Source organism: Cimex lectularius, unplaced genomic scaffold (genome assembly GCF_000648675.2).
Source record: "Cimex lectularius strain Harlan isolate CLEC.00 unplaced genomic scaffold, Clec_2.1 scaffold464, whole genome shotgun sequence".
Classification (NCBI taxonomy): Eukaryota; Metazoa; Arthropoda; class Insecta; order Hemiptera; family Cimicidae; genus Cimex; species Cimex lectularius.
The window spans coordinates 1-126677 of record NW_019392988.1 but is presented as its reverse complement, the minus strand read 5'-3'; the positions used below and the strand labels follow the sequence as shown (position 1 = coordinate 126677).

The window sequence follows — 126677 nt, the reverse complement described above, 5'->3', positions numbered from 1 at the left end:
TCCATTTTAAAATTAAGGTTTGTAGATTTGAGATAGGTTTGTTATAGGATAAAAGGATTCTTTAAATTAAAAATAATAATTAATAAAATATATTGTCATTTTATGTGAAAATAAATTGTAATTAAAGATTCAAATTTAACAAACATTTGGTGTCGTATTTACTTTGGTTTAAATGAAATATAAAAGGTGCCTGATCGACAAATGAAATAATTGTAGTCAGGTCCGATCGTAAAAACCTCTGGGACCTTGTTTTCGGTTTTCCGGAATCAGGGTTGGGCCCAACAAAAAAGAAGAAGAGACACGCTATATCACATATATTATATATATATAGCTGTATTTAGTAACTTTTTACGTGTTTTCTTTCTATTGGCCTTATATTGTTTAAATAACATTTCCTGTTATTACACTTATATAAATGTATTTTAATAAATTTTTTGAACTTGTAATTTTTATATAAAATCTTTAGTTATGTTTGGAATTTCGATAATAATCCACTTACTATCTTCCTTTTTCATCGTAATTTTTACTCTATTATGTTATATTGACCACAGTGAGAGATCTTTCTCGTTGACCTCAACCGATATTACGGGAAAATCTTAGAATATTAAGTTTCTTCCCCCATCATAATAATACGAAATTGAGACAATTTAACATTTGATGCCAAATCGGATTATAATTAATTTCTGAGTGACAGGTACCCAGTACTGCCATGTTATTTTGCCTCAAATGATGTCTGATTTTAGCTGAATATTACATTATAATTCTGAACCGATTGTCAATTCTCAGCAAGAGTAAACCAACAAGGAATATTAATACCAACTCATTCATAATGCGTCATCATTTCTGCTCAACTGGTAAAAATATATGTATGGATTTTACAGCTTCTTTTAATTTACAGAAATCTTTCAAAGTTTTAGGAAAAACTTGGAGAAATTGTTATAACATTAATATCACAAATATTTTTATTTGTGTGGTGTTAATGACCATTAGTTATTGATAATATGGTGATCGTGAGATGCGGTCTGGATTGTATGCATCTTTTTGATATTTGTAGAATTTTTTTAAAGTGTCTGTATGTCTTATGTGGGCGGCAATGAGTTTTAATTGGTGTAATTTTTGTGTTAGTGTTTTAATGTTTTTAATGCTGGTAGTGATTTCTCTGTTTAAAATGTTTCTTTTGAAATGTATTGTGGAATTATGTATGTCGTTAATTCTGGTGGTTGGTTGTGTTAGTGTGGGAAGTTAAAGTTGCTTTTGATATGAGTAGGAAATACCTTGTGTTGTCAGCATTTCAACAAAAAAGTTCTTTGATTGATAGCCGATGCAAGTTTCTTGTCATTGTTGACGATGTCCTTTAGAATACTCTTTGCTTGGTGTCCATATGAGGTTGAAATCTCTTCATAGAATCCCTTGTTGTACATACTTCTCGAGTAGAAATGTGTGGTGTCTGGCGACCGTTACTTAGTGATTATATGGAGATCGTGAGATGCGGTGTTTATGATCTCCGTATAAATATTTTTATTTACACATTTCCCGTGTTTTAAAAGTTGTTGTTCGTTTGTCCGTTAGTCATTAATTTTTCCTAGTTTATATTATAATTTGCGTTTCCTAGGATATTTACGATATTCAACTATTGAAATAAAAAAATATTTGTAAAAGCGCGCATATGTGTGTCATTAAAAAACTGTATATTTATTTATCTGATTGTTTTTTTTCCGTTTGAATCTGAACAATTAACCAAATTTTATGCCAACTTTATTTTTCTTTGTTAAAGTTGTATAAATTATTAGTGAAACACCACAACAAACTAAGTTTACTACATAGATAGGTTCATGCCCAACAGCCAAATAGCTGAACTCCGTGAAGTACTATCGTTTTTATTGCTGTCTGACCACAAAGTCTACTTAGGGTTAATCCGAAACTTACCAACAAGTTAGGAACTTGCGTCGTTGCCCTAGACGAATATGAAGCGCAACAAGAAATCCGTTGGCCAATGTCACTTGGTCATTAACGATTTAATTAGCAACAGACAGTGCTTTTTGTTTGTTTTTCGCTGAGAGGATCATAAGAGCGTGTTGAAAAGTTTTTGTTTATGTTAAAATTTCAGGAAAGTCTGTTGGTTTAAGTTAACAACATTGAAAAGGATGAGTTTTCCTTCTTAAAATAAATAAATAAACTCAGGTGACAAAGAAAAAATTGAAAATCTTTGCAATAATTGAGATAATTGTTAATAAAATAAATACAAATGTAAGTCTAACATAGTTTTGTTAAATACGGAGAAATAGATTAATTTTACGTAAATTTTTATAGGTGAAATAACTCTTACATGAGCGTGTTCAAATCAAAAGTGATAGAGAATAGGGAAGAAGAAAAACAAAATGAGATGAAAACAGAGAAAAATGACAGAGATAGATAGATAGATAGAGAGAGAGATAGAGAGAGAGAGAGAGAGAGAGAGAGAGAGAGAGAGAGAGAGAGAGAGAGATCAGTTAGATCCGTAAAGTAAGCAGAAAGTATCAATCTAAAGAAATTGACAGACAGAAATATCACTGCAACCACACAAAAAATATTTAAAATCGACCTTGAATAGAACTTAAAATAATTTAATTTTTTGCTTGTAATTCAGTTTTAATTTTAATTTTTTTTTTAATTTAAATTTTTTTTTAAATTTTCATTTAAATTTATTTTACTTAAGTTTATAAAATTTAAGTTTTGCCGCTTATAATTCTTTACTTTTAAATAATATGATAATCTATGCAAAAAATATTTCATGAAGGAAATGGTTAAGAGAAAATTAAAACTATAAAAAAAACACCTTGAAAAATTTAAATTATTTTCATCAAAATGCATGTATTTAACTGTAACACGAGTATTGTAAAAGTTCAATCAAAGGGTTTCGGTGTTCTTGTACGGAAGAATCCCATTTTTTATGGCGGTGGGGAAAGAATTCAAACCAGCCAGGAACTTTCCATTGATTGCTGACTATTTTTTGCTGACCTACGACCTTTAGATATTCTATTAGCCAAGAGTTTGACGCCATAACCACTCGGCAAACGTGGACTTCAAATGTGGGCCTTATTAGAGTAAAGACAATTCATCTTGTAGTTTGTACGAATTATTTGTTCATTGGAATATGTTAAACATAGAAAATTATTTAACACAATGTTGTAAGAAATTACAAAAAGAACAATATAAATAATCCTATTTACATTAAAAACAGAAAAACTTTTTTTTATTTTTCTTTATTAGCAATATGATCGAAAGTGTTTTGTTTTAATTTATCAAATGTAAGTTTTTTATTATTATGTGTCGTTTATTTCTTGTGGCTGTTAGTTTTCTATCAATTGTCCGTTCAGAAGATATTGCGAGCAAGTCCATAGGTTTCGCGATGAAAACATCAAAAAAAGGTGATATTCTTGGCTTCCACTGCGCCGGCGTTTTCGCTGCCCATAACGCCATTATCACAGCAGCTTCTTGCATCGTTTCGTTAAGAGAGAAATCCAGAAAGTACGATTGTTTGGCACTTTATGACTTGAAGCTTCATAAGTACCACATTGTTCAATATGTCAGACCCGCAAAAATACACCACAGTTTTCAACATAAACCGAATGAGTTTTTACATATAGAAATCGGTGCGTGGGTCACAAATGAGGTAAATTCAAATAGAGCTCCGATTATGGATCGAACGTACAACGAAAAATTTTTCGATTGCCAACTTATCGGCCCGACTGGGTTATCGTCTCGACATTTCCGGAAGTTCCAGCTGCACTTCGTGGAGAAAACCAATTGTTTCAAATCTTATTGCTCACTTTTAAACGATGATAACGAACCCCTTATTTGTGATTGTGAACACATTCGAAATTTATCGGATTCGGTAGAAAGTTTGAACTTAATCTGCAACAAAGTCTACGAGAGTGGTGTTCTCGAAAACGAAGTCAAAGGCTCTCCAGTATTTTGCAACGGTAAGCTCACAGGAATAGCGGCCAAGATAAAAGGTTTATACCTGATTTGGGTTCCCCTGTACCCCAAAAATATGGATTTGATATCAACACTAGATCATATAAGCGATCGTATGAAAATTTCATACCTGCAAATTTCAAGGTCTGTAAGATTTTACCAGCCAAAACGGGTACGCTTAATATTTGTCTTCATTTTCTTCATTTTCTTTGTTAATTGAAATAAATGAAACATCGGTTAAATCGCATATCAACATATCATAAAATAAGTTTCTTACCTTTCTTTTAGTAAACGGTATTTCACTCAATGATACTGAAATCAACTGCTATAATCATATGGTTTCCAAAAAATTGAGAACTCAATACTCAGTAAAATATGTAGCACTATTTTACTAATATTATTATTTACACACAAACACGTCATAAAAAGTTTAGAAAAATAGATTATTTAAGATCTGTGCTGATAGTTACAAATGTTTTGTTTCAGCATTTGTTCAAACGTTTCCTAATAAATGTGATTAAACCGACATGTGCTGAACTCTCAGTTTATTTCTTTACATATATTTTAATCATCCTCTTTTGTTAAACTTTACAAGAAATAAAATGAGAAGGAGAGGGTGTAGAGAATGAAAATGAGTATTGGATTTATAGATGGAGATCGGTAGACAGATACAGAGAAAGAGAGGGAGAAGAAGAGTGAAATATATAGATTGAATAAGAAAAACAGCATAGAATATGACAGAGCGGGACAAAGTTAGGTACATAGGGAAATGTTAATCAAGAAAATTCCATGCTGTAGTATATTGCTCTTCATTAAGCTTAAGACATTTCGCCAGATCGTAAAGCTTTTTCAAGGACTTCAGTTTTATCCTTCAGGCGTGAACTTTTCCTCTCCCAGGAAGCCAACATAAGCTTTCGCACCAACGGAGTATATGCTCATTTCTTCGGCAATATATCAACAGGATTTTGTCTGTCACTGTGACTCTACATGCAGTCTCCGGAGTGTGCAGTGTCCAGTTAGCAGTCTGACTATTATTCCAGTCTTAACACGACCTAAATATAGTACTTTTGCTGTACGTTACGGCGATGGTCATTTGAACGTTTGGAACTTTTTCGCATTCCTCTGTCATGGTCTACCTTCCCATTGAATGGACTACTTATTTTTATTCCATTATTTGAATGATCCACAGTTTTGGCAGTATGGTAAACCATAAAAGTGTTCAGGGCCAAGATGTATCAACACCGAACTCTCCTTGGTCGCCCCGAGAAGGGTAATGGTATTGGTTTCTACAACGCGTGGCAGGTTCGTATCGCCATTCCAAACGACTCAGGAATAAATCACCGATGCGATAATTCCCCCTCACTGCCGCCTGGCCGTCCGAGATCTTGGATATACTTCTGTTAACGATACCTAACCTTTTAATTTCAATGGTATAATTTTCATTAGCCACAGTGTTTTCATAAAAGATAGTGGCATATTCCCAAGGCATGAATGTAGACGATTAGTCAGGGTGTAGTTATACTGCACCTTTTAAGAACCATCCCAAGTTCTATGCTAACAGCATACCCGTAAGTCTTAGTTCATCCTGTGATTATGCCCGGTTTCAGTCGTTGAATTTCTTCTACGGTTACATTCCAGTCCCAAAACATATCGGTCTGCGTGCACGTGTATTGGTACAGTTTGTTGATAAGTATGTTTGTGTTTCTTCTTCTTCTTTCTTTGCGGAATCTCCACTCGGCGTGTTTGGTTATGCCAATCTTCTTCAGAAATCCATTTAGTTTGCAGTGAGCTTTTAAGAATCCTGTAAGGGTTCGCAGTTTTTCTTTGTTCTCTTAATACATTCTGTTTCCTATTTCCTACCAAAATTTGTTAGGAGGTTCTTGGATTGTTTATGTCCAATGAGTGAGTTCCATTGTTCTCTCATTTTCTTTTCACTTTTTTCTGAGGTATTCATAGTGTGTATTCCTATGCCATAGACGGCTTCGGGTCCTGTCAATAGAATATCGGACTCCCTTCTTGCAAGGGTGTGCGCTTCCTCTTGCCTTCTACTCCCACATGTCCTGGAACCCAGCAGAGTCTGAATTTGTTCTGGATGCCTAGTTTGTTTAGGTGGGTTTTGCAATTCATCACCATATTTGAACTAATGATGTTTGAAGACTACCTGACATGATAGCAATGTTCTTGTAGTCGTACCCTTTGTTCATACATCTCTCGATTATGTAGACTCAGGTTGGAAGATGCTGTGTATCTACCCATGGGTTTCGAGTAGTTGGTTCCAGGACTGAATACCTTCTTGCGTTCTAGATCCATATTTGTAACAGCAGATTGTGCCTTTTATAAAGGAGGTTTTATTCTTTTTTTCACTTTCTTTTTTGGAAGTTTATTTGGACATTGGGATTAAAATTAATTAAGGTTTTTAGTTGAGATAAAAATGTCAATGGCGCGAGCGGGATTCGAACCTATGATCTTCGGCTAGATACGCATCTGCTCTACCACTTGAGCTATCGTGACCTCGATCCACTCGGACACCAACTTCCCATCTCAACCCCCTTTTGAATTTTCCCTCGTTTTTGCCATTTTTCAACTTTTTTTTTATCTCAACTAAAACCCTTAATTAATTGTAATATATTAATTGGTCAAGCGGACCACGAAATTAGTGTATTTAATGATTTAAATTCGTGGCCATTTCATTTGTCGTCGAGAATCCAATCCGATTACGCGACATTTGAAAAATGGCAAAAAAGGAGGGAAAATTCAAAAGGTGGGGTTGAGATAGGAAGTTAGTGTCCGAGTGGATCGAGGTCACGGTAGCTCAAGTGGTAGAGCAGCGGCGTATCTAGCCGAAGATCATGGGTTCGAATCCCGCTCGTGCCACTGACTTTTTTATCTCAACTAAAAACCTTAATTAATTGTAATATATTAATTTTCTGACTCCGAAATTAGTGAATTGAGATTAAATTTAAATATCCTGTTCATGTGGTCTCGTGGGGCCATGAGTATTGGATGGTTTTTCTGTACGCTACATTGTATTCGTCCGAAACTCTTGAACACAGATTTACAGTGAGAACCACTTTGGCTTTGGATAAAGTTCATTTGGACCAGAGAGGTGGAGGAGGTTGACTGGCGTAAGTTATTTAAAGTGGTTTCCTCATGGTTTATTACTTATCCACTTCGGAAAATACAGGGCCACCCTTCTGGAGTTTACTGCACTGACCGTACTTTTCTATTACACTTCCTAAAATTTAAGAAAAGGTAGACATTTTTATGACCTCCTCGGAGACGGCCATCAAATATGAAAGTAGTCGGAAATGTATACAGTGCAGCCTGTTGTCTGTACTATCACTGTTGGCTGAATCCACTTATCACCCTCCTTCTGCGTACAGCTGTTTTATGTTTAAACATTGTTTGCGCCAGCCGTTTATCAAATTCAACATTTTACTTTTATGCGCATTTTAAGTGTGTTTTATAACGTTTTTTAAGCAAAATTAATCGTTTTGACATTTCAATTGAAAATATGAAACTCTACGCGAAAAGGGTTTTTAAACTTTTTTGGCGACAATGTGTAAATAGTGTATATATATGCAAAATGTTACGAAGGTAAAGGGAGACAGCTGTACTACTTAAATTTCAATGTCTTCAGAATATTCCTTTTCCCGTTTTTGTTTCATTTACATTCGTTTCATTTTATGGCGGCGCGTCTTGAATACAAAGTTATAAGAATATCTTATCAAAAAGAGGATCGATACATACTAAAAATGGGTATAATGGTTACATTTGCTTATAGGTTTACGTTCTAATCGTCATTAATAATCACCTATAATTAACATCATTTTTTACTAAAATCAACATTCTTTTCCAGAGATTTTGATTTGAATAACGCAAGAAGGTTCGGGAACTAGATGGATCGGTGTCGTCCTGAGAAAATCAAGAGACATGATGACCTTAATTTCCATGGTATCGGTGCCGCAATGCCATGCGTGCCACCATAAGTCACGTGATTACAACGCCTTGTATAGTTGAATTTATTCTAACGTTTGACTTAAATAAATACCAAATAATCCAGAACGTCAGATCCGTAATCGTTATAACCTACCTCGGTATATTTCTCACGTGTTAATAAACCTTCCAATTGGTACATGTGTAAGCGTGTCTCTTATGTTTTGGGCCCAACCCTGAATTCGGAGAACAGAAAACAAGGTACCAGAGATTTTTATGATCGGACCTGTCTACAATTATTTAATTTATCGATCAGGCACCTTTTTTTTAATATAGTCCATTCAAACCAAAATAAATACGAGACCAAAATTTAAATCTTTTATTACAATTTATTTGCAAATAAAATTACAATTTCTATTATTATTATTTTTAATTTAAAGACTCTTTTATTCTATAATAAAACATATTTCAAAATCTACAAACATTAATTTTAAAATCGAATTTAATTCTCGTTTTATAAAGAAAAGTAAAGAAAATTATTATTATTGTTATTATTACAATTCATTAAGGTTTTTAGTTGAGATAAAAAAGTCAATGGCACGAGCGGGATTCGAACCCACGGTCTTCGGCTAGCTACGCCGCTGCTCTACTGAATCCCGCTCGTGCCATTGACTTTTTATCTCAACTAAAAACCTTAATTAATTGTAATATATTAATTGGTCAAGCGGACCACGAAATTAGTGAATTTAATTGCTATTATTATTAATTTTTGACCACCAATTAGAAAATACAATTAATATTTTAACATAACTTTTAAAATCAAATGTTATCTCTTTTAGTTTTCTTTATAAAAATATATTTTTTGTTACAACCCTTATTAAATTAAAATACAATTATTATTTTTTGTTTTGACGTCAAAATATAAAATTTACTCACTTGAATTGTGTTCACACCAAATTTTTTTCTTAATTACAAATAAACAGCTCTTAACCCACGGAGGACAGAAAGAGAATTGTTTTTTTGACTGAAAAAAATAGCCCTTTCCTAGCCCCTACTCCTTTCACTGTAAGATGCGTGTGGAGGGGCATGGCGGTACATTCAAATCAAAACGTGACACATGGATCATAAACAAAGTAAATTCATGTGCTGTTAATAAAAGGATAGAATTTTTTCTATGTCAGGTTCTCCAACTGCGAAGTTCTCCTTTAAACGGACAATTCGTCTAGACGCTTATTAAATTTCCTCTCGATTGCTATAGGGCCCCGCTTCAGGACGATTCAGGAAAAAGTGCAAAAATTAACGTGTGCCAGAATTTTTGAATTTACTGACGAACGACTGAAGCTAAGAAAACATTTAAAAAGCCATTTTGTTCACGTAAATTAAACAAAATGGGATGTAGCGCAGGTATGTGGTTTAAAAGGCTGAGAAAATATGAATTTTTAAATTCGATTATTTTCCCGGCAAAAACAAGGTGGACTGTTTTTTGACGGGCAGTGTAGTGATAAAAATGAGACCCTTTGGCTTTTTAAATAAATTAAAATAAGAATATAGTTTGTCGTCTGCTGTATACTTAACCTGGTTATTATTGTGCATACGCAATTGAAAGTGTGACCCTCCATCTCACATAAAACTTGATCAACCTTACAGTTCTAAATAATTTATTTATTTAGTTTTCATGTAATGTCTGGCTGAGATGAAAAATTAGTGTCAAAAGCGGGACTCGAACTTTTCTTCTCAACCACACTTTACATATAAATTATAAAACAATTTAAATCATTACTTTGGTTAAATCGGACTTATTATATTTATTATAGGATTGTTAGAAATAATGTTAATTTAGACAATAATTTTAAATTTTTTGTACAGCATAGTTTTTTGGCATATAGATCAAATGGAAATTTCATCTTCGTTTTTGTAATTTACTATTATTTACAGTAAGCCTTTCAACCCATTATGAGAAAAGGAAGGGCATTTCACCTACCGGTAAATACCGTGTGCCCTTCTCTTTGTACACGAATTGCAATAGATAACAATGCTCCCAGCGAGATTGTGATTACGACGTTTCGAGGTATTCGAAACATTCTCGCCCTTTCAATATCCCAAGAATGGGACAACAAATGATGTTTCGGGGGCAAAGCAAACAGCACCGGCTTATAATCCCACTGAACCCATAGTACATAAGAAGCTCTACTCCCTCTAGTATAGAGAAGCTTAATTTGAATTTATCATTTAGAAGCTGTTGGTGTTGAGTCAGTTTATTTTTTTATGTTTTCTACAAATAGTTATAATTTAATCAAAGTTTCTGATTTAAATAATTAACTAATAGCTTTTATTTCTCTCATATTATACAGTTATAAATGAAAATAATTTAATGACACCTCCGAACCGAACTAATTTTAACCGATTAGCCAAAATTCGGAGTAGTCTAATAACTTAAATAATGCAGAAGCAATCTGGTTGAAGAATCGGAGTAGATGATACACTAATATGTTGTAAAATAACCTGGGAATTCTGCCAAGGCAGGGGTGATAGTGTAGGTAAGACGTTTCGTATCATTTTGGTATATTTATCGCAGTTTAAGCTTGCGATGCGTTTCGGTTTCTCGCCATCTTCATTTCATAATAAAGGTTGAAAACAATCAATGATGATAAGATACCGAATCGCGTCTGACTGACAAAATTTACATTGCTGGATAACCGGAAACGCTGACCTCACAATTTTTGGGTGTGATGCAGCAAAAAAATTTCAGTAGAGTTTGAATTGGGTATTACCAAAATAACTGACAATTTAAATTTAACTGAAAAATATAAAAAATCTTCGTTTTAGAAACAGGAACTTTGCTGTATTTATAGGAATATCTTAATATTTTTTCATACATTTGAAATAGCACAGATATTCCTTTTTCTTCTCTTTTCACCTATCTCTACTAATGGATTAGCTGAAAGATTTTTCCTGCTGTTATGAACTAAAGAATTCTTTCCAATGGTATTCTACCAAGGTCTACATAGCTCAAGAATAGTTTTCCCATAAACCATAGCCCATTAGTAGTTGTAAGGTTGTTGGATATGATATGTTCTTTAATCTCTGTTCCTTCTACACATAATCAAAATTGATATTTTATTGATAGTCCAATTTTATTAAGGTGGTACTTTCATGAAATATGTCTGTTAAATATACCGGTCACTTTTTGTAAAATTCCTTTCCGTTAAATAGGATATCAACTTCCTTGCATGGGGTGGTTTTTGCGAGTAGCCTTTTTCCTTGGTTCATGCCTGGTTTGACGCGCTCCCGAAATTTGTTGCGTTCTTGAATTACCTATCTAGCGCTTTTTAATGTGGCTATATTTTATGTCACAATATGGATTTACATTAATACTGTTATATCTGCTGCCTCGTAGTTTAAAATTACCTCATGATTACGATCCACTTTAGCGTATGTCTATCATGTAATTGCTAGTTTTAGTGTATTTAGGCAGTTTCAGGCAAGTTTCTAGTTGATCTCGTACAATTGGATCTGCGCCGTTATCTCGTAGTATTGTCACAGTGTTGCACCCTTGAGACAAATACCTGTACGATAAACCCTCAATGACTTTACTGTATACGATAGAGAACTCAAGATATGCCTCTTTTTTCTATCTTTTCATTTTGCTCTCTTTTCTACTTATATTGAATAGTTTTTTCAAATTATAGTATTTTATCGGATAAGTGAGAAATAATTATAAAATTGTCGGTTTTTTAACTTTGTCTAAATGTATAATTTTGGCATGGCCAGCAAGTGTTTCAAACTTTCCTTTCAATGCACGATGAAATTTTATTCTAGGATCGGAGGTAGAGGTTATGGTGGCCGTTTGAGTATGCAAAAGAACCGGACGCATATACAATATTTTGTGTTTATTTCGAACTATAGAATTTTTAACGTTATATTAATTACAACATGGTTATTTTAATGTAAAACAAATTAAGCGAGATCAAAAACTCATGAATGTTAAAAAAAATTTTTAGTTATGATAGTTTGACAGAAAATTGATCAAAAAAACGGAGTACCTTGTTGGATAAAATGAATTTAACTAAAAATTTATTATCTAGTTTTGCTCCTAATAACACATGAAGAGTACAACTAGGTAAAAAATAATGTTCGTTAAATTTTACTCATTCACTAAATGATTTCTGTTGATTCGGTAAATTTTCTTTCAATCCATCATAAATAATTATTTTTTATTAAAACTCAAGAATTTCTGATTTCATTTAATTTGGTTTACCTTAATGTAAGTATGTGTGTGGTGATTAGTGACCGTTAATCGATAATCATTCAGAAATCGTGAGATGTGGTCTGGTGTGATGTAGGTTTCAGAAAAACATTTTCTTTATCGTGTCAACGTTTCGATCTTTATTGAGATCATCTTCAGGGCCTGGGATTTACAAACATNATCAATTTTCCGATCTCGTTTAGCTTAGCTTACATTACAATAAGTATGTATTAATTAATGAAACGAAAAAAAACCATAGTTTGAAATAAACATCAAAATACGTCCGGTGTTCGGTTTTTTCTTGTCTTTGGGTGTGTATATGTTACACAGGATGTCTTTTATACATGGCCCCGCTGAATTTCTCTTGAACCAATGTCGCTATCATAAAAACAAAAAGTACGTGTTTAATATTTTTAGTCTAGGCTCAAATTTTTGGCTTTTTTTGGAGAAAAATTAAATAGTGTAACTCCAGCCCAGTTCAACTTCAAAATTTTAAATACAACCTGTAAATCATGTCATATCATTTTAAAGAATTTTTTACGCGGAAAACAATAGTGCAATCTAACTAAATTGGTATTTAGGGTAAATTGGTTATTTAGATTTTCAAAACGTGTGGTGTTTAGTGACCGTTACTTAATGATTATTCGGAGATCGTGAGATACGATCTGGTGTGACGTGGTGGGACTATGATTATGACAGGCGTCTAATGTTCCCTGCACCATGTCGATTTGGAAGGATGAAGAAAACTTCCATACATCCTATAAACTGATGAATCCAAGTTCACCTCTAATGGTGGACTATAAACCTTTGGAACGTGGGCTGATGAAATCCGAGAATTTCGTACCTTGTGTCAGGTGGTTCACAGTCTCAACGTTTGGTATAAGATTTCTAGGAAATAAATTAATTGGGCAGTATTTCTACGAAAGTAATTTAAATAGTCCTCTGTTCTTTAATTTTTTGAGGGAGGTTTTACCAACACTTAGATGATGATTCTTTGCAAAAACGATCATGATGATAATCCAGCTTGATGGATGTCCCATAAAATTCTTTGCAGATGAGAGGTTATTTGGTTCATCACTTCCGGGATAAGTGGAGAGGATCCCACTAGCCCGATCTGTTGGCCTCCTCGGTCACCCGATTTTACTCCACTTGACTATTTTCTGTGAGGCTTTTTAAAAAACGACGTCTACGCTAATCATAACACAGCAACCTCAGTTAAAGAACTCTCGCAAAACATAGAAAATCATGTCAATCCATCTTCCCGGCCTCTATCGCTCTGACCACCGATGAAGAGTGGTTAAAAAGAGCAAATGTTTGCCTCTACGCAAGGCAGGCAGTTTGAACATGAAATGTGATTAATAAATAACAAACCGTTTATTTTTACCAATATAAAATCCGATTCGACCATTCTTTTCACCGTAAGAATTCTTTAAACTTTCGTGTTTACGCTTTATAAATAAAGTGTGTGAGGGGGGGAAGGGCTTTCGTTAATTTGAAATACCGATTTCCTTACCCAATATCCCACTGGTTCAATGTGGGGATTAATTTTCCAGATCTGAATTAATTTCAGAGAAGATGAATAAATTAAATATATATATTGTTATTAAATTGAGTAGATAGTTATCCAGAATTCACTAATTTCGACATGAAACATGGCAAAAAGGAGGGAAAATTCAAAAGGTGTGGTTGAGATGAGATGTTGGCATCCTAGTGGATCGACGTCACGATAGCTCAAGTGGTAGAGCAGCGGCGTATCTAACCGAAGATCGTGGGTTCGAATCCCGCTCGTGACACTGACTTTTTTATCTCCACTAAAAACCTTAATTAATTGTTTATAATAAAGACTTTCTTCCAATATCACAAAAAGCACATTACCTTCTTGGGATGTAATTTTGTAATGTAACTTTTGGAGTTTAAACAATGGGTCGCTGCGCTTCACCCAGGATGGTTTGCTGTGAGCATTGTTGTAAAGGACCCCGCTTTTCGCCATAATTTATCATCCTTTTTAAAAATGGGTCGTTTATATTCCTTTTTAGGAAGGAGGATGAAGATGCGGTCCTATAAATTTTTCTTAGTCAAGAAATGAGAAACCCATACATCGCTCCGACGAACATATCCAGCTGCTCTCAAACGCGTTACAACGGGTGCATAAGAAGTACGTTTCTCTGCGATGTCTTGCCTTGTCGAGTTTGGGACAAAACCTTGAATTTGGTCATGTGGTCAAGTCAAATTGTCATTTGGTCAAGTGAAAATTTTACCTTCTAAACCAAACAACCTATTTATTATTTTAAAGCACCACTATATACGTAATTAGTTTTACAAACAATCTGAAGTACGGTTTTTTCTTTTTGCAGTAAGAAACCAAAATTTACGAAAATGCACGATTTTTGAAAAATACCTTGTAAAAATAGCCATCTAGAACGAAACTAACGAACAAAAATTACCTGAACTAATTATTTTTCAGTTTGTAAGCAATAACGACTATAAAGCCATGCTTCAAGACACAAGGCGGCTAAAGTAGAATTATCGAAAAACATTACTGAATGATTTTACAGAGCATTATTATGACATAATAGTGCAACACTCCTTTCTCGTTCCAGATCATCCTTGTCTATTTGTCATCACTGATTTTGCCACTTTCCCTAGTTAAAAAATGGTCAGTTAAAACTCAAATAAACCACTGTAGAAACGGTCTTGACACACTCGTTTATTTCTTATTTCACAGGCCTCAGAACTAAGCGTACATTCTTTATATACAAACTTTTTTTTAAATTAATTAAATTTATTTATTAAAACTGGTCTTATTAGACCAACCATTAATTTTACAATAATATTATAGAATCAATAAATGTTTACATTCTTATAAACCCATTGGTACAATAAGATTTACATTTCACTATTCACAATTCACTTTTAACTACACATGTTCATATGGCTTTGTTCTTTTTTATCTTCTGACCATGTTTTGGTTATGTAAGAGTTTGGTCGCTTCCACATTCTCGTGCTGGCTGAGGCGAGCCTGGTATTTGGCGGCAAATCTTTGTATTTCCGCCGTGACTTCAGGGATCTTAAGATCCCTACGTTAAGCCCTTATTCCTTATGTACCAAGGTTCATCGACCATGTTACGTAAGATTTTATTTTGGAGTAGTTGTATGATTTTGATATTGCTGTGTTTAGTGCAACCCCATAGTTGAAAACCATATGTTCACATAGGCTTATGACTTGTTTATATAATAATATTCTGTTTTGTGTAGGAAGGTTGGGCCACGTCTTATCAACCAGTATAGTCGTCTATACTTTAAATTTATTTTTGCCCATTTTTTTAAGTGTTCTTAACATCTCAGCTTGCCATCTAAGGTCATTCCCAGATATTTAGCTGTATCTTTGTTTGGTTCAGTAGTTCCATCGATTGTGAGCGACGGAACATGGTCCACGTTTTTGGTTGTAAAGATTAGATGAACTGATTTATGCTGATTTAGCTTGATTTTCTATTTTTTGGCCATTCGTTTATCTTATTGAATGCATTTTGGAGGATTTTGGTTGAATGGGTGATAGTCGGTCCTAGTGATATGTGATGGTCAGTTTCAATTAAATCATTGATTTTTTCTTTTTGAAGTGTATAGAGAAGACTATCAACTAAAAACTGCCTTTACATATGCGCCCAACTATTAGGCTTGTTAAAACAATGGTTTATCGAATCAAATTAAAAGAAAAAGTTATGTATAATAAAATAAAACGTAATAGCGAAATTACAAATGAAATTAAAAATTAAAAATGTACTCTTTTAAGTAAAAGAAGAAAAATGTATTTTTTGTTTTTAAACAAAATTTTTAACCGGCGAAAAATTATGATTTTGAAATTAACTGGCTTTGACATAAATCAAGGTTAAAATACATCGTTCAACGGCACCTCGTGTAGACTTGATTTTCCGAGATCCCTGGTTTGCCGTTCCAAGATGGCCACAAAATGTCTTCTTGTTTGACAGTTGTAACCACTTATTATCTGGACCTCTGATTGGCATATTTTGCGAAAACGCCTCACTACGTCAGCTGAGGAGTTTGTTTATCCTGTATATCCCCTCTTTCCACCACACCGCCGCCGGCCCCACATCGCACCTCAAACCCTTTCTCAGGGCGAGACGATTTCGAAAACATAGATAACACTGCCATAGGGAAAATCCAATTTCAAAATATGGCGAAATTGTCGCAGATATCACCACTGTGTCATCTGAAAACGTTGCAATTTTTACTCCATCTATTTTCGGAAAATCACTGGTGTATAACAAGTAACGCAGTGGACCTAATATGCTACCTTGTGGCACTCCTAAATTTATTGTTTTTAATTTTGAATATTGATCTTCTTGTTTGACTCTAAACAGTCTGTCAGGTTGGAACTGATTATATCAACATACTGCTTTGGTAGCATACCTGTTAGTTTATTGATGAATCCTTCGAAATATACACATATACAAACTTAAATAAAACTTTATTTTGAGTAACATTTATAAATGTAAGAACTAATTGATAAAAAAATGAATTCACTATTTATAAAAAGGGTCAAATTTTGGCTTTAATGGAATTGAATGTGTTCTGGGTGTTATCTGGGTAATTAAAAAAAAATAAAGTACTTTCGTTGATTGTAATTTATAATACAATATCTGGGAAAGATTGCGTTTCAATATAAAAAATATATAATTATATTTTTGTAATAGGTAACAGTTTTGAAACGAAATTTTTGTTTAACTGGCTGAAATTTGGAAATTATAACCGGGAAAATTAACGATTTTTTTTAAAACTAATTGTTCACTATGATCATCAACCTTTCACCAGGTTAGGTTTGCAAAAACCAGTATATGCTGTAAGTCCCGACGATCGTGAATCATTACGAAATTTTAATTTATAAATTCTGAATGCGAAGACCATATATTATAAGGTAAATTGTACGTTTCATTCTTTCGATGATGCCTAATAAAAAGGGGCGGATAAATTTCGACCTCGCCGGGAAATTGATTAGCATTTAAACAATAAATCAGCGAGATAGGACCATAAAGGATAGCACGGCGGTTAGTTGATATGCCCCGTCCTGGCTGATTGTGGGATGCTGCTTCAGTGTTTATTTCCCATGGGTAACGGGCATCCCCCAGCTACTCGACTTTAACTTGTGCCGCTTCGTTGTCATTCCCTTTTGTACAATGTTTATCCTCTGATTTATGCATTTATGTTGTCAGCGGTCTCTTACATGAATTTTCGCGTTCGCTGGATCAATACTCCACACTCGATTTTCTTCCCTGTATTCTTCATGTAATTTTGCTTAAATCTCTTGTAATAATATCTTTGTTCACATGTTGTTGTTTTTGTTATTGTTGAATACTTGTGGTAAATTGAGCTTATCGAGTTGTCAGCTTTTACCAAAACATAGTTTTAAGCAGATCTCGTTTTTTTTTCTCTTAGTTCTTTCTACCAAATAACAAAACTATTTAAAAACTAAACGAAAACGGCCAAGTAAAACAGAATCGCTCGTACTATGTTGGATTATTAAACGCAAATCATATTTATTATTTATACATATTCAATGTATTGTATTAAAATGTTTGTATGAGTTTGGGTGTTTATGTATGTTTATATTTGTTGCATTTATGTTGAAGTAACGGATTTATGTCATTATGTGTGGTGTTCAGTGACCGTTACTTGATGATTATGTGGAGGTCGTGAGATGCGGTCTGGTGTGACGTAGGTTTTAGAAAAACATTTTCTTTATCGTGCCAACGTTTCGATCTTTATTGAGATCATCTTCAGGGCTCAAAGTGTTTGTCTTCTGTGTAATTGTGCCATTCTTGCGTGTGGTGTTGACTCTCACACGGTGGGCACTCTCAGCACGACACGCAAGAATAGCATAATTACGCAGAAAAACACTTTGAGGCCTGAAGATGATCTCAATAAAGATCGAAACGTTGGCACGAAAAAGAAAATGTTTCTCTAAAACCTATGTCACACCGGACCGCATCTCACGATCTCTAAATAATTATGTCATTATGTTCAACCAAAGATAGGCTAATGAAAAATTAATTTTTTAATGATTTACTGATTTATACAAGCTAAAATCTGCACATGCACATATTATGCGTTCATGTACAGAGTTGACCCTATCACTTCTCGCACTCCATCGACAATTCGGCGGTAGCCGAGTGGTTAGCATGAGAGACTCTCACGCCGCGGTCGTGGGTTCGATTCCCACCGTCGCCTCTGGCCCTTTTTCCCGATAACCCCCAATTTGAGCACACAAGAATTCGTACTATGGCTAATATGCAAGAACATAAGGCCAATTAAAAAAAACACTACACACAATTTTTTTCTTATTTACATACCATTCACTCGTTAAGGTGGTGGACTAGTCGATATTCCTCCATCATTCTTTACAACTGTTATACATGGTAGATTCGGATCAGTGTGACAAAAAAAATCAGTGAAACTTCATCAAAATGGAGTAGAATGCCGTCGGAGGTGGTGTTGTTATCTCCGTTCAAAACGAAGTTATAACTCTTGTGTCAATCAGACCTTATGACGTTAAACCGTTTTTTCGCAACATTTACATAATTTATTTGCAATTTTGACTCATTTTTCGGAAAGAACGATAAATTTTCTATAAGACTACACGAAGAAGTTCATAGGGTTGTGATCGGGGGACGTCGGTGGCCATGCAATGTTGCCAACTTGCTGTAACGACACTTTTGGGGTTTTCACAAACTAGAATTCTACAAGGACAACGCGAAGAGGAGTTAAAGAGAAGAATAACCTCTGCAGCACAAAGCTCAGGGGAACTTAAATCTCCCAGTTACTGTGGGAGCTGTTTGGAAAGGAGCAAGGTTGTGCATCAGGAACAGGGAAGGCAGTTGTTTAATGTACATTTTTACAAATTAATAATAAAAAGAAAAGGAAGATAATCGAACATGATATACTACTTCCACCCCTGCCCTCAACCGAGACCACGTTTTTTCACATTTGAATCTTAGTTTCTTCTCCCGAAGATGTATCAGTCACATCATTCAAAAGGGTATTGAATGAAGAAATTTTGTATGTGATTTTCGACAGTCTCTAAGATTAGAAATAATAAATTTCCGCTTTTTGCACGTTCAAAATTGATCCGCATTATAAACAACTTATCATTGGAAAAACGCGATGGCGGGGATCGACGGGTTCACTTTTACAATTCATGGTTGTAAATTCTTTCAACCTGATGATGAGCTGTCCGGATCATCGAAAACAACTAACTGTGAATAGGAACTAACTTTTTATAAAGGTCTCTAAGATTAGAAATAATAAATTTCAGCTTTTTGCACGTCCAAAATTGAGCGGCATTAAAAACCAGCTTCTCATTGGAATGGCGAGTTCACTTTTACAATTCGAGCCGAGAGACGTGGTTATAAATTCTTTCAACCTTATGAGCTATAAGCCTGACCTGAAATCCGGATCGTCGAAAACTATCTTTTTATAAAGGTCTATAATACTTATTTGTAAAAGAGACGCAAATTTTCGAATTCCTCTGGAAATTCCGGATTTATGATAAATTTGACATTTCCTCTGTTATAAATGACAAGCGTGTCGCAAATAAACGGAAATGGTGTAGTCCTACAGGAAATTTATTGCTCATTCCGAAAAATAAGTCAAAACTGAGAACAAATTAGATAAACATTGGGAAAACGCGAATTAACGGCCTATAGTCCGAATTTTTTCGAAAAACAGGAACAATCATAATTCAGTATTGAGTAAAAGTAGGACACCCGTTCTGGCGACATTCTACTCTATTTTCGATTAAGTTTCAACCCCCCCCCCCAAAAAAAAAAAAAAAAAACCACACCGACCCGAATCTAAACTGTATACCTTACTTAATTGAAGTCCGATGGAGCGAACAATATTACGACATCGGCCCTCTCACGTTACACATTACGCCAATAAATACATTCCCTCTCAACACACGCGACGTACACAAAAAAATTACCATTACTTTTCTAAACTACCCTGTTTCCTTCAAGAATCGGAAAAGGGGACACATATAATCGCTGCCATTCTGAAGCACAGTTCACATATGGGGTGGCATTCCTACGCGCTCTCTATATGGAGCCAAAGGAATGGCGCTTTTCGATTAGGTGGGCTTTGACCAAAAAGGGTATGATCCCCCTACCATGAGTCAGATCCGAGGCCATCTATCTACATTGTTCTTGATACGTGAGAGCTCTGCCATCCATTCTTCCAACAGTGCCATTTTGTTTAAATCATGTTCGTTATTACATTTTTAGCATGTGAGGGGTGAATTGCGGTGGTCGTGTCTGCAGAATGGGACGTCCCTGCCTTTGCCGCCTTGTCCGCCTTTTACCCTTCAGACTTATTTGTCCGGTGGCCAATTCCACACTGTAAAGGCTATAGTGTGGCGGGGACGAACAAAAAGTGAATGTATCCTCGTCATAAAAGTTATAGTCACACCCTAGACGGTCTTAGATCCGTCTATGAAGGCAACGCGAAAAGAGTCTTTTGAAGATGTTAAGAAATTCATTTTTTACTTACAACAATGTTTAAGTTTATTTTGCAGTACTAGATTTAATGTACTATATCTTCCGGTTTTCTTATACGATTTTCAAATACTTTTTACAATTTTTCATGAAATTGAAAAATTAATTGATGAATTATCAGTTAGAAAAAGAAAAACTTCACATTTCTTTCTTTTTAGGAAATTGAAAAAATACTGTTTTGTTATTTATCTTAGTTTACTTATTAAAAATAATTAATAAATAAAAAGTTAAAATTCTGTTTTAATTTCTAGGTTATAACGTTTTTTTTTGTTTTTGTTTTTTATTGGAACCAGTGGTAACACTGTATGTTCGTACTCTGAATATAATGAGAAAAATATGAGAGTATATATTATTAGAGAGAGAGAGAGATGAGAGATAGAAAAATGAGAGAGAGAAAGAGAAGAGAGTGAGATGAGAGAGTGTGTGAGAGAGAAAGAGAAAATTGTATGTACAATTAATGTATATTGCCAGTAAAATGGCAAATATATTGTCTGAATTGAATCCATACGTTTCCTCGTATCGGTGGACGTTTATTGTATTGGCCAGAATATATATTGTCCATATTGCCCTGAAGGTTGGTTTTACTTTTTGCTGTCAAATTAATGGTTAGGAGTTATAACGCAATTCGTCCAACTACGTGAGGGTAGCCCATATTCTACTAGAAACGCGGCGATTTATTTTTCCCCCTTTTGCCAAATTGGGCGTTTCTCGGTAAGGCCTTGCCTATTTTTCAGGGGTATTATCTTCACGTGCAAGTTCGGCCATTAGCCGACTGGCGAGGGGGGCGGGTGGAACTGCAATTATAACAAGTACAATTACTGTCAAGGCTGAGTTATAGAGAAGGTAGACCGCCAAATAATGGCAGCCCCAAACTTCCTCCAACTGCTTGCTTCAAGAAATTCACAAATCTCAAACCGATTTAATGCTCGGCCTAGAAAGAAATCATCTTAATATTAGGTTTCACCCTTGAGTTTGTAAATTTTGTCGACAAAATCAATCCAACTTCAGTATTATCAGTTTTATACACTTGTCACATTTTATTGTAACTGGTTCGGTATAACATTGAATGAAATTACATCTTGTAATAATATATTTTTCTTAGAGTTTCCAAGTTAACCAATTTATATACAAATCGAACTAACATGTCCGTCTGGAAATCCCAAATGCAAAATCCAGAACTACTGTGGTCCTGGTGATGGGATCACAGCCACCACGGATCCCATTAAACTTAATTTATGTTCGAGGAAGGCTGAAATTAACCGAAACATGTAAGTTTAATAATTTAACAACACGTTTAGTCCGTAATATATTCAGAGCTAGGGGCATGTTGTTAAAATTAATTTATTCTCCGAGGAGATAAAGGGCAAAAGTGTTCATTGTGGGACAAAACAGCATAATAAGAGACTTTTTTTTCATTACAGCTCTATTTGCGATAGTGTTTGAGTTTAGATGTAATTTTTTTGTATAAAACTTACAGAACTCTAAGTGGTTATTGAGTGAAAAGTGCAAGATGGAATCTACTGGTTAATTGCTGCATGTAAAAAAGATTAACATTATAATAATAATTTAAATAGTTGAAACATTTAAACAAAATATTAAAATATATATTTTAGCAAAAATACAATAAAAAAACGCTGGCATTAAAGTAAAAATAAGAAAAATTCATCAAATGCACTGATATAATTCATCAAACTAAACAATACGTTTATGATCTTTTTGGATAAATATCATATCATTAATAGTTCAATTTTGCATTTTACACTTCCATTTTTTAGTTGTTTTCTGAACGGAGGTGATTATTCTTGGGATTCTGGAGGTTTATTTACAGCAATGCCGGTATTATACTTAATAATTTTACTGAAGACTATGATAACATTATAATAGTTTCAAATATAGAATTTTAAAATAAATCCGTAGCGTATGTTGGTGGGAAATTCAACGAAAATTTCAGATATTTGTATTGTAAAAAAATTTAATTTTTACGTAATCATTTCATTCCTCCTCCTGATATCAACCATCCTTGTGTAATTTTAATTGTTTTCTTAGCATTTCTCAAGTTTTTGAACGACGAACTTTGATATGTTCCCTGGTGTCCTGAAATGAAGTAAGGTTTTGTGTTAATAGAGTTTTGCAGAGCATGGAATAAATAAAAGTTGGAAGGGGCAATGTCAGCAAATACGGCGGGTGGGCTTCCTAGCCAAGCTCCAGTTAAGTTCATCCGTGTCTGTAAAGTCACCTGGGGGCAAGCGTTATCCTGATGGATAAAAGATTCCCCTAGCAATCAGCCAATGCTGGTAGTTTTTTGTTGTCAATTCCTGATTTTCGTCGCCTCAACTGTTTATGGGATGCACTGGATTTCGTTTTCGTTTCGTTGGGTGGAAGAAAATACCCCCATCTAATCACTGCGACGATTTCGTCAAATTTTGAAATTGAATTTTCCCTATGGCGGAGTTATCCATGTTTTGGGAATTGTCTCGCCCTGGTTTGAGGTGCGATGTGGGGCCGGAGGCGGTGTGGAGGAAAGAGAGGATATATAGGATAAACAAACTCGTCAGCTGACGTAGTGAGGCGTTTTCGAGGAATATGCAATCAGAGGTCAAGTTAATAAGTGGTAACAACTATCCAACAAGGAGAAATTTTGCGGCCATTTTGGGACGGCAAACCTGGGATCCAGGAAATTCAAATCTACACGAGGTGCCTTTAAGAGACGTATTTTTAACCTCGATTTTTGTCAAAGCCAGTTAATTTCAAAATCATAATTTTTCGCCGAAGTTAAAAATTTTGTTTAAAAAAAATACATTTTTCTTCTTTTACTACAGAGTACATTTTTAATTTTTAATTTCATTTGTAATTTCGCTATTACGTTTTATTTTATTATACGTAACTTTTTCTTTTAATTTGATTCGATAAACCATTGTTTTAACAAGCCTAATAGTTGGGCGCATATGTAAAGGCAGTTTTTAGTGGATAGTCTTCTCTATACTTTTCAAAAAGAAAAATCAATGATATAATTGAAACTGACCTTCACATATCACTCGGACCGACAATCACCCATTCAACCAAAATCCTCCAAAATGCATGCAATAAGATAAACCAATGGACAAAAAAAATGGAAAATCAAGCTAAATTAGCATAAATCAGTTCATTTAATCTTTACATGTTGAGTCGCTCCCAATGGATGGAACTACTGTACCATTAAAAAAAATGTATTTTTTTCTTTGGTTAAAGGAATACATTTTTAATTTCATTTCTAATTTCGCTATTACGTTTTATTTTATAATACATTCACTTTTCTTTAATTTGATTTGATAAAGCATTGTTTTAACAAGCCTACATAGCTGGGCGCATATGTGAAGGCAGATTTTTAGTGGATAGCCTTCATTATACATTAAAAAAAAAAAAAAAATCAATCCTATTATTGAAACTGACCATCACACACCACATGCACAACATTGGTTGTAATTCAGCATTTAGAGTTGTTAGTCATGGGTTAGTGTTTCCTTTTTGATCATTGTTGTCGTTTACAGATAAATTTATCCTCAATTTACAAATGGCTCTTTTACATTGCGTTTTTGGAGGGAAATGCTGATAGAAATTCCGTTCTTCTCAGTCAACGTGTGAACGAAAAAATAAACAATTCTGGACGAACGGTGCTTTCTTCTACAGCCTCACGGATATAGGCATCACAATTTTTCTAGCTGTCCGAGCTGCCGTTGTTTCTTTGTAGTAATAAAACTGTATTTTAAATTAGCAATACACCGCGTAAAAATACAAAAATACAAGATCTCAAACGAAACTAAGGAATAAAATTGCCTGAACTAATTCCTACTCATTGTATAAATAATAATGACTAAATGCCCATTGTTTTAAAACACAAGACGGATGAAATAGAACCTAAGAAAAACGCTACTGACATATTTTACGAATTTATTATGAGGTAAAATCTCATCAATCTTTTATCGTTCCCGGTATTCGTTGTTTATTTATCATCACTGATTTTGTCTGTCACATGGTTTTCGGCAATTTGCCATCTATAGTTGTTAAAAAAATATACGGCCGGTTAGATAAAACTCAATTGAACCACTAAAGAAACGATTCTGGCACACTCAGTGAAAGATAAACTTGAATGGTCTTTTTTCTTATTTTGTAGGTTCTCATCATGCCTCAGAACTAACCATATGTTATGTATATAAAAACTAAAATAATACCTTATTTTAAGTAAGATTTATAAATATAATAAGAAATTTACAAAATAATACATTCAGAATTAAAAAAGAAACACATTTTGGCGTTTTGGCGAGTCATTTGAATTATCTTAGCAATTTTCCAATAAATAAATAAATAATTTCAGTTGGTTCAGTTGGTAGAACCATTGCTTGGAAATACAAGTGGTACAAAATGAAATTATTGAAAAATGCTACAGATTTATTTTCCAACTCATATGTTGGCGCATTATCAGCTTAGTAAAATGTTTGAATTATTAAACATCAATTATTTTAAAATATTTTCCGTAGCATTTATGAATTATATTATTCTTAATGTGTAAACCCAGTTTTCGGAGACAATAAGCGTTTTATTCCCCTCTTTTACAGAAATTCGTTTCAAATATTCCCTTCAAACGATTCCGGAGATAATTTGTAACAAAAGAAAAAACTTTACAAATTATTCCCTTTGTCGTTCTTAAAGCATATTTACTCTTATTTCACGTCGGTGAATAAAAACACACACATCCACACAAAAACATTAGCCTGAGAACGTACGCAGCTACTTTAGAGTTATAGTAAGGAAAAGAAAGAAGAAAGTTGTTCCAAACAATAAGTAAAGGTTTTGTTATGTCAGATGATATATCTATTTTCTTATTTTTATCCTATCTTTTATTAATGCCAATTGATTTTTACTGTGATCATTCATGCTTAAGGAACTTCCTTAAGCCATATTGTTTTTATAACGTTTTCCTTAAAAAAATAAAGTTTCAAAATTTTGCGAGTATATATTAAAGTGTGGATGTGTAAATTTTCAAAAATTGATATTGATTATCAACCGGATAACTTAAAATGTTTTAAAGAAAATGAACTTTCCTAGCAAATAATATAAAGTAAACATTTAATTTTCCCTTTTTACGTCCAACACTCGTCGTGTTTTGCTGAAATGCAGTCGTATAATTTTCAAATTATATACATCTTTGAAGAAAATGATGACGTGGTTTCCAGTCAAATAGACTTCTTTACATTATTTTTCTTTTCCCGCTTTATTACATAAATTATAGCTAAGCAATTAAAAAAACAGCTAATTATATACAAACCATTTTTAAATTTTTTTATTGGAACTGTGAGCGTTGATACTCGATGACATAACTTCCCTCTCCGTCGAAAAATGCATCCATGCATCCACGACCCAACTGCAAGTCAAAGCATCCATGACTGGAAAGATAAACGACGAGAAATCCATACATGCATATTTCCAAACTTAAAATTAGTAGACAAGTAATTGTCTTCAATGGTGAAATAGTTCCTTCCCACATTTTAGTAAAATATTTAGGCATGACAATAGATAAAAACTTAAATATGAAAGAACGTATCAAAAATAAAAGAACATGATTTCAAATAAAGTCAACTGTATTGGTTGGTGAGAAAGAATTCCCGGTTATCAATACAAAATAAAATAATGATTTATAATCACATATTGAAACCTATATGGATTTTGGTATACATTTGGGCTTCCAAATCGTCCGCTGTCCCCAAGGGTGCAAACCACTTCTTGCCAGTGCAACAGGTGCTGAAATGTTCCGTTCATTGGACTATTTTACAACTAACAAAAATTCCATGGTCTAAATGCATTGACGTGTAAAAAAGCAATGACTGGCTATTACGGAATATTTCTAAGGACAGCAGTAATCATCGTGTTCTCTACAGATAAAGCTTTAGTTACGAAAAAACTCTTTTAAGAAGGTTATGGATGAGTCTGTTCTGATATTACATTGAATTACATTAAGTCGCGGCAATTGAAGTCAAACAGTTCACAATATTACGTGACGATGTAGGAAGACATCATCATCATCACCCTACTTTCTCTTCTGATTCTGATAAATACTATCGTATTGATTAGTTATTTTCATGATAATGAATGAGTTATGTCCGTTTTTGCAAGGGAAAAGAATCCAACTTTCGATGGTAATAATGAAGCACGCGGCTTCAAAAGAAAAATCTCGTTTTGGTTGAATCTATTGATAAGAAAGAGGGTCATTTTCTGTGGTTAAATGATTTTAAAAAATTTAACTCACCAAAAAAGCTTGCGGATGACACGTTGAATGAGGAAATACACCTCCAAAGTATTGAGGTTAGCACTACTTCCCAAAAGCTCGAGATAAAACCCTGGAAGACCATGAATGTGTTGGCAAACTGTTTTCAGTTTTGACAAAGCCAAGCAGAATATCTTCAAGTAAATTCGAATGTTTGATGGTCATAACTTCAGACTCCACCTTGAAATCTACTTTCAATTCCGATACTTACCCATTTTTGGTTTCGTTTGAAAAACCAGTAATTTCAACCGTACATCGAAAAAGCAAAACGTGTTTTTCTTCCTTTGCCACAACTTATCTATGTAAATCCGGATTTTCTATCTTTACAGCTATAAAAACTAAATACCATAGCTGTCCTGATGCCGACCTCAAAATCCCACTCCAGCTATCACAAATTAAACCAACTATATAAAAATTGTGCAGCCTAAAACAACCTCCTCTTCCCATTAATGTTTAAATCATTACTTTTGAACTGGGCTCGAGTTTTACCTACCTACTGCTTGCATTTCGTCCAATTTGATTTTTGTTTTCCGGATTTTGTAAATTAAATTTAAGTATGTCTATCTAATGTTTGTTTTCATAGATATCCCCTCCATAACCTAATGAGGAATGGACTGGCTAATTTATAAAACTTTAATATACTACACGCTATAAGTATCGAATTTTAAATACTTGAATGAGAGGCGTTCGCCACGGCTTTTTTTCTTTGAAAAGGGGTCCGCTAGCAAACATTTTAGAAGCCTTAGTATACAACTTTGGGGGTGTGCCAAAGAAGTAATACAATCATAATACGACAGTTCCAAAATAAAATTTTACGAAATATATAAGCACTACCTGCGTCATTAAATAGGAGTCCAACCACCTGCTACATAGTTACTAGGTATAGTCACATATCACACAGTATGACAATAAAAAGGACAAAGGCATTTCAGTTCTGTAAGAGTTCCGAGGTTAAATTAACGAGATGAACTGTGATACTAATGAGTGGACTAAAGTCTATTTATTACTAAATTTGCCATTGCAAAATTAATAGATGATATCATTTGATCAGGTTTAATAAATAAAGGTATTAGTTTTTTAGCAAAGGACACCCAGGAAATTGATTTATTTTCATTTTTGCAAAACAGAACTGTTGCTGATTTTGAACAAAACGTTGTAAGGTTTGCTTCAAATACTATTTCATTTTTAAAACTAAGAAAATAAAACGCCCTTAAAAATTAATAATAATAATAATACTAAGAAAAACACACTTTATGTGAAAAATGTAATAAATTGTTGAAAAAGTACAATTAAAATGAACCTCCTACCTATAATGAAAATTATACATTATCTAAGTATGTTTAGTAGTACTGAATTTTATCAGCTTCTATTAATTATATAAATACTCAGTTAATTATACACAATTTTTTTTTAATGAAAAATTTGTGTCACAGGCGGGATTCGAACCCACGACTTTCGGCTCAATACGCCGCTGCTCTACCACTTGAGCTACCGTGACTTCGATCGCCCATGCCACACACTTCTCATTTCGATTACCGAAGCCCGCCGAGGCAGTAACTTTTTCATCTCAACCAAGACTTAGATAAAAAGTATAATTAATTGATACTATACATAATTACAAAATGGTTTAAATTTTTAAGTTGTGAGCACGTAAAATGGTCCTTTTATGCAAAAATTACAATGTAATGTAGTAATCTTGATTCTTAATAGGATTATATAATTAAGTTCAAATTGGCCGTATAGCCTGGAAGCGCCATAAACTTGGTTTAAATTAAGTCGACCACTTATCCTTTGGGTTTCACGATCATGCCGTTCTCTCCTTTTTTTATTATCATTAGGTCAAGAAGTGGGGCTATGGTCGGAAAAAAATTATCGTTCGTCTTTTCATCCATCCTTTTCAACGTCCAATGGGCGGGTTGTAATAAACAGAAACGACACACACACTGCTTTTCTCTTTTACGCCCGGCGGCAGTTTTCGGCCCGAAGACCACGTTTATTACGAATATTGGTATATTGCAAGGTTGACCAATAAACCGTACGCCTGGGTATGATAATAAAAAAAGTACGGCTCATTAAATAGCCCCGTCTGCGTCATAAAGCAAGGGGTTATAATTATTAATCGAAAGGCGTAAACGTCCGTAGTTAATTTATGGTGTATTAGTCAAACAAAAGGCTATATCGCTTTGGGATCGTTTTAAAGGGCTACAATAAACATTAATTGACGTTACCTAAATCTTGTTGATCTATGCACAATTTTGGGCTGAAACACTAACAGTCCTCTTTGTTTAACGTTTTTATATTTTCACTTTTTACTCGTTTTCAATTATCCTTGTCTACCAATCGTCGCTTTATTTACATTTTTTTCGTTTCAACATTTTGCCTTCTTAAAACTCAATTTTTTCTTTTATTTGTAGCTATTTATTTTCCCCTAATATATTGTGCAAAGTAATTGAATGTGTTTAGATTTTTGAATCGATATCAAATATTGCCCGCATAAAACGGTTTTTACGTCTAGTAATATGCTGGCAAGATAATAATATTTCTGAAATGATTCTTCAAAAAAATAATTGTAGTAGTGTCACGGGGTTGTATTAGGTATAGGATTGAATTAAATTTCGAACACAATTTTTTTTAGCAACCTCAATATAACAGGTGTGGATGAAGTGATGTTTTATGCATCTATCTCTCTCAATTTATCTATCTCTTACTCTCTCTCTCCCTCTCTGTATTTATCTACAGACGATGGAGATTGGCGAGTTTTGAATTTCTTAAGGCGTTTAACACTATTGTTATTTGTGTAGAGATTAGTGACCGTTAATCGATATTTATTCAGAAATCGTGAGATGCGGTCGGGTGTGATGTAGGTTTCAGAAAAACATTTTCTTTATCTTGCCAACGTTTCGATCTTTTATTGAGATCATCTTCAGGGTTCAATAAAAGGGGGTTCCCTCTCTGTATTTATCTATCTCCTACACTCACTCTCTCCCTCTCTCCCTCTTTATCTATCCATATCTATCTTCCTCCCTTGCTCACTCTCTCTCTCTCGCTCTCTCTCTCTCTTTCTCTTTCTCTCTCTCCCTCTCTCTTTCTCTCCCTCTCTCTCAATTTATCTATCTCTTACTCTCTCTCTCCCTCTCTGTATTTATCTATCTCCTACACTCACTCTCCCTCTCTCCCTCTTTATCTATCCCTCTCCCTCTCTCTTTCTCTCCCTCTCTCTCAATTTATCTATCTCTTACTCTCTCTCTCCCTCTCTGTATTTATCTATCTCCTACACTCACTCTCCCTCTCTCCCTCTTTATCTATCCATCTCTCTCTCTCTCGCTCTCTCTCGCTCTCTCTCTCTCTCTTTTTCGTACACTCTCTCTCTTTCTCTTTTTCTCTTACACTCCTTTTCTCTCTCTCTCTCCCTCCCACTCCCTCTCTTTCTTTTACACTCTCTCTCCCATTTTTTGTGATTTCTTTATCTGTCTTTCTCTAAACCAATCCTATCTACTATTTATGTCCGTTTGATTTTATTCTTCATTTTTCTTTTTTCTTCCACGTTTTACCCATACATGTCTCATTCATTCTTTCACTTTCTCATAATATATTGTAAATATTACATGTAATATACGTATTTTTTGGGAATAGAGATAGAGACATGTATCTACACTATGTACTTAACGCTGCTATTAATAAAAAATAATTATTCGGAAATCCCCCAAGTGCCCAAGTAGGGCACTCTCAACACGACACGCAAGAATGGCACAATTACAGAGAAAACAAACACTTTGAGCTGTGAAGATAATCTCAATAAAGATCGAAACGTTGGCACGATAAAGAAAATGTTTTTATGAAACCTACATCACACCCGACCGCATCTCACGATATCTGAATAACTATTGTTATTGTGCATATGACACATTTTTTTCAATTTATGTCATACTGGATTGATCTTTAGGAAAACTCGTCTGTAATTTACTGACAGTATTGGTGTAATTTGATAATTAACTAATTGGACGAAAAATATTTTCGTAAAATAAACGCCTCGTAATATTATGTGATTCTTTTTACGAAGTCAATATTTGATTTCATTGTCTTGAAAAAAAAAAAGATATGTGAATATAATTTTCGTTTGTAATTGTTTTAATTACTAACTGATTTTTGAAAGTACTCAAAGCCACGACGAAGGAATTTGGATGTTTTTTTTTTTCTATTTTGTCCCAAACTTATTATAAAAACAGTAAGAGAGATTTTGCATAACTTTAGCGTGAATCATAACTGATTGGAATTTGTAAGCGCAGAATTAGCGGAACGCTATCAGAAATAGCGGCTACGTTATTTGTCTTAGAATAGCGTGGTTGTTAACAACGTAAAACTCAATACAATACTTTTTTATAGATATTGTTCAATTTAAAAAATTATATATGTATAATATTGTTTAACTAGTTCATATGTGTAAAACCATGCTTCACGTGGGTACTAAGTAAGTACTCTGATCATTTATCGAGTTCAGTACTCAAATTAGCCGAGCTCGAGTAAGCATTTGCCTCCCCGGATATAAAAATGACACTACCAGAAGAAATAGCTGAGCAACAAAATGAAAAACCTCTTTTCTTTTTTCCTTTTTCTCAGTAGTTGCATAAGGAACATTGCTGTCATCCAACCTCCCTCCATGGTACATAATTTAAATGAACTAGCTGCCAACTTTGTTTTAGCAAGCAACCAGCGAAGGTCAGATTTTCTGAGGAAGTTGTTACTTCTTTGAGCAATAACTAAGTTAGATAACGGGTGATTTGATTAATACATAATTGTTAATAAATAGTATTTATTATGAATAAAAAATCAATAGTATAAAAATAGTAGCACGGATGAGATTTTTAAATAACGTCATACTTTAGTATGACTCTTTCTGAAAATATTCGTTTGCTCACTTTAGATTATTTTCTTTTCTTTTTACTATTAAATAACTTTTATAGCTACTATTTCTTTTACAATAAAAACTGTATGGTTTACTTTTATGTTTTGCATGGTGAATTAGTTTGTGTAACTGGTGGCAAAAGTAGTTAAAAAAAGTGTTATTGCTGTATTTACACAATTAGCCAATGCGATCACTAATTCTTTTGGTACTATTTATACTATTTATTTTAACGTACATTAATTCAACTAGAATAAATACAAGTAAACCTTTTGAAGAAAAATTAACATTATTCACAATTCACTATTATTCGAAGTCCGCTTGACCAATTAACATCACTCAATTTATTAAGGTTTTTAGTTGAGATAAAAAAGTCAATGTCACAAGCGGGATTCGAACCGACGAACTTCGGCTTGATACGCCGCTGCTCTACCACTTCACGATAGCTCAAGTGCCGAAGGTCGTGTGTTCGAATCCCGCTCGTGACACTGACTTTTTTTATCTCAATTAAGAAGCTTAATTAATTGAGTATTATTCACAATTTATATAATGATACTATATAATGATACTATTTATAATGATACTTTTATTAACGTTTATTACTTATAAGAATCTCAAGTTGGTTACATAAATGATGGTAATTTTGGTTGTTCCTACTCCTTCAGCAAAATTATTGTTATTACCTAAATTCAGCTATTATCCCTTCTGTAATTAGTACACAGTTAGTCTAAAAGAGTCAAATTACAAATTAATGGAATTATCATACCTCCGTTACAGACTGAAATTGGCAATTAGAAAAAGCATTATGTGTATAACAATAATGAAATAATCACGGGTGGATAAACCAAAAATGACAAAGTGGTTAGTGTTGCAATTAGCGGCGATCCACTTTGTAATATAATTTTTAATTACGCTGCTTTTTTACTTTGTTTTACAAAGAGGTTTTTCAACGTACAGTACGTTCATAGTTTTCTACCTCTCTCTTTTATTTTAACGATTGTTCTTTTCTGTTTTTGCAATATTCAACGCTTTATATCATAAAACCCTATGCTAATCAACTTTCAACCTAATTTTATTCTTTAAATATAAAACAGTAATGAAAATGGAAATAACAAAATAAAATTGTGTCACATTCACTAGGAAAAACCGGCCAATATGTACCAAATCGAACTAAAACAAAACCAAAAATGTAATAAAACCAGTTTTACTATGCTACGTGTGTTTGTAATCAATGATAAAGTTTGCAATGAGACCCCAAACAAAGTTAGTCCGTTCTGTATGTTCTCTTCTGATTAATTAAATGGAAAACTTTATGCTGAAATATTTGAATAATAATGTAAAAATTGAGGATGTATATTTTCTTAAAATATCTTTTTGTCCGTCTAGGTTGTTCCCACTGATGGAAACAGTGATATAAAAGAGCTCGGGAAAATAAACTGGTTCTGAAGAAATGATTCAAGTAATGAATGTTTACAAGTTTGTATATACACGTGAAATGGACTTTTTCCCGTCCGAACTGTAATACTTAAATGTCCAAATTGCGCGGAATGGCAGCCGTCGTTGAATGTGTTCAGTACCAATGGCTCCATTGGTTGACAGCCAAGGTACGTCGTTTGTAAAAGGGTAACGAGTCCAGAATTAGAGCTACAATGGGCAACGAGAAACCTTTTAGAGAAATGGGTAGAACCCGGTCGGGAAGATTCGCGTTTTTTTTCAGCCTTTTATAGATCCATTGTTAAACCTCGTTAAAGACAAGTATAAAAAGAATTGTAATCCAATTTAATGTTTGTTATTTCCATAGCGTTTTTGTTTAATTAATACTGAAAACTAGTAAAGAGTTGCTGGGTCAGAAAGTTACATATACATAAAATGAAATAATCTCTATACTATAAATCGTCAGCAAATGTTTAGGTCAGGAGTCGAATTTTTTTTACAGTTAAAAATATCATTTATCGCAACCTTTTTTAACAAAAATTCATAATCAATTAAGCTGCCAGTCCTACTGGAAATGATCAAATGAATGTTTTTCTTAATTGTAAATGAATGATTAGAAATTAGCAGTTCGGTCATCCGTGTCCTTCTGGTTTTTTCGTTTGACTTCTTAGTTCTTTCTATAAGTCCGTAGAGGGTGAAGAAAGTATGTCGAAGTTATCATTGTTTTGTAGTTGTTTTTTATAGATCGATGGTGGTTCCGTTGGGCTTATTGGGTTCGTCTCTCGTTTTATGAAGTGTTTCTGAACCGTAAGTTTATAATGATATATATATGTATAATTGTTTGTTAATGAGTTTAATTTGTTGCTTTTATTTATCTCTACGTTTTTGAATAGTCATTTTTGAGCATCATCGAGCAATTTCATACTTGCTGAACTTGTCTGAATTGTTGAAGGTGTTGCGTGGTTTGAGTTGCATAGTTTAATATTCACCATTCACCCTGAATGTTCTTTTAGGTACATTATATCTCTCTTTCATTTCTCTACCAGACTTTTAGAGGTTTTTTTTTCTACATTTGCATTTTAATGTTTCTATAACTTTCTTTATTAAATTTCTCATCAATGTTGGTTTCGTTTTACTGCGGATTTTACCAATTAGTTTTTAGATTAATTTATTTATTCGTCGAGTTCCATTTATAAATAACGTGAGTTTATGGTATCAATAAATTTTTTAAAATTTGTTTTATGAGGGAATAAAATTAGAAAATTTCTTGGATGGTTTTATATTGTTTAAATTATTCAGTAATCGCTAGTACTGGAATTATTTATTTGAATTAAATTATTTATGCTAATATGAAGCATTAGGTCGAAAACTTTACAATGTGCTTAACTACCTTAAAAACAGTGCACTTTCTGCGGTATGGATATAGGTATCCATAATCAATTCGACATAATTTTATGTCGTAGTTGAAAAATGGGTACAACAGGAAGGGAGCAACAACAAATTGTTGGATGAACCTAACAAGATCGCTCAAAATTAAATACTCTTAGAAAATTAAAAGTACCATCCTACTAAGCGTACCATTCAAAATCCTAATAATTAAGGAGGTTTTTCTTTGAAAATCACCAATCTTCTTCAAAAAAATTTTAATTTTCTTTTTGTGGTTGTGTGCTAGCGAAAATTACTATTTGGTTACAGGTTGCCTTCACTATTTACTGAACTGTGAAAAAAATTTTTTTTGGAGATCGTGAGCTGTGGTCTGGTGTGACGTAGATATTAGAAAAAAACATTTTCTTTATCGTGCCAACGTTTCGATATCTGAATAACTATCGATTAACGGTCACTAATCTCTACCCGTTTCGATCGGTATTGAGATCATCTTCAGGGCTCAAAGTGTTTGTTTTCCGTCTAGATTTGTCATTCTTGTCTGTCGTGTTGAGAGTGCCTTTTTTATATTCTTCGTTTTTCTCGTGTAGAAATGTATGGCGTTTCGTGACTGTCACTTGATGATTATTGGAAATCGTGAGATGCGTTCTGGTGTAACGTAGGTTTAAGAAAAATATTTTCTTTATCGTGCCGACGTTTCGATCTTTATTGAGATCATCTTCAGGGCTCAAGGTGCTTGTTTTCCGTGTAGATGTGTCATTCTTGTCTGACGTGTTGAGAGTGCCCAGTGGGGTTGGCTAACGGTCACTAAACACCATACAAAAAAATAATAACTTGTTAGCCTTTTGTTATGCACTGTAATAAAAAAAGACAAAATTAAATTAATGAACTTGGAGGAAGAGCAGACATTTGAAGTTCACTCCACACAAATACATATAATTTCGAAAGGTGGGGTTGAAATTGGAAGTTGCTGTCCGAGTGGATCGAAGTCACGACAGCTCAAGTGGTTGAGCACCAGCGTATTTAGACGAATCCCGCTCGTGACACTGACTTTTTTTATCTCACCTAATACCTTACATCTCTTTACATAAAGATAACTAATCTTAACGATTAATAACAATTTTTTTTGGGGGGGGGGTAAACATTATTGCAATTCAAACGTTTTTCTTAATAATACTTAAATCAAAATTTTGATGATTTTCAACTATAATCTCATTATAATTATCGTTTTTGTGTTTTTGGTTTATGAATAAATATTTATATCTGCTGTTTCCCTCATTAGCGATTTAGAAATGAAGGGATTTCATTCGAGTTTTTTAAATTATTTGATGAAAGTATTTAGAGTTGTTTGGTCTACAAGGGGCGACGTATGACAGGATTCAGTTAACTATTTTTGGTAGCAATTAATTAAGGTTTTTAGTTGAGATGAAAAAAAGTTAATGGCACGAGAGGGATTCGAACCCACGACCTTCGGCTAGATACGCCGCTGCTCTACCACCTGAGCTAACGTGACCTCGATCCACTCGGACACTAACTTCTCATCTCAACCCCACCTTTTTGAATTTTCTTCACGATAGCTCAAGTGGTTGGCTCAAGACTTTTTTATCTCAACTAAAAACCTTAATTAATTGTAATATATTAATTGGACCACGAAAGTAGTGAATTAATATTTTTGGTAGGTTGCCTATATAATGATTAAAATGTTTGCTAGTGTTTTTTGTTTTAGTTCCGCTTTCACAAGATATGATTGGAGAATTGATTATGATTGTGAATACAAATTAATGCACTTTGGTCAATATTTTATAAATATGTGTAGGATTATAATAAAATTTGAATTTTTAAATTTTTGACGACGAGATTTCTACTTTAATTAAAATTGCGCAAATAAGTGAATGAGTTTTGAGAAAGGATTGGAATATGAAGTGTGCGTTAATATACAAATAAATGAATCTAATTTTTTTGTATGGAGGTGGCCAGAATGCCACTAATCGCCTATTCTGAAAAGAAATAATTTAAAACCACGCTGAAAATTTGCAAAAGGGCTGAAGATCCGTCAGCGAATGTCATCATTGAAATTAGTCTCCGTTTTAATTTATAATATCGTGCGGCGAGCTTATCCGCGTGCTTTGATGGAAAAAACAGGAAGTCGAGAAGGCTGGAAAAATTGCAGGACGAGCGCTAATTTCCGAGCACAAAAAAGCCGGGTTTTCTGTAATATAAGAAGGGAAAATCTACTGGATCCGCTCGTTAAGCGCTGGTTGAAATTAAAAATATGTCCCGCCCTTCCTCTCACGTCGTAACCCTTTCCGGATTACTCTACTAAGGTTAATTACTTTCCTAAAACCTGCGAAACCTGTCCCGAATCTAGAAATCGATATCCATTTTTATTGTACAAAAAAGGGGAGGATTTTTCCACATTAAAAAGACATCATTCAACTAAACAAGTCTGACAAACTTCGAAGACAAGAATACCAAAAGTATGTGGGTTTAATAAAGTTCATATTAAGAAAATAAATATTAGTTATCAGATTAAAGTGCAAAATGCCTTTTCTGTAACTTTTAACTGTCACATCCATCACGAATAAAATAATGATAATTATTGTTATAAAGATAAAAACATGGGGTAAATGTGGAGTACATATATTTTATAAAAAGATAAACTTTCAAAAAGAAACGTTCCATTTCTTTTTAAATCATTTCGTATACCTCTCATAGTAAAAAAATATACTGATTACTTATCAGATTAAGGCGTGAAATATCTTTCTTTTCTGGAACTCTACCTGCACATTCATCAACAAACACAATGAATGTCATATTTTATTTTTAAATTTTTTTTTTCTCAACCAAGGCACACAATGATATTTTTTTAGCCATGAGGACAGAAACAACAGATGCGGTGACATCAAACAAAAATATAAGGGTAATGGTGAAAAAAAAGCAGCAAAAATTAAAAACGCGTGAAATTATCTTCGGAACTTTTATTCAGTCATACCTTTAATTATCTTTCACAAATAATAATAATAAAAAAATGTCAAATTTGAGGACATTGGTAGTTATAACTATTTATACAAATGCAAAAAATTAACATATGATGACAGATTAAATACCATTTATGATACATTAGCAAACGGCATTGTTGTGCCATTAATCAATTTTACATCAAACTCGTGAAGATGTAGAAATGAACATTAAATCATATTTTAGAACATTTCATAATTGCTTCAGAGTGTAAAATTGAACGTTTTTGGTTTATTTTCGTTGTTTTAATAACGAAATAAACAAGGTGTAAATATAAGTAATTATAAAATGTTAATTTTCCTATTTTCTTTTTTTTTACTTTTGAAGAGAAAAACTTCGTATTGTTTTAGGTTCTACCGGAGCGTTTTAAAACAAGCCATGTTTATAAAACAGTTTTTACAATCACCATTAATTTGCATGTTCAATTTGAAAACAACTCTTACAAACAACAATTGATTCTGCAGGAAGAAAAAATACGTTCTTTAATTTGTCGCAGGGTGTAAAAAACCCTTTGATAAATTCGAATAAATTAGGGGTTGTTTAATTACCAGATTTTGTTAACGGTTAAATACCGTAGAACACGATTTTTTGCGGGTTTGTTTCTTCATAAAACTGACAAAAATTACCGATCCTACGAATGCAAAAAGATTATTAGATAAATCAGGTTTTGTGAAAGTCGCTAATCTCTAGGAAGTTTTGCCTTAGTGTTGAGAATTTATGAAATTCTTCAAAGGTCTTTCAATGTTCAAACTTTATAGATTTGGGCGAAGTAAATGGCTATATTGACCATAATGGGCTCAATAGGTGGCATGCTGTAGATAATTTAACATAGACTTTACACAACCTCAATTTTATTGAAAAATAACGGAAAAATGTGTTTAGTGTGAAAAGTTATTTTCTAAAAACACTCAACATATTTTCTCAATATAGTGAGTTGGAAAACCCGTAATTGCGTAAATTTGTATGTAATTATACAAATAGCAATATTATATTTTTAATGTAATAAAAAACAGATTGTCGTTTTGAAAATAGCAGTTTTTGTCTTTTAAAATAAGGCCTTTCCTACTATGATAATAAATTAACGTTAAATATCAAAAGGGGCCAATTTTTGTTTCCAAAACCCCGTTCCTTGTTTACAATTTAGCCCCCACCAAAGAGTTCTAAGATATTCCATTGTGACGCCTGTTTTTTGACCGAAATCTCCGACAGTCGGCCCTCCTCCCACGCTTGCCATTTACTTTTTTTTCATTTCAGCCAAGTGGAAAATGAAGGAGTGCGACCCGGGAACGGAGGTCGTCATTATAAAGAGATAGAATCCGAGTTTTTCTGCCGAGTCAGGAAAAAGCCGAGTTCCAGGGGCCGAGGCCAAAGAGGACAAAGGCGGTTGACGGCGGTATTGGCAGTAAAACGGAATTACCTGGAGGTTTGCAAAAGCCGTCCCACTTGTGGAACATGAAGCCTGTTCTTCAACCTATTACGAGACTCCTATCTGCACTCGAGTTTCTCTATAATTCCTTTGAAACTCTATTTTTCCTCTTTTCAAGAAGAGTTTTTTTGATTTTTCCTCTTGGGGCTCTTTTATCAACAAAAAATAAAAAATTCTACTGTTCTAACAGTTATTAGCCAACGCAGTTCAAATAGTTTATTCCTTACGTTCAAGGTTGCTTTTGTCAAACATGAAAATATTATATATGTGCACAATATACTTTCGATAAGCCAATCGAGCCAAAACTATATCGGTTAAATTTTTGTTCTTGATGCATTTGTTTTTACTAAACCGAAAAAATGATATATACATGTGTGAGTGTGTGTGTGTGAATATATATATACATCGAGAGAGAGAGAGAGAGAGAGAGAGAGAGAGAGAGAGAGAGAGAGAGAGAGAGACTGATTGACAGAGAGACAGAGAGTCGTTTTTAGATGGCCCGACTGAATTTCTCTTGAAACAATGACGCTATCAAAATAAAAATAAAAATACGTGTTTAATATTTTTAGTGTGCTTTCAACTCTTTACCTTTTTGGAAGAAATATTATACAGGGTACTTCAGGCCCAGCTCATCTTCAAAATTTCAAATATGGAATTTTTACCCTGAAAACAATGGTTTAATTGAATTTTAAAGCAGTCAAAAAATTAAATTATAGCTTTTTTTTGCTTTTTATTGCATATTACAACTACCTGCATTTTAGTATCTTGTAATAATAATGTATGAATAAATCATTAAGAAAACAAGAGTTGAGAAACTACCCACTGGTACTACTATTTGATTTGATACTAAATTGATATACTATTCTTTATTCAATTGTCACTGGATAGAAGATCCCGTGGGCATCGTCTTTTTAGCCGGCGAAGAGGGTTGGAAGGAATTGGTCGGGATGAGAGGATTTATATTTGACGAATTATAGCGGTTGGGAGGTTTGTGAAAAATTTTTGGTAACGGGAGTGGATTACATCTTGGACAAAAGGAATATTTAGGTCTTTATGGGTAGTGTCGTTGGACACATAAAAGGAAGCATTAAGGATTTTTCTGAGGATGATGGATTTGGCTCTTTGGATGCGTAGGATGTTGGAATGTTTGGCTGAACCTCACACTTCCAGTCCATAAGTCCATATTGGCTTCACTAGGGTGATATAAAGTAGTCTTTTGTTTAAGAGAGGAAGGTTAGAACGTCTGTCAAGAAGTTCTGAAAGTGCTCTGTAACGTTTAATAACTTCTTGCCGTTTCAGTCGTGTGTGGGGATTCCACGTCAGACGTTTGTCAATGTATAGTCCTAGGTAGCGCACCTTGTCCGCAATTGGGAGGGGTATTTGATTGAAGTAGACTGGAGGAGGGATCTTTTTGCTGAGGGTGAAGGGGTTATGTGGGTGGATTTTTCTGGGTTGAATTTGAGACTTTTTTTACACCATGATTCCAGTAGTGTGAGGTGTTCTTGAAGGTTTCACTGGAAATTACTGGATCAGAATTGCTTGACAGGATCGCTGTATCGTCTGCAAAGGTTAAAGTGGTAGTTTGAGGATGGGATGGGAGGTCTGCCGTGTACACTTGGTACACTACGGGTACCAGAACACTGCTCTGCGGAATACCAGCAGGGAGAAGGTGGTTTGGGGAAGACGCCGATCCTTCAATGACTCGGAAGTACCGGTCAGTGAGGTAGCTTCGAAGGATAAGGTAATAGGTTGAGGGAAGGATGTCTTTGAGCGAGAACAGCAAGCCCGGGTGCCAAACTCGATCGAAGGCCTGGGCCACATCAAGAAAGGCCACCGAACAATACTGTCCCAACTCAAGAGAGGCAGAAGTAACATCTACAACTCGGTGACACTGCTGAACTGCTGAGTGCCCGTCACGAAATCCAAATTGATGGTCGGGGATAACTTTTTTAGAATTAAGGATTGGGAGGATACGTTTTAAAATAAGCCGTTCTAGGATTTTTCCTAAAATCGGTAGTAGGCTAACGGGGTCTGTAGGAAGTAGGACAATGTGTGTGTTTTTTGGGTTTAGGAATCATACGGATGACAGAATGTTTCAAGGGACTAAGAAAATAGGACTGAATTAAGTATATATATGAATATTACGGATTTCTTTGGAAGGTGTTTGAGGATTTGGGGAGTTAGCAAGTCAAATCTAGGGGCTTTTTTACGTTTGAGCTGGCGTATAGCATACTGGACATCTGACGGAGAGAAAGGTTTAGGAGGAAGAGATAAAGGAAGAGGAGAGTTTAGGAATTCTTCGATCTGTCGAACATAATCTGGGTCTATGATATTGGCGTGTGGGGTGAAGACAGTGGAAAAGTGATCTGCAAAATGATTGGCTTTTTCCTCCAAAATCCAAACAACAACAACGTTATAGCAAAAAGTAAGACAAGAGTATTTCGTTTGTTTCGTTATTAATACCAATAATCTACTTCTTCACTAAAGTAAAAATTAATTGCCTTTACTGTTCACATTCTGTCATTATTTGTCAAACTCACATTATGAGAGCAAATCTTCCTGGAAGTAAATAAATATTACAAAAGTACCTATTCCTTACAATCAGCATTACATTCTAAATGAACAGAAGATCACGTTTTTCCGATCAACAGCGAGTTGATATGTACGACTGCTTTATTGATAGTTAACCTGCCAACATATAATGTATACATTCTGTATACATGTATAGCCGTATCGCTCTCATCATGTCTAGGGATTTCAGCAATTTGATTATGACAGGCGACTAACGTCACTTGCACAAATGTCGATTTGGAAGGCTGAAGAAAACGTTCTGCCATACGTGTAGAAATGTGAGGTGATTAGTGACCGTTAATCGATATTTATTTAGAAATCGTGAGATGCGGTCTGGTATGATGTAGGTTTCAGAAAAACATTTTCTTTATCGTGCCAACGTTTCAATGCCAAAATTTCTAGCATTGTATAAATTAATTTTTGTTCACATCCTACACGTGTTTCTGTAATTTAAAAAATGTTTATAAATCCTAGGCCCTGAAGATGATCTCAATAAAGATCGAAACGTTGGCACGATAAAGAAAATGTTTTTCTGAAACCTACATCACACCAAACCGCATCTCACGATTTCTAAATAAATAAGTTCTGCCATACAACCAATGGCCTGATGAATCAAAGTTTACCTCTAATGGCACAAACTAAACCGTTGGAATTTTCGAGCGTGGGCAGAGGAAAATCCGCGAATTTCGTACACTTGTCGTCATCAGGATGTTCACAGTATCAACATTGGGTGTATACTTCTCGGAAATAAATTAATTGTACCTTATTTCTACGAAAATAATTTAAATGGTGCTCAGTCCCTCAATTTTTTTTACCAACACTAATGGATGATCTTCCTCTGTAATAACGAGAAAGGATGATTATCCAGCTTCATCGGTGCCCCACACAATTCTTTGCAGGTGAGACGTTTGAATCGTCAATTCCGGGTTAGGTGATGGCCCGATCTGTTGGCCTCCTCGGTCACCCCATTTAAACCCAGAAACCTCAGTTACAGAACTGCGGCCAAAGATAGGAAATGCTTGTCAATCCACCCCCCTCTATCGCTCTGAGCACCAATGAAGCGTGGTTAAAAAAAGAAAATCTTTTCATCTTTACGCAAGGCAGGCAGTTGGAACACAAAATGTGATTAATAAATAGCAAACATAATGACTTTTATCTAACTTTTAGCCATAACTTGCTCATTTTTTGACCAATTTAAAATCCGATTGTACCATTGTTTTCAGCTTAAACGCTTTTAAAATAATGTCTAAGGATGTATAGAGTCGTATTAGAAAGTTTGAATTTGAAATGTTCCTGAGCTACTCAGTATAATTTTTGCAAAAAAGATAAAAATTTGTATACAAATTTGTATATATACATACACACAGACACAGACACACAGACACACACAGACACACACAGACACACACACACACACACACACACACACACACACACACACACACACACACACACACACACACACACACACACACAAAATGTTTTTAAAGCATATTACCGAAATAAATAAAATCTGAATGTGTGGTATTTACTAATTATTTACGATTTATAAAAAATGTACCAAACGAAAATCCGCGAGGGAACAAATGCCAAAAAGATCAAAAAAAGATCAAATAAATTAGTTTAACGCACGTTTTCGATCATACCTGCAAATGAAACTATTTTCGAGAAGCAAAAATCTACGATCAAGAAAAATGTTTGATTAAAACAATGTTCTCAAAAAATTATTAAAATTTTTATAACGGGAAAATCGAAAAACGGTCTTGGCAGTAACGTTCACAAAGCCATACTTACTTATAGAGAGCCTTTGACACCGATTTGGTTCCCAAAATACTCCAAAATATACTCAAAATACGCTCTACAAAATTAGAAAAGTCGGGGTTTTCAAGAATGGAACGTGTCGATAATATTTTGATTTAAGTATGGTCTAAAATATTTTTCTGGAAATGATTTTTTTACAAAACCATGAGAAACGTTCAAATAAATATGAAGGTCTTATCCAATCATATCCATGAAGGAATTATGAATCTAGTCCAAAATAGCCATTTTTATTTATTTCTGTCATTGCGTAGAATCTGATCTTTTCGGATATTTAAAGAACAAAACTGTAGTTTATTCCATTAATAGCGTTTTCCTTTGTTTGTTTTCTTGATGTAATTCTTGAACTGTAGTGATTTATGAAAAAGACAAAAAAAAATTCTTAAGGCTTGACTGGTGGTACGTGCCCGGCCTGCTGAGCTCAGCAGTTCTAAATCGTTCGCATGTGATCTCCACCTCGTCAGATAACTTATGCAGGTGTCGTCTAAGCTTGGGAAGTGACAACATTCAAGACTTTAGAGAATTATCGTTTAACGCTAAGGATTCATCGAAAGAGAAGGTCGTTTTTGGCGCTGTAGCAACATTTGATCTTAGAAACAATATACATTCCGATGAATAAATTATTTTTTATGTTATTTTGAAATTTCTTTTTTATTTAAATGAATAATACAAGTTTAGCCCTTGTAAACGGCCTGTATTTTTCCAGTAACGGCATTCGAAGCGTATTACCTGAATAAACCAATTAAATAGATATTTTTAACGGTCAATTAAATCGTTTTGAATTAAATTAGCATTTTATACTGATGAAGTTTGTATAGCTGAAATAATTGGATTAAATGTAAAAAAGTTCAATTAATTTCGAGCCTAATTATTACAAAATTTTGCCCGAGGTTAAAAATTATCGAATGATTTCATTCCCCGGTGATTAAATGGAATATAGGATTTTTTTAATTGTTTCAGGTCAGCGGTCAAAGTTTTGCGTTCTTTGGACTTGAGTTTCAACAGATTGGAGGCGGTTCCTTTTGGTGCGATCGCCCCACTTGCTACCTTGGAATGGCTGAATCTTTACAGGTACTCAGTTTTTTTTGTATAAATATATACATAATGGAAAGTTTGTTATTCTCTGTTTAGTTTTGAATGTTCGTAACTGAGTTTGTAAGTCCAACTTTTTCTCACAAAAGCGGTCTAAAAGGGGAAGCAGACAGAAGTGCACAGTTCTGTCGTGGTTTCGGTTTCGCCCTGGAGGGTAGAGAAGAGCGTTTTGGTTTTGTGGGTATTCCGACTATACTCTCTTTCATCGGATTATTAAAATAAAATGTTACGAAGTCAATAATTTAAACAAATAAGTCTAAATCCAAACACTCTTTCATAAGAAAAGTATTTAAAAAAAAAACTATATCACACTTGTGGAAAATTAAAGCAAACATTTTGAGTTGTATACTTTTTTAAAATTTGTAGTATATTACAACTACTTCCAAGTAGGTAACAAGTAACAATGAGCAAGGTAATATGTAAACAATTAAAAACAAATGTGGAGAAAATACCCTTTGGTACTACTCCAACGTTACTCAAATATTATCTCTTTAATTGAAACTTGTGTCATTATCACTTCCGAGAAAATCGCGGCCTAGGAGATTGTCTCTTCAGTCGGCGGCGAGGGTTTGGTGGGATTCGTAGGTATGCGAAGTGTCTGATGTTCTGATTTACGGTGGTTGGGAGGTTTTTATAAAATTTGCGGCAACAGGAACGGATTTCCTTCCAAGGTATATGTAAATTTGTATGTGTGGTTCAATACATAAAATGGAATATGAGAGAGAGAGAGAGAGAGAGAGAGAGAGAGAGAGAGAGAGAGAGTAGTAGTACTAGTTGTTATTATTATTTACTGTGAAATTATTTAATTTCATAATGAAAGAACTGATTAATGGATTAATGACATAAATTTAACAAATTTGCATGAAAAGAAATAAAAAATTCGATAGATTTTATGGATCGTTTATTGAATGTAAAATTTTCTGAATTGTATTATTTTTCTTTAGCAAAAATCGAAATCGCTTTATTAATATAATAATTTTTTTCTTGAGAAAATAAATTACCACAGTTTAATTAATATCAACAACTGGTTCTAAAGGATTTCTTTTCGTTTTTTCCACATTATATTTATAACACACAACGTAATACTTTTTTAAAGCAATTCTAACTACGGTTGTTTTAATATTTATTCCTTTTTAATTCATAAAGCTAAAAGGCAACAGGAACGGATTTCCTTCCAAGGTATATGTAAATCTGTATGTGTAGTTCGATACATAAAATGGAGCATCTATTATTTTTCGTAGTATTAAGGCAGTTTGAATGCGGTGGATGTTGGAATGTTTGGTTGAACTCCACACTTCCAGTCCGTACCGGCTTAACTATGGTGTTGTAAAGCAGCCTTTTATTTTTGAGAAATAAATTAGAACGATTGTCTAGAAGTCGTGCAAACGCTCTATATCGTGTCATAACCTCCTGACCTTTCAGTCATTTGTCGATATACAGTCCGAGGTACCGCACCTTGTCCTCAGTTGGGGGGGGGGATATACACAGATACTTTTATTAACAAATTCACTACTTTCGTGGTCCGCTTGACCAATACATGACAATTAATTAATTAAGGTTTTTAGTTGAGATGAAAAAAAGTTAATGGCACGAGAGGGATTCGAACCCGATTGAAAAATGGCACAAGGAGGGAAAACTCATAAGGTGTGGTTGAGATGAGAAGTTAGTGTCCGAGTGGATCGAGGTCACGTTAGCTCAGGTGGTAGAGCAGCGGGGTATCTAGCCGAAGGTCGTGGGTTCGAATCCCTCTCGTGCCATTAACTTTTTTTCATCTCAACTAAAAACCTTAATTTATTAACAAAGGGAAGAGGGGTCGGCAGTTTATGACTGGGCTGTGCAAGGTTGAAACATTGACACTTACTTTCTTGCCAAAACCCACATTCTCCTAATCGAAGGCTGCAATTTCATGGTACTGTATAGAGAGCACGTAACAATGCTTCCCTACATGGGAATTAGGCTTCAGAAGCAGCAGGGTATTTGGCTCCCATGTTCCGATTTTTTTAAGAAACAGTGCTTTTTTACTGTACATAGTCGTTGTACATGTTAATATATGTCCAGGTAGCTTTATAACTTTCATAACTTTTCTCAATCGGGTTCATATAGCAGATTTATGAATCTATCTACCAAAATAATCTTTCGCCGAATATTTTTCATCCAATGACTTGTCAAGTAATATTTCAAACATATACCTAAATAATATTTGGCATACAATTTAATCACTATTTTTAACAATATTTATTTTTATACTATAAGTAAAACTGTTGACATGTACAAATCGAAAAAACCAAGACACAATCTGAAACTAAGTGGAACTAGGGTGTAAGAATCGCCTAGTGGTGACACTTTTACAAGGGTCTACGTGCTATCACTACTTGCCCAGCAGGACGCAAGGCCACTGCCGTTTCAATCTCCTTGGGGGATTATTAGGGATAGTTGGGGATGTCAGGTTTAAAACGAAAGTATTTGGGTGTAATGGAAGGGCCTTGTGGAATTTTATTTATCGGGATTTTATGACATTTTTGAAAAAGGAATTTTAAGGTCTTGTGGAATGTGTGGTGATTAGTGACCGTTCATCGATATTTATTTAGAAATCGTGAGATGCGGTCTGGTGTGATGTAGGTTTCAGAAAAACATTTTCTTTATCGTGCCAACGTTTCGATCTTTATCGAGATCATCTTCAGGGCCTGGGATTTACAAACATTGTTTACATATTGCAATTACATTTTGGATGTGGAAAAGTGAATTTATACAATGCAAAATATATTTTATATATTCAATCAAAATATTTCTACTCACTCAAAGTGTTTGTCTTCTGTGTAATTGTGTCATTCTTGCGTGTCGTGTCGAGAATGCCAGTGAGATTTTGCTATTTTGTGTTTATATACGTTGGATATTGAGGGGGTGGGGAAGGATGTCGGTATAGAAAAGACATTTTTGAATAAGGCGTCGGCTTCTTTGAGGTGTAAGGAGCCGACGAAGGGAAAAAATGTGTTGGTAATGGTTCGACCAGATTATCCTTTCAGGATTATATAGAAAGGGATAAGTAGCAAAAGGAAAGCTGAATTGTTGAGAAATTAGACTATGTGAAAAATATTTGATGTGTGGAATATAGGTATGTTATCTGTATTGAATTTGATTAATGATATTGACGTAGCTGCGACTGAGTTTACATGTATCTGTTCTGTAATTGATGCTGTGTTTAGGATATAAACCTGTTGATATAAACCATTTCTAAGAAATTACGTTTATGTGTAATATTTTTGGAGTTTTGAAGTCGAAATTGTGTTGGTGTTCAAAATGGTGCGTAGCGAGTGCTGTAGGATTTTGCTTTGGTTTTTTGCAATCATAGTTATGTTGCTTTACTCTCGTGTCCAGATATTGGGATGTAAGACTGATGTATGTTGCCGGACAGTTTAAACTGTTGATCTTGTAGATCACGTCAGATTTATTTGTTATTGGTGTGGGATCTTTAATTTTAACCATTTAAGGGATTAAACCTACTTCACACCAGAGCGCATCTCACGATTTCTAAATAAAGTCTTGTGGAATTTGCGTTAGATACGTAGAAGGAAGCATTTACTATTTTTCGGAGGATTTTGGATTGGGAAATCTGGATACGATGATGATTAGACTGTTTGGTTGAAACCCACAGTTCAATGCTGTAAGTCTAGAACGGTTTAATTATTGTCTCGTAAATCAGTCGTTTGTTGTGAAGCGTCAGTGTTGATCGTTTGTCTAGGAGTCGTGAGATTGTTTCGTAGCGTCAGGTCGGTTCCTCCTTTTTTAGCCTTTTATGGGGATTGAAAGCTAGTCTTTTGTCGATGGACAGCCCAAGATAGAGGACGTAGTTAATTAAGGAGGGCGATTCGTTTCCCACTGGGGTCGCAATGTCTTATATTAACATTGAAGTTCTGTAGCGTGCGCACCTAGCCGTCAGGCCTTATCACACGTTTAGATTCTCAAGTTAGCAGCGACTCACCTCCGCGCACGGAAAATCTGCTTAAACCGTGAGGTTTGGTGTAGCAAATCCACAGATTAATCGACAAATATGCTGACATGTCCCGCTTCCCCTTCCGAGGGGGTGGGATAACGTTGTGCACTTAACCAATGCCGCACGTAAAAGGATACCCAAAACGGGGTCGAAATGCAGCGGCCAAGTCTCCCACGCACTTCCTAGATAGAGAGGTCAACTCTATCTCCCTGCGTATAGGGGCTCCGCTAGCGTCGAAACTTCCGGATGCGCTCCGGCCGCGGTTTCGATTTTAATGTGATCACTAGCAGCTCAGACGGCCGCTACCGAGAAGCACCCGCCCCCGTCCACCATACTAAGGAGAGGGATAAGTGATGTAGGTATAATGGTGGCTTCATTCCTCGTCAGAGGATAAAGGTTATATATTGCCTTTTATCTATATTTATGTTTTAGCCAAATCAATCACTAGTTTTAAATTATTTCCTACAGTATTTATTAGGATAATTTTTAGTTGTGTTGTAATTGACATTTTTTGCACGGTCGTAATTGAGCGGCATTAAAAACGACCTTCTCATTCGAACGTCGCTCTGGCCGGTAGATCGTTGGGTTCAGTCGAGAGACGAGTTTGTAAGTCCTTCAAACTGATGATGACTTGTAAACAACAAATCCGTGAGTAGAGAAAAAGCGGATCTACATCATTTCTATAAATATTACTTATACATTGCATTCATACATTAAAAAAAAAGTCAAACTACAAACGTGTATAGTATAAAAAAGTTTAAGATGATCAACACTAATATAGATAAGATAAAATTTCAACTAAACATTAAAACTAGTTTTGTCATTGGTATCGCCTCGCATAGGGACTTAAGTCACCTGGGAATCGAGTAGATAAGGCAACAGATTTGCTATTGTGAAACAGAATTCCATTCATCAGAGCGGTTTGAAACTGTCTGGCAACAAGGCGGCGAACGATGTTTAACCAGACTCACTTTTCGTCATGTACCATAAGTGTTAATTGGAATTATATCCGGAGAACGTCTGGCTAATTCATAGCGATAACATCTTCAAGTAAGTTGTTCCCAATAAATTGAATGAATAGTATCAAAGTTTCATAAAAATTTCCTCAATGTAACTTAGTGCGGCCAAAGATCCATTCTATGTGATAATCAGTTTGGTACGGGCAGGGACGTTGATTCCACCCCCTTACCGTAAGTGGCCGTCTTTTAAAAGGCTGTTTACATGTATCCTTAACACACTCAGTCCTGGTCATCTTATTGCCACAACTCAAACCGGCATTCATCTGTGTAAAGAACAGTCCTCCTCCCCCCCATTGTTCCGCTGTCCGATGTGATTTGCGAAGTTTCGCATTTCTAATCGTTGCTTTACAGTATTACTTAAGGCAGGAAGTCTAGGGACTAAGACTTCTGATTTCTATTTTAAAGATCACCCATTACGGGCCGTTAAGAATTGGTCAAATGACTGTTACGTAGTGCCGTTAGAGCAATAAAATTATCGTCTCTTGCCATCGTAAAAGGCGGTCTACCTTCTCCTCGATCAAGACTTCCAGCAGCTTTAATCGCTGTAGACCATCGAGGATGGTAGAGGGCAAACTTAGGGCCAAGGACGTGATCTATGTTAAGCACCCTAAGTTCATCGTTGGCCAAAGCAGCTCTCCGAATGAGACCTCGACTTTTTTTTTTTTTTGCCTTATGATCTTGCATATTAGCCATAGTACGAATTCTTGTGTGTTCAAATTGGGGGTTATCGGGAAAAAAGGGCCAGAGGCGACGGTGGGAATCGAACCCACGACCGCGGCGTGAGAGTCTCTCATGCTAACCACTCGGCTACCGCGGTCCCCCATCGACTTGAAATCGTGCTTTTAAGAAAAAATTATTTATTAATTTTTTACTCAAATTCATTATTTCATCAAAGAAAACAGTTTAAAAAAACCAACTCGGTCGACAAGTTGGCTCTGGAAAAGATGAAATCAAATTGATTTTCCTTATTTTTATTCTAAACAGTGTAAAAGGATTATTAAAACTATACTTTATAAAAGTAATAAACATATAATTATTGTTTTGATTTTTAATTTATACCTAGTTATTATGACAAATAACAAAATAAATCCAGTTTTTTTAAATATATGTTAGTTACTGCATAGTTTTTAGTAATCCTACTATAAGTGAACTGGCTTCATTTGTACCTTAAATCTGGAATGGTAACCGGCAGTTATAACTAAATATCGTTTCAACAATACCACATTTTACAATCAACAAATTAAAAGTCGAATATGCATCAAGAACAAAAAACAATGTCAAATTGCAGGGTGGTTCGGGCAGGAAAAAAATTGGTGATGGTAGATGGTAAATGGATATAATGCCGAAAAATTGATTTTCTAACTCACTCTATCTAGAAGATAGAAATTGTGAGTTCTGTTTGAAAAAACCGAACATGTCAAAAAATAAATTAATTAAAAATTAAAAAAAACTGTGCCCGCGGGGTGTTTCATTTATTTTACCTGCAGTTCATACATTTTTTTCTAGGAACGAGACTAAATTGACTTGCTCCTACATGCTTTTTGAAACATTTTGTGAAAAACAATTAGAAACATCGGAAAGAAAACAAGGAAACAATAAATACAATTTAATAGCCAATTGTTTAGACCATTTGTCTTTTTCTGAAGTCAGGTAAACGTAAAGGACAAGGTTTCAACAAGTTGATTTCACGCTGGAATAGTAATGAAATAAAAAATTAACGGAAATTTTTAAATAAATATGGGTATTTGGTTACTGCAGATGAAAACACATTTATTATATTTAAATTAAAAAATAAATTAGAAGGAACAATTTTCAATATTTCTTCATGCTATAAAATCAAACCACGAAAGTTTGGCATCAAATTAATATCCTGTTCAACTCATAGAATTCGTTTTTGACCAATAACCGATCGCTACTAAAGACTTTTCACTGCAATTTCTAAAAAAAAGTTAATGGAATTTTTTTATTTTTTTTTTAATGACCAAGCTATAGACGACTGTGGATGGTAGAGGTCGGCTCACCCGGGACTTAGGCTAAGTAACGGACGCTCAGGCCGTCGTTGTCCAAAGCATCTGCTCTGGCGACATCTTAAAACCTGTCAAGTGTTCCATGACAACAAACCCAAATTAATGCCAAATTAATTAGTGCCAAAAGCTAATTGGAGAAATGTACCCTCAGTTCAATAAATAAAAAAATTAAGAAAATAACAAAAACATTCAGGCACTACACTACTTTCCGGGGAATAGAGAACCTTTCAAAATAAAATAAACTGTGCTCTCGCAAATCAAAAGGCTCAAAATATAAATAAGATACAATTACACAAACTATAGTAAAAAGTTGTAATTAAAAACGATACCGTTATTAATAAAATTTAAAAAAATCCTGACTGCAATAAAAGAAGCCAGAAGAAATTCACCAAACTTCAGGGAACTAAAATATTTTGTCATTATTTTCGCTCTCTATCCGGGGTCCTGTGATTCTAATTATAAATATAATAATATTCAATCATTATTTTACCTAAAACCGAAATATTTTGTTATTTATGTACATTGTTAAAGATTTATTTTACGAACGGTAGTTTTGGGGCAATTGATTTGATAAAAAAATTAATATGAAATTGTACAATTTTTTAAAATTATTTCAAATAAAAACCAAATCAAAAGTCAACTTTTTAAAGCTAATGATGTATTTTTAAAAATAATCGATACAATATTTTTGCAGAAAATAAACAACATATAAAATATAATTTATTTTAAACAGAAAGAACAATAAATTCATTTGTCTCATGTTCTTATCAAATTGCATTAAACCAAATGCTAAATGATATGTCAATTCTTTACGTGATATTTTAATCTTGGAGATTAACCGGTGATTTTTTTCAGCTTACCTTCTCATGTTGTAACACATTTTAGTTTTTCTAATATCAAAATATCACGAAACTGCTGTATATAGCGGATTAGTACTGTCTGAAACAAATCGATCCATCCCTTGAGGGTGACGAGAACGTTAATTAGTCAAATTTATGATGATTAACAAAGGGATTGTCAAAGTTTTGTCGCAAACAAAACTAATTAGACGCTGATCTGTACCTCGTTTATCATTTTAGAGGGAGAGAGAGAGAGGGAGAGAGAGAGAGAGAGAGAGAGAGAGAGAGAGAGAGTGAGAGAGAGAGAGAGAGCGCGAGAGAGAGGGAGAGAGAGAGAGCGCGCGAGAGAGAGGGAGAGAGAGAGAGTAGTAGTAGTAGTAATAGTTGTTATTATCATTTACTGTGAAATAATTAATTTCGGATCGTTTATTGAATGTAAAATTTGCTGAATTGTATTATTTTTCTTTAGCAAAAATCGAAATCGCTTTATTAATATAAGAATTTTTTTCTTGAGAAAATAAATTACCACAGTTTAATTAATATCAACACCTGGTTCTAAATGATTTATTTTCGTTTTTTCCACATTATATTTATAACACTCAACATAATACTTTTTTTAAAACAATTCTAACTACGGTTGTTTTAATATTTATTCGTTTTTAATTTATAAAGCTAAAAATAACAAAAACTAGGCGTGCTGTTGACGACCTACCAAGTATGTATCAGGCAGATAATTTTAAAAAGCTTATAAATAAATCCTTTCCGTGTTTAAATTACTTGTCAGAAATTGCAGGTACAATATAAAAAATGATTTAAGACAAAACTGACACACGTCTATTAAAAGTGGCGTAAGTTTTAAATTTGGTGAAGGGGATTGATTTGTTTTAATATTTTTTAAGTGAATAAGTTTTCGATAAACAATAATCACATTTTATTGATTAGTGTTATGGTCATTACGTTGAAATAAATTTTAAGGAGACCGCGGTGGCCGAGTGGTTAAGGTTTTCAACTCGTATTTGCCACGCTAGTGATTCTAGGTTCGAATCCTGGCAAAGCCCATTGTTTTTATTTGATAATGTTATGTAAGTATATGTTGAACCCTTTTTCCGCGTCACCCAACGGTAGTTGGCATTAAGCCCTCCTGTATGACAGGAATTATTATACTTTATTTTAACAAAAATATATGTATGTATTATATTATAATAAATAATAAATGTATAAATGCATATAATAAATACATGTATGTATAATATTTAATATAAATAAATCAATTATATTTTATTATCCTGGACTTACTCTAATCTTTGGGAAGAAATTCAATCTTCCATCAAATTATCATTCCTTCGTGAAAAAAATAGCCGATTTCTTAGTGAAATACGTATTTGTAAAATGTTACAATATTTAACATGTAGCACAAAGGAATTGAATAATAAAAGAAATGGGGCGTCAGTGGCTGTAACGGTAGGCGTCATTATAAAGTAAAAAGTCCCGGGTTGGAATGCAGGGCCACTGATTACCGGATAATGGGCCGACATACTTACAAATGGGCTTTTTTTAAACTCCGGCTTCCGGAAAGGGTTGATTTGGCCTCTGCTGTTGCGAATCCTTAGCTCCATACAGAGAGGGTGTAGGCATGCCTTGCACACGGTACCGAGTTTAGCGGGTCCCCTGTTGTGCTTTTAGTGAAATCGAGAATTTTTTATTGTTCATAGCCGTCAAGATATGTGTTTTGTGTTTCTATGTTTTATATGATTGAGTGTATTTACTAAAGTGAATGGGGAGGGGCTGATGGTGGAACAGCAACCCCATCGCCCCTCGAGCTGTGTACGTGACTTGGGTCGATGGCAGAATATTTATAAAAGTACCCCATCGACCCCAATTGGATTGGTTTGTTATTGTGTGCAGGTTGCTAGAGTAATATTCAGCACTGCATCTACCAAATAGAATGAATGCAATATATATAGTGTGAATGTATTTATTTGTGTGAATGCGTATTGAATGTGTGTTGCAATATTTCTCATGCGGTCGGGGCTGAAATGACCAAGCTGTCGGATGCCACTTTAAAATAAATAAATAAAATAACAGAGCAATGAGTCTAGATGTGTAAGCACTAGCCTAAATGTTTTTAGTAAAACTATGTGACCGTGATTTTTAAATGAAGTCGAGATACAAGTTTTAAAATATATGTAGTAACTAATGAAATCACACTAATTATAATACTATAATTAATTACCCTCCACAATTTTAAACTTTTGTAAAACTTTGTGTCTCTTTTTGTAAAACTTTTTGTAAAAATAATTTTGCATGAATATGGGAAAAACATGTCGATACGACGCCCAAAATTATTGAGTACTATTTGAAAAACATTCATCCCCTTAAAAAATATGCCTCACAAATGGCACAGTGTGTTTCTTTGACTTTTTTCTTTATTACTGATCCAATTAAAATGGAAATTTATAATTTTGACACAAAATTATACAGCGGTACAGTGGAGGTGCAGTCACCGTGATCAGTAATGGTCTGTGAACAGTTCTCCACAAGGCCGCAGGTCAAACTTCCCAGTACACAATTTGCTTTCTAATCAACACAACTCATTGCTGTCAATTCTCAAACAAGGAGATGTTTGTCGTGTCCGACCTACGTGTGGTATATTTAAATAAATAAAAATTTTATAAAAATGTACACAGGACGTATTTTGTTGTTTATTTCAAACTGGTGTATTATTATCGTTATATTAATTACAGCATATTTATGTTACGTAAACCAAATAAATCGAGATCAGAAATTCAAGGGTTTTAATACAAATATTTAATTATGATGGATTGAGAGCGGTGGAGAAAAACAAATACAAATTATAATATACTATACATTATATACCATTTACCGTGTACTTGTAATATATATACTTCAAAGGCCAAAAAAAACGGATTTCGGACGTATTTTGTTGTTTATTTCAAAGATGTATTTTTATCACTGTAATAATTACAACATAGTTATTTATAAACCAAATTAAACGAGATCAGACATTCAATTCAATTCAAGGGTATTAACGAATATCATATGTTATTTCTATATTGGAAAAGGAAGTAAATGCTGATCGATTTTTTCAGTGTATTTATTATCGGATGAAAAAAATTGGATTATCAGCGTGGACCAATGAAGGATTTGTAAAGGATTTGTAAAAAGCAAATACAAATTATTTTATATCATGTATACCATATATATCATTATATACCGTTACAATGACAGACAAAAAACTCCACCCAGCTAATTTTTTTAATTTTCTCTATAAAATAATATTCTCCCTTAATTAGTCTCATTGTTTTTATCAATAAATATTTGTTTATGCTATGTTTTAAATTGGTAATATCGATTAGACGTAAAAACACTTAATCCTTAATCCAAAACAAGGATAAAGGATTTTTTATGTTTAATTTTTACGGCATTTAAAATATTTATTCAATCTCATTTGAATTCTAAAGCAATAAACTTTATTCATCTTTGTTTTCTTAATTTCAACATTTAAACTTAAAAATGCCACTTAGTGCTGAGGATGTTGCGCGAGGTGTGGGACTGTTGATGATGGATGTTCCATCACGTATGCGGCTATTGTCATTGGAGTTATTCCAAACGAAACTCTGCGAGAAGACGTTATACGTTTTCGAGAAACTGGATCCTACCATAGGTTCTGGACACACTAAGGTAACAGAAAGACAGGATCGCCGTTTTTTGACTTTGAGAATTTTGCGAAATCGGCACCTTACTGTTGTTCAAGCGATTTATCAGCTCCAGGAAGTTCAAGGTGTCCAAATTTCTTAACTGCTCGAAGAAGATTAAAACAGCATGGACTGATGGCTTTTTCGCGCCGGACCAGGATTGACCAGAACACGCGGGCTCGAGAACACGCCATTGGTCATTGGGCAATTGGTCTGCTGTACTTTTTACAGATTAGTGTAGATTTGCTCTACAATCTACAGATGGGTGTAAAACAGTGTGGAGAAGACGAAGCCTGTAAGTTTTCCCAGAGCCAACCTTTTCAACGTAGCTCAGTGATGGTGTGGGCGGGAATTTCAATGGAGAGTCGCACAGAGTTGGTTGTTGTTCCAGGAGGGTCTTTGACGGCCATTCGATTTGTGGATGAAATTTCGCAACACATTCGTTGCCTATCCTAGATGAAATCAGCGACATCCAATGTCGCTCACATAGTACAAACGTACCTCCAGCAGCATAGCATCAGGTTTTTACCCTGGCGAACGAACATTGATGGGATAACCTCAAAAGTCGAATAAGAGCATTTCCTGATAAACTCCACAATCTTGAAAACACTCGCAGAGCCTTTTCGTTAATTTTTTCATCATTTTTTAATTTTCCTTAGCAAATTCCATTTTTTTTACTTTTTAAGTTAAAAACTCAATAATGAACTGTTAAAAAACGTGAGACTTTGATTAATATATAAAAATATGTCCAAATCAAGTTATATTACAAGTGGGCAGAATTTTTTGCCAGTCAGTGTATAACATAATACCATCGAAAACAAAAACTCGGACACGTGACGTATTTTGTTGCTTATTTCAACCTATGTATTTTTATTGTTATATTAATTACATCCTACTTTTGTTAATATTAGCCAAATTTAAAGAGATCAGAAATTCCTGAATTTTAATAAAAAGTATCTACTTAAGATGATTTGAAAGAAAATTCACCAAAACACGGGAAAACTATTTAGTGAAAGATTAAATTTTATCTAAGACAATTTTTTTTAACGTAGGTTTGCTCTTAATGCGTTATTATGTGCAAACCCAGGTAATAAACTGTTAGTTAAATTCTTGCCATCAATAATTGGTTTTCCGATGTTTTAGTTATTTTTCTTTCAAACTATCATAAATTAATATTTTTTATTAAAACCCATGAATTTTTCATTTCTTTTAATTTGCTATATATTAAAATAGTATACTGTAATTAATATAATGTTAAAAAATTAGAGTTAGAAATAAACACAAAATATAAGTGTTAGGCTTTTTTGTCCCTAATTATATTTTTTCTACTCGAGGATTATTATTATTTATTTCCAGTAAAAAGTAGATGTAAATAAATACTGTACAAACAACAGTTGGTTAATAGGAACCTTTCTTTTTTGTTTTGTTTCTCCTTACGTGGTGTTTTAGATCATTTGTTTCTGAGTTCGTAGCCCGCTTGTAAATTTGAGTTAAGCAAATAAACAAAGTACACATCAATTTACTAAAACATTGAACCGAATGTACGGGAGGGGAAATTGATGGCAATTGAGGATAAAAAACCTGGTTCAAATGGGTTTTTGCCCGATTGGCGGCAATAAAAGCAGGCCTGGGCTGCTGGGCTGTTGCTGGTGTTAGTGGTTTGAGATGGGCGGAGGTATTGCTCGACAAAGCGTCCATGGTTCCTTCCTAACCAACCTACAAATGGATGTTTTGTCAGGCAAATTGATGTTTTTTTTCCTTTTGTAGCCGATGTAGACCCTCCCGGCGTGTTATCTCTTTTCGCGGCTCAGCATGCCGGGTATAACTCGTCTACGGGTCCTTGTGAACTCACGTGATAGGGCTTATTTATTCATTTTGTTGTTTATGTACTTTGTTCACGTCTATTATGACATACATTTTTATCTAGTAAAAATAACTGGATGTTTTTTGTTTGGGAAGAATTTTTTAAAATTAATAATATGTTATACATACGTGCACACAAGACCTAAACAATTCTTATCTGCGTATAAGTCAGAATAATATTTCTAAGTTAGTAAACCCAACACTTTACGTGTCATTAATGGGAGCAGTCACTTTTTTCAATATTTTTTGAAAATCATCAGAAAAAGAATAATAATAAATTCACTACTTTCGTGGTCCGCTTGACCAATTAATACATGACAATTAATTAAGGTATTTAGTTGAGATGAAAAAAAGTTAATGGCACGAGCGGGATTCGAACCCACGATCTTCGGCTAGATACGCCGCTGCTCTACCACTTGAGCTATCGTGACCTCGATCCACTCGGACATCAACTTCCTATCTCAACCCCACCTTATGAGTTATAATTATTATGAGTTATTATTATAATAACAAAACTTTTACACAATTATTTCAAGTTTGATCTTCGTTAATTTAAAATTGTAAATTTATTAACATTCACTCAATTAATTACTCTTTTTAAGGTCTTGGTTGAGATAAAAAAGTCAGTGTCAGGAGCGGGATTCGAACCCACGATCTTCTGCTAAATACGCCGCTACTCTACCACTTGAACTATCGTGACTTCGATACTCTCGGACACCAACTCTTCATATCAACCAACAACCGTACGATTTTTCCCTCTTTTTGCAATTTTCAAATGTCGTGTAATCGGATTGGATTCTCAACGTCTTATGAAGTGGCCTCGAGGAGCGGTTTCGTGAAGTGATACTTCTTTTACTTTTAATTATTAATCCGTTTAGGTTTCCCTAATCAATTGACCAAGTTACTTCTTTCACTCACTTAATTATTCTTTCTAAGGTCTTGGTTGAGATAAAAAAGTCAGTGTCTTGAGCGGGATTCGATGAAGAGTTGTGTCCGGGCGGATCGAACTAACGATAGTTCAAGTGGTAGAACAGCGGCGTATCAAGCCGAAGGTCGTGGGTTCGAAACCCGCTCGTGACACTGACTTTTTAATCTCAACCAAGAAAGAAAATTTAATTGAGAGAAAGAAGTAGCTTGGTCAATTGACTACGAAAACGTAAATGGGTTTATTAACATTTTTCCTGAATATAATACTTTATTATAAATAATTTCTGGCAGTTGAATGTAGTATTTCAATTTTATAAAATTTATGCTTAAATGTTTATGAAAGGAGTGGTACATGTGTTTAGGACTATACTGTTTTATAATGCAATACATTTTAAAATATTTGTCCAGATTATTTATAGGGGTTACGTGAGTGAGTACATGAACATACGCATTTATATTTTTTCTTGCGATTTAATATTAAAAGAGGTGGAACAGATTCATTGAACAACAGCGAGGATGGTCGGACCAGCTGTCGCTGCTTTTTTTTATTAATTTTTATTCATTGTTTTAACCCCATTTTTATTTGTTCGTTTTTATATGTATACAGAGAGTCTTGTTTGGATGGTCTGTCTGAATTTCTCTTGAAAAGATAACGTTATCGAAAAACCAAAACATAGTATTTAATATTTTATTAGTCTAGTTAAAAATTTCCCCCCTTTTTTAAATATTTGTTGTTTGATACTTCAGATCCAGTACACTTTGAAATTTTAAATAATAACATATATGTTTTTACTTACGGTTTTAAGCAATTTTTTGCACTAAAAACGTTGGTGCAATCAGATTTTAAATTTATCAAATAATAACAAATTGATGGCACAGAATGTGAACCGCTTAGTGATGACATGGATGTGTGAATCTGGTTTTTCCTGTTCCCACATCCAAAAAATTCTACAGATTGAGAATGCCATTAATGGCGAATATGGATTCGTCGGACCACAGGATATGGGAGAATATTTTCTTCTCTATTCCAAATCGACACCTCTGAAAGGTTCTTACCCTTGTATCAACATCAGTCCCCCAAAGCCCCTGGACAAGATGAGAGCGACATTGTTTAAAATTGTATCTTCTGAGGACATCTTTAATCTTGTGTTTGGCAAATCCACAGCCCTTCCAGGCTTTCGAAGGGAGGGGTGTGGATTTTCGAGAATATACAATAAAATCCATTATATTTCGTGGTCCCATCGACGAAATAACTTCTTTCAATTAATTAATCTTTATGTAAGGTATTGGTTGAAATGAAATAGCCAGTGTCACGAGCGGGATTCCAACCCATGACCTTCGGCTAAATACGCTGCTGCGCTACCACTTGAGCCATCGTGACTTCGATCTTATACAATTATTAACTTACATAAAGATTAATTAATTGAAGGAAGTTATTTGGTCAATCGGACCACGAAATATAATGGATTTAATAAGTAAAACGAAGTATATCTTCTCTAAAGCTCTCCGTGGCCATTTCATTCCTCGCCGAGAATAGAATCCTGATTACACATTTGAAAAATGGGGAAAAGGAGGGAAAATTTGAACTGTTGAAGGTTGTAGGTTGACGTGGGTGGTTGGTGTCCAAGTGGATCGAAGTCGCGATAGCTCAAGTGGTAGAGCAGCTGCCGAAGGTCGTGGGTTCGAATCCCGCTCGTGAAACTGGCTTTTTCAGTTCAACCTTACATAAAGATTAATTAAAACAACGAAATGTTTAGTTCTTCAACAAAATGATGCGGCGTCAAGTATCGTACATACTAAGTCAAATTTGACCAGAAAACACCTTTCGGCTAATTTTTAATGAGTGATAAAAACACATCAGAATATTAAAAGTTCATGAAGTTAGACAAAAGTTGAAATTTAGGTTTAATGTCGTCTAAATCAAATAAGATAAGTTGTATAAGCAATATAACAACCATCATTGACATAGCAAAATTAAGAACCACATTATAGATAATACTTAAAAATTTGTTAGGATGATTTTGATGGTGGTTTTTAGCTAATAAACGGGTGCATCTCATAGATGTGTTCTTCTCTGTGTTCTTGATGTTCGAAACATGTAGGATCGCCAGCTACTGGAGCCACTTACACAAAACAACTTACAAGCTGAGGCATCTCATTGAGAATTTCTTTGCTCGACTGAAACAGTGCCAAACAGTTCCATGAAATTGCAACTCGGTACGATAAAACAATCCATACGTTGGATGATAATTTGGTGTAATGGACAAATTCCTGAAAAATATATGTTATTTATCCAATTCACAATTTTTTCTTATACAAAATCAGCGATTATACCAAAAAATACATATTATTAGCATTATTTTAAAATAATAATAATAATAATAATAAATTATAAAAAGTTACAAATAATAATAGGTTAACTATTTAAAAAATCAAGAGATAAAGACAAGTTTAATTATTTTAACCAGCGATAGAAGAAATATTTACAGTTAAAAACATACAATATGACACTACTGTGTAATATATTTAAACGAAAGAGTCATTGCTGCTCTATTACATAATATTTACAATATTTGCGAATTTAGAAATTCCTAAGTTTTTATCCCGGAAAATGAGTTTTGCCGGAAAAATAATATACTAAAATCCACATGTAGACACATTGTTTGAAGATGTTATCAATACTGGTACTTGTCAAAATTGATTGTCGATATTAACAAAATATGTTTTTATCTTTTGTTTCAGTAATTGTATAACGAGTGTGAGAGGAAATTGGGGTGGAACGACTGGAACGGTGACGAAGATGTTCCTCGGCGAGAACCACCTCGTGACTATGAAAGGTCTCGAAAAATTCAAATCCCTCACCTGGCTGAACATGGACAAAAACCACATGCGGGCCATCGAGCCCGGCTCATTCCCTCCTTCCCTCCAGACCCTCAGCCTCTCCTCGAACCTTTTCTCGATATTCCCCGCTGACTACATCGTATCTTCAGAGAGGATAGCGTGGCTCTACTTGAGAGACAACTTTATAAACACCCTTCCGTTGTACAATTTCAAGCACAGGAAGAAACTGGAGAAGTTGGACGTAGGCGAAAACTTTCTTAGAGAGCTCAAGGGCGTGTTTAACGGCAGCTTGCAAGTGAGGGACTTGCTGCTAGATTTGAACCAGCTCACGTCCATCTGGGAAGGCGCTTTCAGAGGCACAGGCGCGGGCCGTATCAACCTCTCACAAAACCGTTTGGAAGCGCTAGGTGATAAAGTTTTCCTAGGTGTAGAAGACACATTAGAGTACTTAGACCTCGGAGGGAACTTTTTTCAGGTGGTTCCTAACGCGTTGACCACGTTAAACAAGCTCAAATACCTTTATATACCGTCCAATAATATATCCTTTATACAAAACGATACCTTCCAGAGCTTTTCGTCTACGCTTAGCGCCTTGTCTTTGGCGGGAAACAAATTGGAAGCCGTGCCGTCAGCCGCTTTAGAAGATTGCAAGAAACTCTCCCATTTGAATTTGGGGTACAACCAAATAATGGAAATAAACGAAGACGACTTTTACGGCCTAGAAAATCTTAGGACTCTCCTCCTCATGAACAACAGGATAATCGAGTTGCACGCCCACACTTTCCGGCAGATGCCCAATTTGCGAGAACTTTCCCTCTCTTTCAACAAGATAAGCGCCGTCGACCCGGACGCCTTCATCGATATGGAAACTACTTTAGAAAGTTTAGAAGTAAGTTTCGGTCTCTACCAAGAGGAGTTCCCGGAAGAGGTTTTAAAGCCTCTGAAAAGCCTCATATGGCTTGCATTGGACAATAACAGCCTGAGATCGGTAACGCAAAGCGCTTTGTACTCGTTTAGAAACCTCCAATACTTAAATTTAGAAGGCAACCGGTTGTCCCATATACCAATAGGAATATTTCACCCCAGTATTCACCGAGATCTCAGAGATATCCGTCTGTCCTTTAATCATTTGATTTCCGTCGATCCTCACATGTTTTCCGGTTTACCTGAAGTGCAGTCGATAGTGCTAAGCGGAAACCAAATAAACACAATAAAAACAAATGCATTCAGAAGTCTTCCGTCCAAATTATCTGTCATTCTGTCTGATAATAAAATATCGACGATATCGCCCAGAGCATTTAACGACATCGCTACGCTCGTCCGCTTGGATCTTCAATCGAACGAGCTCCAAGACTTTTCGTTGAGCGCTTTTCAAAATGTGACCGCGCCTTATCTGCCATTAAATTTGAACCTGTCCCGGAATCAAATTTCAAATCTTAGAGTCGCCGATATTATGCGCCCCGTTTGCATAAACACGATAGACCTGACGCACAACAGAATAAGTTTCGTTCCGAAGGAATTTTTCGAATCGATCTCTCTGTCGCTTTGCAAAATATTTCTCGGTTACAATCACATTACCAAATTAGACGAAATGGCGTTTAGCGAACTCCCCCAACTCCAAGTCTTGACGCTCCAGCATAATTCAATCGTGAGTTTGCGGAAAAGGGCGTTCGTCGGATTAGGAAATCTCCAGATATTAGATTTGTCGCACAATCACATCGAACAACTTCACATGGAGCAATTTAAGTCTCTGTCTCGCCTCAGGGTCGTCGATCTCTCTTTTAATCACATCAGGAGCATCCCGAGAGACGCTTTTCAAAACACGAAACTCGAAAGGCTGGATCTTTCCAATAATGAGTTCCTCGTCGTGCCCGGCGCCGCACTCGGCGAGGTCGGATTCACGCTGAGGATACTCGACATGTCGCACAACCACATCGAACGGCTCGACTCGACCCTTTTCCCTGAAACGCCGCTTCTCACCGTACTTAATCTGTGTCACAACAAGCTGACCGTCCTCCAGGATGGCGTTTTCAAGAGCCTTACGGTCCTCCTGCGCCTCGAGCTCTGCGGTAACAGGATCAGGGCCGACCATAAAGAGCTGCTTAAGTACAGCCCGGAACTGAGGGTGCTGAACTTAGGCGACACAGGAATTCGGAACCTTCCACCTTTGCCGCCTTTGGAGAAACTAGTCTCCCTCAACCTTTCTTCCAATCCATTGACGTCTATTGCTTCCCTGTCCGCACCAGCACTCAGAACACTCTACATATCTAAATGCAGAATACAGGTTGTCCCAGTATGGAGCAAGTTTCCCATTCTCAAACACTTAGATATGACCTACAATCCTATCAAGGTAAGACATATTCATCCAGCTTTTTAAACCCTTGTATGTCTGTAATTTATAATAATAATTGCCTTCAAATTAAAAAAATTTAATCAAAAATGCTTCTACAAATCCACTTTCATTGATTTTGTCTAAACTCTGCATAATTAATTGATGTTTTGAATATTATAATAATTTTCGATTAACTTCTGATTTTTCCATTTTGAAGGGGGAATAATAGGTCATCTCAATAAAACAACAACCAGCTTTTTTCAATCCACAACGTTTCGGATTTATTTCAATCCTTCCTCAGGTGAGTAGTGAAATGTATCACACTGGCTTATTTTAAAATAAGCTATTACAAAATATTAATGACAATTGTTAGTATTAAAAAAACAATGATAACCATGTTTGTCTAAAAATGTAAGAAATCTTTGTTCGGTGTATAGGCGCTAACTCCCCTGAGGAAGCATTAAAATAAATCCGAAACATTACGGATTGAAAAAAGTTGGTTGTTGTTTTTTTTTGAGATGACCTATTATCCCACCTTCGAGAAGGAAAAATCAGAAGTTAAACTGTTGAGATCGAAATAAAAAACATGGTTACCCTAATAATTTTTTATCAACCGAATTATAAGTGAGCTGTCTGTACTTTTCAAACTACAAACGTATTGACCATAAAACAATAATTTTCCCATTCTTTTTTTTTTTTTTTTTTTTTTGTATTAGCGGCCCTCTGTCCTTTTTACGTACCGTTGATTGCATACTTATAGAGATATTCTCGTTTCTTAGTTTGGTGAATGTTTTACAATATTTCAATTAATTAATCTTTATGTAAGGTATTGGTTGAGACAAAAAAGTCATCGTGACGAGCTGGATTCGAACCCATGACCTTCGGCTAAATACGCCGCTGCTCTACCACTTGAGCTGTCGTGACTTCGATCCACTCGGACACTAACTTCCCATCTCAACCCACCTTTTGAATTTTCCTTTCTTTTTGCCATTTTTCAACTGTCGTGTAATCTATTTGATTCTCGGCGACAAATGAAATGCCTACGGAGAGAGGCAAAAAGTCAGTGTCACGAGCGGGATTCGAACCCACGACTTTCCGCTAAATACGCTGCTCCTCTACAACTTGATGGGAAGTTTGAGTCCGAATGGATCGAAGTCACAATAGCTCAAGTGGTAGAGCAGCGGCGTATTTAGCCGAAGGTCGTGGGTTCGAACCCCGCTCGTGCCATTGACTTTGTTACCTCAACCAATACATTAAGATTAATTAATTGAAAGAGGTTATTTGATCAATCGGACCACGAAATCTAATGAATTGTTTATACAATATATCATTTTTCTCCCACGTTTACACATATTAATAACAGAATGTTTTCCTTCTATTGTACTTGATCTGTCACCATTTACATAATTTTTAAACACAATACACCCGCTATGGAATATAAATTGACACAATATTTCTTTTGTACTGTAATACAATCGTGTCATTCTGCTCGTCAACCTATACAATCATTATCAGCAACACTGTCTGTCGAAGTCAGTCAATACGCCTGTCGGTATTTCTCTCTTACAGCCTATTTATGTATAGTAAATTCACAATATTATTTCCTTTATCCTTTTTATGATATCGTCTACACGACCTGTCTGTCAAACGTGTTCCAGCCTATCAACGAGTAAATGTTATTTGTCTTAATTATCTGTAAGTCAGATTGTTTATTTCATAGGTCGTTCAATTTTTTTGTGTATTATACGAAAGGAATTGAATTATGTTGGAAATTAGATTCTTTATTGATAAGGTTTAAAATTATTGTTACTTAAAACTGGAAATAAAAGGCAATACGTTTTGTTTATATGAAAAAGTACCTACGAGAAAAAGAAATGAATTTCTGTGTCACTTGTTAAAAGAAACAAAACCTTCTGTGCTAGAAACAAGGGGCTGTTTTTCTTCCAGGTTTTTCTTTATTATTAACCTTGGAGATTGTCAGTTCCAAGTTGACAAACAGAATACGTAGGGCGTGTGCTGATATTAAACGTCAAGCGGAAAATTCACGTCGAATAAGACCTTCTAAGAAAGAAATCAGAGTAAGTAAATCCACGTAAGCAAAAATAAATTCATCGTATAAGACACGGATTCAGTTATCCGTCCGGGGAAAAGTCCAATTTCTGTTTGTGGCACGATACGAGAACCGCAGGAATTTCATTCCTGTCCACTCAGTGGGAGCTCTTCCCAACCGGATTGTACCGAACATGGAGATGGTTTCCCAGAAAAGGGAAACACGTGAAATTGATGTTTTCCAATATCACGTGACTCTTCCCGTCGCTCCCGCGGGAAATTTCTTCCGGGATACGTGAGAGAAGTCGGAACCGTATGGAAGTATGCTATTCGCTAAGAGGCGGACTCTGAAGTTCATTACTGCAAAATTTAAAGAAACAGTTTTAATTGTTGTTTAACACCGTTTAAATACATCACACCAAACACTCCCACCAACATCAACGAAAAAATCTCCGGATCTACTGGATTTTTTTGTTTGTAAGGGAATAAATAATTCACACAAACACCTCCACCGACTTATCATCTGACCATCTACCTGTCTTTTTATCACTTCAATTAAAACCTTTTATTAAAAACAATCGTCCTACTCTAACTCCTGGACCAATGAATTGGAAAAAATTTCGTTCCTTGGTTGATGCAAAACTTTCCGTCCCAATTAGGTTAAAAACACCAGGAGAACTAGAAAACGCGGTTGATCTATTTACAAAAACAATACAAAACGCAGCGTGGGAATCTTCATTGCCTCACACTCAAAAACAAAATCTTCTAAATTATCCTTTCTACATAAGGAAATTAATATCCGAAAAAAGAAGGGCTAGAAACCTTTCGCAACGTACTAGATCAGTCATTGACAAACAAAATTACAACAAACTTTTGAATACATTGAAAAAAGAAATAAAACAATTTAAACAACAATCATACGAAATACTTTTAAAAAGCTTGTAGTACTAAACGTATCCTGTGTCATAGCGTTGTTTCAACTCCTCTCAGGAACGATGATGGAACTTGGATCGTTTCCGATAAAGAAAAGTCCAAAGCATTTGCGAAACATCTCTCCGAGGTATTCAAACCTCATAACATAATGAACACTGAACACGATAAATTTATATCAGATTCGCTTGTAACACCTATGCCCCTATATTTGCCACCTAAACTAATAACTCCAAAACAAGTATCACAAGAAATACGACAGCTTCCTACAAATAAATCACCTGGTCATTATTTGATAACAGCTGAAGTTCTTCAAGAACTTCCCAAAAAAGCAGTTCTTTTCGACTTCCTTATTTAACGTAAGTTTGAGGATTACACACTTCCCCTTACAATGAAAACTTTCTTACATTAAAATGATCCCAAAGCCCCATAAAAATTTAAGCTCCCTATCGTCTTTTCGTCCTATTAGTTTGTTACCCGTTCCTTCTAAATTATTCGAAAAATTAATTTACAAAAGAATTATCTCTATTGCTACTTCGAACAACATCTTACCAGACCATCAATTTGGCTTTCGAACCCATCATTCCACCACTCATCAACTTCACAGAGTGACTGATTTCATTACTTCGTGTCTCGAGCAGAAACTGTACGCGACTGGAATGTTTCTAGATGTTTCTCAGGCCTTCGACAAAGTATGGCATGAGGGATTATTATACAAATTAAAATTATTTTTACCCCTGGCCTATTATCTGATTATACAATCATACCTTAAAGAGAGATTTTTCGCAGTAAACCAGGATACGGAGACTTCTAGGATTGAAGTGCTTGCAGGTGTGCCACAAGGGTCAATACTCGCTCCGCTGTTGTACACAATTTTTACTTCTGATATGCCCACAAATGAGAATACACTCACCGCCATATTAACAAGCCATCTCTATTTTACACAAGCTTCACTCATAGAAATGATAAATGATGGAGTGAGTGTGGTGTTCAATACTTTTTAAAAGTATAAGCTTCACTCATGTTACAAAACCACATATCAACAATTGAAAAAGCAGCAATCTTTGGAAAATAAAGTTTAATCCCTCAAAGTCACAACATATCACCTTTACACTCCGTCGTGAGACTTGTCCTAGCATATACTTATACAATGAACCTGTTCCTCAATCCGACAAAGTTAACTATTTAGAACTTACATTTGATAGAAGACTAACATGGAATCCACACATACACGATTAAAAAAACAAACACTGAACAAACGATTTAAAATTCTTTATTACCTCCTCAACCGACAATCAAAATTACCATTAAAATCAAAACTTTCGACATACACATACCTAGTCAAACCTATTTGGATGTATGGGTGCCAAGTATATGGATCGGCCAAGTATTCCAATATTCAAAGATTACAAAGTTTTCAATCCAAAATTTTAAGACTAATTGTTTCTGCCCCTTTTTATGTAAGCAATAATACACTTCACAGAGATCTTCAAATCCTAACAGTTTTTTCATCCATCAAAACATATTACAGACGTTTTCATAGTAAATTACAAAATCACACCAACACACAAATACGATTACTCCATTCCCCACAATCACCACATATACGTCTGAAAAGAATATGGATAAGAGACCTCTTAAATGATTAATATCATTTCATTAATCCAGAGCGGCTGCCAATGGGTAGCTTTCTCAATAACGCCCATAATGCCAAACGCATAATCTGAAATCCAATCTGCTGGTTGTACATAATACATGTACAGTTGTAGATACAAATAAATGAAAAAAAAAAAAACACCGTTTAGAAACAGGATATTGTTTCAATATTAACAAGTCTTGGCATCAACGAAGAAATTGTTTAAAAAAAAATGGTTGATGGATAATTCATGCTAAAAGTTTTATAAACAAGACCATGTGTAAAAATATACGAAAACTTTAAAACAAAAATATTATCGCAAAATTTTTATATATTATGTTTTTATGCGACCTTTTAATGACAGTGTTTGTTGGATCATATAAAAAACATGAATATTCAGCTTAAAACAATAATAATAATAACTTTATATTATGGGTAAACTATAATAACAATATTAATCTTATTTACAACATAAAAATGCATTTACATTTGTTGGATTATTATGGCGTATTAAATTCATAGACAAATTGAACACGTCAAAATTCGCAATGCTAACAGCTCAGCATTTCCTTTCATGAGGTGCTTAAGAAAAATTAGCTAATTTTAAAATTAATTAAGGTTTTTAGTTGAGATGAAAAAAAGTCAATGGCACGAGCGGGATTCGAACTCACGATCTTCGGCTAGATACGCCGCTGCTCTACCACTTGAGCTATCGTGGCATCGATCCACTCGGACATCAACTTGAAAAATGGCAAAAAGGAGGGACAAGCGATAGCTCAAGTGGTATTGATCGATACTCGATCGTGGGTTCGAATCCTGCTCGTGCCATTGACTTTTTTAATCTCAACTAAAAACCTTAATTAATTGTAATGCATTAATTAGTCAAGCGGACTACGAAATTAGTGAAGTTAATTTTAAACATACATAAAACAAGCCAACATTGCTGTTTCTTTGCATAAAATTACATCTAGTGACAATTTACTATCTAGACGAAATATTTTTCTTTTCATTAGGTAGATTGTCAAATATGTCTACCACTGCTAATTATATCCATAATTGAGAAATTTCATCATTACAAAGTCAAGAGCGTTGGATGAAAACGGATGATTGATGATGCTCATTTTGCAAAATGATTGTATAATTTTTTGCCTTAAAATCCATCTTAGTTCCATTAATATTAAGATTAGTTTAACAAAAGCATAAAAAAAGAGTTAGATTATTTTAAAATATTATACGGCTAAAATTGTCTATCTCCGTAACCGTTGATAATAATTGTCACTAATAATTAAACAAGCTAATGACATTCGATCGATCAGTCATGAAAGGAAATTGGATACGATGTACAACATTCATGAATACATAATTTGTTAATGAATATTCACTCCTTGGAGGGTTTACTGTAAACAAAGAATACGCCATGTTTGGATATTTTCTAATTAAACTAACGTATTTATCTTGTAAAAAGGTATTAACACTGTTTGAAAATCAAATCTCAGCGCTCCTATAAAAACCTTGTGAAATAATATATAATTCGTAATTTAGAATTACCAAATTACGTTGTTCTGTGTAATTTCAATTTTTATAGACAAAATTCAAGAAAAAGATATATTTTATCTTCATTTCAAGAAGGGGATTACAAACGACCTAGCTAAAAAGGCTTCGAAATCTTGATTTTTTTTGGCCCAAATCCTATAATACATTCTTCCGTGGTCTTTGCCAAGGAAATTATTAAAAAGTCCGGGATAAAACTGGTTCATCAGACGTTGGAATTTATTGCCTTCCAACACGGACGACTTTGTGAATTGCGATGAAACGTGAAGAATTGCGTTGGCCGAGCTCCATGTCCGTGGTAAAGTCGCGATTCCTGCAGGAGTTGCGTTGCATTTTTACATCAAAGCCCCGCAACCAAACCGAATGTATTTTTCAGCAGGATGCCACATAAAAGATAAAATAAGAGTAGAAGCAATGAAATGCCGAGACTTACAGCATAATAAAGAGAAAAATATATTAGATTCTTACATACGCCTTTGCGTATGAAAACATTATTAAATCTCAAGTCAAATATTAATCTTTTTTAGACTTATTCATATACATCATATCACTGTTTACAATCCAATATTATCATATAACTTTCCACTGTCTGTGCATTTCATCTAAGATAAAAAGAACGTCCGTTAAAAATACTGTATAAAAATGGCGGCAACTGAAATAATTTGTGAAACAAAACGTAAAGCATTGCAATTTATACAAATTAATTAGGTCAAGATCTGAGGACCCTTAAGTGTTCTATGAATTTCCTGAGAGTTTGGCAGGACTCAAGCCGTGACCGTTCTCGGATTATCCACAACAATGCCACTGTAATTCGTCTTGATAACTTAGACGACGAATCATCCGGCCGAGGGTTCATTTATGATTTGTTAGAGAATCAATCCAAATAGCGTATCATTGGACAAATATGACCGGAAATGATAGAATGAAAAGTTTGAACAGGGGATGTTTTTGATAGTCTGTTGGCTGTGGTTTCTCAATTAACTGGCCTTAGGTTACTTGCTTATTTGCTTCGCGTGAGGGACAGATATTTGACTGGTCAGCCAATTTCTTTTTTTCAAAAAAATAAACTTCTCTCTCTTTGTCACGCATATAATTCAATCTAACAATGAAATTATATCGATGAATTCGTTCCATCTAAATATGGGTTTTTACCCAATAAGGTATTTATTGTAAGAATGGCACTTTTATACTTCAAGCTGGAAGTTGAAAAAATGTATTGGCGCTAAATTCCAATATTGGCCGGAAAATAATTAAACTGTAAATTTTGACACATTTATTGTAAAATAAACGAGAAGTGCCAGGTTTATCTTCACTTTTGAGGAATAAAGTTTATTTACTCCCGAAGGTTTAAAACAGAGAAACGCTAGCCAAATATGTGGGAAGAAGAAATATCTGATAATATAGTCAAATTTATGCCACCATTATTTATCTTATCATTATTTATTTAAATAATACCATCTCGTATTTGTAATTTGATATATTATAAAATTTAATTAAATACAATCAAAGTTTGTAATTTTTTATTTTCCTCAAGGGCCAGGTTTAAAATTATTTTTGAATGTGCATTCTTTTTTTTTTCTCCCGTTTCGGTTTGATCCGACGGTAATGCACATTTTCGATCCTAAATTTTGAAACATTATTCTAATCCTTTTAGTATAAAAAGGGACGGGACGCAAAAAGTTTTATTTGCTTCAATAAATCCTACCTGCTAATTTAGTTCGCACACGCCGCGGTGGTTTTTCGGCGTTTCGAATACATACGGGGATAAAAGGGCGAAATGTTTCAACCCCCTCGGAATAAAACCTTAAATCCTATAATCTTATTACGACTATCTGTTTGAAAACAGAGACAATGCATTACCTTGGATTCGGCGGGATTATAATTGATCTAAAACCTTGCCAGTGTTTACAATGTTAACCGAATGCCGTTTGAGATAGAATATCTTGTGACTTCACATTGCCTAATTAATTTCCTTCAAACTATTTCCAGTGGTTAACTAAAAAACTTAGTACTAGCGCACAAATCGTTTTTACCTTCATATCTCTACACAAGTATTGTGGGCTATTCTTTCAGAAACAGGAACTCTGTTCAAGGTTTGTTTCGACAGGGATTTTTCGCAAATTCTTCGACTGTTAACGTTTATGTGGAAAGAGAATTGTGTTATGCAAAATCTGGGGAGGCGACTTGACAGAAAGAAATTGACTTATGGAAACAAGAAGAACGGTAGGAATCATTGATACATTTTTGGCAGGTTAATAAACGCTATCTCCGCATTTCGCATATTAGTGGCATGCTTTGGAGTAAATTTGGGAAGTAGAGAAAGAAATCAATCCTAGCGTAAAATAACATTGAGAAACACTTTGATAAGTGAGAAAAATAAGATAAATATATTTAAATGATTATTTGGAGATCGTGAGATGCGGTCTGGTGTGACGTAGACTTTAGAAAAACATTTTCTTTATCTTGCCAACGTTTCTATCTTTATTGAGATCATCTTCAGGGCTCAAAGTGTATTCTTTTCTATGTAGTTCTTGTGTTCTTGTGACACATGAACACATCTACACGGAAAACAAACACTTTGAGCCCTGAAGATGATCTCAATAAAGATCGAAACGTTAAGAAAATGTTTTCTCAAACCTACGTCCCACCAGACCGCATCTCACGATCTCCAAATAATATTGGCTAACGGTCACTAAACATCACATACAATACACATTCTTGCACTTGCTGTTATTCTTTATTTTCTTTTTTCTTTCTTATCTCTCTCATTATCTCTTCCTCTCTTTTTCTCTCTCCCTTTCTCTCTCTTATAACTGCTTAAAAATGAATAGGAATATTTGTAATTTATTCTTATTATATTAATTTTTATTAATTAACCGATATATTCTTGCTAGGAGATAAAACACAATAGAAAATACAATCAAAAACAAACAAATGTTAATCCTCATTTTTAATAAAGGGTTTAGTTAAGAATAGTAAACATGAAGATTACTCATGTTAAAATTTTTTGAGGTATCTTGATAAGGTCATTGTGATGAAGTAGACTTTTTTTGGTTAACCAAGCTTTCGGTGATTTATATCACCATCCCTCAGGACCTATTTATTGAATAATGCATATAGTTACATCGTTACTGTGAGACAATGAAAAATTCCATTGTTTTCGTAATAAAATTTAATTATACCCTTATTTTACCCAATGGTGTAAGTTAAAACAATTGTTGGAGGTGGCGACATAAATTGCCGAAAACGTCTACTCCATCACAAAGACCTTATGAGGATACCTCAAACAATTCTAATGTCATAACTGTTAGGTCGATAAACCCAACTTTAATTAGTGATTTTGTAAAGAAACACCTTTTCTCCATTTTAATCGAGTTTTATCCTCATTAACCATGGATAGACATCATCTTGAACCAGAAGTTCGCAATATTATTGTGAGAATGAATCATCGAGGTCACCGGCAAGTTTGTATCGCGAAGGTAGTTGGCATTTCTCAGAGAGTGATCTCCAGGCCTTTAGCTCGATTCCGAGAGACCGGAAATGCCAATAGGAGGTCTGGTGGCACATTACGACGCTAAAGAAGTTCTGAAATATTGTCACTGCTACAAGACAAAATCCTTTCCATAGTGCTCGCCAGATCCTAAATAAAGTACAAGTTATTTTAGCAAGGCCTTTATCAACACAAATGATCTATAATCGGGAAGTTGGCCTCACATTGTATACCCCTTTGAGAAGACTTGCAGCAACAGCCTGCCACCAGTAACTAGGAGAATACGGTGCAGCGAGCTCCTAGAAGAGAAAACCTATTGGAATGCAGTTATATTTACTAATGAGTCGCGTTTCGGTCTGTATAGTGATAGCAGGGGCCGAAGAGCCTACCAACAACAGGGGTGCTTATAAGGCCACAATTCGTGCTCCCTTCAATACAATTTGGTCTGGGCTGGGATTTACAATGGACAACGAACGGACTCCACATTGTTGAAAGCAACTTCACAGCAGTACTTTATGTCCAATAAATTATCGAGGAATACATCCCTCAAGGGATCTCATAGACAGCTATCTTCGATTTCTGGATGACAATGCCGAATCTCATAGAGTCAGAATTGTTCATCAATGTTTAGAAAACCTGGGAATTTCTCATCTGCCCTTTCCACCATTGTCTCCAGACCTTAATGCCATTGACCACATGTGGGATGCGTTGCAGTGAAGGCTTTACGAACACCATTCGCAGCCAGTTGACCTGCAACAACTGAGTGCAGCGTTCCAACAAATATGGAGTGAAATTCGTTATGAAATGAATATTATAAAATTGGCAATATACCTATTCATTTTTGAGCAGTTTATATTTATACTCATTCCTTCCTTTTTTTCGTTCTTTCTTTCCTCTTTCTTTATCTCTTTTGTCTTTATTGCAGACTTGCTCTTAATTTTTAGACTCTTCTTCTTTCTTAGAAACCTATCACACTCTCTCTCTCTCTCTCTCTTTTCCTTTCTGTTTTTCTCTCTCTGCATCTAAGTATGTATCTCTTTTTTATCCCCTTTTCTCATTATCTAACGTTTTGATACACCTTCTCTCTGTATTCTTTTCTATTTAACTTGCTCCTTCTTTTTTATCAGTTTCTTTTTTCCTCTTTATTTCTCTTCCTTACTCGTCTACTTTATTTCTCTTTCTTTCTATTTTACTCACACTACACGTTATTTTCTCCCTTTTAGTCTCTTTTTCTTCTTTTCTTGGAACCCCTGTCACTCAATCACTCACCACTTCCCCTCACACTACCAACCCCCACCGCACTCTTTTCTCCCCTAACACTATCCCAGACACAAAAGAATAGACACTTTTAAGAGTTGAATTATATATATATTTGTACTTGGAGAGAACTACGGTTGTTTGTTGTGTTTATTACAAATAATACCTTGTTTCATGGAAACCATTAAATATGATAATAAACGATAATGGCTTGGATAAATTTGTGTTGACCTCGGGTGTAAACCGATTGAGAAATCGATGGGCCCGAACCGATGTGCCAGTATTTCTATATCATCAATATCAGCATAAATTATAAAAATATATATAGTAATCAATTATTGTACGAATTTATGACGCATGTTCCCAAAGGAAAAATTAAAACTTAAACTCTTCGTTCAAAGCAAATTAATCCGAGCCGTTTGTACGAGAGATTTCCATTCATTGACACCTTTTCCTTTTCGTTTTCAGTCGCTGAGTAAGGAGAGCTTTAAAGGCTTGGGCAGGCTGGAGTCATTAGACTTAACGGGATTGGACAAGTTGGAAAGGCTCGATAGCGACTGCCTTTCCAGTTTAGGAGCCTTGAGAAGTCTCAATATACAAACTTGGCCCAACATCTTAAGGTAAATTAATCAAATCAACTCTATTTTAGAGATCCTTCTCCTGATCGTTTGATTTACAAAACCTCCTCCCTTATTAAAAAATCCCTTTAGAGTCGAAAGGTCCGCTTTTCTGTTTTTCTCGTAAACGTTGTTAGCAACGCGACGTAAATAAATAAACCAATAAACTATTTATGCAATTATTATAAAATAAACGATTAAGCACGTGCTTTATTCACAACCTTTATTGAATTCTGAAGCATGTGTTTAATGTTCGAGGTAAATGGCTTGTAATCTCATCAGTCTCGCTATTTGCCCATTTTCTTTTTTTTATTTACAAAGACAATGAAAAAACAACAGAACATTATTTTAGAAGATGGTGGGATGCGTGCTATCAAATAAAATTACTTGTAGACGAAATTTATTTTAAAAAATTATTTTTTAATTAATTTTTATGAAAGGTATTGGTTGAGAACCTCTCGAATTTGGTGAGATTGAGATGGGAAGTTAGTGTCCGAGCGGATCGAAATCACGTTAGCTCAAGATGTAGAGCATCGGCGTATTTAGCCGAAGATCGTGGGTTCGAATCCCGCTCGTGACACTGCCTTTTTTATCTCATCCAATATCTTTCATAAAGATTAATTAATTGAAAATAGTTAACTGGTCAATCGGACCTGTAATGCATTTTTTTTAACTTTAAAGCACTGGTAATTCTCCCGACGGACTTCCCAAAGCAATTAATTTTGTTTCTTTCCATTATATTAATTCTATGCAATTTCGTAAGTTAAAATGTGATAATAATCTATGATTATTTTCTTATTCCACATAAAAATCGAATCGAAAAATGTAGGCAAAATAAAGACCGAAACCAACATTAAATAAACTACAATTAATTAAGGTTTTTAGTTGAGATAAAAAAGTCAGTGGCACGAGCGGGATTCGAACCCATGATCTTCGGCTTGATACGCCGCTGCTCGACCACTTGAGCTATCGTGACCTCGATCCACTCGGACACCAACTTCCCATCTCAACCGCACCTTTTGAATTTTCCCTCCTTATCCCGCTCGTGCAATTGACTTTTTATCTCAACTAAAAACCTTAATTAATTGTAATATATTAATTGGTCACGAAATTAGTGGAATTAAATAAACTACTTAATTTTTTCTAGGTTCAATGGTCTATTGGCAATAACACTCTGAAAATATTTTTCAACCTTGTATCCCCAAAAAAAGTTTAATTATCTTCGTTGATCCCACGTCCGTAGTAACTCGTCTAACAAAAATAACTTTGTACAAGTTAATAAATAATTTATTTTGGCCCAAATGTTTCACTAAAACGGCGCATACATATATGAAGTTCATACATATTGATAATAAATTCAGCAGATCTCGAATTATCCAGTCAGTAATATTTTAACCCAAAGTGCAGATACTGAAATTTACATTTTGTTGTAATTTCAATAGAGGCAGGCAATACAGGCCGTGGAGAAAAAAATACATCTCCATATTTCTGGATTGCATAAGAAGTTCGGGGCTGTTGTAATTTGAGAAACACCTGGTTTTCCCAGGGGAGTCCTTAAACCGGAGAGAGGGTCGGAAACCGGTAGATATTTCATAATGCTTTTTGCGAGGCTCGAGATGGACGTTTCATAATGGAATGACATTTAAAAGGAAAACGGCAGACATGGAAATATGCTTAGCTAGGAATGGATTGTAACTGATCTGATTATTTAGGGATGAGATGTACTTTACCCTGTCCATTTCACCGTTTTGCTCAAAGCCGCCCGTTTTTAATCACGTTGACAAATTTAACAAATTGATTTTATACGAAACCTTTTGATCTGCAACAAATAATCATAGCAAAATAAATTAAGGATTGAAAATAATTCAATTCTAACATGGTTTTCCACGCCAACTGTTTTAATTTTTTAAAGGTTTTTATAACCCCACGAAACAAATTTTATCAATTTATTTAAAATTTTCATGCAAATTTTATTGGAAAACTTTTAACCGAGAGCTTTGATTGATACCGCTGGTATTGCGAACCATCGTCAAAAAAGTTTACAAAATATTGCATGTTTAACTTATATATTGTATGTTCTTTCATGTAAGACGTTTTTTCTATAAGATCAAAAATGTGAATATCAAATAACACAGAGGACGTTTGTGTTTAGTTACGGAGTGGGACAGCTCGTGAGAAGGATCACGTCATTGCGACGTCTGTCGGTCACAGTGACAGAGACACGGCTTTCCACCCTGGGAGGTCCTTTGGGGAAGAAACTGCGCCACCTGGAGATCAAAGGAGCCGGGCTCAAAGAGCTGGACAGCGGGGCACTGCGGGGCCTGACGCCCACTCCGGAGCTCGTACTCCAAATCAGAGACACTTCCATCGAGGAACTTCCCCTCGGACTTCTCTCGTCACTCAGAGTCACTCACCTATCGTTAGACCTGAGGAACAACCGACTGACGTCTCTCTCTCCTGACATTCTTTATTACAATCTGACGAGCTGGGAGAACTCAGGCACCAAGCTCATTTCTGGTAAGAGGAATGTTTAGTAACCATAAAACAACACCCATTTTTCTAAGATTTTGCACGTTTTTTAATCTATAATTTTTTCGTTTGTTTCACAAAAATATACACTGTAGAATTGTAGAATTTTTCTATGATACTATTGGTGCTTTTACACATACATATACCCTTGCAAAACAAATAAAAATAAAACTCAAATAAAGAAACCAGCAATTGTAGTTTTAATACATCAATATTTTTAAACAATTTTCCCTAATTTTTAACATATTTAATTTTTTAAGTTTATTTATTTGTAAAACCTCAACTTGAGCTGTTTTTTTTTTCTTTTGGCCGGCTAAATACATGGGTCATTGCCGGTACCTCACGTATACAGGGTGCCCCAGTTCCTTCTGAGGAATCTCAGGGAATCGATTCTACTCTTCGTTTGGAGCAAAAAATGCTCAGGAGAAAATTTTCGGAAAGTTCTCTATTTTGAAGATATTCGTCAATTTAGGTTTTTTCAACTTTTCATTACCTTACCACATAAAAACGCTTACAACTTCCAAAATGTTGAGACTACAACAAATCCAATAACACCATTTGAAAGAACGCTAAATTTGCTGTAAGACCCTTCTTTGCAATAATCTGAATGACATAAAATGTTAGCCAATATCAGTTGGAACATGTCAAAATTACAAAATTTAAAATTTTGGCCATGATTGCACCTTCTACTGAGGTTACAAAACAAATACTTACAACTTGTCAAATTTTACAAAAACTTATTCATCTAATATGCTTTACGTTGATATATCCAGGTTTTTAAATAACGTTCTAGTAGAGTTGAAAAATAACAATTCGGAATTTTTCTGTTCTGTATGTTCGGAAACGTGAGCCAAGGTAAATTTGGAGGGGGGTAGAAATAAATCAATTAGAACTCGCTTTGTAAAATAAAAATGACACATCTGTAATCTCACAAAAACCATACCAGAAAGTTTCATGCAATAAAATGCAATGGTTCTTCTTGTAGCAAGCACCTAACAACAAAGGAGGAACTTTTCAGAGGAAATGCTCAAAGTGTTTTCCCTCTTCTCGAATGCATAACTGACATTCTGAATTTCTACTCCCCCCTTCAAATTTACCTTAGCTCACGTTTTCGAACATTCAATTGTTATTTTTCAACTCTACTAGAACGTTATTTAAAAACCTGGATATATCAACGTAAAGCATATTAAATGAAGAAGTTTTTGTAAAATTTAACGAGTGTAGGTATTTTTTGTAACCTCAGTAGAACGTGCAATGATGACCAAAATTTTAAATTTTGTACTTTTGACATGTTCCAACTGATATTGGCTAACATTTTATGTCATTCAGAATATGGAAAAGAAGTATCTTACAGCAAATTTAGCGTTCTTTCAAATGGTGTAATTGGATTTGTTGTAATCTCAACATTTTGGAAGTTGTAAGCGTTTTTATGTGGTAAGGTAGTGAAAAATTGAAAAAACGTAATTGACGAAAATCTTCAAAATAGAGACCTTTCCGAAAATTTTCTCCTGAGCATTTTTTGCTCCAAACAAAGAGTAGAATCGATTCCCTGAGTTTCGTCACAAGGAACTGGGACACCCTGTATAAGCTTCTCGCATTTTTCTTTGTTTCATTTCAACTTTATATCTATCTCATTCATCATAACTCTTCTTTTAATTTTGTCTCCTACCGACCAAACAGAGGAGTAACTTGTTGCTTGTTCCCACACGTGGTTTGTTAAAAATACTTTAATATTTACAGACTCACTAACAATACACACTCACGCTAAGAAAATGCTTACCTAGTCTACAGATGGCAGGGCTCAGAGTACAAGTGCACGACTGAGGTCTTGCCCCTACAACTAAATACAAAGTCGGTAGGATAGTCATAATCCTACCGACTTCCTTCCATTCGTGCTAATAAATACATTCATACAGTATGTACCGACTTTCATTCATCCATTACACTAATTTCCTTTTGACGGGCTTATGGAGTCCTCGATATTCCTCGACATCCACGTCCATTTACACAAAACATTCACGCTAATAAATACATTCACATAGGAGAGGTCGCAGCATCTCGGTAGTATTACTACAACCTTGATAGCGGTGACCTGTCTCTCACATCACACAACAAATATATAATTACATAAACTAATTTGGCGGGTCTGTGAGCTATTCGATATTCAGTCACAGCCACACCCATACATACCTCATCGCCCACGCTAATAAATACATTCACACTGCAAAATGGAGATATACCACGTGTGGTTGTTTATATGTATGTATACGCATTTATCAATTTTATGGACCTAACAAGATTATTTTTGAAGTCACTGTTATACTTAAGAACTATTTCCAGATTAGATGATAGGTCACACCGTTCTCGGTACTCTCTTAACTTATTACATTCCTCTAATAGGTGTCTCACCGTTACCGGGTTTTAACTTGCGCTTTTACAAAGAGTTTGGGGTTGACAAAAGTTTATAGAAAATGAATGAAAAAAACATACAATAAAAATTAGCACAATTTCAAAACTCAATAGCATGCCAACCTAGTTCATAAAAATATGCAAAAAATAATTGTTTAACACATAATACATACCACGGAGAAAATTACTACAATTAATGTGAAATAAATACAAATTACGATCGACCAGGGTCTAGATTCTTTCCAGATCCTTAATTTTCCCCAGTTTCTGGTAAAAAAAAGATTATATTTGATTTTTTTGAGAATTTGGCCTTTTAAAATATTTTCCAGTATCGAATAATTGTTCATTAAAAGTTAATTACTGAGGGAAAGACGTCTGTGAATATTCTCTCTGTCAAATTTATTTTATTACCATTTCGGTTTAATGAGTTCATGTCTCAATAGTGCCGTGCAATATAAAATAACGTTATATGTAAATTGGCCGTACAATTTTACGGCACGATCGGTTCTGTCTCACTTGGCGGTCGAAATATGTGAAACCCGCCACTTTAAATTTAAAAATTTAAATGTTTTCCGTTAGCTTTGTAACATTTTCCTATTTAAATTAATAAGCATGTAATAAATAGAATGGAATAAACTATTAAATTATTTAATCGATTATATCGAATTTATCGTATAATTTATAAGAAAAAAAAATTATCTTATATATTATATCGAATATATCGACATATTCTATCGCGATTGTCCAATTCATTAACCACTATGTATTGTTACAATTTAATATATAATTTGTTTATTATAAATTGGTCTAAAATTTAGCGGAATGCTAAAATTCTGTCATCGAACTTTTCTGTTTCCAGATAGAAAACCTATGAAAAACTGTCAAACCCAAATCTTTTTCAGAACTGGCATCAAGCCATAAAGAATAATATTCATTTAAGTGAACGCGTGGCATGTAATGTGCTTTTGCGTTATGGCACGGCCCGAGAAATATGTGTGGAATACATTGTAGTTTCAGCGGTCGTAAGAACTTTTTTATTTCCCAAATCGCTAAGGTGATACACAGCTTCTCTAAGCAGTAAAGTTGGGTTTCGTATGTGACTTACATTGCCGTGTTAAACTCAGAGGCGTTTGGTCTTCTACGTTGTTTCAAATGGCATCGCCTATTTTTACCGCCGATAAAATTAGATCTGAATCGTCTAACAAACATTGGCTTTAAAGCTTGAAAAACAGTCCAGTTTGTAAAACGTCTATAAACAAAGCTTTCCTTTTCTTTCTCTCTCGGTCATGTCATTCCAGTACTTACGTACTCCCTATTTCTCTCTCTCTTTCTCTCTCTTCCTTTTCGCTGTTCTTAATTTTAATTCTTTATTATTTTTTATTTTCTTTATCTCACGCTCTTTTCCACCCTCTCATTCACACTCTTTTTCAAGATATCCATTCCCTGTCTGTCTGAATTTTTGCTATCTTTATTTTGTACTCTTTTTTCTCAATTATTTTTACTCCATAGCAATTTCTTTTTCTTTTCATGCATCCTTTTGTAATCTTTGCTGCACTTTCAAACATGGTTTATTTTTTATTTTAACTACTAACTATTTACTAACTACTAACTATTAACTTTTTATTTTTGGATTCTACTTTTTATTACATCTTTTCACTTCTTCTCTAACCTTCTTTCTGGTTTATTATATTAGTTTTCATTTTCACTCTTTGTCGGTCTCTCCCTCTCTCACTCCCTCTCTCTCTCTCTCTCTCTCTCTCTCTCTCTATCTATCTATCTATCTATCTATCTATCTATCTATCTATCTATCTCTTTATTTTCTCGCTCTCTTTCTTTCTTTCTCTCTCTTTCTCTCTCTTTCTGTCAACTCGCATTCTCTCTCTCTCTCTCTCTCTCTCTCTCTCTCTCTCTCTCTGTCACTATGTGTGTGTGTGTGTGTGTGTATATATATAGTGGTGGCGAGAATTACTTTAATGTTTCAATGATGAAGTTGAGTTTATTCACTACAAAAAGCCAGTAGTCATTATTTACTTATTAATCTGTTAAGTTGCTTGTTAAAATGAATTTATTATAGTTGTTTTTTAATTTTTTTTACATTCATAAGATATTTACATTAGTCATTCATAATTATTCAAAAAACCCATTAAAAATGTAGAAACATATTCTGTATTAACATTTTTATTAGTATTGCCTACGTGTAGTATCATTATATTTGCTTCAGATCTCATTCCACTTATTATTGTATTTGCTGCACTTCATTGAATTGTAATTTTTTTACATTCTTGATATTAAAATTAAACTACCAAGAGATAACATGTTCGAATATATATAGTCCAGAGTCCTTTTTAGATAGATCGACTGAATTTCTTTTGAACCAACGACGCTATCAAAAGAAAAAGAAAAAATTCGTGTTTGATATTTTTAGCGTACTTTCAACTTTTTACCTTTTTGGGAATATATAATATATATAAATATTTATATATATTCCTAAAAAGGTAAAAAGTTACGGATTTTTTTCCTCTATAATATATATATATATAATTTTTTCGCCTCCTCTTTTTCTGTTTTTCTGTTTCTTAATTCATCTGACTATGTTCTCTCATTTAATACTTTTATTTTACTTTCAGTCACTTAAACTCGTTCCCTTTTCCCACATTAATCTCTCTTTTTTCTTTCACTCTGTTTTTCTATTGTTGATTCTAGCCACTATTACATCATGATTTTCATTTTATTTTACATTTTTGGTAACCACTATCATTTAGACACTCCTTCTCATCCCTTTTCCTTACTACCGTTTGATCGTACTTCCCAGTTTATATTTCATTTGTTTGTAAAATAATTGTCACTTTCAACCACTTTAACTCTCTCTCTCACTCTCTCTCTCTCTCTCTCTCTCTCTCTCTCTCTCTCTCTCTCTTTCTTTCTTTCTATCTCTCAATTATTTCTATCTCACATTCTTGTAGTAACTCTCATATTCTTTCAATATTGAAAAGTTGTTCAAGTGTATGTTTACTTTTTTAATGCAACTTTTGCGCAAATACCCTAAATGGTTTAGATAAAAATATGATTTTATGGGTTGTTTATGATCTCACTGTGTATGAAAGTGATATAATATTTTCATTTAGACCATTTATTTTACCCTTTGTTTGGCGTCAAAATCAGAAGATTAAAAGAAAACACAACAACAATAAGGTCATTTTAATGATGGTGCTAATTATATTTATTCATCACAATGTACAAGAACGGAATGTAAGATGGGTTTTGAATAAAAATTTCTCACTACGGTATTTATCAGGTATGCAAATTCGGCGCATTGTCTAAAACAATGAAGTTCATCTTGTTGGCAGTAATGACCCGAAGGAAGTAAGGTGTCTGTCACAGGAAGCAATTAGCGACACAATTAAAGGGTCTGTTATGTCAAACACAGCGGAATCGCTGCCAACTCTCGACCCCTTCAAACGTCTACAATGTTTCTCCGATTCCTAGGGTGGCAGAGAGCAGAGAGGGACCATTTCTATCAAAACCTTTTAAAGCCATTCTCTCTTTGACGTGTTGATTTACAAACCCAACAATAGATGAAAGTTCCAAGATGTAAAGAACAGTTTTAAGTCGTTCTTGACATCTCTTAGCAAAAAATTTAATTATAGCTGTTTAATTATATCTTGGCTTTTAATTAACTTGTTTATGCAGACAATCATTCAGTTGAAATCAAATGTTGACAAAAATTAAAAAATTCCGCCATGCATATTTCATAATTTTTTTTCAGTTTTCCAAATATCAGTTTGTTCTATTGAATTACCTTAAAAACAACAGAAATTTGTTTATAATTAGAGATTTACACATTTCCCCATGTTTTTGATCGTTAGAATTATAAACAGTAGTCTGAATGCTTTAAAAAATTGAAAAAAAAAATTGTGTTTATTAATTAATTAAATAAGGTTTTTAGTTGAGATAATAAAGTCAGTGTCACGAGCAGGATTCGAACCCACGATCTTCGGCTAGATAAGCCGCTGCTCTATCACTTGAGCTATCATGACTTCGATCCACTCGGACACTGACTTCCCGTCTCAGCCCCACCTTTTCAAAAAGGAGGGAAAATTCAAAAGGTGGGGCTGAGACGGGAAGTTGGTGTCTGAGTGGATCGAAGTCATGATAGCTCAAGTGGTAGAGTAGCGGCGTATCTAGCCAAAGATCGTGGGTTCGAATCCCGCTCGTGACAATGACTTTTTTATCTCAACTAAAAACCTTAATTAATTGAAAGATATTAATTGGTCAAGCGGACAACGAAAACTAGTGAATTCAATTAAATAAGTTATTTACTTATTCAGGCTCAAACCCTAATTTCTTATATATATAATATAAAATACAATATATATTTAAAACAAAAATAAAAAAATATATTATAAAATTGTCGTGGTGGGATCAGGACAGTTGTTTCAGGTCTTTGAGATGAAATAAAAATAACCACAGCTAGTTATTCAGATATCGTGAGATGCGGTCGAGTGTGATGTAGGTTTCAGAAAAACATTTTCTTTATCGTGCCAACGTTTCGATCTTTTATTGAGATCATCTTCAGGACCTTGTGTTGTCTGCATTTCAGCAAAAAGTTCTCTGATTGATGGCCGATGCGAGTTTTTTCTCGTTGTACTACATACGGACACGCAGCTAAAAGTATTCTGAAGGACTTCTCCAACAACGAGAAGAAACTCGCATCGGCCATCAATCAGAGAACTTTTTGCTGAAATGCAGACAACACAAGGCCCTGAAGATGATCTCAATAAAAGATCGAAACGTTGGCACGATAAAGAAAATGTTTTTCTGAAACCTACATCACACCAGACCGCATCTCACGATATCTGATTAACTATCGATTAACGGTCACTAATCTCTACACAAATAACCACAGCAATTAAATACAAATGAACACCTTTTTTTTCTATTTTTTGAAAAAATAAAAATGAACAAAACAGAATAAATTCCCTTTTTTTAAAATAAAAATAAAATAATACAAATAAGTATCTTTTCAATATTTACAAATGAACAATACTGATTAAGGCCTTTTTATAAAAAATTAAGAAAACAAAAAACATTGTGCCAGCAATAATAAAGAAAATCAACAACAAATTAAAATAAAATGTTCTCTGGACAAGTGGTTACCCTGCAGCTCGTTGAAAGTCCAAGGCAAATAGTTGTCGAACTCGTATGAAGCCGGTTGTGCAATCCGACGTCCAGAAAGATCTCTTCCCTTCGTAAAAAAGGCCGGTGAATCCAGAAAACGTCCACTTGTCGTCCCCGGGGGAAAAAACCACAAAAAAAGACAAGCCACCTCTCTCGTCGCTACGCGTTCCTCGTCTGCCGGAGCCGCCGCGCATCAAGCGAACTCGTGCAGTCGCGCTCCAATTTGAAAGTGGTTATAATAAGTAAAGTGGGAAGTTTACTGAGGTCTGAGGTCATTGCCGGCCCTCTGCGTGTTTTCATTCTTTTTCTGATTTTCTGGCGTATTTTGTTTTAAACTGCAAGCCTCGATCTGGTTACTGAGTTTCTGCTTTTAAATGTATACTAGAAACATAGAAATATAATATATAATAAATATAGAAACAAAATTTTCAATACATATATGTATATATATAAGATAGTTAATGGGAATTCTCAGCGCTTTAAATATATCAACTTCAGAAAATGTTTTGTTATTAATAGATAGATGATAGTAGCAGAAGTTTAAGTCCGTAGTTCTGGTAAATCTGCAAAATGAGATATAACCACCTCGTTTGGATATAATAAGTGATAGATCATTAAACAAGCACCATCTGTGAAAAGAAGTGACATTGTCCTGAAGTATAATTTGATCAGAACTTGATTTATTAACTATAAATAGGTTAAGAATATGAACAAAGAGTAGAAATGTAGTTTCAGAAAAAGCACTCGAAATGTCATCTATAAAAAGCTCTCGAAATGTCATGAATAAAGCGAAAAAACAAAATTGGACAAAGATTATATTAGTAGTATTAGTACAATAATTCCAAATAAAATCAATCAATTATTGATTAATTATTTAGAAAAAACCTTCCTAAAATCGCCCGCATAGCCCATCTTTTCAATTCAGTTGTCAGAATGATTATCCTATGTTCCAAAAGTATTCAATGTATTACTATGACCCCAAAACCCTATAAAACTTCTCGTATAACGATTTCATACTGGGCCAATTTCCTTACTCTCATTTCTGTCTATAGTCTTAGAGAGAATTCTCATTAGACATATCACTTTGTATACTCCCAATCACAATACCAAAACACCAATTTGGTTTTCTATCACGCCTCAACACCATTCGACATGGACATATAGTTGTACACGTCATCTCTTCCGACCTATGGCGAGGGGCGTATTGCCCTGGTTTATTTCTTGACGTGGAGCAAGCCTTCGATCGAGTCTGGCAAGGGGGCTTCTCTCCGATTTAAAGGCTACTCCCCCCTGATCCTAAGATCAAACCTGTCCGATAAGTATTACCATGTCAGACAAGGTGCAGACCTTTCTTTTCGGGTCTGGTGTACCGCAAGGAAGCACCTATATACAACATACACATTCCTTGCTACATTCGCAGACGACATGCTTATCCTTTCCTAGCATCAAACTCAGCACAACTGCCATCCACTAGATAAATACAACTACACTTCATGCCTTGAAGATTACCCAAATAAAGGTCGCAAGACGGCTATAAAATGAAATTGATGTTTTCCTGAAATAAATATAACCTGACCTCTCCTCATTACCTCAATAATTTATTGAACCACCGGCAGCTAAATAATTTATAATTTAAGATTTTTGAAATAAGATATCAGTGGTGATGATTCGGCATTGTTTTACTCTGTTGAAGATTTCTTTATTTTTAACTGTATGCCTGTGAGTACTCTTAATATATTTTTGTTTTAAGCAATAATTATTATCACTGATAATTAGGTTAAATAGATATTGGAAAAAAAGTTTTAAACGTTAACGCAAATTGAGTCGGTTAATATAAATTAGCTTAGATAAATCAACGTAATTTTTACTTCTTTCAATTAATTATTCTTTTTATGTAAGGTTTTGGTACACCCTTTGTGTATGTTTTAGTGGTCAATTGACCAAGTCACTTCTTTCAATTAATTATTCTATTTTTGTAAGGCTTTGATTGAGATAAAAAAGTCAGTGTCACCAGCGGAATTCGAACCTACGACCTTCCGCTAAATACGCTACGACTTGAGCTTTATCGTAGAGCAGCGGCGTATTTAGCCGAAGGTCATGGGTTCGAATCCCGCTCGTGACACTGACTTTTTAATCTCAACTAAGACGTTACAAAATAGAATAATTAATTGAAAGAAGTGACTTGGTCAATTGACCACTAAAACATACACAAAGGGTGTACCAAAAACTGAGTTTTTGATCTCAACCAAAACCTTACATAAAAAGAATAATTAATAGAAAGAAGTAACTTGATCAATTGACCACTAAACATAAATTGAATAATTTTTACATTTTAGTCATGAAGGTAATCCATGAAGGTAATCAGATAAGCCTATTGTAATGATATTTGCTTGGAATTCGTGATAAATAGATTTTATTATTCAGGGTATCATACCCTTGTGCAGAACCCATTTCCATTTTTTAAACCGTCGTTTGGTTCCTTTGCAATTCATGTTCATTTTAACCAAAAACGCCAGACCCGAAATTTCCATTATATTGCCTGGTATTACCGGGCAATACGATGCAGAGTCTTTGACTCAAAGGCTGACAGTTATGACAAATTCGTAAATCAGTTTGAACCAATTGTTCGGTGCCGCTAGTACCTTTGTGTACTTGCCACCCCACGGCCTAATCCTACCCGGGTACTCACATTCCAGGGAGACATATTGGTCCATTAAATATCTGGACAAGAGTCCGAAGGCAGAATAAGTTCATTATTTGCTGAACTTGACACTTGGGTAGAATTCCTGACCACTGCGTGTCTTCCTGCCAGCAGGTGTGACTGATCTTTCTTGATTTGTTTCCAGGCATAATTAAAATATCTTACGTCTCTTCATTTGATTAGTCTTATTTCCATACAAATATTCAACATATTTTTCTATCATTGCAGCAATTATTTTTTGAAAACTGCTCCAAATCAACCCTTTGGTTATTTTGATAAAGCACTATAACTTGTAGTTTTTCATCAGTATCTCTGTATCTTTATCATTCATTTTAAGCTTTTTCAATCTATAGAAAAATTGTTTATATTTATGCTGCAGGTTTGCTTAATTGTTATTGATTTAGGTAATGCACAATATATTTCACATTTAAGAAACAATTATTCAGAAATCGTGAGATGCGGTCTGGTGTGATGTAGGTTTCAGAAAAACATTTTCTTTTTCGTACCAACGTTTCGATCTCTATTGAGATCATCTTCAGGGCTCAAAGTGTTTGTCTTCTGTGTAATTGTGCCTCTCTCAACACGACACGCAAGAATGGCACAATTACACAGAAGACAAATACATTGAGCCCTGAAAATGATCTCAATGAAGATCGAAACGTTGGCACAATAAAGAATATGTTTTTCTGAAACCTACATCAAACCAGACCGCATCTCACGATTCCTGAATAATTATCGATTAACGGTCACTAATCACCACACATTTAAGAAACAAACTATGTGAGTCCAGTCAAAATTCAGGTTTGACATTCAACTTTGATAAATTTTTTTAAAGATTTATTGAAATTAAAAAAATTATATTACCATCGCGTTGTTTCAGTAGAAAATAAATTAATTAAAAAATTTCTAACCTATTCCGTTTACTACATAAAGTTTTGGAAGTTATAAACTTATAATACAAAATAATAATTTTTTTTAGTTAAAGTTTGCATTGCAAACATTCTTTCGCCTGCTTTTCCCCCAATAAAATCAAAATTACTTATCCGAAGGAAAAAAAAACCAGCCCTGAGAGAAAAGTACATTTGAAATGAGAGTAAAACACCAAAGATTCGAAGGTGCTACCTTTGAAATATAAAGTCCAAGAGCGGATATTGAAAAAATCGTCGAGGATGGCTTTTATAGGCAGGTATAAAAGAGAAATATTGGTAAGGCAGAGTGCCGAACGGGGAGGTGGTGAGTGGATTTATGTTAGGGTGCGGGGGGCCACCCTTGGTGCAGGGTGAGATAGTCCGCTCCAGGGTGTACTTTCCACCCCCGTTTCAACCGACCCACGGTTATTGCCCTTGATTGCAGAAACCGCCCTTAGGCCTTTATTCTGCATGTAGTACTTTTTTCTTGCAGTCGTTGCAACGAGTTCGTTAATGGCTTTGTTTGTCGAACAACTTTGCCTTTTTAGAATCTTATCTCTCAAGTACTAATTGATTACATGACGTGAATGATACGATTTGAATAAAAAAGACAAGCTTAAACAAAACAAAAAGTTTTTATTTGTTTAAAATAACGAACGTGAAAGTTCAAACATCCTCAGTTTCAGCGTTAACATGCCAACGCACCACTTCTCTTTGGGAACGTAAGTCCAATCCCTTGAAACAAAGGTCGCCAGGTGTCAAAAGTTACCCACTTTAATTGTGTACTACCTATTTTCACTTTTACGTACAAAAACTTGTAATTTCTTTTATATCCGATCAAATATATATATCATAATCAACCCTATACTTCATAATTGATAGCGATTGATTAAATATGGAGTATGATGATTACTCGACCCTAGTGTCAGTCAATATTTTTACAAGTCAATGAAAAAAAAAAATATGCTCAGAACTTGTGATATACTGTTCAAATTTAATAAAAAATTGTGATTTTAAGAGGGGTAAAGTTAGAACAGTTATGTATCCAAAATATATAAAGACCAATCGACTAAATAATTATGCAATGATCATTATGATCTTATTTTTAAAAAATAGTCAATATCCCTACGGTGAACCTTGACAAGTCAAAGATTGTGGTTTTTCGTGCGGGTGGAAGGTTAAGGAAGAATGAGAGATGGGTGTTGCGGAATAGGAGAATTGAAGTGTTGAGCGAGTATTGTTATCTGGGAGTAACGCTTACCCCAAAACTGTTGATGGTCAAACATGTAAAGAAGAAAGCCCTGGCAGCGAAACTGGCTATAAATAAGGTTTGGTCTGGCCTAATTTCAAACGACCTTGTACCAATAAAAAGTAAATATCAAATTTTCACGGCCGTTTGTCGAGCAATTCTTTGCTATGCAGGTCAAGTTTGGGCTATCGCGAATATGAAGAGATAGAAAAAGTTCACCGTTTTTTTGTTCGTAAGTTGTTTGTCCTGCCATCATCAACTCCTAATTATATGTTGTATATTGAGACTGGCATAGAACTGTTGTTTGTTTATTCTTTAAGGTTACATTTTAAGTTTATTTTGAAATCGCTTCAAGCTCCTGATTCTCGCCTGGCAAAAATTTCATCACTTGAAGTTATTAACATATCCTGGTTCAAATCCTGGAATTCTCTTGCGGAGAGGTATACTGTGGTTCGGTTCTTTTTCGATAATTTTGCAGCGTGGTCTGAAATGTTTTCCAATCTTCTTCATATTATGGGGCTCGTCATCGACAGAGTTGTATTTCTCGTGCCGTGGACTCAAATAGATTTCAACTCTACAAGGAGTTGAATCATTCCTAACTCCTTGCAATGTTTTTTCTGCTCCAGCAAATGATGTCCCGATCTCTTTTTTCCGCTGGTGGTTTAAAATTCGAGGGGGGGGAGTTGTTCCTGAATTTCAGGCCTTGGGTTGGGAGTACTCCTGCCATTGCAGTGTGCTCTCTATGCAACTCAGGTGATCGTGAGGATGCATTTCATTTTCTCGCTAGATGCTCTGTCCTGAACGAATTGAGGTATCTATATGTGGGTAAGGGTTTTCTGACGATGGAAGTGCTCATAACCCTTCTGAACGACTCCGATTGCCGGGGTCTTGTTGATTTTGCTCGGAAAGCCTGGTTTTACAGATATGAATACATTGGAATGTAGGGAATTAATATTCTGTTCGTCTTATTTTGTTTCTTTTTTGTTTGTCTTTTGTTTTTTATTTTGTTCTGTTTGTCTTAATACATATAATTTCTAGTTTGTGGGCTTCTAAATGCGAATTCTGTTGGCCTGTGGGGGACCTTTCGTAAGTTAGAATCCTTTTGTTCTTTGAAGTGTCATTTTTATTATTTTCAAAGTTTATCGCAATTCAACCTTGTAATTTGAAAATCCTGTAAATAATTGTAACCTCTGAAGTTGATATTTTACATTCTCCTTTTCTTATAATCATATAATTATGCATATTCTTGGGATCGTAATGCACTCCGAACTCTGGCTGACGGTTTTAATACCATGCTATAATAATACTGTGTTTTTTATTTTTAACTCTAAATTTTTTTCATTTTGTAAATAAAGTATATCTATCTATCTATCTAGTCAATATCCCTTGTAGTGTTTTGTTACAAACCAGGTTATACAAATTCTATTCTGCACTGGGTAAAACAAAGTTTATAACATGATATAAATTATAAAAATTTAAAAATCTTAAATGGATGATAAATTTTTCAACAGTTGTTTTTCTATAATTTATTTTCTGTTTTATTTTTTATTATTACAAAGACAACCAAAAGAATATTTAAATTTTTTATTATGAAAATACATAAATACATCTATTTAATGTGTATATCGAGGTGTTGCCCACTCAATCTTTTCGGCTGTGCAGCTATTAAAAATGGACCTGTTACGTGTACATTCTACGGTGCAGTAGAATATATTATATAATAAGATAAAAATTAAATTCAATACAACTAAAGCATTATCATATTATGTGTAATTATTAGTTTTTTTTATTATTCACAGTATATGCTTCAGTTGGTTAACTAGTAACCTAAGTACAAGTAGGTAGTGAGTGTATAAAATAAAATAAATAAACAAGCGAACAAAAACTACTCATTGAAAGTACTGCTATGGGTTCTTAGTGTTATTAACTTAATTGAGAAATTGATATTATTTTTACAATCACTGCAAAGATGAGCCCACGTCTCTTATCATTATCGAGATGATAGTTTTTCTATTTGAGAAATTATGGTCGTTGGGAGGTTTGTTTGAAATCGTCGACAATTTGTAGTGATTTACATCTTGTACAAAAATATATTTATTCTTTAAAAGGGATCAAGGATTTTTCTGAGGATTATGGATTGGGCTCTTTGGATGCGGACGATATGGAAATGTTTGGCTGAACCCAGGTCCGTAAGTACTTATTTTTATTTAAGTGCCTTTTATTTAAGAGAGTTAAGTTAGAGCGTTTATCAAGAAGCCGTGAAACTTACTTCGGCGACAAATCTTCAGAACCAGGGATTTAAGCCGGTTAAGACGTCAGCACCAATCCACCGATGCGGAAAACAAGGATAATAGACAAATCAGAAACCACCAAACTAAATATCTATCACCCCACAGACCCTGTGAAAACAATCTCAAAACTAAGTTCATAATTTACTGTTATTCGCACATACCACATAAATTGTTTAAATAAAAATAAAAAATACGATTAACTGAGTTATTAAAGAACGCAAGGCATGTTTCGTATTCACTCGTCGGTTGCTTCCAACAATGCTACACTAAGTCAACACCTTAGAACGCCCGGGTGCCGGATCATGCGGCTTAAATCCGTTTATGCTTTGTTTGAGTTGCCCAAGCCCAACAGCGTGCCGATGGATTTACAAATTTGCTTTAAAATCCAATTTAATTTCGGTTAATCATCGTGAAGAGGGTATTTTTGTAAAACGTTCGTGGTCGTTAAAGGTAGTGTGCGCTTTGAATTTCTTTCAGGTGGCTGGGTGATCGACTTTAAGCTTTATATTTATACTACTAAGCTTTAAAAGAAAAACACCACGCTTTCATAAACTGGAATAAATCGACATTACCTCATACGATTAGATTTTGACGAAGGTAGAAATATTAAAATATTTAGAAGCAATGTAGGGAATCAGAGATTTCAACCCACTTGCCTAATTTTTAAAGATAATTTTTTGATTTATACAAGAACATAAAAATTGTTTGACGTTAACAAATTCAAAGCCATGTTAAAAAATGAAGGTTTATTTAATGAAAAAATTTCTTATTAAATTCAACGTAAAATTATATTAATGCAAAAAAACATTCTGCAGCAGCCTGGTATTAAAATTCAATTTATTTATCCCTGCTGTTACAAAATCTCCTGCCCATATTTTACACGTTAAACCGAAAAATTGACGTGAGTCGGACGTGAGAGAAAAAAAGGAAAAGGATGTCGACCGGAAAATTCGCCATCAATGTGATTCGCCTCCCGGAAAAGAATCCCGCCCATGCGAAAAACCGTCCGCCGCACGTTTTCGTTAATAAAAACAAAAACAACCATCCGTTATCAGGCTAGGTCCGTGAACAATTCTCAAAAATAAAATAATAGGAGAGCCAGGAAAGAGCGGCGCTGAAAGAGAAAAAATGTGCCGATAGTAAACCTCGCAACGCATCGGTGGAATTGCCAACTTTGCAAGCCTTGTAACAAGCCATTTCTGATGTATAAAACGCTCGAAGTGATTTTATATGCAAAAAATTGTGAGCGTAAATCTGGACATACCTTTATTATTTAACGGTTTTTTTAACATAAAATTATTATTTAAATAATTTTTGAAATACGTTTTTGTAAATTTATGTTGCGTTTAATTCCCATATTACTAATCGTTCGCCGGTTTAAAATTTACAATAACTTTAGATCTACGTATTTTACCTCTAGTAAATTATTTAAATGTAACTACTTAAAAGAGTTGATATTAAATATTTTAACAAATGCCAAGGTTGCCCTGAATTTAGTCTTTTTTACACAAGTACAACCCTGAGTATGAAAGTTCAACCTCCATGGTGCAGAGTGCTATATTTCACCTGCAAAATACAGTGAAGAGAGATGAGTCTGGGAAAATATGAATTTAAATTCTTTCAGCTTCAAACCAGCCCCTATTGGGCATGTTTATCGAAACTTTTGACAGATGGACTAACGTCCAAGTTTTGAAGAGAGTGTTGAAAAGAACAAAGGAAACGGAGACACTGCTTGGAGGCTGGCCATGGAGTAGTAGTAGTAGAGAATGAATGAATAAGGTCTGCACAGGGTGTTACAGGGTTAAAACATAAGTTAAAATTTCTGCCATGGTGGATTCACTACACGGTAGTGCCACCAGACAAAGATTATATGTCTTAACATTTTTGTGATTTTAGTCTCTAATCAGATATTTTATCATATAATCGTAATTTCTCAACTTTTGTGCCATTAGAATACAAGTGTGACATTTATATTTCGGAGATTTTACCTAAGTTCACTTATTTTATAAGTATATAATTATACTCACTTTTACATTTTTTAGAACTTTTCTTAATGAAATATACTTTGCAAAATTAAAAAACATGATATCAAACCCAAGAACATTTATTAATTAGTAATAGATGTATATAGAGAAAGAGGGAAAGAAAAATTGGTTGTTGTAAAGAGAGTTATTTACACGGACTAATAAAATATAAAATAGGAAGTTCAATCTAACGTGGGAAAGAGAGATAGATAGATATATAGTAAGAGATAGAGAGGGAGAGAAAGAGAATGAGGGAGAGAGAGAAAGAAAGAGAGAGAGCGAGAGAGAGGGAGAGAAAGAGAGAGCAGAACAGAGTGAGGGAGAGTGTGAGAGTGATGTAGTGGTTGAAAGTGAAAATAAAATTAAATGAACAAAGAGAATGGTGTGAGAGTAAAACAAAACTCTGATAATTTTTAGGAAAAAACGTTATAATTGAAATTGCGTCTTTCTGGAAAAAAAAACCTATTAAAAAGCGCCAACAAATGAAAATACCATAAATAATTAATGCTAGAAAGAGGTCGAGAAAGATATAGACAGCTAAGGATTTGATTGTGTGTTTGAACGTGAAGTAAATATGAGACAAACAAAAAAAGTAAGACAAATTTGTTAAGGAGATATGGGAATATGGGAAAATAATTATTGGAAAGAGTAGAAAATTCAATTGTAAGAGATTCAGGCAAGCGGAAAAAAATATGATATTAGTGTGCGTGTGTGTGTGTGTGTGTGTGAGAGAGAGAAAGAGAGAGAGAGAGAGAGAGAGAGAGAGAGAGAGAGAGAGAGAGAGAGAGACAGACAGAGACAGAGAGAAACTTGCCAAATAGCGAGTATAGGAAATGAAAAATGTATTTTTGCAAAATTTTTCCACGTTTGTATGCATTAGGTAAAACATAAATTGTTGAGGATAAAGATTTTAATGTTACGAACATATTGAATGTATGGAGTCCAATTGTGAAGAAGATAAATTGTTTTCCATTTGTTAAACATTTTTGTACTTTTGGGCGTGCGGTTAAGGATGTGGGGCCGAACGGTGCGGAGGACTTGAAAAATTGTCCGGCTCGAAAACCAGTCTTGATAAGGTCCGAATGGCCGATCGTGTGAGAACGAAGGATGTTCCAGGGTTGTCCTGGGCGGGGGGACCGGTTGTTAAAGGACGGTCCATCTTCTTCAAGACCCTTGGGGAAAGACCCCGGCGCACGGTCATTTTTATATTTGGACGTAGGGCCAAACTGATGATCTTTCCTTCCCACCAGCGGCATACTAGTTCGGCAACGTTTTCATTCTCCTTTCTCTTTTTTATATTCCATTCATATTTCTTGCGAAGTGAAAAGTTTTGTCTTAAAAATATAACTAAATTTTCAAAATTATCTACACAAATAACCCCTATAATAGTTGCTGTAATACATTTGCATATAATCAATTGAAAAATACAGGATATGTAATTCACATTATACAATTATATTGCTTATAAAAACCCATCCACCTTGTTTTTGCACGAAATAATGGCCAACTTTGGAAATGCGTATTTCTCAGCCTTTTAAGTCATAGAGCTGCGCGAGGTCTCATTTTTTAGAAAATCTTACGCTGAAAAACACAGGTTTTCAAATGTTTTCCTAGATTCAATTATTCATCAGCAAATGCAAAAATTTGGGAATATGTTAGTTTTTGCACTTTTTACGAAAACTTCAAATTGAGCTGTAGAGCTAGGAAATCGTCCTGGAGCGGCGACCTATCAATAAATTGAAAATTGGAATAACCTTTCACCTTCGATTTTGTGTGTGCGCGCGCGTGTGTAGATAAAACTACCCTACGTCACATTATATATCGTAATATTCTGATAGATTTATAGAAAAGACGAGTCCTACTAATCTAGTAAGACTCTAATTAAAAGTTCTAATACTCTTTAAGATATTGCCCGTTCTGCTTGTCTTGCTTAAAAGTCACCAAAATAAGTTTTAATCATTGTAAAATTTTTTTGTTATGTTTGTTATATTTTATTGTTGTCTTTTGTTATATTATACTAAATTGGTTTGTTAACATTTTACAGATAATTTAGGTGTAATATTAACATTTTATTCAATTCACTAATTTCGTGGTCCGCTTGACCAATTAATATATTACAGTTAATTAAAGTTTTTAGTTGAGATAAAAAAGTCAATGGCACGAGCGGGATTCGAACCACGATCTTTGGCTAGATACGCCACTGCTCTACCACTTGAGCTATCATGACTTCGGACACCAACTTCCCATCTACTAAAGCTCTCCGTGGCCATTTCTTTTATCGTCGAGAATCCAATCCGATTACACGACATTTAAAAAATGGCAAAAAAGGAAGGAAAACTCAAAAGGTGGGGTTGAGATAGGAAGTTGATGTCCGAATGGACCGAGGTCACGACAGCTCAAGTGGTAGAGCAGCGGCGTATCTAGCCGAAGATCGTGGGTTCGAATCCCGCTCGTGCCATTGACTTTTTTATCTCAACTAAAAACCTTAATTAATTGTAATTAATATTTTATTTTCTTCTTAAGTATTTTTTTCATTGTATGCTAAATCGAACGCAGATGTATATTTAATTGGTACCTTTGCGTATATCTTCAAATACTATTTAAAATTATTTCCCATTGAATTTTTATTGAAAAAGTTGCTAAACGCCCTGCCAATAAATCCGAATGCCTAATAAAACTTCTGTTCATATAAATTGAAAATAAAATAAAATTGTAATATTTTTCTATAAAATAGAAGTACCGAAATATTTCTCCCTCTGTCTATATCTACTCATTTTTTTATAAAATAGTAGTACAGAAGTATTTTTCTCTCTGTCTATATGTACTCATTTTTTGGAATACAAAAAGAATTAAGTATTAAAATAAGTTGTGTAATTTAGTTTAGATGGTGGGTTTAAAATAAAATTCAAGAATGTATTTTATCATGTACGACTAACCTAAAGAGAGAAATGCTTATAAGTCTAATATGGTTCACAAGGTGAAAGTATGTCCTTAGTTAGGTAAAGTTAATTTTTATTTTAGATCACTTCTTCAAAAGCATGTTTTTATTTTATTTTTCAAAAAATATCATTCAAATTTACCAACCAAATTTAGGCTGTCCTGTATAGAAAATTAAGCATTTTTACTCGTGCAAATGTGTAGATGTGCTGCGCTGTAATCGAAACGAATAAAATAATATTTCTTTTGCTTTGGGATGATTCGTGACGATGGCGGCTTTGCCTACCTGTTCTTGACAAGTCGCTATGATTATCATGAAAAGTCTCTCGAATGCCAGAGTAGTGGCGGATGGGAACGGGTAGTGAATCGGTTGCTCCTACTCGAGTATGCTTTGCACGTAGGTGACTGTGCTCGATTGGAGGCTTTCACCGTAGGCTGTCTCCTCTACGGGGTGGTTAGGAATTCCAGTTTAAACAAAACCGCGGCCGGAGCTGATCCGGTAGTTTCTACGTTGGGGAAGCCCCACTAGGGAGGTAGTGGCCTTCTCTACCTAGGGAGTGCGCGGGAGACCAGGCTGATGTATTTCGGCTTAGGTAGCCCTATGCGCGCGGCATACGATCTGATGCTTAATGCGGACCCGACCACTCGGAATGGGCAAGCGGGGACCGACATTGTCTTGGCCCCTCGGGGCTGCCTCTACACCAATGCTGCGGCAATAACACCATTCTGTCGTATGTGGAGGTGCGTCAGCACTCATCGTGGGAATCAAAACGTCCGATAAGGCCGGAAGGCTAGATGCGGACGTTAAAGATCTTCATTGGCCTTTTTAGGACGGCCGAGTATACGGGAAGCAATGGCCATGACAAATAAAGAATATCGTTGTGACCTTGTTGGAAACAGTAACTTAAGTAGTAGTAAACAGCAAAACGGTGGTCGTGTCTGTAAACCCGGACTCATAATTCGGATTTAATCTCCGAATTCCAGCCCCCTGACTTGAAAAATTCATTAAAACAATTAAAAGAAAATGTCAGCTTTGGTGGGCCGGATCGGTAAAAAAAGCTCTTGAGTATCAAAAGCACTTACGATAGGTGGCCCTCGGAGGACCTCACTAAGGGAAGAAGGGTAATCCTCACCCGATTAAATATAGATCACAAGAGCACAAGAGATTGACACAAGGGCACTTACTTTTGGGACAAAGCCGGCGGATATGTCCGTGTGTGTGAATGGCTTCATACAGAGAGCGTGCCAGCCGATATGAGAATTGTGTTGACGGCAGCATCTCCTATTCCGTTTTTTGTGTGAAATAGAGTTATTTTATTGTATGTATATATTACAGACAATTTTGTGTCCATAGCGCGTGTTAAGAGTGAACGTGGTTATTGGCTTGAACGTGTCTGTAGTGTGAAAGGACCGATGACCTGAATGATGATGATTATTGAGTACACGATTGGGTTTCAATTAGTTTAGTTATATAATAGGTGTAAAAGGGGTAAGGATATCAACTCTGCCATCCTAACTAAGTAATGGAGACGATTACGTTGTAGGTTGAAATTACCCAGCTGCTGGTAGCCCCTGGAGCCTATGCTCAGCGGATAGACGGATAATATCAAGGTCTGACCCAGGACTCAATAAAATAACATGTATCACACTACTTTAATCACAATATATTCGGTCTGATGAGTGGTTAAGTTTTGACGTTAAAAAAGAATAAATATTGTCGTTTGGTAACGGATTGTTAAATTACGAGGAATCATTGTTAATATACTTGCTATTTGAGTAATTTATGGTAAATCACATTGTTTCGGAAACCAAATTGAATTTCTGAAACTGGTTACTTTTTCGTATAGAACGAGTTTAATTACTTTACGACAGCAACATTTCAGCTATCCTGTTTTACACGTAAATCCTTATTCTCGTTTCCCTCTTGGTGAAAAGCGATGGATTTCGATCATTTTAAATAATTCCATTATATTTAGTGGTCTATTGACTAAATTACTTCTTTCAATTAATTAATCTTTTTATGTAAGGTTTTTTCTGAAATGAAAAAGCTAGTGTCACTAGTAGGGATTCGAACCCTCAACCTTCCGCATTTTTAAAAAAGCCGAAGGTCGTAGGTTCGAATCCCGCTCGTGACACTAGCTTTTTCATTTCAGCCAAAACCTTACATAAATTTTTTAAAAATTATATGACAGTTTTTATCTATCGGTTTTTACGGGTTCATTCATCACCGGTTTTTTAAAAGATGTCGTAAAATTGGTAAAAGTCTTTTTTTTAATGTATTCACAGAGATCGGCAAACGGCGATGATGTTAGATATTTTCTACATCTTCTCATAGCGTCTCTAATATTTATCGTCTTCATAAATTGAACGTTGATCCTCTGTGAAGGCCGCCCGGAAGAGCTTCGCTGGAGGGACGGAAGAAATTTGTGGCCCCAGATAGAAAATTCACTTTCTTCGCGAAATATAAATCTTGTTTCGGAGAGAGGTAACGTGAATTTATTACGCCCTCTTTATTGAACCGAGGGCTTTTCTTAAACGCAACAATTAATTCATGATTTGCCGCACGGCACCCAAAAGGAAAAGCACGGACTTTTAGAGGTTCGAGCTGAGTCAAAGAATTAAAGTATAAAATATACTTTTAACTCTGAAATTAAAATCGACATAACTTTTAATTACGTTTCTGTTGAGAACAGTTTTAAGCTCTTTTTTGCTGAAATTGTATAAATCAGTGCGAGGCAATATAGCTAATCGACGTATATTTGACCATAAATATGTATGCTGTGGAGATCAAAGAGTACGATATAATTTTTAAAATACATTAATGTTTTAGCAATATGAAATTTACATTTAATATATTGCCGGAAAAATAATTCCAACGTTGAAAAATCCAAATATTTATTCACATCATGATAAATTTGCAGTCGTCAGGATTAAAAAAAATTCAAATCAATCAATGATGGATTGTGTAAAATCTACTTAAAATTTCTGTATGATATAGCAATTATGGCATTTTAATGTAGATATTATACTAAATAAATATATTTTCTGTCTTCATTTCTTTTCTTCGTGTTTATTTTTTACTTTTCTTGCACATAAGACAATATAGGATCTAATAGTTTTGACATAGGGTTTTCTCCTATGAAGTTAAGTAACTCTGGAAGAGGTGTAATCTTGATGCAAGATGGAGATGGTTCAAGCTTCCTAGATGGAGAGCAGGTTGTTTTAGGCTTTTGTTTCTCAAAGGCGGATGTTGTATCTTCAACAAGTCTCATTTTCTTCTGTTTGTATCTCCTCGGATAATGTTCTGTCACACCACTAAAAGGTTTTTCTTTCCTTTTTCAAGTGAGTATCTTGCTATGTAATTATTTTACAGTAGATTTTACAATTTGGGTTTTTTAATTTGATTTATTTTAACGGTTTATCATAATTTAACCTTAAGATAATCAATGATGAATTTTAAATCAATCTATAACAATGAATGCCTGATTGTTTTCTGACAATAACGATGTTTACTTTATTTATTTATAAATTGAATGTTCTTCACGTATGAAATAAAATATTTGACGATATTCTACGTTCTTTTTTAGTAATTAATCTACATAGATATTATGTCATTTACAATAATTTAATTTACTTCGTCAGGTACAATAATTTAATTTTTATTATATCTCTTACGCACTGAGAACAGATTATTTATTCTTATTAAAGATAACTTTTAGATTTAGGATTCTTTTTTTTCCCAATACGATAAAATCTTTTTCGTGCCCTATCTTGGCTGTCGAATAATGGAACCCGAATGCTACATCTCATATTTAAAAATAAAATAGAAACTTAATTCATTATTATTGGCAGTAATTGACAGATATTGAAAAATAAAAATCAATGTGGATTTTGTTAAAACGACTTAGCTGGAGGAACAGCGTGTCAAGTCTGAGTCGAAATAAAAAATTGGAACGAAATTTAGGTTCACTGTAATATTTGCAAGATACTTTACATACTTTATTTACATATGACTTTTTAAATAGTTTTAAACAATCTATTTTCTAATCACGTTGGTCTTTAATGACAGCTGATTAATTACTTTGAAAGGTTAGGGGTAAGAAAAAAATAAATGTGTGGTGATTAGTGACCGCTAATCGGTAATTATTGAGAAATCGTGAGATGCGGTCGGGTGTGATGTAGGTTTCAGAAAAACATTTTCTTTATAGTGCCAACGTTTCGATCTTTATTGATTGAACTCTCAACACGATACGCAAAAATGGCACAATTACACAGAAGACAAACACTTTGAGCCCTGAAGATGATCTCAACAAAGATCGAAACGTTGCCACGATAAAGAAAATGTTTTTCTGAAACCTACCTCTCACCAGACCGCATCTCACGAATTCTGAATAATTAAAAAATAAATATTGAAATAAATAAATTACTAGTTTAATAATTACATGTTGATTCACTATTTATTTACAGATCAATATTTTATAACTTCTTTAAAAGTGTAAAAATACCTGCCGCACCAATGTAAGTTCTTACTCTTTACTTAATTTTACAAAGTTTACAAAGAAACACGATGGTTTTTACTTGAAGTAAAATAACTCGGTTTTTCTTTTTTTTAGTTTCGGAGAGAGGGGTTGAACAAGAATATTAAAAATCTTTTCCTCTCGCCCACATTAATCGTGGAATCATACAAATTATTACCATACTTTTGAAAATGAACGTTTTCCTGAGAATAATTGCTATATCGAAGTGGCTGTACGTAACCGAGCTAATGCTTCCTATAATGGTTCCTCCTGACAGAATCAACATGTTTCTGTCTCAATTGTGCCCATCTTCTTTGGGTGGTAGTTAGAGGATAGTGGTCAGTGCTGATTCGCTCGCATGGAGCAAGAGGTAGGAGCCCTTCGCCTTCCTTTTGGAAAGATTTATAAATCTCTTTACTCACCTCATATATGGTGTTTCTGACTGGTGTTAGTGTTTTACTCGCCATTTTTCCAGTTTCAGCTTGAGCACAAACTCCATTGCACGTAGTCGTGCTCTGGTTCCAATGGGTAAAAGGGTTGTCACTTTTTTGGCTGGTTGGTATGGCTCATTTTCTTCTATAACTTCATATCACGGAGCCCACTTTCGGCATTCTGTAATATTGTTGAGTTTTCCTAAAGCCATTGGGATATTCATGCAGTTCCAGTTTAGGTGATGCATAGGATTCGTCCTAGCATACTTTCTTGCGGAACGCTACCTTTCATTGGCATGATGCGTGAAAATTTTATTCAGGCTTTTACTTTTAATGACCCGAGAGGAAAGGATTTCTCAACAGGACAATAGGGATTAAGGAGGATATTTATTTTGAAAAGGAGAGAAGAGAAAATAATGAGATCAATATCACTTTTATAAATAGAATTAAGTTTAATTTTTCCGTCAACTATAATGTTAACCATATCCTTAGAAATATATTTCCAGTTACGAAAAAGCATACCATTTTTAAATTTTTTTATTATAAATTTATAAATATGAAACAGTAAATATTTAAGCTGTATTTAATAAAAAGGAGATATATTAATGATACGTATAGATTTCGTTGACTATTTAATAATAGTTGAGGATTTAATATAGTAGGAAAATAACCTTCCCAAATGAGTGGCAGAATCTTAATAAAATTAATGACATATGAAAACATGACATGTACTTTTTTTATAACATTTATATGTTCTAACTACTCGTAAAAGACATATAAACTATTAACGCCAGTTGAAAAAATAAAAGTTATTTATTGTGTGTAATCCCCTTAAAAGCGATAAGCCCTTCTTGTGCGTGAGCAGCCACTTACTGCCTGTGTAGCTGTCTAACGCGCGCACTCTACTCATCTTAATTTCAAGTTTGTTTTCCTTACATTGTGTCAGTTCTTAACTTAATTTTACTCAACCCGAGAAGTATACATTCTGAGAGAATTAGCAGAAGCTGTGCACCTTGACAGAAAAGGATGAGTCCTTTGGAATTATCCTTAGACGCACATAATTTATTAAATTCATAAGAGTGTAAAATCATTCCTCTTGCTACTCTTTGCTAAAAACAAACCACAATTAGCATAGCTATTTTCAACCAATTAAACATTTTATATTTCTCTGGGCTCGATAGTTCATATTGACCGAAGTGAGTCAAGTTAAAAGTTTAAAAAAAAAAAAAAAGAGACCGTTTACATGACTTAGCTCTGACGTTACCGTATTACCTGCATATAATTTTTAATTAATTAACCTTTTATGTAAGGTTTTGGTTGAAATGAAAAAGCTAATGCCACGAGTGAGATTCGAACCCACGACATTCGGCTAAATTGCCGTTGCTCTAGCTCTCAAATAGCTCAGGTGGTAGAGCAGCGGCGTATTGATCCGAAGGTCGTGGGTTCGAATCCCGCTTGTGACACTAACTTTTTCATTTCAACCACAACCTTGCATAAAAATTCACTAGTTTGGTGGTCCGCTTGACCAATTAATATCTTACAATTAATTAAGGTTTTCAGTTGAGATAAAAAAGTCAATGGCACGAGCGGGATTCGAACCCACGATTTGTCACCGTCATTTGTCATTTGATCATTTGTCGCCGAGAATCAAGACATTTGAAAAATGGCAAAAAGGAGGGAAAATTCAAAAGGTGCGGTTGAGGAGGGAAGTTGGTGTCCGAGTGGGTCGAGGTTACGATAGCTCAAGTGGTAGAGCAGCGGCGTATCAAGCCGAAGATCGTGGGTTCGAATCCCGCTCGTGCGATTGACTTTTTTATCTCAACTGAAAACCTTACATAAAAATATTAATTAATTGAAAGAAGTAATTTTCTCAATAGACCACTAAATATAATGGATATAATTTTTAATATTACTGTGTATGTAATTACACACTACCGCCTACTCGACCTTCAAATAGGGGAAAAATTAAAGGGTAATTACTAGAATAAAGTAAGAAAATAAAAAATTATAAACATAAAACATATGATATAAAACATTTTAACCCCTTCGAAATTAGCCTAGTTAATTATCAATTTTTCCTAGGTATAGTTATTAAAAAAATTGTTAGATCTAATGTAAAAGTAAAGCACTTCATGTCCTCTAGGAGGGTTTAACGATGAAGTACCCGTTCGGTGTAGCGTAGAAGAGTCAAACAACTTTACCATCCTTTCTTCATATTTTTCTCCATTAAAAAGCCGTTGGCTGTATTGGGATTTTAAGCCAAAACCGCAAACATGGCAAAAACGAGTCGGACGCCCTAACCACTCGACCACCGCGATCCCCAAAAGTATATTAGACAACTAAAATACATAATCAATAATGACTAAATGACGCAACAATAAATATTGGTACAAAATAAATGTTTCGGTATCAAATCATAGTTTAAAATTTTGTTGTCGATTTTTTTATATCAACGTAAACGTATGTGCTAATCAATCATGCTCTGATATTGAATGTGAATATTTTCTTTTTTAATGAAATCTATTTTAAAAACCGGAGATACCATAAAAAGAAAACTCCCACTTTATTTGAAATTAATTAGAAGTATTTTAAACGCTCCAAGCTGTTTATGGGACTAATAGGATGTTTAAGGGTGGGATTACTCCTATTGGGTCTCGCTTTTGTCCCGAACTCCTCTAATTACTCCGATTAGTGTCTCCTTTTACAACAACGGGGCAAATTACGCCTGATTTAACCAACCATATCCCTATTAGTAGAAAGGAACTTGAACAGCATTATGACTTAAGTTGGAACTTGCGATTCATCATCGGCGATTGCAAAAAGCGAGTAAGCGAATGTAACATAGCTGTATTATTATGACGTTTAAAATTAATTAATTCGTCTATTTAAACTTATTTCAAACAGGTTAGAACCTATCAAACGTTCGTAGCGTTTGTAGTTTCGTGATCCTTATACATTTTCTTCATTTTGGTTCACCAGCTTTAGTTGACCGTTATCACTCCCGCAGACTTCCATAAAAAATCGCACAATGTAATTTCTTAAAAATCTTAAGATAATTGATGAAGGATTGGTATGCTATTAGATTATTATTGTCGGTTAGCAGATCTATCGTACATCAGTACGTATTTTTATTACGACTTTTTTTAAAATTCAAGTTGGGCTTATGGCTGCAGGTACCGTACTACTCCAAATCCGATGGCCCTGCTCCAAAATACAACTTTACTGAAAATTACAAGGTATTGATACCAGAACGGAAAGAATGGACTAGCCGAACACATGTAAAGGCAAATTTCTACCGGTACACATACGGTTCCAAAACTGCCAAAGGATACGAACACTGGAGCCTTTGGGATGAATCCAAAGACCGAACTGACGCCAAAGATGCTAGGAGTACATTCTCGGAAGATGTTCTCTTCTTTGACAGTCAAGCAGAACTAAAGGCCTTAGCCTCATGCGAAGTGAAGGCAAAGAGTGTTTGGAACTGCCTGGAGGGCCTGGCGAACAGCGACACCACTGAACATGTTTGGCCAAAGAAAGTAGAACTCTCTAGGTCCTGAACCTTACTGTGGCTTATCATCGTGGCACATAAAAGATACATTTTAAAATGGATCGTTGGGGGGAATTCGTTTCGTTAATTTGAAATACCGATTTCCTTACCCAATATCCCTCTGGTTCAATGTGGGGATTCATTTTCCAAATCTCAATTAATTTCAGAGAAGATGAATAAATTAAATATATATTGTTATTAAATTGAAGATAGTTATGCAGAATATTTAACTCTCCTTTCCCCTTTTATCTTTTGAATAAATGAAAAATACCTAAAATTTGAATAGATGGCATGCACACATGTATACGGGTAAAACTATAAATAATATGATTTTATACATGTAAAAAATATATTATTTTAATAAAATATAAAATAAATGTATTCTTACTGGATTTAAAAACATAAAACAAGAACAGATAAAATTGAAATAAACCTTTTTTCTACTGATTTGAATTGAATTTTGTATTGATCTATATATACATTAAAATTAAACAACTTCTTGAATTACGATCATTTAACCAGATCGTGGTATTCGATTGACCAGATTGAAACAAAATGAAAATTATTAAATTTTAATGAAAAGAAATGAATGAAAATTGACTTTAATAATATTAGTCATGTAAAGACGTGCATGAATTAAATTAACTTAACGAATAAACTTGCATGCAATAAAATAATAATAATAATAAAATAAAGTAAACTTAAGGATGAAATGAAATGGCGAAGCAGGTATGAAATTGAAGATGTGTAGCCGCAGATGATGAAGAAACCACGGAGGATGAAGAAACATACGAAAACGACGACGAAGAAAAAGAGATAAAGATGAGATGAAGAAGATAAAAAAATACAGCCTGGTGACGTCACGGTATAAGCAGTTGATTCCCCGATCTTTTCGGCGGTGGTCCCTGAAGGTACAGGGATCGACGATGGGACGTAACGAAATCGATATAACAATCGATAGGCCGATATACGGGAAATAGCTGTTCTATCTTTCAAAGTTGCGCAAAGACTGCCATCTCGACGTCTCCTTCTGGATCAAGGATCCGCGATAACGGCTAATCCTTTCTTGTTTTGTCCGCTTAATCCATTATGGATCGCGTAATCAACAATTATTTGAACAAAATTAACGATTTATCCCCGATACATGTGTAAAATAATAATAAACTTAATGCATGCAAACATAAATCAAACATTAAAATATATAATTAAGAAAGAGAAAAAAAGGGAGAAGGAGACTAGACTTCGTAATTTACGATAAAATATAAAAGAAAAAATGCGCCTTAACAGGATCCTCAATAATCCAAAGTTTACTAAAATTTGACTAAAATGTACAAGTGGAGGGTGGAACTGAATGGAGGCCCTGGCGGAAGTCAGCAACATTAATGATCTGGCCATAATGATAATGATGTTGGCCAAAGAAGGAGCCAACATGGACTCTCTAGGTCCCGAACCCTACAGTGGCCTAACGACAAAACATCCTTAATGAGTCCAAAGTTTGGTGGGCCCCAGGCATGAAGCGCGAGATTTATAGAAGGGCCATCCGAAAAATTTAGGAAGGAATTACTGGAAGGCAATCGCGATCGAACCAGGATTCCGGTTGGACTCCCAACAGGGCTAAAGTAGGCATATGCACAGGAGTACACATAGGAGTACACACAGTAGAAACACAGTGCAGATACTGCCGGAGGAGGAGACCCAGAACCCATTTTATGTTTTTGTGGAGGCCGATGCAAGTGCGCATTTTTGCAAATACGAGAGGATAAGCCGCAACTAAGATTCCACAGAATCAACCGATGGCAACGCTTTAGAGATTGATCCTGATGCTGGAGAAAAATCCCAGAGGAGATAGGAAAGGCCTTGGGGCTGCCTCTTTTATCCCTATCCCGTTGGTTTATGGCTAGTGGTTTTTTAAAATACTTCTACTATAGATTCTCTTCATGTTTTCTCTCATGTCAATAACACAACTAGTTTTTACGTACAGTTTGTAATTTTGTATTTATTTTATGCCACAAAAGAATAACAACACCTTTGTAATTATAAAAATTCATGTAAAATCCGTCGAGTTTTGAACCAAAACATGTCAAATTCAATTCAACACAAGTCCCATTTTGTAGTAAAGACTCAATTTCCACGTCAAAATCTGGTTTCTGCGTGCACATTTTCTGGATGTGACAGCCATTTGAACAAATGTCAGGCATTAAACAGAATCCATTTAGTTGACGACTTAGTTTTGCGGTTTTTCTGAGGTGACACGGTAGATCTCGTAGATAAATTGAACGGTTTCGCCGGGATATTTCTACTCGCTGGTTGAAATTCATTACAGGCCGTAACGCTAGAAACACAAGTCGGTTTCACGCAAATAAGACCCTTGACGGGACGTTTTGTAATTAAACTCTTGTAGGCCGCGGGTTAGAATGAAGCTAGAACTTCGTTCGCCGGCAACTCCCTTAAAATTGAACAGGTGTTAGCGTGGTGAGGTATAAGGCACATTTCAATTTGCCCGACGTCGAGTGATCAAATATCGTCTTTATTAGTATAAGAAAAACGGAAAATTTTGAAATATTGATAATTAGGTTCAACGCCAGCGCATTCCCGGTGAGCGTTGTGTTTTCCATTTGGGTCGATAAGACACTCCGGTTAAGAATATTTCCGGTCTGGGGCGGAAATCCGTACACCAGGGGTGTTGATGTAACTCCGGAAGTTAATATATCTGTTGGTTGACTTTAATCGGCCCATAAACCAAACTGATTAGGGTTTAGGCAGAGCTAACACGACCAACCACTTTGCACCCTTGTAATAGGGTAGATATCTGCTTTACCTACACAACCTCTCATCCCAAAGGACACGATCCAGAACCCAATCATGCTTAAGGAAATTAAAATAATCAGACGCATTCTATGGTTTTAGTACGCGATGCCCAATTTACAGGTTTATGTATTTGTACAATTTTTTTCAAAAATTATAATACATTAGATGTGTGCTTCTTGAATTTATGGTTTTCCAGTACACTTCCTCTAACAAAAGAGTCAAAATGTTTTTCTTTTACCATGAATTAATTGCTTGTTTTATTATTTTTAACGTAAAATATCTGTGCTATTTTTTTTTACTTCATTTATTTGTATCTACAACTGTACATGTATTATATACAACCAGCAGATTGGATTTCAGATTATGTGTTTGGCATTATGGGCGTTATAGAGAAAGCTACCACCAATTGGCAGCCGCTCTGGATTAATGAAATGATATTAATCATTTAAGAGGTCTCTTATCCATATTCTTTTCAGACGTTTACGTGGTAATTGTGGGGAATGGAGTAATCGTATTTGTGTGTTGATGTGATTTTGTAATTTACTATGAAAACGTCTGTAATATGTTTTGATGGATGAAAAAACTGTTGGGATTTGAAGATCTCTGTGAAGTATGTTATTCTTTACATAAAAAGGGGCAGAAACAATTAGTCTTAAAATTTTGGATTGAAAACTTTGTAATCTTTGAATATTGGAATACTTCACCGATCCATATACGATTCAATTGTTGTTATGTGGTTTTGTAACATGAGTGAAGCTTGTGTAGAAGAGAGATGGCTTGTTAATATGGCGGTGTCATCTGCGTATGTGGCGGTGAGTGTATTCTCATTTGTGGGCATATCAGAAGTAAAAATTGTGTACAACAGCGGAGCGAGTATTGACCCTTGTGACACACCTGCAAGCACTTCCCCCATCCCAGGAGTCTCCGTATCCTGGTTTACTGCGAAAAATCTCTCTTTAAGGTATGATTGTATAATCAGATAATAGGCCAGGGGTAAAAATAATTTTAATTTGTATAATAATCCCTCATGCCATACTTTGTCCAAGGCCTGAGAAACATCTAGAAACACTCCAGTCGCGTACAGTTTCTCCTCGAGACACGAAGTAATGAAATCAGTCACTCTGTGAAGTTGATGAGTGGTGGAATGATGGGTGCGAAAGCAGAATTGATGGTCTGGTAAGATGTGATTCGAAGTAGCAATAGAGATAATTCTTTTGCAAATTAATTTTTCGAATAATTTAGAAGAACGGGTAACAAACTAGACGTTAAGATGATGGGGAGCTTCAATTTTTATGGATCTTTGGTATCATTGTAATGTAAGAAAGTTTCCATTGTATGGGGAAGTGTGTAGTCCACAAAATTGCGTTAAACAAAGAAGTCAAAAAGACGACTGCTTTTTTGGGAAGTTCTTGAAGAACTTCAGCTGTTATCAAATCATGACCAGGTGATTTTTTTGTAGGAAGCTGTCGTATTTCTTGTGATACGACTGTGCTATTCTGTTATGGAATTTAATGCTGTGAATTCTGTGCTAGTTAAAAGTAAAAATTTTTAGACCCCTGCATTTCGCGCGTTTTTTTAAATTTATGTAATTTAAAATTTATCAGTACAATATGCGAAATTTCTTTTCCTTGTAAAAATTAACCATTAACATTCAGATATAGAAATTAATAGGTTGGAGGAAAAATGCCCATTTTCCCATTTGTGCGGATAACAATTAACAATGCTATGGCAAATTAACAATAAAATATAGGAAAAATATTAAGAGTAATGAAATTAAACGAAATAGTTTGATTTATAAGATTTTCTTTCGCTTTCTCACTTACTCTCCCCGTCATTATCACTGTTAGGGAAAATTTATACCATCGCCTCTTTTTCTTTTCTGCGGTTGACTGGGATTTGGCAGGATAAGAGTTTTTCAAGTAATGGATTTGTATCGATTTGGATTGGTAGTTTAAATCGTGTTCGGGGATTTCACATCAGTCCGCTGTTGGAACAAAATAATAATTATTATTTTCCTCATTTAATTTCAACAAGTTGCGAACAGTCTGATATAATGCTTCTAGACGCAATACCAGAATACTGTTACTTGAAAGTATTGTCGTATTTTCTCGAAAGATAAAGTCTAATCCATAATCTATACATTTTAAAAACTGAATTGTAGACAGTCAATATGGTAATTGTTTTCAGTATTAGAAATTTCGACGACATTAAAAAAAATTTCTATCTGTAGACATATTTAAGCTTGTTTTGTCCTGATGATATCCTTAAACTAGGTCGAAAGCTTGGCATTAGCAACTATATTTTGCTTTCTTCTTCTTAAAGACCATACCTTTATCCAGAGTATTCGTAATATAATAATTAGAAAAGAAAAGACGAAAGTAACGAGGATAGGTAAAATGCCTCACAAGTCTATGAGATTTGAGCTAAGAGGGAAAACGTAAATCAGATAATCAGGTTTAGGTACTTAGGAACGTAGCTGAATAAAGACGGATTCGTGGATGTAGGAGTGAGAAGGTACTTGAGAAAGATTAGAAGAAAAAGGGTGCGTAATGCTACAATAAGGATCAACTTCTCAGTAAAACCAGCTAAGACTAAAGAGAATAGGTTACGTCGGTTTGGGTAGGTCCTAAGTATAGGAAAGCCGTAGTTGGAGAACATTGACATGAAGGAAGATGTATAGAAAGGGAACACGAATATATACTAAAAGCGGTCTATGATTATGATGATTAAGACAACAATTTAATACTCTTTGAGGGGATTATCCCTTCTAGGTCTGGAGAGGCACCGGCGATAACATCAATAAAAAGAACATACTCCGATTTGTGCATTGTTTAGGAACGCATCTTTGCATCATCAAGCACCGTCTACAAAGCAACCAGTCGACCCTTTATCCTGTTAACTTCTTTAAAAGTCGAACTTGGAAGTTGAACATCGCCTTGGTTGCTGTTTCAACCCAGCCGAGAGACCATAGCTTTCCCCAGTTCACCACACCACAAGTTTTTCTTGTTATTATTATTTTTTAATATTATTATCATTATTTTACTTTGCCATTTAACTTTCATTGTTTCTAAGCTGCCTGCTTGCCATTAGAGAAGACAGAATAATTCTGTTTTATTTTTATTTTTTATTTCTTTTATTTTCCTTTAACATACACACACCGCCACATCCAATCCAGAGATCGTATCTACCCCCATCATATGATGATGATGAGTAAAATTAAATTGATAAGTACTATGACCTTTTTGGTGTTGGATGATTTAAGAAGTAATAAGTTCAAAATCTGGAACTTGTTTTAATTGGAGATATTGTATGGCATTTGAATGTCAAAAGATGGAATAAGTTTCGTAGGAAAATGGGATCAGGGACTGAAAATATTGTTCGGTAAGCTGTGTAAGTACTGTTTATGATACCAGTCACTTTGTTCAGGTAAGAAGGAATTTTTGCTTTCTCCTCGACTGACTTGGGAAAGGTGGGTAGATAGTTTGTGATGAAAAGTTTTCAGAGCGTTATGCTTGTCTTTAATTTTTAGTCGTGTGTTAACTTATTCAGTTTTTGTTTATCTGAAGTTTGTTACTTCTTTGCTATTGCTTGCGAGCTAATCTTTTTTTAAAAGAAGAACGTTAACGTAAAGAGAATTCTTTTAAGTTTTTATATTGCTAGGCACCGATGCAATTAATAATTGAGATTGTACATTTTCCGATTGCAGTGTCTATTTCGTTTGGTGTTTAAGGAGGGGATTTGAGATAAATTTCTGTTCCAATTGTTTCCACTCTATTGATCCGCGTAGTAATGTTGCTCTAGGGGCAGTTTGAATGGGATAGGTGTCCATAGTTAATAGAACAGGACTGATGTCTGATGAGAGATCATTCAATGTGCAGGAAAAGTATGGAGAGATGAAATGTAATGAAGAAGTCTAATAGATATGAACGTGTGTTAGTAGCAGTAAACAAGCCGTCAAAATATTAATTTACTATACGTCATGATTCATTTTTAATAATATTTGTGAATAACACTTGTTTTACTCACACAGGGAAACGTTTTCATAATTGTGTTAATTAAACAATACAATATTATAGTTCTGTTCCTGAATAACTTTTTTTTTTTTTTGACTGGGGCTTCCGACATCTAGGTCATTTCATCCCCCAAATAAGTATATATTCTATTTACTCTTTCAAACACTACATTCAGACAAATAAATACCACATAATTACATCCATACAGTACACTCATTCCGTTTGGTCGGTGGAGAACTTGATATTCCTCCACCACTTGATATACTTGATATCCCTAACCATCCCTTAAAATAATCTAGATTGGGGTCGATGGAGTACTTTTATAAACATTCCGCCAACGACCCCGAACACACACTCTTACGCTCTCAACTTTCGAGGGGCGATGATGACGTTATATTTCACCCTCACCCCTCGCCATTCACGCTAATAAATACATGCACAAAACACACAACACATAAGACATATTATATACAGTAAAAAACCCCAATTTCCCCTAAAAAAGCGGAACAGGGGACACTGAAAGTCGCTACCGTATTCGAGAACTCTTCTTAAGTTCTGCGGCATACCTACACACTCGCTATATGGAGCTAAGGCATGGCACGTCTCTATTATGTCCGACACTTCGAGCAACCTTTCTCTGCATAAGGGACATCTGCGCGGGCTTTGGCGTATGGCCAATCCCCAGTCGGGTGAGGACAATCCCTCTTCTCCTGCTCAGGTTCTGTGAGGGCCATCTACCGGCTCTTGACTCGTAAGAACCTCTCCTACGACCCCGCCCACTGACGCTGCCATCTTTTTTTTATCACATTTTTTACTGCGAGTTTAGCGTCAGGGGGCCTTATCGCGATGGTCCGATCCGGAGGGAGGGACGTTCCGGCTTTCGCCGCTTGGTTCGCGCGTTCAAAACCTTGCATAGTGGCAATATCGTAATCAATGAAATTCTACTGAGATGCGATTATTGCTAGTTGAAAACTATAACCTTCTATTAAATCCTTTTTAAAAAGATAGTTCTAACTCACAGTAAGTTGCTCCCCAACGATCCGGATTTCGAGCTTTTAGCTCATCATCAGATTGAAGGAGTTCTACAACACGTCTCTCGGTGGTTCACTTCGTAAAATCAACGTGCTAATCCGAACTGGACTGTTGTCCCCTTGCCCTATAACCATTTTAGTTTATATTTTCACTTTAGTTACATGACTGTGTGCTTGCAAATGTCAATAAATCTTAGTCTTTATTTGTTGTAGGTTGAATTATAACCGACGAAAACTAGACAGAACTTTATTAATTAATTGTAAGGCATTGGTTGAAATGAAAAAGTCAGTCTGAGTGGATCGAAGTCACGATGGCTCAAGTGGTAAAGCAATGGTGTATTTAGCCGAAGGTCGCGAGTTCGAATCCCGTTCGTGACACTGACTTTTTCATTTTAACCAATACCTTACGTAAAGCTTAATCAATTGAAAGATTTATTTGGTCATTCGGACCACAAAATATAATGGATAGAACTAAATGTTGAACAAAATAAATAGGTAATCTACGAGGTAGAAGGAATTACTTATCTATCAACCTGAAGGAAAAATTTATTAAAGATTTGAAAGCTTTGTGCACCTCGGGCACTTTTTAGAAGGTATGACAGAGTGAAGAGATAAGCAGAAGAATAGGACTGGCTGAGGCACGTTAGCAGATCTAGGTGTGGCCTTAAAAGCAAATAAAACTAGAGGATTGGTTCATGTATCACTTATCAGCTACTTTCTGAAGGTTTACGTTAAAATAAAAAAAAAACAATTAAAAGTGAAGAAGAAAGAAGGTTATAATTAATTAGATTCAACCCTACACGTACTAAATTTAGTCATATTTATGTATTAAAAGAATTTTGGAATCGGCATGATGGCAAAATTGAACCCGCCTATCCCCCGCCAACGCGACGTTCCAATGAGAGCTGGTTTTTAATGCCGCCCAATTTTGAACATTCGAAAAACAGGAATTATAACACAAGTAAATATTATATTAGTAAATACCGTAAAAGTAAGTGGAGGTAATATTGTTAATTGTGCTATAATCCATTACTGCTTTGACTAGCAAATTAATAGAAATGATGAATGTTGGAGTAAGTGTGGTGTTCAATCCTTTTTAAAAAGATAGTTCCTACTCACAGTAAGTTGCTTTCCAACGATCCAAATTGAGCGTTCAAAATTGAGCGCCATTAAAAAACCAGCTGCTAATTGGAACGTCGCGTTGGCAGGGGTATCGGCGAGTTCACTTTTGCAATTCATGTCGAAAGACGTGGTTGTAGAACTCCCTCAACCTGATGATGAGCTAACGGCTCGAAATACCGGATCGTTGCAAAACAACTTACTGCGAGTAGGAACTATCTTTATAAAAAGTAATAAACACCGCACTCACTCCACCATTCATCATTTCTACCTTCTATTAATGTAAAAAGAATGTTTTGTGTGATATGTGATTATCACGTTTGATCCACTATTATATATCTTTCATTTATCTTTATATTTCTAATTATTTCCACTTCGTACTTTCTTTAAAGATTTTTGTACACTTAATATTACTGTTGAATAAGTAACGAAAATCTTTGTATTAACTGAAGACCGAAGTGCTGCTGGTAGCATTGGGTAAAAAGCTTTGGCATGACCGAAAGTGACCGTTCATCGTGGCGATAGATGTTTTTCTAAGTGTTTCTTCTATAATTTCAATACAAAGAGATTATACCATCAAAAAAGTGAAATTTGATAGATTTGTTTTTCAGAATAGTAATTAAATGCCACTTTTTATAATAAAACCTTATACTATCCTCCTCTCTTTGCAATATGACAGCAACGTACAAATGGAATGTGGCTCGGTGATGGTTTAAGGAATCCTCCACAAGGAAAAACATAGTTACATTAATGCGACATTTGTGCTTGACATATATTATTCAGTGCTATGTGTCGCCAACCGCTCCATTTATCGCACAAAATTTCATTTTAATTCACGAATGTCAGGCCAAATGTCGTCGCTTGAATTGATCAATGTTTGCTTATGTATTTCCTCAAAATAGCTATTCAACAAAACGGCTGAAACGGCCTACGAGCTTTTAACTGTCGTTACGTAATGTTGCAATTAGTGGCTGGATGGTGCATAAAACGTTTCCGCTGTAATTACAGGCATTCGCACATTAAGAAAGTCTTTATCTTAAACCCCTTGGAACAACTTGAATCGCCTTACCTCAATTAACAGTTAGAAGTAATAAATGGAGAAAAGTATGTAAAAAGACAAATCATATTTCACCGATTTTACAAAGTATAATTTAAATGTGAGAAGATGACAGTAGAAAACTTACGAATGTAGGAGAAAGTAGAAGGTTACGACTAAAAGTAAAAGAAACCTGAAGAACTAAGGATATATTAGATTATTTACAGAAAAAAAAAATCTAAATATACAACTTACTATATACACTCAAAAATTCCACGATTTGAAAAATAAACACAAAATGGATACAATAGAAATCTTAAATATGTATATAAGACCCAAAATAGGAGGCAATTTTTGTCCAACCAATCATTTATTAAAATAAACAAAATAAAAAAAGACGAAAAAATTAAAAGCGAAATATAAAATATTATGAGTAAAATCAAAATTTTATCGATTCAGCCGACGCACAAAAATACACGACCTTCATAGCTTTTACGAATTCGTGAAAGAAACTAGACAAATGAAAATAACACATTAAACAATTAAGATGAATTTTTTTTTTATTGGCCTTATGATCTTGCATATTAGCCATAGTACGAATTCTTGTGTGTTCAAATTGGGGGTTATCGGGAAAAAAGGGCCAGAGGCGACGGTGGGAATCGAACCCACGACCGCGGCGTGAGAGTCTCTCATGCTAACCACTCGGCTACCGCGGTCCCCGTAAGATGATTAAATGTCGAAAAGGTGTCTAATACGAACTGCCGATAATCAGCCTAAATTGTTGATTAGGAACGATCCTCTCTAAGTTCATCACTACACATGTTTCAAAAAGCTATCACAAATTATAAAATTACAAATGAAATATGTTTTAGTAAACCGTAATATAAAATTCAAGTAGTTTAGCGTTAGGTATTCGATGTTTGCGTCACAACCAGGGAGCATTCTTAGTCCCATCCTTTATACGATTTACAATGCTGACTTTCCTAGATATCCCAATGACCATTAAACCGAATCTTACCAAAGCGACCTACTTCAGCTTGGGCTTAACTTTTTTTATATTATATTTATTTGATATTTACAGCTATAAATATTGTTACACTGTACATTTAAACTGAAAATAAGCAGTATTGCCTCAACTGTACATCAATAACAAGCAGCTACCGGCTTCATACTCGTATCTTTTTTCGTATCGGATCTTTTTTTTTAAATTTATTTGTTACCCATACAGAATTGTATACTACACAAATATGTATACATGAATGATATATCACACAGCACAACACTAGCACTAATGCCAGCCCTGCACCGGTAGAACACGTGCTTTGAGGAGCCAGCCATTGCTGGCACTCATTGTGTATGACTAGGTATCAAGGAGGTCCCGAGGCCATCGTCGGTTGAGGCGACGTGGTGGGTTGTCAGGGCTCGACCAGTATGGTTAGGATGGTTCGAAAGGTTGATATGGAAGGTTTGGAATCTGGTCCTGGATTAGTTCATTGGCAAAAGGAATGGTGAGGTCTTTGTGGATAGTAAGGTTAGTGACACAATAAGGTGCTTTGACAATTTGTCTAAGAACTTTCGCTTGGAAGGACTGGATGCGCTGGATATTGGAAGGCTTGGCAGTGCCCCACAGTCCTACTCCGTATGTCCATATTGGTCTTAGCGGTCTTGTACAGTGTTTTTGTCTTAATTGTCAAAGTCGATTTCGGTCTTAAAAGTCTTCGTAGTAGTCCAAGCCTTGTATTAAATTGCTGTTTTTTTTAAGTCTTGTGTGGGGATTCCATTTCAGTCTGCTGTCGAGATATAGTCCCGGGTATTTGACTTGAGTGGAAACTGGTATCTCTATGTTGTTGATGTACAATGGAGGGCAAGACTGCTTTTTCAGCGTAAAAGTACACTGAGTGCATTTTTCTTCGTTCAGTCTTGTCCTCCATTTTTTACACCAGTTAAGCTCAAGGTATTCCTGGATGTTGGAGGTAGCTTGGATAGGATTCGAGTTACATGATAGGATTGCAGTTTCGTCCGCGTAGGTGGCGATAATAGTGTCAGGATGTGTTGGTAGGTCAGCAGTATAAATGATCTATAGGACAGGACCATGGAGACTACCTTGAGGTATACAGGTTTGTGTCTGTTTGACTTCCGAGAATTCATTGCCGCGCCTCACTCTGAACAGCGATCAGTTAGGTAGGATTTCATTAAAAGGTAATAATGGGAGGGTAGGAAGCGCTTAGGTTTAAAAAGTATGCCTAGATGCCAGACCCTGTCGAAAGTTTGTGCCATGTCTAAGAGGCCCAGGCAATATTCCTTTTTTTCTAGGGCCGATGAGATCGTGTCGACTACTCAAGCATTGTTGAATAGTGGAGTGTTGTGTACGGAAAGCGAATTGGTGAGAGGGAATGATATTATAAGTGTCAAGGATTCGTATTAAGCGTTTTAAAAGGAGTCGTTCTAGGATTTTGGACAGTGCGAGAAGAAGGCTAATAGGTCTGTAGGATGAAATCTGGTTAGGGGGTTTGTTAGATTTAGGGATCTTTAAGACTGCACCTACACAGCAGACAGTACGTTAAATACCCATACAAGATATAGCACAACATACTTGGAAAATCACAAAGACGTCAACCACAACTGACTTTATTGAAGGCATTACCGAAACAAATATAAATAAACAAGCAGAATGCAACTGTGGGGTCTACAAGCGAATTTAATAACCAGCAAATCCAACTCTTCCGCTCAAAACTCATAAGACAAATTGTCAGTCACGAACCTCACTATAAAAAACCGCAAAATTCCTTTTATATACGAACTGATCCTATCCCATTTCCAAAAGTTCTCATTCTTATTTAGCTCTTGATCTATTCTAATTCTTCATACCCCTCTGTATATTTTTTATCCCGTATTAAACGACCTTAATAAAAAAATTTATGCACTTAATTGTGGTGACATACATCTGTAAAATCTTTGAAATACATGATAATTCACAATTTCGGGGTCCGCTTGACCAATTAATACATTACAATTAATTAAGGTTTTTTTAGTTGAGATAAAAAAGTCAATGGTACGAGCGGGATTCGAACCCACGATCTTCGGCTAGGTACGCCGCTGCTGTACCACTTGAGCTATCGTGACCTCGATCCACTCGGACACGAACTTCCCATCTGAACCCCACCTTTTGAATTTTCCCTCCTTTTTGCCCTTTTTCAAATGTCGTGTAATCGGATTGGATTGTCGACGACAAATGAAATGGCCACGGATAGCTTTAGTGAAGTATACTATATTTTAAATCATTAAATTCACTAATTTCGTGGTCCGCTTGACAAATTAATACATTACAATTAATTAAGGTTTTTAAGTTGAGATAAAAAAGTCAATGGCTCGAGCGGGATTCGAACAGACGATCTTCGGCTAGATACGCCGCTACTCTACCACTTGAGCTATCGTGACCTCGATCCACTCGGACACCAACTTCCCATCTACTAAAGCTCTCCGTCCCCATTTCATTTGTCTTCGAGAATCCAAACCGATTACACAACATTTGAAAAATGGCAAAAAGGTGGGAAAATTCAAAAGGTGGGGATGAGATGGGAAGTTGGTGTCCGAGTGGATCGAGGTCACGATAGCTCAAGTGGTAGAGTAGCGGCGTATCTAGCCGAATATCGTGGGTTCGAATCCCGCTCGTGCCATTGACTTTTTTATCTCAACTAAAAAACCTTAATTAATTGTAATACATGATAATGTTGAATGCAATCAAATCCTTATTTCTCTTAGTTACCATACAACAACAAAATAAAATTAAAGGACTATACATCTATAAAAATAGTTTTTCTATTATAGCAAGATTCTATTTGGATAATAATGGCTACGTTGACAATAATGACATTTTAATCAACATTGATAACTATTGGCTCCGTCTATTGTCGTGGTTTCATTTATACGGGCTTATCCTCGTATCAATAAGGTACATTTTAATACACAATTTTGATGCTAAATAGCAACTGCAATGCAAAACTCACGCTTCATGGTAAGAATTTTGGCATTTTTACAGTTCTTTTCTGAAGATGACATACGCTAGGAAACAAGAAATGAGGAAAAAATAAACCATCGAGAATACACGGCCGCGGTAATGTATCTGTGATGATAAGGTCATCAACTGTTTATCTTTAAAGACCAGTCACCAATTTCTTTTGTAGTTTTCAGTTTTTTATGTAACAAAATGTTAATACTGGCATTTTCCTTAACCGGATATCTCGTTTTTTCTATTTGACTAGTCCACAATTTTTTAAATTTGATTTTAAATGGTAAATTTTTTATTTTTTCTAATTTTATATTACATATAAAGGCCTAAAATGACAATTTATATATACACACATATATATATCACATTATCCTATTCAACGTGGTATAAAATAGGGAATAAACCATCCACTTGTTAATTAAATAAGTCCAAAAGTCCTCCGATTGCTGCAGGACTTAATTCGAATTTACAGGGCCGTGGTGGTCTCGGGGTGGCTGCTCCGAGGGTGTGTTGATCCAGGTCGATCCTTTGTATCTAATGGGGTAGTTAATGAAGTTGAAGAGTTAAGAGTTAACCGCCCCCGCTGGGCTAAATAGGCCGTTTAAATTTCTCAACTCTGCCACCACCCGAGACGTCTGCCCCGGGGATTAATTAAATTCGAATTCGTTACGGCTAATTGTGCGGTTTTATTTAATTTCTATTTTAAATTAACTGTTAATATATATGTTAAAAAGGAAAAAGTCATTTCACTTGTACAATTTGACAAGATGAACTTCTTTTAATTGAATTTAATTTCAATAATTGTGTTTTCGGTCCCTGTTTCATACGATATGTATATATAAATGTGATTAAAATGTATGTATAATAAGAGATAAAGAGAGGGAGAGAGAAGAAGGGTGAGAGTGAAAACCATAAGATAGTCAAAATTTATAGGATAACAACATTAACTCCATATGTAAATATTTAATGAAATTAATAAACCTGTTTACTAGTTACTTTCTAGTTACACTATAATATCTAAAAACCATCAAGTCGATGTGTCCGATTAAAATAGGATTACACGGACTATTCAAATCCTGAATCTTGACGCCATCCATTAGATCGTAGGCCAATTAATAGTTGCTCACTGGTTGAAGGGTCTGTTGTATGACTAATTAGATGAAAGTTTGAGGACACCTGGCTGTAATTAGTGTCGAGAAGCTTAGTACATTGTGTCACAACATTAAACCATTCTGCAATAACTTTGGTTTCAAATCGTTATTTGGTTAATTACTATTTTAAGTTCTCACCCTCCATGTGGACTTATTACATGTCAATATGTCATGATTGATCAAATTAACAATAGGTCATAAATAAAAATAATAATATTTGACACAATAATGTTAATACTTATGTTACAATAAGGTAGTAGGTATGCTTTTACTTAGTAACATTTTAATTTATGACTTCTTGTCTTAAGTAAAATTATATTTTTATGTGTGGTGATTAGTGACCGTTAGCCAATGATTATTTGGAAATCGTGAGATGCTTTCTGGTGGGACGTAGGTTTTAGAAAACATTTTCTTTATCATTCAACGTTTTGGTCCTTATTTTGATCATCTTCAGGGCTCAAAGTGTTTGTTTTCTGTGTATTGTGTGTCATGTTGAGAGTGCCCGAAGACACCCAAGAATGGCTCAATTACGCAGAAAACAAACATTTTGATCCCTGAAGATGATCTCAATAAAGATCGAAACGTTGGCACGATAAAGAAAATGTTTTTCGAATACTTACGTCACACCAGACAGCATTTCACGATCAAAAAATAATTATATTTTCATATTACTTCATTACCAACTGGTCTTTAACCACGAAAAGTTTACAAATCACTACATTATGAGATAAAAATAGTGAAAGGAAGAGAGAGGGAGAGGGAGATAGAGAGAGAAACTCTTCTTTCTGATATCAGATTTAAAATAAATTATTACATAAACCGTTTTAATAGATTTTATGTTTTACAACCTAAAATTTGTACTAAAAACATAAATATGTTGTTGAGGAAACATAAATATATCTACTAAGAATTATATATTTTTTAAACTATATTTTTATAGTTTATAATTGGCTTGAAATTTGTGTTATGGTTTTGTCTCTTGACAACAATTAATTTGTTTACTTCAATATTGTTACAACGTATTTAACAGTTTTTTTTAAAACATTATTTTCAAGTTGAGGATTAGTAGCTATAAATTATAAAATTCAGCTGGACTTTCAGACTAATTCTGAAATTAATAACAGGAAAGGATATTAATAAAACATTACTAATATTAAGAACAACTGTTGTGAAGATTTGAGCTTGTTCAGCATCTTACAAGTAAATAAGTAATTTGTGAAAATTGCTGTTGTTGCAGTTTACGAACATTATAAGTTGACTAACTTCAGCATTTTTGAATAACAATTAAATAAATATATTTTTTATAACGGTATACTTTATGATAATTTATATTCTCTTATTTCAACTTTTTCTGACCTCTTTCCATTCACTAGTGGACGATGTTTGTATTTTATTAATATGAAACTGCTTTCGCCAGTTAATAATTTTTTTAAAACGCTTTTATACTGAAAAGACACTTGGTGTGGCGACGGCACGTGCAAAAAATTACTAATATAATCTACTGTTGAATTATACATTATCACAGTATTACTTTCTTCAGTTAGTTTTAATAGTACTTTTAATTAAATTTACATAGTATTGGTTTTATTCGTATATAAAATTTAATAAAATACTGACTATTACAATTTTTTAGTTACCTACTTCAGAACAAGTTTTTATAATATTTTCTCTGAAATTAGAGATCTGATGTTTTAAGTATTTGTACCAACTTAAAGTAAAGACAGAACTTTGTTCTATTTTTTGTTGTATTATTTGGTTTAAAGGGTTCTTTATTACACTCCTGGGGCCAACGTTAAGGATGAAAATTTTTTTTTTCATGAAAAAAAACACTCATCACGGTTATTTCTTACGTACCGAACCATTTTATATTTAGTCAAAGGCTATTATTTTGCCGGAGGGATCGCATTCGAGTGACTGGCAAACAGAGGATTTACGTTTTGTTATCTAACTGATGTTTCCAATTTTTAAAAAGGCCCACTTGCCTTTGAAAAAGGACTTCCCTGAGGATCTCATTAAAAAGTAATTTATTGCTCGGGAGCAGACGTTTGAATTGGCGAAGGCGGGAGCTATTAATCTTCTGAGCCGTTAAGATGCATGAACATCTTCCGAATCGGAAGTCGTGCATCTTGACCGCGGCCTGTTTGCAAACACCGGCGAAGTCATTTGAATAATTGCCACAAAAACATGAACATTAGAAAAAAATGTATACGTCCAATGTTTATTATGTCATTTTTGATATAAGAAAACACGTCTATAAAGAAAACAAAATCTATTTCTTTATGTTTTAAATTAGTCTATTCGGTTAACTTACAATAGACTTCTTGGTCAAAAATTTCAAAAATATGTTAAAAATAATTAAATTTGTACCGTTAATATTTTTGTTGGGCCAAAGCCTGCATATGTATCCGGCATGTACAGAAACCTCCTCGACAAGTAATTGAAGTCTTGGTTCCATATAGTGAGAATGTAGGTGTGCCACTCGAAATGAGAATTGTGCTTGACTACGGCAATGTTTATCTGGGTCCCTGATCCGATTTTTGGAAGAAACAGGGCTGTTTTATTTTATAGAATAGAAATTTGTTTTTTATTACATTTTAAAAGATACATTTTCTTACCAAAAACGTTAAATGATAAATGCACAATAACTTAAAACACAAATAGCATGAGCTGTGCCCGTCTGTTGAGTTGGCTTAATATCTCATAAATTATTCCGCTTTAACAATTCAATAATTTGGTTTAGGATCATATTTACATAAAAGTTATTACTGAAAACATCAATTCAAACCTTCAACAAGGTATACTAAACAAATACTGTCAAGAACGTTGATAATAAATCTCAACTCAAATAATCACACAGCATAATAACTAATATGCTATCATATTTTAACAATTTTGTAATCTGCTATAGGAACATTATTTTCATAAAAGTTATTTCTATAAATATAAATATACATTAAAATAATATAAATGAATATTTAAAAAAAAAAAACAGTTTTAATTGCAATTATTAGCTTTTTGTAATGGCTGGATTTTACCTCGTCACTCTGATCTCCCTTCATGACAAATAAATCTTTCGGATTTAATTCAATATAGTGCTGATATATTTTACAAGATTTATGTACACTAGTGCGTGTTTATAGTGAAGGTATTTATTTGCGTGAATGTAGAGCGTAAAAGGGTTGATAGCGGAATATTGAGTATCGTTTTTGGAGGATACAGGGCTTTTTTACTGTACATAATACTTAATAGATTTTTCGCCTAGAACTTCTTTGTTTGTGTGGAGGTTTAATTTATTTATTAGCGTGAACGTATAATGTGAAGGGATCGCTGTCGGAATATTGAGTTTGGAGATGGTTGAGTTCCAATTTTTAGAGGAAACAGGGCTTTAAAAAGGTGAAAGTGTGGACTGATTGCGTTGGTGGCTGATATGACCTAGCTTTTGATAGCCTACAGCCCAACCTCGGAAGCTGGACGGATAAGACCGAGGTCTGATTCGGAACTGCCAACACCCGTGGTGGGTGATTCTCGAGGCCTGCCGGTAATTTATTTTAAATTAGAAAAGCGGGAATTGCCGGCTGACTTCGAGAATTGATAACCTGAGCATTGCATGTATGTATGTATGTGCATTCTTGTGAGAGTAAATTAATATATATGATTTCTTTGTAAAGTTGATGTAAACAGTCACGTCTTATAAATTTATCGTTTTCACGATTGTGCCATAATCCGTAACATTTATTGGTAATTATCACAAATTAATTAAATAATATCTTGTTCGTCTGCAATTTCGATTAAGATTTTTTTCATTACTGGATGCATATGTAATGTTTTTTGGTGTTTATACAATCAGTCATATCTGATAAGAAGCACCTCACGACCGGGTATGATTGATAGATAGATGGATAGATAACATGCTTTATTTACATTAAAGAGAAGCATTACATAATATACAATATTAAAAGCATTTTACAGCTTGGATGTTTATCCGTCTGCCGGAAGTTGGCTGTTCTTTTTCAGGCGAGCGAAAAATAAACTATATAATAATGGTAATAATAGAAAACTATAAGTAAAACCTAAATTATAAAAATTAGCTGATTTTAGATACAAATTAAACAATTATGACTCGGTATTATAATCGTACCTATATTGCCAGGCATGACGTGCATAGTGTGCTAGACCTTTCGACCTCTCCATGTACACGATATTTAACAGATCAAGCTGGAAAGCGATTTATAGCCTAGATAGAGGATACGGAGACACGACCGGGTATGGCAAAGCAGGTTAATATTATTCTACCCCTTTTTTTAAGATCCCACATAGCACACTGTTTTCCTTGCTTTTCATAACAAATATCTTAAATTTTTAATTGTTGAAAACATTTAAACAAATATTAATTTACATTAAAAGAAGTCAACACATTTCATGCTATTTTGCTAGCCTTGATCGTCTTCTTTTTGTGCGTTTTGTGTAGAATGAATGTATTTATTGGCACGAAAATGAGAGTGAATGTGTGGGTAGTTTAGGAATATCAAGCAATCCATAGACCACCGATTCTTGTAGAGTGAATGGGCGGAAGCACTGTCGTAATATTAAATGCGACAGTGGCTCAGCATTCTTACCTGTACATATAGAATGAGTGGTTACCGCTTGAGTAAATGTATTTATTAGTGTGACAGTAGTGTGTGCGTGGGTGGGTCTGTGGTGGAAAATCAAGTACACCATAAACCCATCAACCCCAAGGTCAGTATTTTAAACCCATTGTGCAAATGTAAATTTTAATTGAACATAAAGTATGAATGTATTTATTAGCGCCTATGAGTTTTATAAGAATGCGCCCTCTGAATATTTGGAACAACTCCTCCAGGTATACAATGAAATATATTTTTCAGGAAATGTTCCTTCTAGTTTTAAGGAATCTATAATTTTCCCCCTATTTAAAAAGGGATCGACATATGAGGCCAGAAACTACCGTGGATTATCCTTTTTGAACTGTGTAGGCAAACTGTTCTGTGGACTTCTATTAAACAGATTGGAGTCGTTCGTCGAATCGAATAAAATCCTCAA

The 126677-nt window shown here is 34.7% G+C and overlaps 1 protein-coding gene and 1 pseudogene across 1 annotated transcript; both read left to right on the top strand.

Annotated features, from left to right (window-relative positions):
• The first annotated feature begins 33448 nt into the window (after window positions 1-33448).
• On the top strand, window positions 33449-78293 carry LOC106670600 (chaoptin-like). The gene is made up of 6 exons (XM_024229605.1): window positions 33449-33505; window positions 39075-39235; window positions 44512-44622; window positions 61768-64216; window positions 75580-75731; window positions 77881-78293. Exons 1-6 carry the CDS (start codon window positions 33449-33451, stop codon window positions 78260-78262), a joined length of 3312 nt encoding a protein of 1103 aa, XP_024085373.1. The 3' UTR covers window positions 78263-78293.
• Window positions 78294-114174: 35881 nt separating this feature from the next.
• Window positions 114175-114299, top strand: LOC112127966 (annotated as a pseudogene).
• The last annotated feature ends 12378 nt before the right edge of the window (window positions 114300-126677 follow it).

Excerpts from the sequence above, each read along its gene's own strand:
- LOC106670600 (XM_024229605.1), top strand. The coding sequence starts at position 33,449 with ATGGCAGCCGTCGTTGAATGTGTTCAGTACCAATGGCTCCATTGGTTG. Across the intron at positions 33,506-39,074 it reads TCCATTGGTTGACAGCCAAG|GAAAAAGCCGAGTTCCAGGG; the intron begins GTACGTCGTTTG and ends CTGCCGAGTCAG. Across the intron at positions 75,732-77,880 it reads ACTTGGCCCAACATCTTAAG|TTACGGAGTGGGACAGCTCG; the intron begins GTAAATTAATCA and ends GTTTGTGTTTAG.